Consider the following 106,049-nt stretch of genomic DNA (forward strand, 5'->3'; position numbering starts at 1 on the left):
AATCTCCAAACTTCCCTCTAACCAAAATTAGCCAGAGTTCACCACTCCTAGATTCTCACACTGAGAATACCAAGGTCACTAAGTGGTAGTGTCCTTTTTAGTTCGAGTTTACTCTTTGCTATTTACTGTTGTTTGATGAGAGTTCATAACTTGTTTGACGCATTCGTGAACGAGTATGATCGAGGGATTAACTTGAAGAACGGTACTTCAAAGGTATAATCTCTAAACTTTTTTTTTTATTATTTTGAAAGCATGCTCTAATTTAGTTTTATGCATAATCTGTTCTTGTTGACTGTAAATGTATGTGTTCAATCGAAATGGGATTTGGACAATCCGCTTCCGCTCAAAGGTTCTTTATAAAAAGAGTTCCTTAAAGTAATAGCCCCTGCCAGTATCAGAAGTGATAATAAAAGTAGGAATGTTGTCATTAGAATGGACCACACAAAGAGGGGTGATCTATGCATGGTCATTCTAGGTCTAGCATGTTGGAAATAGTCGTTATAAAATTGATAAAATATAAAACTTAATAATCTCGTTAGAACTTAATAATCTCGGAATCCTTTCCTATTATTTTAGAGACTAACATGAACATTTACCCATAATCCATTGAAGTAGCACTAGTAGCGAAGGTATAGGTTCCTTCAGCGCAAGAAAGGAAGTTAACATTGTTGACCCAGATTGAAGCAAAGACAAGTAGAAGGCAAGAGGAATGGTAATAATAGCCCTTAGAGTATTAGCTCCTCTGGATCGGCTAGCGGGAAATGTCTTAGCACCTCACTCAGAAAACAAACCATAACCACAGATGGCTTATTTCCCGGAGACATAGTTAGACCAACTTTTGCTTCCCCTAAGTACTTTAGTATAAAAGGTGTACTATAAGAAAGCATATTTATTTCTGGTATACAAAGAAAACCAATTTGAGAGAAGAGAATCAACTAGGGAGAGGTGTCATTTTCAGCCAACTATTTTCCTTTTCATATTTTGCAAGAGTCCAAGTCAGATGGGGCACCAAAGATTTTTTGTTATATCTAGGTCTTATATGGTTTTGGTTACATCTAGGATAATCAACTCAAACAATGTTGGATGATTGTGTGGTTGGTACATCACACCATTTACATAAGTTCCCTATAATTTATGTATAAGTCCTTCGTACTTTGCAAATCATCAAGTCGTGTTTAAGTAGGTTGGGCTAGGTTTGGCTATTGACGGAACCTATAAAGTGGAGGTCTAACTATAGGCTGAGTTAGGGGCCTATGCATGACCCTTAATCTACAACTAAGGCTGCAAAAGGTGGCAGGTGTACAGTATTCATAATGGCCTCTACCCCCTTAGTTACCTTTGTCATTATGAGGTGGGTTTTGCACATTCTGAGGATTAGGTCTCTTAGGTTCTCTTTGGGTGTTAACAGTAGTAATGTTTGTGTTGACAAGATTCAAAAGGTTTTTGGAAGTAGTGTTTTGGCTAAGGTTGGGGAGTTTGCAACCTTTAAAAGTCTTCAGTCCAAGCTTGACATTAAGATTTTCCTGTTTATGGGCTACTAACAACTCATTCTGACAACTTTAGACCAAATTAACCTCTTTTAATTACAAAATTGATAAGGCAGGTTGGTTGGGAAGGGGTTATTAATGGAGAAAAGAATAAATTGCTAAGAGATAGGTTCGACTATTTGGTCAAGATGAATGAGTGGTCGTGCAACATGCTCTTAAGGAGATTAACCTTGAGAGTTAGTCCAGTCAGAAAGGGGAGGGCCTACTATCTATAATATATTTCGGAAGTTTGAACACCATCCCATTTCAACTATGGTTGGCAAAATTCCCCTCGAGGACCCGCCCCGATCGAAGCGGGGAATCTCTAGTTTGTCCGAGGATGGGGTCAAATCGAAAAAAAATTTCGGAGCCCCATCCGGGGATAGGGACGGTATCCCCGCCCCAACCCCACCCCCATTAATACCCAACCCCCGATTTGATATATTTATATTTTTATAAATATATATTTATAATATATAAAATAATTTATTTATATATATGTTTATAATGTATAGTGTTGGATTGGAGCCCAATATTAAATATCCAAATTCTAACTCAAAGCCCAAGAAGCCAAGCCCAAACTTAAAAAACTTAAATAAAATCAAATTTTAATTTTAAAAAATGGGGAATCCCGCAGGGAACTAGTAGAGGATTCCCCGCAGGGAAACGGGGAATGAAGCCCCAAGGAGACCCCATTTTTCTGATGGGGAATCCCTACCCCCGCCCCCGCCAAAGCAGGGATGGGGGAGAATTTCCCCCCCCAGGGCTAGGGACGGGGGATGCCCCCCGCCCCGCCCCGACCCTATTGCCAACCATAATTTCATCCAAAAAGGCAACCCTGTCAAAAGGTATTTAACCTTCCTTCCTTATGAGTGGAAATTCAATTCCGTTTTATCTTTTTTGCATAAATACCACAGGTAATATATATTATAATCCCATGCAACCCACTTTTGTTACATACTAAAAAAATAAAAACAACTCAACTTTTTTAAGAAAGATCTTTGCCACATGGAAAATTTTAATCGGGCAACTATATGACATGCACAAACAAAGGGAGTATGGTATTAGAGTTAAAGAATAAGCAGCAGAAGTATCAAGGATCCATAAACATTCTAATTCACTAATTTTGGCAAAAACTAAAGCATGTTGTTCATAAAAATAGGTTTTCAGAACATACTTTTGAAGAACTCTTCAAGAAAATCGTTTGTTCAGTTGTTGTTTTCACTTGATATCAACGTGAACCACCTCAAAGCCTTCCCTACTATGCTCTTGGAGCTTTAGGCAGAGTTATGGGACTCAAGAACAGCTTGAAGATGTGAAGAAACAGGGAAAGCTCACAGCAGCAAATTTAAGAAGACAGTTTCTCTTCTCCTCGATTTTTCTCTCCGAATTCTATATATCACTCTTCTCCAACAACTCCAATCTTCTTTATATATTGAGATGAACATGCAAAGAGATGGAGTGCATGTCTTGCAACTCATGCTTGGAGAATCAAAATAGAGAAGATCATGGTTTACGTGTCAGCATAAAGATGATGATAATGGAGAAAAACCTTTTTCCACTTTGTGCCATGCAAAACGAATTTCCATTTTATTTTTAAAACAAAAAATGACTTTTAAATCATTTTCATTCAAAAATTGATTTTATTAAATTAATTTCATAAATTAATTTAATATCAAATATTAAATTAATTTTTGCACAATAATCATATTTATATATTTAAATCATATTTAAATATTTATTCTCTTGTTCTGTTTAATTTGAACGTTTCAAATTAATTTCTCAAGCTACCCTAAAGCGTACCCATTTACAAGCTAGTAGGGGACCTCGTGGACCTACAGATCATGGGCTCCAACGATCCGAGATTAATCGACTAAACTCATTAGACCGATCTAACCCCCATTCATTAACTAATAGGTGATTCCACGAAAACCCATAGCTGAACTCCCTTCACTATAGATATATTATGTTCACTCGATATAACCATGATTAGTAAGTTAACCCTTCACAGGTTGCTCGTAATAACGGCTAGGTCGAATCTCTGTTTTACCCCCATAATTACCTCTTGTTCCTTAAGTTTCACTGATCCCCTAATGAACAATTAATTTGTGATCCAATCAACAAATCGAATCCCTCTCAGGCCAATGAAAGAGTGAGGCCTCTTGTTCAAGATCCATAATCAACACTTGAATGGAACAATCTCTTTACTAACCCTAATCGGGTAGGAGTGAATGCCCTCTTGCACCCTATGTTCCCAACTATTCATCTGGTCTTATCCCCAAAATGGTAAGCTTATTGAGCAGAGGCAATTGGTTTACTCTCATCGTTTGCATATCAAAGGATAATCCTGAACAAACAGGAGTTCATAGTTAGCTCAGGATTAAGGTTAAGTTACCTAGGTCATCGCTTTGAAATCGTCAGTCTTAAACAGTAAACAACGTTATAAAGTAAGAGTGACAGATTTTATGGTCCGATCTTGCACAAAACTCATTTGCACAGGACACCCCCACTCCTCATGTCTCAATATGCATGAATTAGGATCACTTCGTATGTAGCACTTTACAACACTTTGTAACAACTACAGAGTAGGCCACGTCCAATAGTGTTACCAGAATAAGGTACCCAACCTTATTCATATACTATAGATCATTTTGGCCATTTACTCGAATCTGATCCACTTATATGTCTCTACATAAAATTCAAGTACTCATATAATAGTCAAGGGACTTAGGTTTATTAGATTTCTAAAAAAAACAATATATTCAACAACAATTTTATCGAATTCTCATAATAAGTTCTAATGTTTACAAACCACGAGTTTTAGAACATAAAACCCAACATATGGTACACAAGAGTACTAGAAATTTTTACAAATAGGTACATCACATGTGACACCTAATTATTTTTCTTTTCAAAGTCGATACTTATGGTTATTCATATGAAAATCTCATATATTTCACACTCATTAAAAAATCGAGAAATTTTATAATATGGCAGTTAATTATTTGTCGAGAAAATAGAATTTAAGAATGATACGAGGCTGCAATTTTTTTTAGTACAAATAGGAGTAGGGGATACGAATCACATGCTTCGTGGTTTAACTCACTTGTATGCCAAATTGAGCTATGCTCCTTTTAGTGAGGCCACAAAATAGAGAAAATTGCCGTTTTTTAAAAACAATATTAACCGAGATGTCATGGATGAGTGAAACTACAAGTTTACTATTTTTTTCCTTTTTCCTTCTTCTTCTCAAGTGCAACCACAACTTCTCTAGCGGACCAACTTCAGCGAAACTTTTTTTTATTATTTTTTTCATCTTTTCCTTTTCTTATTCTTCTCCTTCGACAGACCAAGTATAATGAATTTTCTTTTTCTCTTTCATCTTCCTCCTGAAGCGACCAACTTTGACAAAACAAGAATACGAAAAAACGAAAGAGTGAGAAAGAACGAGAGTGTAAGCAAGAGAGCGAAAGCGAGAGAGAAGAGTGATCTGTGAGTGGGGAAAGGAAGAGAGCAAGAGAGAAGAGAGTGATCTATGAGTGGAGAAAAAAAGAGAAAGTGGAAGTGAGATGAGTTTTTCTGCGTACACGAATTCATTTCAATAATTTCATCAAATTTGTCGTCAATAAATGATTAAAAGAAAATCTAAATTTCAAAATGGGCAGAAATTTTCTCTCCATAATTTGGTCATTCTTACGAAAATCTCCACAAAATAAATTAATAATATTATTTGATTATTTACAAAATTACGAATGGGAGCATTGATAGTACGCAATATAGGAAATGTTTCCTTCGAAGTCGGGTTCTATTCTCTCACTGAACAGAGCCGGACATTTTTGTGCGGTGGAGCTTAACCCAACTCAAGAGCTGCGGTGCGGAGTCATAGACCTTCCGATCGTCAAAACTCTTGCAAAGACAGCGATAGATGGAGAGAGAAGAGGAAGAAGACGACATAGTTTGTTTAGATCCCTCATTCTTTGTGAACAACGAGTAATTCTCTCTTTATCAATTCATTTTTCTTTTTTGTTTCTTTCTTCGAGAATCTTATGGTATCTGGTATACGAATGTGCAGCTATCAGCTCACCACGTTTACATTCGGGTCCCATGAGATTGAACTCCTCTGCCTTCAGTCTGCTTCCAGTGAGTTTGCCTTTTCAACTTCTGGATTTTAGGGAATATGTTCCGTTTTTCGTGATTGCTTCGTTAAATTATTATTTACTAAGTTTTTTTTTTTCTCGGATTACTTAAGGATTTTCCAAGCATATTCTTGTTGGATTCACTTCCCTATACATTTCCACACCACCTTGTTAGTTTGGATGACGCCAAATGAAACGACATGCATGATTTGCTTTATGCTAATCGGATAAGTTTACGGATGTTATTATTCGCTTCTGAATTTGGATGATATTAACAACTTTAATTGTAGGAAACTATCAAGTGATTGTTGGCACCAAGATGCCTATCTCCGTTCCCAAATGCATCAAATTACGACGATCACTTCTTAAGAGTGATCAATGTTATTATCTCGATTTTTTTTCCTTCTTCTTCCTTTTTTTTTTTTTTTTGGGAAGTGTTAGGGTTTCAACTTATTGAAATGATAAAATTTATAGACGTTACCATAAAAATATGGTAACTGTGAAAGTTAATGTTGGATATTTGAAAAATTAGATTAGGATAGAGTTGAGTTTCAGGGCCTATATTACATATTTGAAATATTTGAAAAATCAGGTTATATTCTTGGATTGGCCTTGCCAATGCTATCTGTTGTTAATGCTAATTGGGGAGTACTTTATTATTTTCATAGACAGGGTTTGGAAGGAATCTTTGTTTCAAAGTTTTGTCTTCTAAAATCCAACCCTTCTCCTAACTTTTCTCTCCGTCACACCTTGGAACACATTGATGGGAGAAAGATATTTGAAATGTCGTATCACAATTTTAACATTCATATAATAAATAAATAGAATATCAATGTTTACTAAGGGTGATCATCAGTTAGTTGGCATCAGTTTTGAAGAGCTTGCATATGCCAACTGACCAACCACATCGGTTGTCTGTCAGTTTTGGTCGATTTTGGAAATCTGGTGAACTGAACAAAAAAAGAGTACTGAATGGAGATTAAAAGAAGAAAGGAGAATAGAATAAAGAAGAGAGAAAGAGGCAGGAGAAGGATAGAGAGAGAAATGGAGAAAGAAGGAAACAAGTATGAAAAAAAAATTGGAAGAAACATAAAAATAAAAATATTTTTTTTAAAAAAAAACAATAAAAATACCTTGGGAAGTCCATCATCAATCAATGATCTTTCAAGGAAAGTTGTTGTAGCGCTACACGCGCAAGCAACATCCAGTACTCTCTCTCTCTATATATATATATATACTTATACATAGTTATTTGAGCCTCTATTAGGTTTGTCGACCGAGTGACTGGTTGGTTTTATTGCATGTAAAATTGACCTGTCCGATTACACCTGTAGGCCAACCTTCTAAAGTTGGTTCAGTTGGTTGGTTCAGTTGGTTGGCTCAGTTTTTTGCTTTTTTATGCTCATCCCCTAGTGTTGCCATTTATATTGATTATTGTAACTCATATGTGCCATTACGTATTGGAAGACCTATTCAGTATGCATTGACGTCAAGATGTAATGTTAGTGATCTGGATAATTTTGTTAAATGCATTAGCTTTTATGTACTTAATATAGATCATAGATACATTTGTCCATCTTATAAAAAATTGAACCGTTAAAGAAATTGCCATGCTCACCAAATAACTTTTTGTTTTGTGAAACAGAAGGTTCTCTTAAGTATTGTTCTTTTAAAGAACATAAATTATTATGTCGCATGTATTAGTTGGACAATAAAATCCTTTGTGATTTCAAAGTTATCGATGATGTTAAAAAATATAGTCTATCATTCCATATTTGCTCCAGTGTGGCCCCCAAATGTCTTGGATTGGTTTCTGTGATATGTTTCTTGAATTTCTCAGTGTCTTTCGACCTTTAAAGATTTGATGTTTCGACGATCTTAAAACTTGAGGTTAAAATTGATATATTCTCCTGGCTTTTAGATTTAAACATCAGCTGCTAGAAGATGAAGCGGTATACATCATGCATGCTATATTAATGTTGAAATTTATTTTCGATGAAATATTCTGATCCTTTTTTCCTCCAATATGAGCACATCAAGTTATAGGACTTGTTGGAAATGTTGCTGAACTAACAATTCTTGAAACAGCTGATTTTGATTTAACGGGGCAATTAGTGTGGCCCGGTGCCTTGCTGATGAACAATTATCTTTCCGGACATTCTCACCTGCTTCAAGGATGTTCTATCATTGAATTAGGATCTGGTGTTGGTATGTACTTGATTGAATTTGATTTCTTCCCCTTGTGACTTCTGTAGCAGAGATACTTCGCATAGTTTGCACATGTAAATCACAGAGTGACATGTTTAGTACGGTTATACTCACTGGATGGCATACTTATAAGTGAGAAGCAGAGAGAGAATAGAAATTAAAGAATTCGCTTTTACAGCATGGGGTATTTTTTTCTTTTTAAAGGAAACAAGTCTCTTTATTCATTAAGAAAATGAAGTGAGACTAATCCTCAAATTACAAGGCAGTCATAAGGATCAGCAGGTGCACCCGGGCATCTCAACTAAGTTGACACCCCCTTAGCACCCCTCATCACATCCTAACACTAGAAAAGCCTTTAAATTAAGCATTACAAAGGGATAAGCAGCATGGGGTATTTGAGGGTGCATACATTAGTATTTTATGTTTAGACAAAGGTTCAGGCGATACAAAGGGAAATCATTGAGAAAGAACTATAAAAAACTGGGGGCTCTAACGGAAGTTCAAGATATGCTACAGAAATTGGTCCACGATACTTCAAAACCAGAACACAAGAAGAAACTAGCTTGAATTTATTTTAGAACATCAAACTTCAGACTCCTAGGAGACAAAAACAACTGTTCATTGATACTACGAAAAGTACTAAATAGGTGGAAGCTCCTAAACTAGAGTAAATTATGGAAACTCAGTCCAATTGGTAATGATAAAAAATTCCAAGTACAAAAGAAAATAAGAAAGAGGGTGAAAAGTACACTTAGAAGAGCCAATGACTTCTCAATGTCCAATGAATTCTCCCAATTTAGTTACATAAGAAGTTCTATAACTTCCCATCTCACTGGACCACGTTTTCAAATGGCCAGCTTGGCCGTACATCGAACTTCTGTCTTGTTCTCAAAATATTTCTCAATGCAGACTATTGGACATAAACAAAAGAATGACTCGATAAACTTTCCTTCCATTCCTTTATACTGCTATATATTGCACGTGGTGAACAACCTAGACGCAATATAATACTAAAAAAATGTAAACATGAAGAAGAGGACTTTGTTCTTGGGTTATATCAAGCAACTTAAAAATGTGCATGAAGCACGTGCTTCTAAGGACGTGGCATCTTGTTTTGTAAGGCTCAGAGACGAATACATTCAAAATTAAGAATTTTCTTCAAGTATCATTCCCATTCTTCAAAGTAATGTTAGGTATGTTTATAATTTTTTCCGGTGGAAAAAGAAAAATCAATCTACATATTGTTTGGGTGTAATTCTGTTTTATAGAAATGTATCAGTGAGGAACTCTGTAATATTTATATATTGCCATGCAGTTATTTGTATTTCTACTGTTTGTGGCCTGTGATTTTCGTATTTTCTTTTGGACACTTGAAGTTTTCTCTTAAAATTAAGGATGACTTGGGAACAACTCAACTCAAAACACCATCCAAATAATTTTTCTGTATAAGAAACAGACGTTTGTGTCAAAAAACAGAGAACAATGTTTTATTGGCATTCTAAAAAAAAACACTTTGATTTTAATGTGAAATGAGATTGACTTTTCTATACAATACACGTTTCATTCAAAAAATAAAATGAAGGTGGCTAAAGCTGATGGAAGTCGGGGTTTGTGAATACCTCATGGGGGAACAAATCCTGGTAAAATCATATTACTAAAGAGACTATTCATGCTACTCCATGAAGATGAAACAAAAGCATCAGTTTTCTATTGTATTGCTATTTTCCATATAGTGCCCACTGATGAAATTCTGCTATGGCATGGGCGAGTCTTAAATACAGGTATCACTGGAATACTTTGCAGCAAATTTTGCCACAAAGTGGTGTTGACAGACCATAATGAGGAAGTTCTAAAGGCGAGGTCATTAGACTAATCTCAATAAAATTAAAGTTATTTAAATAACTAGAGGTTATTCTTTTTTGTTGTTTGATGACCTCGTATATATTATGTCACAGATCCTGAAGAAAAACATACAGCTTCATGCATCTCCTGAATCCCTTGGGAATTCTGCTGGTGAGAGAAACAAGATGGAAAATAAGTTACTTGTTTCTGGATATGCTGATATTTACAATTCTATGCAGGACTAGCAGCTGAGAAGCTTGAATGGGGAAATTCTGATCAGATAACCCAAGTTATAGACAAGTATTCTGGTGGATTTGATCTAATTCTTGGTGCTGATATCTATATCCTTCTACTTCCTTCATTTTGCTCGAGAAATGTTGAATTGACAAATCAGTTTTGGTGATAAACAGTGGAGATATAGAATGAGCCCAAAGTCCTAAAACTCGTCAAAAATTCCTGCCTTTGCTAATTGGTAAAATGTAAAATGTGAGTGCATAACCGTGTTTTCATATCGTAACCTCCTAGGAAGTATCAATACTGATAGGGTATGATGGATTGTTCATCTTCATTTTTCCCTCTTTAAATGATTGGTTATTCTTAGAAACGAACAAAATGCTTCTATCACTTAATCAGACTTCTTATGTAAGTCACGAGTCGAGGTAATTCACTCGATTAGTTAAAAATATATCACATTTTAAATCGTATGTGGAAAATGCCCGCCACATTTGGTCAATAATTGGTTTGGCATATGAGGGAGGGAAAGACTTTGAAAGGCAGGATTGGTGGTTTTCTTTTTTTAGGTATTCTCCTTCAATTTTAATTTCTTTACTTATTTTTCAATCCTTTCACATATAGTAGCTTTTCTTTCCTTCATTTTCTATATTTCTATTAAAGATTTTTATCAGGTTGAGAATTTCCATGCAGATATAGAATAGCAGGAGAAATGAAAGTAAAACTCTAACTGGTTGGTTTCAATAATTTTCTTATACTTTTTCTCTAAGTTATACCATCTACCAAATAGAAAGAATGTCAGAAGAAGCATCTTTGGTTTTGTTTCTAGCCTAACATGTTTTTAACTTTACAAAATTTTAACTAAGAGCGAAAGAAGAGGTTAACACTTCCTCGCATGGTTTTAGGAATGAAACAACGAGCATGAATGTATGTTATAGCTTGTTTGTACAGGAAATGTTACATTTTCGTCTCTAAAGAACCTTGACAATTATTAAGCTTTCAACAATCAAGTGTACCCTTGCTATTCAAAACGGCCGAACGGCTCCTCCAAGTACGAGGAAGAGGAAAATGCAAATTCATTCTAGCATACGTATCCCGAGCTAAGAGGTGAGTAGCTCTTTGGCTTTCTGCTATTATTATTTTTCCAACATCTGAAGAAACCTCTCAACTTTTACTTTGTTGATATTATGTTCCTTTACCATTTTAGTGAATAATCTCTCTGCATCTATATAATAATTGTCTGCTTTGTGATAAAGATCACAATATAGATTGATATGGATTTCCAGAAGGTTCTCTAGAAAGCAAGAATTTGAGAAATTTTAGTCAAGGACCATTGGATGTCATTGTCCAAAGTAGACATCTAAATTTAGCTTAAGCTTCATACTCCTTTTCTCTTCTGCTCCATCGTATTTCTTCTTATCTTCCTGGTTTTATGTTTGAAAATGAGCACTTTTTATTTTTGTGACTTTTACACCTGTTTGATAACTATTTAGTTTTCGAAAATTAAGCCTATTTTCTCTCAATTTTTACAATGGTTTGCATATTTCTTAAGTAAAAGAGTTCAATTTTTAGCCAAATTCCAAATTCCAAATTCCAAAAATAAGTTTTTAAAAGTTACTTTTTTTTTTTTTTTTAATTTTCAAAACTTGGCTTAGTGTTTGAAAATATTGGTAAAAAGTAGACTAGAAAGCAATAAGTTTCAAGGTGAAATTGGTGTTTGTGAGCTTAATTTTCAAAAACTAAAAACCAAAATCCAAAAGGACTGTTTTCACCTTTTTCCAAACCATGTATCATTGGTATTCCATCGATTTCGAGTGATGTTTCTTTATTGATACAGTCGATAAGAGGAAACTACTTTCATAAATGAATGTTTGTTTTATTTACTAAAGTTTGTTTTTTATGCATTTCCTTTGTAGCATGGATGTACTGATACTTGATGAAGCTTCTCGGCATGGGATGCAAATGACTGAAGTAGCTGGAACACGATCTGTGGTTGGGAATCTTCAAGGAGTCATCTACGAAATTACACTCAAATAGAAGCTTTGGGCCTACTAGGAAGATTTTTTTACTTGCAAAGAACCATTTTGGAAGGGATGGGATATTGACCCAAAATTATTTGACTTGATTTGTTTATCTTTATCGTTCAAGGCTGGATGGCACAAATTTTATTGGAAGATATCAGCCAATGAAGGAGTTGAGGAAGGTAAATTTGATGTTACCTACAATTCCTTGTCAAAATTCACCCTCTAATTTAGTAGCTCTCTTTGATTCTTGTCCAACCTTTTGATTTCTGCATAAGTGATTAGATGTACCCCACAGGCTAGATTTATCTGATCCATATCAATTTCAAGATCTTAACCACCCTGGAGTATTGGACACAAACTTAGGGATCTATTAGTTACAAAAGTTATTAGTCTTTTTTTTTAAAAAAAAAAAAAAAAAAAAAAAAGAAAAAAAATCAGGTACATGTTGGACACACAATATTTATAAACTTATCAGATATTTAAAAATAAAATCCTGAATAGACAAATTTGAAATTTTAGAAACTAAATTGGTAATAGAACATTTTTTTATTCAACTTTATTATATTCTTGTAATTTAAAGTGTTAAAGAGGTAATATGAATTAGATGTAAAGATATAACGAAGTTCTGTTTCTGTTCTCTTGTTAAAAAAAATGGACTTGTTCTATTTCTTATTCTCGTTTAAAGAGTCGAGGAAAATAATAGTTTTTTTTAGAGTTAAACTTTCTACATGATTCAGTAGCATTTCGTAGAAGGGAGTTTTTCCCTATTTGTTGATATTTTACTCTTGGGCCTTGTTTACCCCTAACAAAAACGTAACAAATTAATGATAATGTGAAAATAGGCTCTATTTAATTACTTTTGGTGTTTGTGTTTTGCATCCGTACTGATATATAGATCCACTTGCAAATCTATAAACAAAAAATGCAAATTGATTGACAATCAGAGCGTGTTCAATTCAATTGTATCTGAGAATTATGTTGTATCATTATCGTTATTGTTATGGTTATTGTAACGATTAGCATTGTTGCTGTTTTTGAGAAAAAATTATGAATTTTGACATACTTAAATGTGACAAAATTCATAATTCTAAACAAGTACGATAAAAAACAATTCAATTACATTTATGATTTAGATTCATTATAATTGGTTGTACCAATTTTCATTATGGTTTGATAAAAGTGACCTAGATTCCTTCTCAAAGCTGCTGAAGTTAAAAACTCAATCTGTGACAGTTGTCTGATAAGATTGGTTCTGTTCTATTTAAGCATGGAAATTTAGTTCAATTTTACCTATATTCAGTTTGGTAGACACAAGTACAACCAAGTTTTTCTTTCTCAAGATAGATCTATAATGACTGTTTTACACCGTTAATTTGGTTGATTCAATCAAATATTAACTCGAAAAAGAAACAAAAGGATTTAATGGTGAACAATAGAGTGCAGGATAGTTCTCTCCTTAAAGAATATAGTTAAATTATGTCAATCTCTGTAATCATATTAAGAGTCTACAACAATTTTTTGGTTACTGAGGTACTGCTAACTAAGCAAAATGAATGGTTAACCTTAATCAAATAATCTAAAGCAAATAATCTCATCAAATGGGGAATGCACTCAGATCCATTATTTGCAGTCATTCCATTCAATGCCAAACTTGAACCTGAATTCATGGGAAGAGGAAAGCCAGGACTATCTGCCATTTCTACGATGCTACCGAATCCTCTAAGACGGACGGTGTTTCCAAATTCAAGTTCAAGCCTTTTCCATAAGCAGCAATGAGTAAAGCCTCAGCCCTCCCTGCAAATGCGAGAAAAACCATAAGAGGGTCCTGACCAAGATGTTAGAGGTTTCTTCTGCAAGGTGAAAATATTTAAGGGGTCCATGAAATAATAATTTTCATCATATTGCCCCGAACTCTGTTTTTCCTGTTCATGACACAATGACATGGAGATACAAATGTTGGAGTCCCCAGCAATCAGAAATTTCCAAAAAGGAATTTCATTACTTGGGCAGAATAACTTCAGAACACCTCTGCTGAAGGTAGGAATAAATCATAAAACGAAAAACGTTAACAAAATAAGTGTTGATTTACTTATAGCTTCGACATTGCCCTCATTCTAACTTAGTAGAGATGAGTTCAAAGGTCAAGACTTCCATATTTGAAATGTCAATGTGAGCATAACTCAATTGACATAGAATTTAACTATCCATTTCGAGGTCAGATGTTCGACTTGCCTATCGCACATTTTGTCCAAAAAAAAAAAAAAAAAAAAAAGTCAAAGTTGTGAATGATTAATGAGGTATGATATCAGAGTTCTCGTCCAAATATTAAAGTTGGAAAGTAATAACTCTTGAAACATGCAGCGTACAGTACATAATAAGATACCGTGATCTTTTTTCCTTTTCAGAAGAGGGCTTAGAGACGGAAATAATTCAGATGCAATCCTCCGGCTGTCATCCTACAAAGTAAATATCCAAAATAAAATAAAATAAAATTAGGAAAGAAAACTTCTGGATAATAAAATATACAATAAAGCATATAATAATTGCAGAAAGCAGGACCTGCCAACGAATATAACTGACTTTTAGCATTTACTAGGACAAATAGCGGAACTAATTCTCGAAACCAATAAAAGTAAATAATTTCAACGTGTGAAATTACATAAAATGTAATCAGTAGTGAATAAAAGGCTAATTCGTTACTATCAAATATAATAAAGTAATATAGATTACAGTCCTCAAGAGGGAATAAAGTGAGCAAAAAAAGTTGATTAAAAAAATTAAAGCATAAAGTTCAAGTTAAGTTGATATCCTTTAACTTCTAGTATCAATTCATCACTTTCATAAACATTTTATTCCAAGAAAAGTTGGTATACTAGAAGAGGTTACAATTAAATGAACAAGGCATGCTCTGTGACCGTTTGTTCCATTTGGTAGAGGTGGTAAGAGTATAATTCTTCACATATCAGCAAAAGTCAAGTTTTAAAAACTAAACAGAAACATGGGATGATTGTGAAAGAGCATACAAATTGTAAGATCATTAAATTAAATCAGAAATTTAACCACTATTACATGTTCTGCAACTAACTTTTTACATATTAGTAATGGTGCAATGAAGATTAAGAGATCGATTATACAATATAAGTAAATGGCTACTTAGCTTGCCCTTGATTGTGTTTAATTGTGAAGTGTTTGATCTATATGAGAATGAGATGACTAGCTAGACTAATGTCGATAATTGGATGAACTGACCTTAGAAGTATCCTTTCCCGAGAGCTCAAATTTGTTTTTCCACGCAAGAGATGGCACAGGAACAACAGAAAACCCCAACCCAACTAATACGCCAATCCACAATCCATAACCAAATCCTCCACTCCACCACCCCTTCACAGAAAAAAATGGAATTAGGAAAGAAAAAAAGCTCCAACTAATTATATTCCTTCTTTTAATGAAGCCAAACTAAAACTTTCGCCTTAAAAGTGTTAGACATCTCAAATGGAAAAAATGCATTATAATTAGGGTTGTTATCAAAAATGAAAAAATGAACCAAAATATTTACAAATATAGCAAAATTTCACTGTCTATCTGCGATAGACCGCGACAGACAACTACTAGTGTCTATGTCATGATAGACACAGATAGTAATCTATCGCAGCCTATCCCAGTTTATTGCAGATAGACGGTGATATTTTGCTATTATTTGTAAATATTTTCGGCCGTTGTTATTTAAAATAATTTCCCTTATAATTATATTTTTTTAAAAATATTAAAAATAAGGAAATAGATACAACACAAGATGAGTAAGGATCACACGGGTGCAAAAAAAAAAAAAAGATAAGATAAGATAAAATAAAATAACTGAGTTTCAGCTCAACCAACCCTCTAAAATAAGAAAAAGATGGAAAAAGATGTCATAGAAGCTCAAAAAGAAATAGAGAAAAACAGGCACACACACAAAGTAACTCCTGTGCATCATTTTCCTTTTTTTATCCCTTAAAGAAACTGGGCTTTCCGTGAGAGAAGATCCATGACAATTCTCTTGGTCCTCTTCTTCCAAATACGTCAGACCACTTATCAGTCTGGATGTTTGATTATAGTGAATAAATTTGACCATATGGAAAAAAAAATAAAAGAATGATTAGTCCAGAAAAACAGGATAAAGAGACTGGCAATTTTATAGAGGATTGTGTCTTCTTAGCACAAGATCTAGGTTCCACCAAGTCCTATTACAATCAATCACATACCTGTTTTCCATCCTGTGGAAATGGGATTGACTGCTCCAGATATGCCATAGTTCCTAAAGTTAGGGATCACCAACTCATTAAAAACAGAATCACGTCTGTTAAATGAAATAAAATAAAATAAAATAAAATAAAATAAAAAATAGAAGTATGCATCAAAATAAGGAGACCCCAGAAGCAATGTGAAGAAGAGAACAAGGATATTGATATATTTTCCTACTAAACAAACATAAAAGAAGAAGTGTGAAACTAAAGACCCTCAGGTGAAGAAGTGCAATTCATTAAGTACAGCATTTCCTTTTGCTTTATGGAAACTCTTTGTAAATCTTCGCTGGGGAAAGAGAGATCAAAGAACATACCCAATTTCTCTACTTAACTTATTTTGGCTATTAACACCCAAATATTCATTTTGATTTCATCGTAGTCGTCCTACCCAGAAACATTAATGTCAATTGAGAACTAAAAAAAAAACACCCAATTCCAGTATGACATACAGTATGCAAAAATATTCAGAGGCAATAACCTACAGAAATACAATCTTACCAATGGGAGCATTAAAGCTGTGAAGAAGTTGGACAATTGACTTAGCATCTAACCGTTTCCGTCTCCTTCTACCAACTAGTACTTGCAGGTGAGGAGAATCATACACCTAACAAATAAAAAAACATAAAAGGTTAAAAAGAAATTAAATTAATTTAAAAGGAAAAAAATGGGAAGAAAAGGAAGGGGGAAAACTGTATGGACCTCGAGTAAATATGGTCATGAAAAAGAGAAACACATGGAGACATCTGCAAAGCCACTACTCCTCAATAGTTTAACTATAAGAGTTGATAAATCTTTGATGTATGTAATACAGTTAGATTTTACATTCCATAAGCACTTAGTCTTACATTTGATGAACAAGCATTTCCCACACCCGCGAGGCTTAAATACAGAGGAACAATATAGTTATGCACTAATAGTACTATCCCCTGAGTATTGAGAGGAGGAAAAAAACTTCAACCATGCTTGCAGCTAAGTAAATTATGAATATGATTTTTATTATTATTATTATTATTTCTAATCTTTCACCTGCGTACTATTTTTCATCCCTCCATCATTATGGCTAAAGCAGCCAAGTATACATAACCAATTGCCAAACATGAACAAAGCAACAACGATAAGCCGAGAAATCCACATAAGAATAAACATATACCACTGGAATCCCTAGCCTCAAACAAATTTGAGGAATGTGTAAAACAAATACCTAAAGTAAACAAAACGAGATAACGAAACCAATTACCTGAGCCGAAGAAATCGATTCGTCGGTTCTCAAAAGCGCCACAGCACCAGAAACATCAGGATCGACGCCAATAACACAGTCCGAGGCCGGATTTAGGTCTCCTGGGCTAGCATTGGCGGAGTAATCGTAACCTAGAGGAAAAGGACACGAAAGAGAAGCCAACCAGTTGTCCTTGAGTTGAGTGTGGGCGATCTTCAATTTAGCTCCGCCGCTGCTCTTTTTCCGGACCGAAGAAGAAGTTCTTGTAGGAATTTCTGGAGAACGAAGGGAAGAAGAAGAAGAAGAAGAAGAAGAAGGAGAAGAAGAAGAAGTACAGAGAACTCTGAAGTGGTGAAGTTCGGGTCTGAGCTTGGAAGAAAGGGAGTTCATGGTAGAGTTGGACTGAGCTTGCAGTGGATGCGCACAGAATGGAAGGGATTCCATCAATTCAACAAACTTCAGTTCCATTCCTCGACGAGACACATGGGTATTTATACGTACAAAAATAGTTCGCCTACTAAATTGTAATAGATAATTCGAAGAGCTCGCATGTTTCTTTCCCCTCAAATTGTTTCTACCCAATTTTATTTTATCGTCAATTTTCTATAAAATTTAATTTTGATGTTTTCAAATAAAAATGTCATAACAAATCAAGTTAAGACTGACGATCTTCAATTTATCCCAAATATATATATATATAATGAAGAGGTTAGAAGAAAAGTTAAAACAATAACAACAAAAGTAAAATTTATTATTATTATTATTATTATTATTATTATTATTATTTTACAATATGTCCCGTAATAAAAATTGGTATAATTGAAATGAGGTTTCCTTGATGGATGAATCGTAATATGTTTAAATCACGAATACAATTGGAATGCTTCGATCACATTTACCTAGAATTATGAATCTGTCACGTTTTACCGTTATTGTTTGACCCTAAAAGTAATGGTAAATGTAATAATAAACATGACAATAATTTTCAATCGCAATCAGATTGAACATTTTATTATTCAATCAGATTACACAATTTGATTACTAATTTTAAGGCAGGTCCCACATCTCATTACTGTTACAGAAAGACTTGAAATCAATAAATAGAACAGTGCAGCTGACACCTGAACCGTTGTCGACCTCTTTCGGTCAAGTGTTGTAACCATCAGAGCTTCATCGTTGACCGAATCGCCTGCACATATATAAACGAATTCGAATGTGAGATTAATGAAAAAGAATGAATAAGAAATCAAGAGAGCAAGGCATTCGTTCTGTAATACTTTAAAAAGTAATAAAAGAGAACTTCCCAATTTGCACAGTAGATGTAGCCCTTTGGCCGAACCACTTAAACTCCTGTGTCTTTTTTTCTTACCTCTACGATCGTTTAGATTTTGCTAAAGTATCATTTACACGATCATGTAATTCCTATCGCATCATGTAGACGATCGTTTAGCTCAGCGCTCAATCGTCTATACGATCGTTTAGCTCCTCAACTGTCGTTTATACGATCGCTAGCTTTAGCCAACTTTCATCTACACGATCGTCTAACGCTTCCTCCAATCGTTTACGTAATTGAACTATAGTTTAATTCTTGGTGCATCGCCTACACGATCGTGCAATCTTTTGGTAAACGATAGAAGAATTTTCAAGCATCAACATTCTATCTCCCGTGACTCTTGAATTGTTATTGACCGTTATATCTGAGTGTATTGTGATTATTAACGTGAAGATCTGTCATCGAGACAATAAGTGGTATCAGAGCTCAGTGAACAATTCAAGACAGCTCCAAGATTTGAATTCTTGATTCAGAATAATCAATCTTGAAGACCAAGAATGGCGACTACCAGATATGAGATTGAGAAATTCGATGGCAAGACAGACTTTGAACTATGGAAAGCAAAGATTAAAGTAGTTCCGGGGCAACATAATGCTCTCTTGGCTATTACGAACCCTACGAAGTACCCTGAAACACTCTCTAAGGTAGACAAAGAGACTATTGAATCGAATGCATATGGAGTCGTTGTTCTCAATGTCACAGACAATGTTTTGAGGTAGATTGTTGACCAGCCTACTGCCATGCCCTGTGGAATAAGTTGAATGAGATATATCTCAACAAAGATCTGCCCAACAAAGCTTTCTTGAGGGAAAGATTCTTCACTTATAAGATGGATCCAGCAAAATCCCTCACGGATAATCTTAATGAGTTTAAGATGTTGTGCTCTGAGTTCAAATCGATTGGAGATAATATTGGAGAAGAGAATGAGGCGTTCATACTATAGAATTCTCTACCAGAATCTTTCAAAGATGTGAAGACTACATTGAAGTACAGTAGAGAAAGAATTACCACAAATGCTATCATATCAGTTGTAAGAGTCAAAGAACTTGAATTGCAAATGACCAAGAAGGATCAACCAGGAGGTGAAGGCTTGTTCTCATAGAGGAAGAACAAGAACAATGAGAAGGACAAGCAGAACAATGGTGACAAGTCCAAGATAAAGTATCATTTTAAGGATTGTTATACCTTGAAGAGAAAATTGAACCAACAGAACAAGGGTTGTAGAAGAGAATTCCCTAGTCTATCAAATGCTTTAGCTGCTACTAAAGAAGGTGGAGACCAGAAGACTATGGAGACTCAAGATTGGGTACTAGATTTTGGTTGCTCAATCCACATGGGATGGTGTTGTACTTATAAGAAGTGGGATGGTAGGCTGATCTATATGGAAAACAATAATACTTGCAGAGCTGTGGGAATAGGGTCTGTGTTCTTGAAGATGCAGGATGGTTTAGTCAAATTGATAAGGAACATGAGACATGTTCCAACTTTGAAGAAGAATCTCCTTTCTTTGGGGATGTTTGTTGCCATAGGCTGTGAATATAGGGGTGTGGGAGGCACCTTTGAAATTATTAAGGATTTTAAAGTTTTTTTGGTGGCAACCAAGGTAAATGGTTTATATGTCATCAGGGATGTGCAAATGGCATACTCGACTTTGTTAGCAACCGATGAGGAACCTACTGAAGATGAGTTGTGGCACAAAAGACTCTCTCATATCAGTGTAAAGAGGCTGCAAGTATTATCTAAGCAGGGAATTCTACCAAAGGGTGTTGGAAATAGCCTTAAATTTTGTGAACATTGTATATTGGGAAAAGCTACAAGACAACAATTCCCCAAAGGACAGCACACTTCAAAGGAAATCCTTGAGTATGTGCATTCAAACTTGTGGGAGCCAGCTCACTCTCCATTTCTTAGTGGAGCAAGGTACTTTCTTTCATTTGTAGATGACTACTCAAGGAAGAGTTGGGTTTACTGTTTAAAATCCAAAGATGAAGTATTTAGTAGATTTAAAGAATGGAAGATCTTGATTAAGAAGCATACCTCTAAACAAATTAAACATTTGAGAACTGATAACGGTTTAAAGTTTTATGAAGAGGAGTTTAATTTGTATTGCAGGGAGCATAGCATAGTAAGGCATATGACTATGAGGTACACACCTCAACAAAATGGAGTAGCTGAAAGATTAAATAGAACAGTGCTGGAAAGAGTAAGATGTCAACTGTCCAATGCCTTATTGCCTGAAAGATATTGGGTTGTAGTTGTCTCCTACACTATATACACTCTTAATAGATGCCCTCATCAATCTATAGAGCTGAAAACTCCTGAAGAGAGGTGGACAAGGCAACTACTTAAGCTAGAACACCTAAAAGTATTTGGTTGTGTAGGCTATGTGCACCAAAGCCAAGGGAAGTTGAATCCAAGGGTTGTAAAGTGTATGTTTTTAGGCTTTACACCGGGAGTAAAGGGCTTGAGGCTGTGGCATCCAGCTGAAAAGAGGCATGTGAACAGTAGGATGTGATTTTTAGAGAAAATGAGATGTTCATGATGTCAGGACAACCATCTTCTACAGTAACAAAGACTAGTAGCACTAGATTTGAGGTGGAGTCTCAAAATGATCGTGGAGCTTCTACTTCTTCTCAAAATCAAGAGTTAGAAGGTGATAAGGCTACTGAAACTAGTGAGCATCTATCAGGTGATCAAGTTGAGACACATGGGGACCTACATAACTACTCATTGGCAAAAGACAGACCTAGAAGAACAATAATACCACCAGCAAGGTACCAAAAGTCTGATTTTGCCAGTGTAGCATTGAATGCTGCCATTTATTTGAGTAATAATGAACCTTCCAACTTTGAAGAAGCAACAAATAGCTTGGATGCTAGGCAATGGATTGAGGCAAGTCCCTTAATCAAAATGACACTAGGAAATTAATACACTTGCCTAAAGGGTACAAACATATCTCATGCAAATGGATTAACAAATTTAAAGAAGAGATTCTAGGTGTACAAAAGTCTAGGTTCAAGGCTAGACTTGTTGCTAAGGGGTTCATTTAAAAGGAAGGCATTGACTACAATGAGGTGTTTTCTCCAATTGTGAAGCATACTTCTATCCGGCTGCTTCTTTCCTTAAGGAAGGCATTTACTACAATGAGGTGTTTTCTCCAATTGTGAAGCATACTTCTATCCGGCTGCTTCTTTCCTTAGTTGTGCAGAAAGATTTGGAGTTAAACCAATTGGATGTAAAGACAACCTTCCTACATGAGTTGTTGAATGAGACAATTTACATGACAACCTCAAGGCTATGTTAAAAGTGGAGAATAAACCTTGTGTGTTTATTGAACAAGTCCATATATGGCCTAAAACAGTCACCGAGATGCTGGTATAAGAGGTTTGATGAGGTGATCTCCAAGATGGGGTTCAAAAGGAGCTCATTTGATTGGTTTGTCTACACAAATACAAGTAGTTTCAAGGGAAATTTGTACAGATCACCCAAAAATTGGGCCCAAAATGTCAAATGACCCATTTTTAAAAAATAATGTCAATTGACCCTCGGCTGACATCATCGTCATACCAAATTACGTAAATTGTCCTTACTTCTTCGTCTTCTTACCTTTTTACTGAGAACCCACCAAAACTAAAAAATATTCTTCATTCAAATTTTCCAAGACCAACGACTTCGTATCGCTCATAAACTAAAACATTATTTCCGACTTGCAAACGATTCTACTGCCGCCGACAAATCAAATCTGATCGGCAAATCTTTCAATAGCCTGAAAATGTCTTACACTGATCGGTAATGGGGCTTTATGAGTTGTTCTGGGTTTAGAAATACACTGATATGGTTTTTTTTTTTTTATGTGTTCTGTGGTTGAAGACGAGTAGAAAGAGTTTGTGAGCGAGATAAGTGAGAGTGAAATCGGTAGAGCGACACCGGAGAGAGCAAATATGAGCGAGATAAGTGAGCTATGGTTTTTTGTTTGTTTTTCTGGTTTTCGATGTGTTATGTGGTTGAAGACGAGTAAAAAAGAGAGAATGTGAGCGAAATAAGTGAGAGCAACACCGGAGAAAGCGATACTGGAGAGAGTAATACCGGAGAGAGCGATACCAGAAAGAGCACCACCAGCGAGAGCACCACCAGTGAAAGCGAGTCTAGCGAGAGCGAATTCAGCGAGATTTAAACAGAATGTTGTTTTACATTTTTTTTCTAAAGGAGTTTACTGATTGAATTTTTATTTCATGCAAGAGTGATTTAAGATGACTACATGTTTCAGAATGCCCGAAGCTGACCGATTTCCCGGTCAAGTAACCAGTTTTGCCTACATTGTTAATACAAACAAGATTGTGAAAGAGAAGCTTATGCCAACGCAGTTGGGCATATTCAAGAGAACAGTTTTTGGGTGATTTGTAGACATTGACATGGTGTTTAACAGCCCAATTATCCATCACATGTTGCTTAGAGAAGTGAAGAGGACAAGATCAGACTCAATGTCATTCTCTGTTTGTGGGAAGGTTGTCACTTTTGCGAAGGATGACTTTTTGTTGATAACTGATTTGTGGCAATCCCCAACACGAGTTGATCAGAACCAACAGTCCTCATAATGAACTTGCTATCAAGTATTTTGGTAATCGAGTGACGAAGGACATTTTACACCTCCGTCAACTTGAAGAAAAATACAAGGACTTGGAGTTTGAAAATGATGATGATGATGTGAAGATTAGCCTAGTTTACTATATTGAGGTCGCAATGATGGGAAAAAACAAACAGAAAAATGCAGTGGACCTCAAACGTTTCAAGGACGTTCAAAACTTGGAGTACTACAATAGTCTTGATTGGGGTACCATTATTTGGGAGAGGACATTGGATGCCCTAAAGACTGTGTTGAATGATAAGAGCAGTCTATATAAAACGAGGGTCAAAGCAAATTAAAACTACGTTGTGAAGTACTCCTTACGTGGATTTCTACAAGTGTTCTAGGTAAATTTGCTTAACATAATAATCGTCTTGTTTGATCTAACATTACTATTGTTCTTAATATATTTTAAATTTTATTTAGGTATGGACGTACGAGATCCTAGCTTCATCGATAGTTAGGAACATTGCAGATCGAAAGAGCAAGGTGGTTTGCCCCGCATATTACGATGGTCATGCTCCCACTCAGTGTCCTTCAAAGTACTCGAGAGAGAGAGATTCGAGTCTAACAATGTACGTTTAATCTATGCATAATATGTTTATTTGGTTGTTAAATTGACACTAACCAGTTTACTGGGCTGTTAATGCAGATAAAGGTTAAAGAGGGCACTGTCATGTTAGATGCTGAAAGGGAGTTTTGGGATACCCCAGTGGACAAACGACCTATATTTGAGCTAGGTACGGATGATGATAGTGCTGAAAGTGGCAATAGGTCAACTAGTGATGGGGGTAGTCCTGAAAGTGAAAGTGACGGTGATGATCATCGTGGAGATGACAATGATGAAGTTGTCAAGGTGGAGCGAGGGGATGAACCTGAGCATTCGAAGCATGAGGATGCTGAATATGGAAGGGTGGAAGAAGGGACATACACACCTAGTGAAGATATGTTCTATGATATGATGGGGGACGTACACGAGGAGGACAAGTTGAACCAACTTGATGTCTATCTTGCGGACTTCGATAGAGAGCGACCTGTGGATGAGGAGGGTCCTGAGTGTACTGCCCACCGCAAGGAGGAAGCCAATCCCGACGAGTCTATTTATTCGTACCTGCGGACCATTGATAGCTCACTATCAAGGTTGGATGGCCGTATATCGNCCCGACGAGTCTATTTATTCGTACCTGCGGACCATTGATAGCTCACTATCAAGGTTGGATGGCCGTATATCGGGTTTAAATAGTCGTATATCCAGTATGGAGGAAAACATGATTGACATGAAAGGGCAATTGTCAGCCATCCAGTCAATGTGCAAAGTTTGCATTTACTATCATTTTATGTCTTTATGTGTTTAGTTTTTACGTGTTCATGAACTCATCATTTTACTTTACTAATTGAAGGGTTCCACGGTGAATGAGGAGACGATCAGGTCACCCATCCTATCTTGGGATCCCGATACGACTACGACTGCCTCTGACACTCCCATCCCCATCCCCCCTCTACAGTCCGATACCATCACTTCACTACTCCCACCCCCTGTACAGCCCGATACTGCCACGACATCACCAATTGACGTCGAACCTATAGAGGTCGATGTCCCACAAACAGAGTCGACATGTCTGCCTTACTCACCATGCCACATACAGAGGCTGACATGTCTGGCATCCTAGAGGCCAACACTTCTAGGATTGTTACGACCACAAAAAGAGTTCCACTAGTGAGTAATTGATTGATCAGTAATCTTTGTTTATGTTTTTATATTTCTTGATGAGTAACGTTTTGTTATCTGTTTATGTAGGAATCTCGAAGAATTAGTCGTAAGAGAAAACCTATTGATAAATATACACCCCCAGCCCAAGTAAAGAAGAAAAGTGTGGTTGAGCATCCTCTCCCAGGTGTAGCTACGTCACTATCCAGATCGATCGTCACATATAACGTAGCGATACAATGTTCCACACAATATCCTTACAGAAATGATGGGTTGGATCTCAGACGATAATACGGACAACGAGGTTCGAGATAACTCCTTTAAACCATTCGCCAAACAATTCTTCAAGGAATTGATTGCCCCGAATTCGTTGGTCGAGTGTGATGTAAGTGTCCTAGTCTTTACGTCTTTACATGTTGGCTATCTTGTACTTTTACTGACATATTAATTTTTCGTGCAAACCATAAATACTTTATTTTATTTTATGAAAGATAAATTTTATATCTGGCTCGACATGTGCATGCACAAGTTCACCATCTTGCCAATTGGTGTAACGGTAAATTTTGATATTTCGTTTCTTAACTTCTCATTTCATTAAGTTTCCTAGTCTTTACTTCTTTACTTAATTTCTCATTTTACTTGACAGAGTCACCTTAATGCTCGTGGCGAGGAATTTAAACGAATAAAGAATAAGTCACTTCTGGAGGCTGCCCTAGCATGGGAAGATGAAGACACGTATAAGGACTATGTTACCGATAAATTCGATGTCAAATGGGCAGATGTGGATTTCGTTTATACAGCGATGAATATCAGTGACCACTGGATGGTCCTTGCAATGGACATTAACAGAGGCCACATATTTGTGTTCGATTCACTTCCGTCATACACACCAATGACAAAGCTGGTGAATTGGCTAGAGCCATTGACGGTCACAGTATCATCCCTACTTCACTACTGTGACATGGATCGTTCAAAGCCGAATCTATCCACAGCCCGTTAGATAATCTCGCGACCTATGAACGTTGACATACAACACAGGTAGCTTGATTGTGGCATCTTCGCAATAAAATTACTAGAACACCTGGTGACTGGTGCTGATTCATCTGTAATCCCTCATGAGAAGATGAGTGAATATAAGATGCAGTTAGCATGTCAACTATGGGCAAACACTCCATATTTTTTATGCGAAATTCTCCTCTGGATGGTATTCTTCTCACTCTCTGTCGCCCGACTTGTGGCACAAACTTCGGAGGAAGGATAATCTTTTCTACGTATCCAGAAGGTCTTTTCCATTCAGATATGTGGCCAAGTGGATTTATAGGCTCCGCATACACAGTCACTCAAGAGTCCACTGTATAAAATCGACTGCAAAGACTGTGGATGGGTATATTTCTTTCCTTGGCAACAACAATTACATGCGAACACAGGATACCAAGTGAGTCGAATTCCTTACACGTGCATTCCTTCGTGTGAAGATTGACAATACCGTCCAATCGATTATCTCGCATGTGTACCCGATAACAATCAATAGGCTCCACCCGATATCGTATGCCCTTATTGACTTCACTTGCCAATTGGGTTTCACAGTACTTAAAGTACAATGTCGTTCGAGATGCCCAATAATTCCTCTTTCGTAGAACCACGATTGGAGCATTCCTCTAACATGTTCAATCGAGCATACTATGGGCATTAGTCGATACTCTTTAGTTAAGGAATTGAAACACTCTACACTGTTGGATGTCATGTTATCATATCTTCGTTCTATTTGGTAAACTCTTGCCCACCTTTGAAGACCGATGCCTTCCAAGGAGTTCGTCCCATTTTGTCTGGAACTCTATCATGCGAAATTCCCTTGCTGCATCTCTAAATATCCCAACAACCGTGCTATCTTTAAAGTTTATAACCAGATTCTATTCTATATGCCATGTGCACAATCCATGAAATGCTGTGGGAAAAAATGCACGAATAGCATTGCCGATAGATACCATCCGATCAGACACAAACACCAGATTATCGGGTTCTCCGATACTGCATTTCAAGTTTGACATAAATCATTTCCATCGGTTTCATTGTCCACTATTGCATATGCTAGTAGGTATAATTGATTGTTCCCGTCCATAGAAATCGCAACGAACATGGTGCCTTTGTATTTTCCTTTCAAGTGCAACCCATTAACAATAATACAAGTCCGACAACTTGCAAAACCTCTAATACAAGGCACTAATAACATAAACATATACTTGAAATGCACCTCATCTTCAAGTTCGATCTCAAATACTGTACCCAGATTCTCTATTTTTAGCGCTTCTCCATAAGCATGTAGTATGGAGTACGAGTATTCTGGAGTACCTCTAGTGAGATCATACGCGGCTTCCCTTGCACGCCACGCTTTATCATAACGTATGTTCACACCATAATCTCTTCTCATATTCTCAACGATATGACAAGGTTTATAAATACGTCCTATTCCGGTGAACTTCTCTTTGATGAGCTGAGCAACAACCGTAGCAGTTGCTTGTCTATGGTCGTGATTTAAAATTCCAATGAAACATGTGTGCGAACTGTAGTACTTTGTGATCTTGAATATATCAAATTCTTCCATTTTGACTGCACTAAGGCTCCACTTACATGTCTCCCCAATGCATTTGATAATGAACAGAGATTTAATTGATTTCCTGACCTTAAATTCAAAATTTCTATTGATTGACAGAATAGATAATCTCATTTTCAAGTCCTTTTTGCTCAAAAATAGTTGACCAACTTCAACGTCCTCTGTCCCAGATAAAGAGGTGTCAGGCATAATCAACTCTGTCCTATGACTTGAAGACATAGATGGTGGAACCACTGAAGCTGCTATAGAACGACGCACATCTCTATGATCACAATCCATTTCATTCAATCCTGCTGGTTGCTCATTCACATCCACTGAAGAACCACAATCCATATAATCGAATGTTGATGGTACAATGTTAATAGACAATGGAATATTAGTGTTGGTAGACAATGGAATATCATCCCCTTCCCGACGAAACTGATATGATTCCTCGTATTGTCTGTCCACAGCCGTATCATCATAACTCACATTTCCAAACCCCATTCCAACCCTTTCGTCCTGTTTAGACTTCAACGTTACAACTATCTGAAGTTTACTAAGCTCTTCTCACAAAAGAAGGAAGTGAACATCATCATCATTCATTTGCATTGTGGAGGGGCTTCAAATTCAAGATTATATTTAACTTTCAGGATAAGATCAAACTCTGAAGAACTGACTTTTGTAACCCTGTAAATGCGAGATTTAAGTTCTTCATAATTCAATGTATGAGGCACAACGATTCCTTTCAACTATCTCTCAATATACGAACTTTCATTCTCATCCCAATCACCTCCAGATTGAATAAATAGACATTTTTCTGTCATCCTACAAAGCAAGAGAACATTTGTCATTAAGCTGTACAAGCAATTGAAGTGTACTCTCGCTCTCTCTCAAAATCTTGCTCTCTCTCGTAATCTCGCTCTCTCTCTTACTCTTCCTCTTTCTTACTCTCTCCCAATACAAAATTTCGTAATGCTGCCTTTCCAGAAATAACACATCAAAAATAATTAAACAGACTCAAAATAATTCACCTTTCTAAAAAAAGTTGTTCCTTTCTGAGAAAGCCTCGTCTTGGAAATCCCCGTTCGAAAAATCTCCGTTCAACAAAACACCGTCGAAAACCAGAGTAGTAATCACCTTTGAAATGGAGTTTAGAGTTTAAAGAAATCATATTGTATTGTGTTTAGGTATTATTGATTTGATTTGAAGCTTCCGTCGTGAAAATTGTCAAATCAACAGTACACTGACAAGCAATCACATCAAACTAGGGAATTTCAAGCGAGAGCGAGAGCGAGAGCGTTTAATCAGACGAGAGCAAGATTTACCTCATGAGGCCAGTGTAAGGGAAATTTACGTAATTTGGTATGGCAATGATATCAGCAAAGGTTCAATTGACATTATTTTTTAAAAATGGATCATTTGATATTTTGAACCCAATTTTTGGGTCATCCGTACAAATTTCCCTAGTTTCAAGGAACCGGTCTATCTACTCTTCTATGTAGATGACATGTTGCTGACCGGGAGACCCAAAGAAAAATTGAAGCAAGTGAAAATGCTTCTTAAGAAAGAATTTGATATGAAAGACCTAGGGGAGTCAAGGAGGATCCTAGGCATTGAGATAGAAAGAGACAAAAAACAGGGCAGATTGCTTGTTAGCCAATCTGAATATTGTTCAAAGATATTACAAAGGTTCAAGATGGAGAATGATAAACCAACAGGTACTCCTCTTGCTCTTCACTTCAAGCTTTCAGTTGCCAATAGTCCAAAAAGCACAACATTTGAACATATGAAGGTTGTCCCTTATTCCCAAGCATGGCAAACCCTGGTAGAAGTGATTGGGAGACAGTCAAGTGGATACTAAGGTATCTATGTTCATCCAAAGAGGCGAAAGTCTTATATAGACAGAATAAGCTATCCAATGATGAAGTTTATGGTTATGTAGATGCAGACTATGCAGGGGACTTAGACAGAAGACATTCCCTGTCCGACCATGTTTTCCTATGGGGGAACAATTTGATCAATTGCAAAGCTTTGCAGCCTGTTGTGTTCCTTTCCGCAACAAAAGCTGAGTTCACGATTGTCCAATGCTTCCTCTAATCGTTTACTTAATCAAACTATCATTTAGTTCTTGGTACATTGTCTATATGATTGTGCAGTCTTTTGGTAAACCACGGAAGGATTTTCAAGCATCAACATTCTATCTCCCCTGACTCTTGAATTGTTATCCATCGTTATATGAGTGTATTGTGATTATTAACATGAAGATCTAGTCATTTGGGACAACAATTACGATTATTGAAAGTATAAACTTTAGGATGATTAAGTTTTACTCATTTTAGTATGTTTTTTGAAAATTCAATCCAGATATTAAATTTTAAAATAGATCCATTATAATAAAAGATTAGATATTATAATAAAAAATAAGCTTTTAAAAAACGAGTAAGTTGATATATTTACGAAAATCCATGGTTTTAATTAATAAAACTCAAATGCGGAATGTAAATTGATCTTCCCTTATAAAAAGAAGTATTTAGTTAAAGAACAATACCTCTCTCTTCCCCCTACACACATAAAAAAATAATTTGTAATATATCTTTTATATTTTTTTTTTAATGCCACGTGGCAACTTTTTGCTGCACCTAATTTTTTTTCTTAGTTAAAATAGCATACACATAAATGGGGTGTAAAACATCAATTATGCGTTATTAATTCCTTGCTTGAAAAGCATCAATGTCATAATATTCTAGAGTTCAGACCTTGTCCCAAAGGCTTTCAAAATTCAAAATAAGTAAATCAATAAATAAATATGGCGTTAATTCCATCCATTTTACTTTAAATTGGTATATTTTAAATTGGCAGGTTGTTTTACTTCTTTAATTCGAACAAAAAATAATGTTATAGCCATTTGCTTCCACAATGTTTTTCTTTATTCAGCAAATAAAATAATGAAAACGCAGAAAATCTGGATGATTTGAAAGCATACGGACGTGAACTCAGAATTTCTCCTCTTTTTCTATTCCATTAATTCATGTTAAAGATTAGCTTCAAAGAAGGGAACTCAATTTCTTCAGAAACATGACAATTTCATCCTTCAATTCAGGAGAAATTCCTCTGCACTCAATCTCTTCTCTAAGCTACTCATTCTCCTTTTAAACACTTCCCTTCCAAACCTAATGATTTCGGCCAAATGAAAACCACAAACGATTTTTCAATCGGAAGTTCCCAAAAATGCAGATCAAGAACATCGAGTTTTACAGTGCACCATCCAGTCCGAAGCAGTGTAAGTGTCCGATTGGACATTCACGTCCAAATTCTACCCTAGATGAGTTCGAATTCGGAACTAGCAGTCGTTTCAATCTCAACAACGTCGATTTAGATCTAGAGGATCGAACAGAGCAACAGAACAAGAAACGAATGCAAATAGAAGATGAATCATTACCTGTAATGGCGTTTGCCGATGAATTGTTTTCAGATGGGAAGGTTCTTCCTCTTCCTCCTCGGCTCAAAATTCCTCCGCCTTATGAACGTCTCAACGAAAATCGCAGCGGCAAAAGCTCCACCGTAACGTCGCCTCGATCACCGGTCTCGGCGCTCAAAATCAAATTTGTTCATCAGAATCTGTGGAACGATGAATTTGATCCTTTCTTAGTAGCCTTACAGTGTGTGAAGAAAGATGGAGCGGGAAAAACCCAAGCAAATAGTAATGGGCCGGATCCGGCTCATTCACAATTCCAACGAAGGCCCAATAGTTCAACGGAACAAATGATGGGCCTCATATTACCTCATCGTCAGCCCAATTCAAAAAATGGGCCAATAGAAAGCCCAAAACTGTTCATTGAACCCAAAGGATTGGCATTTGCAAGAGCAGTTGTGAATATGGACCTTGAAACCGGAAACGGGTTCAACAGGTTGACAATGTCAGGGCCCATTTTGAAGTCGAACGGGAACCGCAAAGATGGCAAACGGTTTTCTACATGGAAGAGAAACAAGCTGAGGAAACTTCTGTCCTTGTTTGGAAAGCTCGGTCTCAAGTCCGCGGGATCAGCCCCATAAGAGGTTCTCTAATTTCACTCGCATACTATACAAATATTTGCTCAGAAGTCTAAAATAATCTACCTGACAGTTTTATACATTGGATATATATATTCTTAACAAAATATTGTTTGATATAAGAAATATAGGTTAGAACTTAGAAGTTGATATTTAGTATTAGACTATGAACCAATGGTTCAGCTATAACGTAGTCTCTGCATTCAAAATTGTGTTTGTTCTCATCATTTTTCGTTTTTCTTGAATAAATATTTCAATTTTAAGTCAAATTCTAAAAACAAAAACAAATCTCTAAAAAGATAGAAAATATATGTTTTTAGTCTTTTTAACTTTTGGTTAGAATTTTCCTTTGGTTCTTAAGATGTAAGAAGGTTGCACTTTTATCCATAAGTTTCGATTTCGTTTTTAGATGTCACAATGTATTACACTTTTACCCATAAATTGTATTTTAAGTAGAGTTTGCATTTGGTTCCTAAATATCAAAATATTACACTTTTACCTATAAGTCTATTTGTTTTCTAAATTCGAGATGTATTTTTATGAGTTTTAAGTAGGTTTCAAAACTTTACTCTCATACTTTTTTCTTGTTCGTGGTTTCTAAATTTTACATGAATTTTGAAAATATCAAGCAAATAACAAAATTGCGACAATAAGAATAGTGTTCATAAACTTAAGAAGGGAGTGGTTATCAAACCGAGATCATTCAAATTCAGATTGTGTAGAAACCAGATTCCACTGCATTAAGATGAACGATCAGATAAGCCTGAATCTTAGCATAGGTTATATTTATTTCAAAGAAATCATATAATGCCCTTGTACTGAATAGCTTTTGAGCCCTTAAATCGTTCATCAGCTTGAACTGGAGAGAGAGAGAGAGAGAGAGAAATTAAATGATGTCATCCATATGACTGGGAAAGCTATAATTCCATCCAATTTCTCCCATGACAACAACAAAAAGGAAGAAATAGACTCAACTACTTAAACTTTGCATTATAATATCATAGGTTCTTTTCTTTATGCAACACATCAATTTAGGCTATCAGTGGGAGGCAATTTTGCAAGGACCACAAATCGCATTAAAGCGATGAGATTCCCACCAAAAAAAAAAAAACAAGAAACAAAGTAACATTTAAAGCAATAGATTAGAATATCAAAGTGAGAAAGAAGAGTAGACAGCCTATGGTCTTCACATTAATGAATCTAAACAGAAGCCTATATATCTTTTTGCTGTTTCTAGAAATCACTTTTCATATCCTGGAAACAGAATAATTAGTTTATACAGAGGAAGAAGCTTAGGCTTCCTTCAAGTTCAACAGGTATAAAGAGGCGCCCAGCTCCTAGATTTAATTGTTAAGTACCTACCTACTCCAAGACATCTGTAGGCCAAAGTTGCTTCCACATCGAAATTTCTTCGTCGGAGTAAAGCTTTCTGATTCCTCCATAGAACCCGTCAATCTCATTGCCTTCCTCTCTATGGTCTTTTCGGTCGATGGTTGCAAGTCTCCATCTCGAACCAGGGGTGTACTGATTGAACTCCAATACCACAGTGTCTGTTGACAAAATTTACATATAAACAATAATCACTTTTAATCTTCTACATGATAATGACAAAACCAAATTGAACACTGCAGGAAAAGTTTGATGATGGAAGAAGTCACTAATTAGAATGACCTGTCGTCTTAAGAGGCATTCATAACTGGATATTATAGATGAGGCATCTCCACATACTTTTTTATCATTTTGGGAAGAAAATTGAATGTACTATTTCATCAGTTGGCCAATATTCATAACAGAAATGATGTTTTGAAAAATCTTGAACTGATGGGACCTAAATGCTTTTGAAGTCATAGATTCAAACTCCAAGGCAGCCTTATATAATATCAAATATCCTACTAGTTGTTTAATGCAAAATATTGTGAGGGTAGTAGTTGTCCCATCAAATTGATTAGAGATAGACAAGTAGTGTTTATTTTGGAAAAGTATCCATAAAGTTCATCTTCACAAAGTTTTTGAAACTTGAATTTATTAACATGTCAATTGAAGCATAACTCAATTGGTTAAAACATTTGTTTTTTTAACTAGAAGGTTATGAGTTTGAATCTCAACCCACATGTTTGAACTAAAAAAATAATAAAATCAATGTCTAGTGCTATACATATCCAGTTGAAAATTGTTAACCGTAAAAGTAACTTTCATAATTCATTAATTTCCCAATTGTTAAGACCAACACCGACTCAACCAATAACAGAAGGCTTGGGGAAACATTCAGTTACCTCAGAGTAGTTGACCATAAATGTTCCACTAAGACAATTCAATTGATCAGTGGTTGGACACAAGTATTCCACTGAGACAAAAGCTATAAATATGTTGGTAGAAATTATAACATACTGACAATAATGTCTAGGGGACCAATCAAATAGCATAAAAAGTTTGGTCCACATTTTAAAAATGAGATGCTTTTTGATAGGGTGCTGAAACAGCGACCCAGACAAACTGGCTCTGGCCAAGCCAGTGCAGGTAAGTAAAGTCGACATTCATTTCATCCACGTTTCAAGGAATGCCTAATCTTCTAAAGAACGTTTGTGTTTTGAGTTTTGCAAATATCAAGGGCCTCTAATACCTAAACTACAATTATCAGAAATAATTTTCTTTGTATTCTTCTTTTTTGGCTACGTCAACTCTTTTTGTTCTTTCATTTAATTGGATTTTATTTCGAGTCGAATCTCATAATCAAGATTCCAGAACAAGAACCTCAATGACCAGTAATTCTGCATCTGCTTTCACAACCAAGTTCCACACACAAGCAACAACAATTCAAATAAATGCATAAACTATAAAAGTGCTGAAGAAAACTCACCACTATACTGACATCTGCAGTGATTAGCATCTCCATCACATGTTTCCAAGTGACCAACAACTCCATACCACCAACCTGCAATGCACATGCCACATTTTACACCCCTTAATTAATTAATTAGTTATTCAAAGCAGCACTATAAAAAATTTACTGCAGTAATAGTCTTCCTCATCTATCTTTTCTTTTATGGTGTTGAGACTTCTTGAAATGATACCTGTGTGGTTACTTTTATCATTACCTGTAGTTCTACAAGTATATCAGTTAGGTGTCATCAGAATTTTCTTCCTAACCTGCCTAGATCATCTTTTATTATAAAAAGGACTTATGGTTCCCGAAGAAGCACAAATGAACAAACTTTGAAACACATTTGACCGAGTATTTTGCTATTTTGTACTTCCTTTTCTAAGTTCACAATGAATACTTTCCTTTTGCTTCTGTGACCTTTCATCAAATTATATACCTTGATATAAGCAAACAAGCCAAAAGAGGATGGTTGGAGCTAGGACTCAGAACAGGTAGAAATTCTATAAGATAATTTCAAAGCTCAAAATAGATCAGAGCTCAAGAACAAACCATAAGGGAAATCTTTGTTTTTTCTCCACTGTATCTCAATGTGGTCACCAGGGCATAATTCGTTCAAACAGTCAGAGACATGAAGATCGTGTGGAGGAGTATCGATGGGCGGTGCTCTAAGCCTCTCCCATTGCACACCATTCTCAATTGCAATTGCTCGCCTACCATGTGGAGGATACCTGTAGCAAACAATCCATTTACTCAACTGCATGAGAGATTTGCGAATACAACTACCGTAATCAAGACAAGTAAAGGGAAGATAGTAACATTAACCATAGTCTATTTACTCAACTGAATGAAAGATCTGTATATGCTACTAACATAATGAAAATAAGTAAAAGAAAGATGGTAACAGCACAATAATTGTGCCATAGAGTTAGACAAGGGCAGTTTACTTAATCACCTCGCTTGGAAGGTGTCCGTGCGGGGATCATAGCAAAGCTCCGCATCATAACAAGACAACATGAAACCAACATGGCCATTCTGCATAATTGAAAACTTCGAATATCAGGTACAATAATTTTGAAAAACCAGCCCAACACACTGTTTTTAAGTGTTTTGTATTCAGATCAGGAAGGACTAAAAACTTTATGACAGTAAGGGCTGAATTCCGAATACATAAAAAAGAATATAGTTAACAAATGGAAACATATGATTGGGAATTGTTTACCTCACGGTTATAGACCTGAGCCGGGAACCAGAATCTGCCAGTCTCAAGAGCAAGATACCAAGCCATGATCGAATGGACCGGTAGGGAATTCCGTGGCGTGTTATTGTCATTAACCTTTGATCTAATCCATGAAAGAGACCAACCAAAAGAAAAAAGTCTAATTAGGCTCTTCTGCTTGTTTTGCTTAAGGTTACACACACCCGCTCTAGAAGCAAGATGCCATTGCCACTCTCTGTAAGCAGCTTGACCAATAACTTTACCCCATTTTCTCTTCATGTGCTTCTCCCAAAGATGGTCACTTATGCATCTCTCTCTCAATGAACTACAAACACCTGCCATACTACATAGAGCATCAGGTGGAAGTCTCTCTAGAATGCATTCTAAGGCCAATTCTGGCAAGTCCAACACCGACATCTCGCCACTTTCCTCAACATTCTCTACTTTTGAAAGATATTTCTTCTTGAAGGACATCTTCGATGAAATACTAAAAGTATAAGTACAAAGACTATTCTTGATCACCTTGTAGATTGGAAAGAAAGATAATTCTTTCCAGAACCAGTGGGACAAGAACCTCATCTCATCTGCCCATAGTGGGAGAGGTTTGAGAGAGAGGGACTTTAAAAAGAGAATGAAGGAAATACATGTGAGGAAGAAACAAAGAAGCATCACAAAAGAGGTATTATCTTATGGATAAAAAATGGATTTAGGAAATAAAAGATATGAGAAAAGATCAATGAATGAACCAATTGAGGAAATACAAATGGTTAATAAGAGGAATAATACTGCAAGGAAATCCCTTTTACTTCTTTCTATCTCCTCCTATATCATTAAGAAAGAGAAAAAAGTGAGTTTAGAATGGAAACCTGAGGCACCTTTCAAATGTGGGTTTTAATTGGTTGAAAGAAGCCCACCAACCCCAACGGTGGGCCTCCTCATCAAAGTTTCTAACAGAGCAAACTAGAGGTGCCTTAAGCCACCTCACAAGACAAACTTTGGTGGGGAAATTTGGCTTAATCAATCAAAGAACCAAAAGAGAGTTAGTACAGCTTCCTCAACTTCTCAATCTTCCTTCCTTTAAAGCATTAAAAAACGTACAAACGCCCAAACCCAGCTGTCATTCAATAAAAATCAGGGGAGATGAGTTAAATAGGTTCTATTGGATGAACCCACGATTGAAGCTCGTCGATTGGGTGGGGCAGTCTCAAATCTATTGTGGTTTTCTGACACCTGGAATCCCAAGAGAGGAAAAAAAATAAGGATAATGAATCTAAAGAGTCTAGATGCAGTGACCCATATCTTCAAAATCTCTGATTTTGTTTCTTAAAAGAAGATTTAAACCAAAAGAATAAGGTGGAAAAACAGATCGGGGTTGTTGGGATATATAAGAAGCCACAATTAGGTGCACCCAACACCTTAGAATTGCAAGGAATTTGGAAATGACACAAGAGACAGGGACAGGGAGATCTAGGATTAGTGGCAAAGGAGAAGAAGAGATAAAAAGAGATGGGATTTGAGGATGATGATGATGATGAAAGTGATGAAGAATTTGGGGTCCTTTCTTTCTCACTTCAAAACGATGTCGTCTTCTTCAACAAAGGACCATCAAATCCTTCACCACCACCCACAGAGCTCTCAATCCCTCTCTTGGGCAAATTATCAAACAGGTTGTGTGCAAAAACAAAAGAAGGAGAAACCCAAGTATTTAATAGGGCTGTCAAGGCCTGTAGAATAAGAAGAAGTAGATTTTTGGAGGGTATTATTGTGTGGATATAAATCAAACGAAGTGTTAAAACCTTAAAAACTCAATTATTAAAAGTCATCTCTCTCTTGCTTTATCGCTCTCTTCCCAAGAATCCATCTCTTTCTAACAACTTGGAGCAAAATCCGTTTAACCAGAAAGTTTTAAATGAAGCAAAAGGAGAGAGATGATTAAAGGAGCTGATGGGCATAGATAAAATGTTTCATGATTTCATCTATATATTAACTGTAAAAACATTTTTAATTTTTTTTAATGTTAAAAGGTACGGATAAATGGTAATTTTGGTTGTATAATTTGAAAGGAAAAAAAGGGAATTTAGTCATATTTAATAAATCTTCCTGAGACTATATATGAGAATAGTCTCAAATTATAGACTATTGATGAGATGAAACTATGTAGGCTAAGTTCTAATTTTAGAATCCGTCTAAAGATATTAACTCAATTTTTATATATATTTTTTTAAATGGATACTCACTATATTAACAATAAGAAAACAAATTTAAGAGTACTGATTAAATTTTTTAAGTTCAAAATTATGGAATATCTATTAATATGAGATCTCTAAATTTTAAATACTCTTTTTTTGTCATTGATATTAATATCTATTAATTAAAATAATTAGATTATAAAAGTTGGAGGAAAAAACAAAGTGGGCATGAGAGTAAGAGTGCAAAACCAATAAAATCTGGGGAGCAAATTCAAATTTTAAAATTAAAAAATTAAAAAAAATACATTTTAAAACTTAAAGGACGATCGGAATATCGGAATATCAAATCTAAAATTCAAAGCTAAAATTGTAACATTATGAAATTATGAAATAAATAAGAAGAGTAAATAGGAAATTCAGAGATGAAAAATGTATTTTACCCTTAAATTTATGATTTTTTTTACCGGCTTAAATACATTAATTAAAGTTTTAAAAGTTAATAATCAGCATATTTTAAACAAATTCAAAGTCGTGACTGGGAGATATTTTTCATAATTTAACCTCAAAAGCTATCTCTTTCTTAATTGCACCCTTTCCAATATTCAATCTCTCGTCTTCGATGATGTTATTGGCTGCTATATGAGGTTTTGGGGTTTTTTCCCCTGCCTTCAATATCTCTTGCAATTTTTTTATCACTATCCAATTATCTGTGAACACGTCGCCCCATATTAATACATCTAAGCAATCTTAACCTTGAGAAAAATTTGGGTGTTTCTTTGGATGCACTTATCTTGAAAAATTTGGGTGTTTCTTTGGATGCACTTATCTTGGTATATTCTAAATATAGTCCAATAAAATTTTAGAAAAAAAATATTTTTTAAAAATAAAAAAAAATATTTTTTAAAAATAGAAAAGGATTTTTTTTTCTAAAATTTTTATATGGTAAAAATGTGAAGAGATGACTGTACCTAATCATTACACGTGGGTTAATACCAAAACTAAAGTTCTTTTATTTTTATCTTATCCTATCCCTTTCCTTTTAATACTATTAATAGAATTAGATTAGAGATTGCTTAAATCAAGGGTCAATTGGAGAAATAAGGCTGTTTCTAAAAAAAAATGGAAAAAAACGGGTTGTTTAAAAATTATTTAGATATATAGGGTTCTTTTTTATCCTCTAGTGTATTTCACCATTTTAGTTATTTTTTATTATTTTTTTCAATTTTCTGCTGTTAAGTTCTGTTACAATTTCTTTATTTCCTTTTCTTTTTTTTATTTTTTATTTTTATTTCTTCTTATTAACCCTTTTGTTTACCTCTTTTTCCTTTTCCTTTTAAATTATTTTTTCATTGTACTTAGATTGTCTAAGGTTATTTTTTATGAGAAAAACATATTTTTTATCTCTAGATTTTACATCTAATTATTATTTGGTGCATATATTTCAAAATATTACATTTTTGGTTATTCAATTTTGAGTAATTGTTTTTAATTGAGTTTCGACATTTATTAATGTTAAAAATTTACTCTTTCAAACTAAAATTTTATTTGAATTTGGTCTCTTGATTTCAATTTAGTTTTTAGATTTCAAAATATTTCAATATCATCATTGATATTTTTTTTTACAATATGAGTGAGAAAAAGTTATAACTAATATATCGACCAAAATTTAAAATATCGATGTCGATGAAAATATAAATGTCTTAATTTTATGGAAATATTGATAAAAATATCGATGTCATTAGATACTCTTGAAAAAATCTAAATTATTTCTCATTATATTTCTAAAGTGACAACATATAAAAAGTAATAATCAATATATCAAGAAACTTTATAATTTTATTTGCAGTGAAAAAAATATTTTAAATGACAAAGTTACTAAAAATATTTACAAATGGTAGTAAAATTTCACCATTTATCTACAATAAACTACTGTATCTATCAATAGACTATCTAACACGGATAGTAGTCTATCGTAGATAGACAATAAAATTTTGTTATGTTTATAAATATTTTAGTTCATTTTTCTATATTTAAAAACAGTCCTAAAAAATCTATAATAACATGTTTTCATCACAAAAATGTATAATTAATGGACCAAGTTTATATAATTTTAGTTTGATAGTAATCATTTTACTTTTGATATTTATTAAAAGTGCTCGAGTGTTTTTATTTATAAAACAAGATATATTAATTGTACTGTGTGAGACTAAAACATTTTTAAAAAATATTTAAGATTAAAATTTTCATAAATAAAAGAATGGAAAAAATGTTGCGGGAGACTAAAACATTTTAAGATAAAATTAAAACTAAAATGATTATCATCTTAGTATTATACTATATTGTAAATACTATTTTATTAAATTAAAATTGTACAATTACTTAATTCATCAAATATTTAACGCTGTTCTAATTATAATGCTTCTTTTTTTATATAGCAAAGTGATAGTCTATTAATATTTAAGAATGAAATTTTCAAAACAAGAAAAAAAAAAGTTAATAAAAAAATGTTTGGGTTAAGACTTGAACCATACACCACCACCCCAAACTGTTATACATCGTCCAGATTTGAACAATATTTTATATAAATAAAAAAAATATTCAATTCAACTCCATTTATTTACGGTTAGTTTTATATATATTTATGAATGCATTTCTTAGACTAATAAAGACAAGAAAATAACACATTTTTCCTACCTAATTTAAAAAATACCCTTTTTTTCTAATTTGTTTTTAGAACTATAACATTTCAATCAAGGTTTTTTTTTTTTTCCTTCTTCTTTTATTATTGTTGTTTTTTTACAGCTAAGGCTCCTTTAGGAATTGAGATTGATTTTGTAAATGTTATGAAAATCTTAACTGTCTAGTTGGGGAAACTAAGTTATTTATTAATATATTTATAACTATTTTTTAATTTAATTTGTTATAATGCCAAATTAATTTTTTTTTTTTTTTTTTATAATACATGTTTATGAAAGTTATAATAATGTTACAACTTTTTGAAAGAATATAGGTTGTATCAAATCAAATGGAAAATTTCAGGACTATTTTTTCTAATTTAACTATTGTTTTAATCTTAATGTATACCATGTTGAATATTTAGGTCCGTTTGGTAACTATTTAATTTTTTTGTTTTTATTTTTGAAAATTAAGTCTATGAACACTACTTTCACCTTCAAATTTATTCATTTATTATCTACTTTTCACCAATGATTTAAAAAACAATGTCAAATTTTGAGAACTAAAAAAAGTTGTTTTCAAAAAGTTGTTTTTGTTTTCTAAATTTGGCTAAAAGTTGAATCATTATACTTAAGAAAAATGCAAATTATGGTAAAAAAAAATATGATGATATACGCTTAATTTTCAAGAACAAAGATAAAAAAAAAAAAAAAAAAAAATGATTACCCAACGAGATCCTAAATCTTGTATGAAAAATATACTATATTTTCTTTTTACGAAATCTAACAAGAAAATTCGGTAAATGCCTTTTACTTATTTTAAAGTATTTTAAGTTTATGTTTATGCATTAATGCATGTTTAGATTTTCTTTAAATCACGTGCAAAGTGATATAGATATGTAGTTTTTCTATGATTTAGATATGTAGTATTAATAAGAGATCTGAAATTTTTTTTGTCTACGGTTTTTTGAGACGAGAGATCGATATTTAAAAAAAATAATAATAATAAATAAACTATTTCAGAGATCGAGATTTTGATTGCTTGGTCAATGAAAAAAAATCAATGTATAAAATAAAATTAGTATTTTGATGCAGAGGTTAATTAACCATCGAGAATTAAGAGTTAAAATTGGAGGGATAAAAAGATAATACTTTTTTAGGGGAAAAATATCTTTTTAGTCCATGAATTTTAGGTTTAATTTCAAATGTTACACATTTTACCTTTAAATTTTGAGTTTTGTTTCAATTTAGTTTATTGGTTTTAAAATGTTACAATTTTACCATTGAAATTTGAGTTTTGTTTCAATCTGATTCATATGTTTCAAGATTTTACATTTTCAACCTTACATTAAATATTCGCTCTCAATCATTGACATCAATATTTTTTAATTAATTATGAAGCAAAATTTTGAATTTAACTTTAAAAGTGTTGAAAAATAATCAATACCTTTAAAAGCGATAAAAAATAATCCAATTTGATTAATTATAATTCTTTTAAATTTATTAAAATACATTAATAATAAAGACGAAAAATAAGTATTGAATAAAAAATCAAAGTTAAAAGTATAAATATTGAAATATAGAGACCAAATTGAAACCAAACTCAAATGTCAATAGTTAAATTGTAACATTTTGAAATTTAATGATTAAATTGAAATCAAACTCAAAATCTAGAGATTAAATAGAAATTAAACCCAAAATCTAGGGAAAAAAAAAAAAAAAAGTATTTTTCCCTACTTTGAAAATATCATTCTTAAACGGATGGGTTTTAAAATATATATTAAAAAAATAAAAGAAGTTAATACATCGTCGATCACTTGCACAGTTGCACGTGCAAATTTTGGGACAATATTTTTATTCGAGCGATTGAATAATAGTAGGTGCGAGCATCTTATCAAATCATATAATATCGTCAAATAATATCACAAGCATAATGGTCAAAATAATAATAATAATATTAACAATAATAATAATGTCACATTCATAATTGATTAAAATGACTAAATCAAACTAAATAAGTCTGGCCAAAATTTTAATTGATGACCAAAATTTACCCTTGAGGTTTATAAAATGAATTTTTTCTTAAAAAGAAAAAAAAAATATGCCCAAAATGTTTAATGCGTGGACTCTGCTATAATAATAATAAAAGAGTTAATATTTTATAGTTATAAGATAATTTTTATATTAGTCAAACTATCATTTTGATCTTTATATTTTGAAATTTGTTCAATTTTAGTCCATGCATTTTTAATAAGTCTTAAATTTAATCTTTCAAAGGTAAATTTAACCGAATTTAGTCAAATAATAATAAAAAAATTCATGCAAAGAAATATATTATGTGTATATATTTTTAAAATTTATAATAGAAATGTTAATAATTAACAAAAGATTTTTAAATAAACCGATGGTAAACTAGCATTGGAGACTAAATTTAAGATTTATTTAAAATAGAAGAAATAAAATTGAACCTTTGAAGTATTGAACAAATTTTAAAGTAGGAGAAACAAAGTGGTGTTTTAATCTTTTGATGTCGAATCAAAATGCATTATATAACCTTTGATGGGTATTTGGGGCATTGAGTTGGTTATTATAGCATGTGATAATGGTTTGCGTTTGAGGCTTAAGGGTCTAGACTATTTTAGGTTGATCGTAAATATTAAACACTACAGCAAGAACTAGGAGGGGAAAAGATAATAAATAGAAAATAGTAATTATCGTAACAAATAAATATTTGAAATAGTAATATTGTAATTAATTATAAATTATAATAATTAAAAATACCATCTATTACAATTGAAGTTTCGGATGTGGAGTGGGTTACAATAGTTCATTCAACACACTTGAAGTTGGGCCTAAACAACTCTTAAAATTAAGAAAATGTTGGGCTAAAATATTTAATAATATTTAACATTAATTTATAATTTCAAAATTCAAATGGTGTAATCCACTTCCAAGGCCTAGCATTGATTTATTTAATTTACTATTGACAATTTAAAAAAATAACCAACAAAAATCTTCTAAAATCTGAAACTTTGGTCTCTCTCTGAATTATTATACTTTAATTTTGTTTAGTATAATAATGGCAAAAATGAAGATCAAACTCCCAACATCAAATGACGTTGTCATGCCAATTATGGTGACTCCGCTTCCTTGGATATTATACTCCATTTAATTTATTCAATAATAACTTAATGACAATAAATAAATAAAGCCATTTAAAACTAACATTTAAAATTTTGAAAAAAAAAAGTATTTGTAACACTTACTAATAAAATAAGTAATTTGGTTATATATATATATATATATACAACAATTTCACAGATCTTCAAACGAGTGAGTGGATATCAGATGTCAATAATCAATTGACTAAGCTCATGTTAGCATGTGGTGCTTATTCCTTGTTAATAACTTTAGTGAATAAATTTCAATAATTATTTAATTGATTATTCTTTGTGATTTTTTAAATAATACATTTTTTGGTTGCTAATCGAAACAAATTTTATGTATATATAGAATTAAATTGGACCAATTCAACCAAAAATGTTAGATATAAAAAACAATATTACAACACACATTTTTATATCCGTCGCAAACAAGAAGAAACTACGAGGAAGTTATTAAACCATTTTTTAAACCATTTTTGTAAATACTAGTTTACTAACATGTGTATTGCATGTAAATTTGAATGTTTGAAATTGTTGTATATGAATACATTTACATACTGTTATTTTCTTCAATTGAACTATATACGTAGAATTAATTGTTTATATTTTTTAAAATAAAGTTTATAAAATATAAATTTGATATAAGATACATTGCATAAGATATGTGGAAATTAAATTAAAAGTTGAGATTTTTTTAATTATATTTTGAATGATTTAAATAGTCTCGTGGCTTTAATGTATAGATTATTTTATATATTTAGGATTGATTCTACACCTATTCAAATTTATGAATAAGAGTATATATATTTTTAGATATTCTATTAATAGATTTTTTAAAATAAACATACATTAAGAATTTTTTATAAACCCATAAACCTTGATTGATTTAAGGATTTTATGTTCATCCTTTTACATCGACCCTTAATAATTAAATCAAAATAAAAGTGCTAAAATAGACATTCACACTCATTAATTTATTATTAATAATTAAATTATCTTAATACTTTTTAACATATGAAAAAATGGATAATTAAATATTAATTCATATCTAAGATATAATATAGTAAAACAAATATTTAGATATAATAATAATATTTTACTTTACTCTAACTTTTTTTTATTGTTCATTTACTGATTTGTTTCATTTATCACTTTTAAGCTTTAAGAATTTTAAAAATCATTTCGTACTTAATAAATAGGTAGAAATTAATTCTAAAAGATTTTTAATTTTTTTTTTTATTAGAAATCATTGACTGTCAAATTATTTTATATTGCCTATCCAAATAATTCAACAAATATTAAAAAATTCAAAATTTTTAATTACTTCAAATAATTTTTGTAGGAGTGAGTTTCATACTTAAATATAATTGCACATTGATAATGCAATTTAAAACTAATAAAAACAAGGTAGAACAATTCTAGTGAAGATTATGTAATAAATTTATTGAAATAAGTTTTTGACTCTAAATACATTGCAATTAAGAAAACAAAATTTGAATAATAAATATTGGGTATAACAAAATAAGATTATATGATGGATGAGATAGCCGAGAGAAAAGTACCACCATGTTGAGAAAGAAAAACAATATGCATTAGCTTGAGATTTTATTTCTTCATTCGCATGTATTTAATTTCCTCATCTTCCTTTTCTATTTTCACTCCAAATAAGAATGCAAAGAAAATTAGATGAGTCACCAAAATTTTTTAAAATGAATGAAGTATAATCAGAAAAAAAAAAAAAAAAAAACCTCTTATCTTAATTCAAACGGAATAAGAATAACTTACCTTTATTCACGAGTATGCTCTTTTTGGAGACATTTTTCACATGAAATCAAAGTTGAAAAAAATCATCATCTTAATATAAATGGAATAAGAATAATGTATATTTGGTCATAAGCATGCTCTTTTTGGAGACCTTTTATGTGAAAAAAACTCACCGATCTTGGTTAATTTTTCAAAACAAAAAATCAAATATTGCTGTCAAAATAAAAGGACAAATATTACTATCAGAATATGGAGGATTCATCTTAAAATAAAAAGAATAAGAATAACTTGCCTCATTCATGAGCATATTCTTTTTGGAACTGTATTTTCACATGAAAAACTCTGCTGCCAAAATAAAATGGCAAATGTTGCTATCAAAATTGGAAAAAAAAACTCGTCACCTTGATATAAATAGAATAAGAATAACTTATTTTTGTGCTCTTTTCGGTGATATTTTATTTAAAAAACTCACCGACCTTGGTTAATTTTTCACAAAAAAAAAAAAAAAAAAAAAAAGGCAAACGTTGTTGCCAAAATAAAATGACAAATATTACTATCAAAGTTGGGAAAAAAAACCTTCATCTTGATGTAAATAGAATAAGAATAACTTACCTTTTATTCATGAGCATGCTCTATTTGGAGATGTTATTTCACATGAAAAACTCATCAATCTTGATTAATCTTTTTTTAAAAAAAAAAGAAGATAAAAAGTAATTGCTGCCAAAATAAAATATCAAATACTGCAATCAAAATTTTGCTTATAAGATTGAGAAATATGGTGCAATTTCGAACTTCAATGTATGAGTTTGTAATCACTTACATGAATATTGATCACACGATGAAAGCTTCATCTTGATAAGCATTCTTTACGTGTGGTTTTCGTCTCTAATATTGTGGATACATCCGAAAAATTGAATCTTTTTCTTGATTTAAAAGAGATGAAGTAGTCAAGATGAGTTACAAATATGTTGAATAGGTATGTTTTGCTAGTCACCGCTAAATCTAAAGAATACTTAGAATAATTGTAAATAATAACTAACCACATTATGTTAGGGTATAATAAGTCTTTTGTTAAAAACGGGGGACAAAATAGGAAGGTAAAAGTTCTCTAATTCTTTGAATTTTGTTGCTTTTATATATACTATAGATACACATATAGTTTGCACAATTGGCAAATTACAAAAAGGACGTAATTTGTAACTATTAAGATAATTTAATAAATAATAGGTGTCTATGTTTGTAAAAACATTAAATATGTCATTTATGTAATTATAGAATAAAATGATATAAAAAATAGTTGATAGTACAAATTTTATGTCAGTTGAATTTTACTTATTTTAATGACAAAAATGATATAATTTCTTCCTAAAAAATTTATAATTTCTCTAATTCATTTAAAGGCCTGTTTGGATTGATTTGAAAAAAACGTGTTTTTTTAAAAAAAAAAACTCATTTGAACATTTTTAATTTAAAAAATGATTAAAATACACTTGAAATGTCATTTTGAATAATTTTCAAATATTTCAATTTATTTTAATAATAACTTATTTTATAAATTAAACACTGAAAAAATATTCCAAAAATATACTTAATTTTCTATTATTAGTTGATGATACATTAAAAAAAAAATTGTAAATTAATACGCCATCGGGAGCTTACATTTTTCATAGAAGTAACCTTTGACTCAATCGAAAAACTTAAATTAATAATAAGAATAATAAATGGGAAAAAAAGTCAACATTGTGAAATTCAAAAGAAAAATGCTTTAGAAACCTCTAGGTAAAGCCCATTCGTGAATATCATAACACGTCATGTGTATAAATATAAATTCACAAGCACGAAAGTCAATAAATCAATAAATGAAATTCAACTCTATAGCTATATAATCTTATTCTCTTCAAAATAATAATAATAATAATAATAAATAAACTCTAAGGAGTATTTGATGCGTGATAAAAGCAAAGAGTTGAGTTGATAATTATTATCTGTAGAGTTGCATTGTCTGTGTTTGGTGTATAAAGTTGAGATGAGTTGATAATTATTGTCCGTGTTTGAAAGCATAGTTGACTTGAGGTAAGTTGGAGTATCTGACGCTGATTTATAAATGAAATTGATTTTGTATTTTTTTTTTACTATTGTTGATTTTAATTTTCAACTATACATATATTTTTCTAACTTTTCTAAGAAAAAAAAATCCAATTCTTTTCCACACTAAAAACATAATAACTTCTCTACAAAGTATTCACATACACAAAATTTTGAATTCAATTTTTTAAATACTCAAATTAATTATTCTATTGAAAAATCAAGTTAACCATTAGTTATCGTAAAAACTAAAAAGAACTGAAAGGATTAATACCATCAAACATTGTTTTAGATAGAAGGATGACACTTAAATGTTAACCCTAAAAAAAAAAAAAATCAAAACCTTACCATTTAAATCATAAAACCAACTACTAGGTAGTCTTTTTTTACCAATTTGTGAAATATGGATTTACCTTTTTCTAAAACCAGTGAAATGATTTTAGAAATATCCATGCCTACTTTTTCTATTATTATGTTGCATCAATGTACAAACTATTTTTTTAAAAAAATAATAATAATAAACTTGAGCCATAATTTTAAATTTCACTGTTTCATTAGAATTATGTAATATTTGAAAACATAAGGGATATGTTGTTTAAAACATATCGTTGAATTTTTGTTTAGTGAACCAGTAATAGAATGTCGTATGTAATATTTTTTAGATCTAAAAAACAATGAAGTAGAATAATAATAATTAGATCTAAAAGAACAATTGTAGAAAGAAAATCAAAAAAGAGAAAGGAAGAGTTGAGAAAGAAAGGGGAAAATAAGACCCATACGAGCCCGAAAGAGAAATAAGAGAGGAAATGAGAAAGACGAACCAAATGGCGAAAAAAGAGAGAAGATGGGAGGAGGGGAAAAAATGTAAAGAGAGCATGAGAGAGAGAAACGACAAAGTAATTGAAGGAGTTGGGAAAATAATGAAAATTGTGGAAAAACGGGTGAGAGTGAGATTGATAAATAGTGGGTAATTAAACCCACCGTTTTATTTTTATTAGTGGTCATTGAAGTTGGGCACACGAAGGTGGTAGCCAAACTATGTCGTCGAAGTTGCTTGTGCGCAAGTAGTCGTTAGAGTTAGTCGCTAGAGTTTTTCGTCGGAGGTGGTTGGTGGAGCCCAGAGTTCTACGTCGAAGTTGGTCGTGCGAATGTGAAAGTCGGAGTTTTTATTTATTTATTTTAATTTTTTTTACCAAAGTGGTTGTCAGATTTGGTTGCCTGAGTATCATCGAAGGTGGTTGCCGGAGCTTGGAGTTGGTCATCGAAATTGGCCACCTGAAGGTGGTCATCAAAGTATGTCGCCGGAGAGACTGATGGGTGGAACCATTAAAAACATTTGAGGGAGAGAGAATTGGGGTGAGTTGGTAAAATAACCAACTCAACCCCACCAACATTTAAAGTTGGTTGTCAAACATTGATTGTCAAATATTGAGTTAGTAAAAAATACCAACTCAACCCAACTCTCCTTGGTTGTCAAACACCCTCTAAAGCTATTTAATTGTTCAAATTGGCATACATAATATGATTGTTTTTAAATAAAGGAAAACGAGTCCACTTATTTATAAATATAGAAAATTTTATTGCCTAGTGATAGATATCATCGCGGTCTAGTGATATTTTGCTATGTTTTAAAATATTTTCAGTAGTTTTATTATTTAAAACAACTATACTAGATTATAATCATCTCAAATGATCAAGATTAACCCTTACAAATATTTAATAAGCTTAAACTCAGTCCTTTAAAAGAAATGGAAAACAAAAATTTTGAAAAATTGAAAAATTAAATTAAAACTTCAAACGAATTTATATTAGGTTCAATACATCTTATAGCTCTCGATGCGCCAAAATGAACATAACTCAAATAACATATATGTGTTAACTACAATGTATACGACTCAAATTCTATAACCTCCAATTGGCCAATTGTAATAAAAAAATTTAAAAGAAAAAAAAAACTCTTAAAAAAAAACTCTTAGACACAATCTTTACTCAATAAATTTATTGTCGTGACAAATCATGAAAAAAGTTAAATTTTAGTATATACGGTTTGATAAAATTTTATAAAAAAAAATCACAACATTATAAACTATTTATGAGAGTTTTATCAAAACATAGAAATTAAGTGTGTGTTCGTAATATATTTTTAAGTGTTTAATTTAAAAATAAGTCATTTTAGAATAAATTGGAGTGTTTAGAAATCAGTCAAATTAGTTTTTCAATTTTTATCAAAAATATTTAAATAAAAATGAGATTTTTTAAAAAATATAATTTTTTTTTATTAAGTCAATTCCAATGGACCTTAAATTATAACTTTAAAAAACTATGAGGAATAAATTTATTCAAATTAAATTTAATTATAAAATGATGTGATGTAATTTTCATTTAAATAGATCGTGGTCCAATCTAAATAATAATATGAATTCACTCCACCACAAAATGTACAATATTAATTGTGGGACAAAACAATGACGGTTGGAATTAGTGGCCAAAATTTAATTATAGATAAAATATTATAAGAATGTTAAAAAATGTGGGGAAAAGAAAATGGACAATACTAATTGAATAAGCCACCCATCCCTTGAAATGACCAATCATACATAATGTGGGGAAAAGAACATGGACAATACTGATTGGATAATCATCCATATGTTACCATCATAATCAATTCTTCATAAAAAAAAATATTTAATTTATTTTACGTTTTTAAAATATAAAAAAAAACATTGGACATAGTTATCTCATTTGTTTATAAAATGTAAGAGATTATTGTTTTTGCTTCTCAAAACTATATTTGAGAAGTATTAAATGATGATGATATCATTTAAAATATATTTATCATATGTTTCATAACGTTTTCTTATTTTTCATTTTTTATTTTTAAAAATTTAAAAAAATAAGTATGTTTGATAATTATTTACATTTTTTATTTTTTGGAAAAAAAACAAAACCTTGTTTGATAACCATTTCTTATTTATCGTTTATTGTTTTTCCTTACCTTTTCTCTTATTTTATAGTTTGCATTTAATTTAATTACGTAAGATAAAAATATATAACATGCATTAAAATATAAAAAATAATGATAAACATTTATATAATCAAACAGAAATAATAGTTATAAAAAGTCTACATTATCAAATAAGAATAAGTCTCAATGCAAAATTAACAATAACGATACAATTATTGTCTTATCTATCAAATGTTTCTCAAATTTGATATGTAATATTATCGTTCGTCTTAAATGATGTCGATTCAAGTCCAAGTCAATTATATTATTATGTAAATGTTGCGGCTGTTAAAGTTAAGCTAAATGAATGTCTTATTGAACAAAATTTACATCTTGTAAAATTCTAATTGATTTAAAATATACCAAATATTGGAATTAAAATAATATATAAATATGCATATTGCAAAATTTATAAATAAATAAATTTTGCAATATGCATATATATATTATTTTAATTCCAATATATATATATATATATATATATATATTGAAATTTGAGAATTAAAATCTAAAATAATATATAAATCTACATATTAGAAAAATCTAAAATTCAAGATTAAAATAAAATATAAATGTAGCAAAATAATATATGAACATGTATATTGTAAAATTTAAAACTATGACTTATTTAAAATAAAAATTAACACATATAGATTGAAAATTTGAAATTAAAAATTAAAATAATATATAAGTATAAAAGTACTTGAGAATTTTAAAATTCAAAATTAAAATAAAGTATAAATATAAAAAAATTATTATTATTATTATTTTGTAAAATAACCTAATTAATAAAGAAAATGAAAAAAAATAAAAAATGGAAATAAAATAAAAGAAATATGGTAAAAAAAAAAAAACTTAAACAAAAATGCCTAAAGTGGGACGTGAACGCACAACCAAGATGTGGAAACAATTGTCTAGACATGCATGACTACCAATAGACCAAAAATAAATTTTGATACATGATGAAAAAGACTATATAAAACAGAAACAAAATCAGGAAAAACTACCTTCTGTAGCTTATAAATTTGACCCTATTTTTAAAAATATTTCTTGAAATTTAGAAAGAAAAAAAAAACAAGATAAGTTAGTAAACAAGTCTGTTTCTTATAAAATAATAAATGAAAACAAAAAAACAAGAAACCAGAAGGTATCAAAGAAATCCTTAATTTCTAACATAAAAGGGACAATTGAGATATTGAAGCCAACCTATTTGTTATGAGAAATCGGTGTTTTTTAGGCCAAGCCAACCTTTACCATCTGTCTTTCTATAACACGCCTAATTTGGTCTTAATTAATCAATAGAAGCTAGTTCAGTTTCCTTTTTTTTTTTTTAATAAATTTTTATTAGGATAAATTGGAAGAATAATAGACTTTTTTTAAAAAAATATATATATGTCAAAACATGACTATTTAAAAATATTTAGGAAAATAGTTTTTTTTTAAGTCTATGATTGAAGAGACGTATTCACCTTGGAATTCGTGCACAGTTCCCTAACTAAAATGTTAGCAAATAGCGTCAGACACATTTAAAATAAGGGATTTGTACCAAAAAGCCTTAAAAATAGGTTGATGTACATTTCATTTAAAATATATATATATATTGATCTTCCTATTTTTATTAATATCAGTGACTAATTACAATTTAGTTTTCATTATATGTATGTATATTATTCTCTTCCTTCATGCTTTAAAGCCATTTATTCATCTCTCTTTTTTCCATCTCCCTCCCCCTCCTTTCTCCTTTCGACGATGTGAGTTACAAGCAGGAGACGGATGGCGTAGGACGATTCAGCGATGGGGCGAGTACGAGATAGTAAGAACGGAGATTGTGGACTCGGAATGGACGAATGAAAATGACGAATTCAGAGCAGATGGACGACGATGGCGGACTCGGAGTAAATGAACGTCGGCGATGGACTTGAAGCAGATGAACGTCAGACCCGATTCAACTTTTATTTTTAATTTTTCATATTTTTTTATATATACTGTGATATATATGTACTTTTTTTAGGTTCTATAAGAAATTTGATATATACTGTGGTATTTGATATATATGAGAGTGCTTTTTTTTCTATTTAGACTTCATGTATTATTATAATATATATACAATGGTGTAAATGAAATTTATAAAAAATTATATACTGTAATATATTTCACATATTAGTTTATACAATTTATGTTAAACATCAAGTCAATCTCTAATTTAGAACAGTAGTATATTTCATATATCGGTTAGAATATGTTCAAATACCTAACAAAATGTTCTAAGGTATATTTTAAATAACCATTAATCTGTAAAAAAAAAGCCAATAAGTGGATACGTGAAAACCAACATAAATATAAAATAAAAAATTAATTAAATTCATTTTTTTCAGATTGAAAAATGGGGAAAAAATTACAACAAATATATTTCCTCTCTCCAATTGATAAATGAGAAAAATTATATTAAATGCACTTTTTCTCTCTATAATATGGGTGGTCATTCAAACCGCAAAAACCGAACCGTTTCTAAAAACCGAATCGAATCGAAAACTTAGTGAAACTGAAAAATGTGGTTCGATCCGGTTTGAATAAATGTTGAAACCGAATTAATTCGGTTCAGTTCGATTTCAATTTCGAAAATCGAATTTGAAACCGAACCGAACCGTTTTTAACTAAGATATATATATATTTAAAAAAGAGTAAAACTGAATTTAAAACCGACCCGACCCGAACCATTTTTTAATTTTAAAAATACCAAAATCGAATTTGAAACCGAACCGAACCTCGGTTTGAACCGATAAATCGATTCGGCTCAGTTTCACATATTAAAAAATCCAGTTCGGTTTGACCACCAAACCGAACCGAACTGAACTGTTTCCACCCCTACTTCATAATAAATGTATTTTCTCTCCTCATCATTAAAATAACTTCAAAAATAGAAAAATTATATAAAAATTGGATATAAATAAATGAAAAATTGTATTAAAATAAACCCTAAAAGTCATATTTTTTAAAAAAATAAAAATCAAGACATTCATGAAACAAGATTTTTTTAGGTATTCTATGCATAAACCCCATAAAATAATTAGTTTAGTAGTTAATATTTAGTTCAATTAGATACTAAAATATTTTTTTGAAAAAAGAAGAAACAAAAGTTAAAAGAAAAAATAAAGAAGTAAAATAGAATATTTGAAAGTTTAAATTAAAATAAAATAAATGATCAAATAAGACGATAATTTAAATTTTAAACCTTACATCAAATTTAAACAAAAATATCTAATTCTGTAAATCAATTAACATACAATTTATATTATTGACTTTGACGTCGATTTTCCACTCACATTAAAAAATAATAATAATAAAAAAAACTAATTTTCTAAGAAATATGAACCTTCCCCAACCGACCACGTTTTTTTGGTGGCCTCCCCACGTTTTAAAAAGTTAGATTGTATTCATGGATAACCAATTTCATTGACATCCCTATACAATAAATCCACTTAATCATACAATAAATAGAGAGAGATTTTTAAAAATAAAAAAATAAGAAGAACTATTTACTCGCAAAATAACAAAATTTAATCTTTTTTTATTAGAATTAATAAAAGTCTATCAGTGATGAAAACTGATTAAAACATATCTTTGATACTATGTGATGGACGAAGTCTATCAATGTCTATCAATGATAGAAGTCTATCATTGATGGTATATGATAGACGTTGTTATAAATATATCAGTATTTATCAGTAATTTTTTTCTATTATTGTAAATAGTTTATATTTTATTCTTGTTGCTGAAAATTTTCCATAAATATACATTTCATATGCTTTAATTTACTATATATGTTTTCTCTTGATTTTTCATCCTCTCTACGTATAGTGAATTAATTCCAAACTATAAGATATATTCAATAATTATAATAATATTAATTTCACTAGAGAGATGAACAAACTATTTATATATTTGGTGTAGAAAGAAACTAGTTTTATATGTATGTATCCTCCATATAGAGAAAAAAAATCATCGAAAAGAAGGGAAAAAAAACATAAAGAAAAATTTATAATTTCATGGAGAATTGAAAAGATTAGATTACAAGTTTAGCCACTACATTTTAAGGTTTATATCTACTTAATCTCCAAATTTTAAAAATATCTAATATATCCTTAAACTTTCAATTTTTCGTCAAATAGATCAACAAATCTTTTTATTTTCTATCTAATAGATCATGGACTCATTTAACAATTTTTAAAATTCGATACCTACTAGCTAAAGAGTTAAAAGTTAAAAATCATATTAGACACAAGTTTTAATTTTATATCTTGTTAGGGGTGATTTTGGACCAAGGGGCATGATCGAATTTAGCAAAAACAGAACACGCCCCTAGTATACCTCAGCTAATAAATCAGCCAAATGCAACTTTGAACCCTAAAGGGTAGGTCCTAAGCCAACTACACCTATAAATATGTCATGATAACTCCAAGAGAAGTAAGTCCACTCACATTCAAACATTTTTTACTTGTTGCATAAATTTCTTTGCTGACTTTGACATTAGAGCCTATATGGTAAGTACCACACCACTATGTAGATATTTTTTGTCTTGCAGGTAGCAATATTCCATAAATTATAAATTCACGACTATTGCTACGTGAGAATTATGTACGTATTTATCTTATCCAAAATTTGGTATCAATATATTTAAGAAAACAATTACTTTTTAAAACTTTTAAATATGTTAGAGACTTATTATACATTTTGATAACGTTAAAGTACCTTTTAGACACAAAATTAGAACTTCATAATATAAATTTTAACTTAACCAATCAAACTATTATTTTTAATCAAAAAGGGACAAATATATTAATGATGAAGGTTGGGCTACCTTAATTAGTGGTTAAAAAGGTATGCTCAATATCCTCTTGTAATATTCCCCATCATATTCCCACATTTGTTTGCTATCCTCCACATTATTTAAAACTCGATCTAAACAATTTACATTGCCTTCCCTTTTTACGAAAGATTCTCTGTGTCTTAGAATCCCATATTTAATACTTTTTGCAAATAAAATTTTATCTTAAACTTCAACGTCAAATGAGTCATTTTAGAATAATTAAAAACATAAAAAATAATATATTAGACAGACTTTATTTTTTGTTTGATAATATTTGTTTGGTTGGAATTTTAAAAAACCACGGTCTTGTTGATAATCATTTTGTTTTTGAAAATTAAGTCTATTTCTTCAACATTTCTTATTATAATTTGCATTTTTTATTGGGTGTAATAGTAGAATTCTTAATCAAATTAAAAAAAAAACAAAAACAAAAACAAATTTTTTAAAAAAACTTTTTTAGTTCTCAAAATTTGGCTTGATTTTTTAAACCATTAGTGAAAAGTAGATGATAAAAGAAGAAATTTGAAACGGAAAGTAGCGTCTATAAACTTAATTTTAAAAAATAAAAATAAAAAATAAAATAATAATCAAACGGGCCTACATAATTTAGACCTCTCCACTATAGATTGCAAGTGATATATAGTTACATGAGTCTTTTTAAGAAGGGTTGAATTTCTATAGATAGCAATAACATCATATTTTCAGAAGAATGGTTAAAGTCATAAGTCTAGTTTAAAATTTTTTTGGCTCATGTCTATTTGGCCATTAAACTTTTAAAAATGTCAAATAAATCTTTAAAGTATCAAATTTGCGTTTATTAGGTTATTACCAGATTCAAATATTTTATAAATTAATCGATCAATTACATATAAATGAAAACTTTATATCTAATTGTACCTTAAAATTTTAGCTTTGTATCTAATAAATTATTTTTTAAAAAAAGAAAAAAAAATGAAACTCTAGTATCTAAATTTGTAAAAAAGAAATATGTGTACAGTTGAAAATTAATCAACAATAACAAAGCAAAAGAAAAAAAAAATCAATTGTCTTTACAAAAACTATACTAGATATCTAACTCAACTTAACTCAACTTTGCGTCCCAAACACAGACTTTCAAACTCAACTCAACTTAGTACCCCAAACACATGCAATAATTATCAATTCAATTCAACTGTACACTTTAAATACAAATAATTTAACTCTTCAGACAATAATTACCAGCTCAACTCAATTTTATGCTTTTATCATGCATCAAACATCCCTTATTGTAAAATAAAGAATAATAGGATCTGAAGTAAGGAACCAAACATGGCCCTAAGAAAGAGGAAGAATGGAAGATGAGGTGCTAATAATAATAATAATAATAATTCTTTTAAAATAATAATAATAATAATAAAAAAAAGTTTTCCAAGAGTCTAATCAAGATGCTTGGTTGAAGGAATGATGGTGGCTAAGGTGAAGATCCCTTTGATATATAAATTGGCCTCTAAGATTGGCACACCTTTCAAAAGCATTTCTTATTGGTTAAATATATATATATATATATATATTCATAAACAATCTCTCTCTTTCTTCCCAAATTAAAAATAAATAAATAAAATAAAGCCCAACTAATCCACCAGAAATTTGACAAAGCAGCCAGAGGAAACTGAGGTGGTGGGCCCATCTTAAATTGATTTTTAATTTAAGAAATATTAAAGTAAAAAAAAAAGTATAAATTTAGTCTACCATTGAATAATGGTTTTCTTTTCCTATATCTCTATTTGAATGGAAGTACATGTATGCTATGGATGATGATCATTTTTATTTTGTACTTTTTCTAAACATATGGATGGTGTGGGAGCCTTTTACAATTTTATATTGCCAATTAATAATATAATATATGCCCATATTTTGATTACATTTTGAACAACTTTTATATTTTCTTCTTTCGTTTATGGGGAATAAGGATGAAAAAAAAATCGTTTCACATAATAGTTTTTCGAAATTATTTAAAAAATAAATATGTTAAACTATTTACAGAAATAACAAAAATAAATATTGATAAACAATGACAGACTTCTATCAACCTCTATCAAATGATAGACTTCTTTTAGTTCTATTATTAATAGACATTGATAGACATCGATAAACTTCTATCAGTCTCTATCAATGATAGAATTCAATCAGTTTCTCTCACTGATAAACATTAATAGACTTCTATCAATGATACAAGTTTATCAACATCAATCAATGATAAATTTGTATTGGTTTTTTTTATCACTGATAGTATTAATGATAGATTTATATAAGTTTCTATCACTGATAGACTTCTATCAATTTCTACCACTGATAGACATTGATAGACTTTTATTAGCATCTATCTATGATAGACGTCAATAATAATGTCTATCACAACTATAGTTAGATTTTTCTATTCGTGTAACTATTTTTTCTTATTTTTCTATTTTTGAAAATCCTCCTTTATATCAGCAGCATAATTTTTCAAAATATATTCTCTCTAAAATTATTTTTAGAATTATTTTTCTAAATTTAAATACCATATAATTATTTAAAAGAGTCAACAACGTATATTCTTAAAAACTCGAAGACTAAAAAGATACATTTTTTAAATTAAATGATCAAAACACAAATGTTATTCAAAATTTTGGGCTAAGAAGGTCATTTTGCCTTTCTTAAACTATTGTTATCATGGTTTTTTTATGGTATAAATTCTCTCTCCACGGATTATGGAGGAAAGAAATTAATAAAAAAAGAAAAAAATAATTAAAAAAAGGAAGAAAATGGAGAATGATACATCGATGATGGAGTAAAGAGGGAGTTGGCAGATTTTGTTTGGGTTGCTTTGCTTTGCGATGATCACACACGCATTCACTTCCCTTCCAATGCCTTTGTCTCCTAAAGTTTAAACATCACTCCCATCATTGCCATCAACTTTTTCCTCTATCTTTAGAGAGAGAATTTTGGGATTCTAACTTCCATTTCAACTTTAAATTATTACAAGATAAAGAAAATTCCCTTTTTTCTTTATGGTATGAAGTGGAAGCTTAAAGAGTGATGTGTATATGTATTCATTTTTTGAGCGACTTGGAAAGACTTCAACCTATGAATTATTGGTCGGAATTAACACGTTTAAATCAGTTGAATTATATTTAGACTAGAAAGTGCTTGTCTAAAAGAGTGATAAGATCTCAAATTAAATATCTGTTATGTGGAGAGAAGCAATTGCGAGAGAGCCTACAATCCTATATATTGTGTACCTATAATTTGATCGGTATATGATGAATACAAGTTAAAATAGCTACTATCCTTTTCTATTTCTAAAGGTTTTTAGCTTTATGGTCTTCAAAATAAGTTCCAAGGTAATTCAAGTACGGAAAATGACAGATATTGAACCAAAAAAATTGGGCCTGGCCATATTGGTGCATTTCCAAACTCCGGTTTGGGCCTAAGTTTGATGCTGGCCCAGAATAGAAGCACGAAATGGGCCTTCTGTCCAACAAAGCTCCCAGCCGGAGTCAAGTAAAAACTAAAAAACCTAAAAGAAAATCGCTTAAACCGACCGAAGCGGCTTGTTATTTCGTGCTGAGAGAAGAAAAGAAAAGAAAACCAAGCTGAGCATAGTATAAAATAATAAATATCTATTCTAAGTTCAAATGGTGTGAGAAAACACAAATAACTTTCAGGTCGTGAATCTGATTTTGCAGGAATGCAAAATTTTAGTTTACTTGGGGGGAAAAAAAGAAAAAAAAAAGTGTGTGCTGTTCCCACCTCCCCAACCGGTCCAAACCCGTGAATGTATAATCAGCAAACCGAGAACCAAACCGACAAAACCGTTTACACCCCTACCAGCATCCCAAGTAATTATAGTATAAATATGAACAAAACTTACTGGGTACAACTACATGAAAGTAGATATCCTACCAGCTTTCCCATTGGAGATGATCTGAACACAATCTTCTTTTCTTTTCTTCTCTAAATGTAAATAGATCATGGACAAAAATTTATCCAAGCTATTTTGGAACTTGGATTTCGAGGCTATGATTTTGTTTTGAAAGCAAAAATCTCAGCAACTGTAAAAGAAATTATATTAATATTCTTACCGCAGACTGAATGGCAGATAATTCTTCTTCCCCAACTTTCTTCCATATTCCACCTATCAACAAACGCCCTTTCACACCTTCAGGTGACTCAACATTTTGTGTCTCAGACTGAACATTTTCATTTGTTTCCTTCATTTTCTTGACAGTGGACCTATCAAGATGCCGAATATCAGAACTGGCTTCCCTCTTCTTGTTACTACAGTTGTCGAGTTCACAGTTCTCTTTGGTTTTCAGCTCTTCTGAAGATGGTTCGCTCTCGGGATTGAGGTTAAGAACAGCAGGCCGACCAGAACAGCCAATTGAACGAGGCAGCATACCAATTGGACATGGTGTCCATGAGCTTACCACAGTCCATCTGCTGGAACTTCCCACATTACCATCTACTGGATTTGCCGCCAAGTTGTTCTTTCTTTTGTGGAGTTTAATCATCTCCAGTTTCTGACTTGCTTCATGGAGCGACTCCACCTGATTAAAACTGTTCTCAGGCATGGTTTGGATGGGATTTTCTTCGTCTGGGATAGGTGAAATCAGTTCGTTCAGAAAAGATAGTTTGTTCAGTTTCTTCACTAGAGAATCGTCGTCCAATAACTGTGCAAGATCAGTGGCTGAATCCATAAGCCGCTTGTTGCAAGGAGCTGATACCAGAAGGCATTTACGTAGCAACTCCACAAGAATACTTTTCGGAATGTGTTTTCCAGAAATGACTTCTCCCTTGCGTTTAGGTTTTATCCCATTAAGTTTGTTAACGAGCCATGCAAACAAAGAGGATAGTTGTGCGACTTGACAGCTCTCCATTTTGTGGTCTGAGGACATGAAGTACTTGCTTTCTGAAAGAACCGGAAAAATGCAATAAGTAAACCCAATAAGAAAACCATTCCCACACGAAGAGAGAAGCATGAAGAGGACAAGAGTGTGAGAAGAAACAAACTTGTTAGCGTACCAGCCTCTTTAATTAAACTAAATCCATATAGCGAACGAAAGTAACAAAAATATATATTAAACATGCATACATGTGGTTCTATAATTGTCCAAAAGCTAACTCCTAGAGGTAATTTTAAAATGGTAACTGGCCAAGTATATGCCTCAAGGCTCAGAAAATTAGAAAAGGACAAGGGTGTAAAGTCAAAAGTTGAAATCTAATCATACCATATTCTAAGGCTACTTGAGTCTTGATCTTCTCAAGAATTGCCTCAAGCAGATCTAAAAGCAATTCTGGCTCCTTATTTGAGATCTTAGAAATTGCTAGCTTCCAACCATCCAATACAGAGCTGCTAGACTTTTTGGAACTTTTGGGAAAGGCCAAGTCTGATGACCTCATCGCCTTTAGCAAGAATTCCAACAATACAGATACAAATTCTGAAGAGAAAGTAGAATACAACTGAATAAGAACCTTCAGTGTCTTGCCAGACTTTGTCTTCAAACCTGAAAAGGTGCCAGATAGGTACCTGTTAGTATTTGATTTTCTCAGCTAAATCTAAAGATAAAAAGACAACTTCACAAAATAACAAAAAGGTTAAGAGGATATATAAAATGTGGCCATAAGAAAGGGAGAGATTAAATACATACGTTTTGGCTTGACCAGGGCAGATTCTAGTTCGGGATTTTGCTTCACTTTTAAATTGAAAGCCAAATCACGAAGTTTGGATTTGATTTCCTTTCTAATGGTCGTACTTATATCACCTTGAAACGGAATAGCTTTCTCCTGAGGTTGCCAATAATAAGATTTCAACCAACGAAGCGCCTGAAATCACCAAACATCAAGAAGGTTTCAGTTTACCTCCCATCTTAATTTCTAATAGCATTTAAATACTTCTACAGGGAAGTGATGCGTTCAAGCACAAAATGCTGCAAACGAATATATAAAGGATAGAACAGACAAGTATGAAAATTCGTGAATGATCTGGTATTCCACTTTTCAAATGATGTCAAATGAAACAATCTTAAATAGAATCTAAATATCTAATCACTAAAATGAAAGGCGCTATTGAGTTGAAAACTATCAAATGGTAAAACAGCCAGAATGTTGAGCATTCATACTTCATAGTCATACCTTGATTGAGGCACTCCGAACCACCTGAAGAGCTGGAAGTTCACGATGAGAGCCCTCTATAACCATTGCCAAGAGAAACGTGAAAATAATTACAATCAGTCAAGGGTAGAAAACATAGCAGTGAGAACAAATGTACAGTAAACTCTGTCCCATTAAATCGCCACAGTACAAGCTCCAAATATATTAAAAGAAAGAAAGAAAAATAATCTCACATACACAACATATACTTTGGAGTGATAAAACTTAAGGACTACAGAATGAAGTTCATAAAACTGGAAAAAAAAAAAAGAAAAGAAAAAAAGAAAATGATGGCGTGCAAAATGATCTTTGATGTTACCATGACGAATATCAATCAATACACGGGGTAAACCAATAGCATCGGCTGCCACAGCAATTGAAACTTCTGTTTTCTTACGTGTCTTCTCGACAACACCATTTACAAGCCTTCAAAATCAAGAACACAGTGAGTACTTTGTGGTTCTTCAGAAGATTTGCAATTCTTTAGAAGAGAAGTTTACTTCTGTTCCACAACATTGTTTAAAATCGATATAAAGGTCCACCAAACAACTAGCTGGCTCTATCTCAACTTTCTTTAATCAGTCAAAGAATGAAGCATGTGGAATGAGTATTTCCAAGTTATGAAACATCTTACCACAGACTTGAACAGTAAATGCCTGTCTCTTATACACATCTAGATGTGTATAAGAGACAGAGACTATTCCGTGGATACGTAACACAAAAAATAATGATTTTTTTTTTTAAAAAAAGAAACATCTTACCACAGACTTGAACAGTTAATGCAAATAGGCTAACGTGGAAAACACTTTCCAGCATTCTAATTAACCTTTTTCTATATGGCAACCCTGGGTCACATGTAATCAGTTCAAGGCCATAAAATTATACACATCTAGATGTGTATAAGAGACAGGACTATTCCGTGGATACGTAACACAAAAAATAATGATTTTTTTTTTTAAAAAAAGAAACATCTTACCACAGACTTGAACAGTTAATGCAAATAGGCTAACGTGGAAAACACTTTCCAGCATTCTAATTAACCTTTTTCTATATGGCAACCCTGGGTCTCATGTAATCAGTTCAAGGCCATAAAATTTTAAATTCTTCCCAGAAACTAGGTCATAAAAATGAACATTGGCATTAACATTCTAGAAAATGGGAACTTTGCACCAATAAATAGACTTCAGTATTTGTTTTCAAAAAGAACAGCCAGACTATTCTGTGGATACATAACACAAAAAATAATGATAATTTTTTTTAAAAAAAAAAAGAAAAAAAGTTCACCATATGATAACTTCTTATTGATCAGACTTAGAAGGTCAGAATAACATGTAACAAATTATGAAACTTTCACCTCGTGCTTTACCATAAAAAAAAGAAAAAAGTACCTCATAATGGCCATGCAATATAACATGGCTAGCGCTTCCTCGGAAAGCGAAACATTGCTTAATTGGTTCTCTGTACCACAAACTGAAGCATTCATAGACTGGTTCTTTCTGCAATGAATGAATAAATCAAATATTGAGCATAAAAAAACACTATAAAATCTTAAAGAATATTTGTACACAAATACATGGTAGCGTTAATATTAATGACAGATGCAATCGAAGGAAATAATGCACAGTTTGATTGTTTGTCATATTTAAAATAACCAACCATTTGATAAGATTTAGTTCTTTTGAAGTTTAAATTTTCGTAGTTTCTAATCTCCGAATGTGTGCTTCTACTTTTGTTCTTTTTTGTAACATGGTTCAAAACCTAACAAACATGGTATTGAAGAACTACAGAAAATCGCTCGAGCAGGAAACAACGTGATGCAGTGAATATTACCACCAAATAAGATGGTAAGAAAAGGAAATTGAAGCTTACATGAAGTAAGGATCCTTTTGTTGGATTTCGACAATCGAAGCCGTAACTTCAACGACAACTGGAAGACATCCTCTGCTTCTCCATGTTGATATCTGAATTCAAAAACACAAAACCTAAGTAGAAAAACAGAAAATAAGCAATTCGAATCCAGAAAAAGGTGGATGAAAGGTACTGAGGCAAGGACATTGCGGTCCATGACATTCTGGAGAATCCAAGGTGATCAAGTATGCATCACAATAGTGCGGCATAATGGAATTTATAGTTACAGGTCCCAAATGTAACCTCGAAAAATTAGCATAATGGAGAATAAACATGTGGCAGAGATAAGTAACCTTACTCTACTCAGAGCGGCAGCGACGGAGTCTGGAGAGTCAGAGAAGAGTGATTGACCAACGAAAAGCCATTCGCTCCAGGTCGACCAGGGTACTAATTTACGGCTGTACGTCGACGAATTCTCTTCTTCATTCTCTACCAGCACTTCTTGAAATCCTAACAGCGACTCCATCGAAACCCACAGCTAAAGAACTGGGTATTTTCCCCTTAACGGATGGTTCAAAGAACAATGGAAATCAGGTGCAGTGAGACCATGTAATGACCCGATTTCAACTACCTAAAGCCGTTTCCTAATGAGATTTGAAAATCTTTGAGAATGATACTTTTCCGTAAATTTCCAAAATTAACTAAAACTATTGCTGAAACTTAACTTAATGGTTATTAGTCTGACCACAAGATAATCAGGAAGGTTCCCAACTAGTTCTTACCCCAATTTCGCCGTTAAATCTTGTTCGACTAGTCCGAAACTATCAACAGAAGAATTTCAAATGTGGAGCTCGTGGTTTTGGTGCTGGCGGATGTTGCGCCGTCGTTCGCCGTGTGGTCGCCGTCTGCGAGGGTTAAGAAGACGTCAAGCGCCGTGGGTCTCGTGGTTGCTGCAACAAGTCGCTACTGTAGACGAGCAGCAAACTGTCGTCAATCGTGTAGGTGCGGCGCGGGTCGCTGGTCGGAGTCGCGCTGTTGACTGCTGGCGCCGGAGGGTAGCGTGTGTCTATTGCTGGAGGATCGCCGGAGTTGAAGAAGGACTGGCGGCTGTAAACGCGAGGAGGGGGGGTGCAAAAAGAAACCAAGTGGGAAAATTTCACAAAATAACCCAATTTTGCCCGGGTGAAATACCAATTTTATCTCTCATTTAAAAAAACTTTTCAAAGCACGCTACATTTCTTCTTTCTTAAATAATTTCATCATCTTTTCATTCAATATGTATTTAATACAACACTAACATTCCACTAACGTATTTATTATCAACTAATATTTTACCAATAGCATTGAATAACATTGATATTAATAATGAAAGGTCACTTTCAATTATTCATTTTCTATCAAAATCACCACGAAGTTCTCCCATTGTTCTCTTCGAATTTTGGTGCAACATTGTCGATTACTTTCATCTTTGTTCATTTTATTTGTCTTTAGGTATAACACAAGATTCGTTCGTCTGATCCAAAAATGGAGAGAATGTAAGTGATATTCTACAGTATTTCTTGTCCCCAGATCATTTAGTATTGAATGAACGATCGTATAGCAATGTATAGATGACCATTCATTACAATATGAATGCTCATTTAGTATTATATAAACGATTGTTTAATACTATATGAACAATTGTTTATATAACATTTAAACGATCGTTTGGTATTATATAAACGATCTTTTATATACTACTTCACGATTCTGTAGTATTATATAAACGTTCGTGTATATAATATTAAACGATGGTTTAGTAGTATATATACAATTGCGTATACAATTCTAAGCGAATACTTGTAAATAATTGGACGATCGCTTATCAATTACGGGGCGATTTCTTAAAATTTAATTGGGTATTGCTTAAAATTTGCTAATCCGATTGCAAACCAATGACGCTACTTCATATCTTTGTACGATTTGGTGGGAAACGGGACCAGTCGGGAAGTAATTATATTGGAGGTCATATGAAAGGTCTGAATGGCAAAAATGATATAAAGGTCAGTGAATTAGTGAATATTATGCACCAACGACTAAATATTGATTCAAATATGTTTGATATACACATCAAATGTTACTACAATCTATTTGTCCCGGCTCTCCTAATTGACATAGTCGACGATGAAGATCTTAGCTTCTTTTTAGAAGGCAGTGATGCATCCCATATGTCGTTATTTGTATCAGTTGCACCTCGTGAAAGTCATGGAGTATACACAGAGAATATGTACCAACAGTGTAATCTAACGAATCAACCCATTTCAACTAGTCAAAACTTTGGAATGCAACCATTCCAACACGTAATATTTCCACAATGTCTTCAATGGATGATCATATTAAGTCATGTAACTTGGAGGAGGAACGAAATAAAGCTTGATTTGGTCACAACAATGAACCCATATTTACTCCACAGTTTGATACTGACCATGGATATGGATAATCTTCAAGACCACAAACTTCTCCAACACCTTACATTCATGTTCCAACCCCACCTGCTTCTGTTCCACTAGTTGTGATGCCTTCGATTCAAATGCATTCTGTCATTCCAACCCAATATAGATATACCTAGACCATAGAGGGCTTATCGTATGACGACCTCATCGCAATATCTCATGACTATCTGAATGACGAGGATATAAAAGTCAGTCAGATTTTCTTTTCGAAATATGACTTATCAATTAAATTGTCAATACTTGTAATAAAAAAGAACTTCAACTACTGTATAAAGAAGTCAACGAAGAGCTTGCTAACTGTACAGTGATCAATAGAGGAATGCAAATGGAGGGTCCATGCAAAAAAATTGCAAGAAAGTGATTCCTTCAAAGTAAAGAAATATCCAAGTGAACATACATATTCTATTGAAATGAGAATGGGTAATCATCAACAAGAAAAATTTGGGTATTTGACACTTAATCAAGTCCAAATACGAACATACTGCCTGAGGGGTGTCATTGAGGATGTCTGGCAAAATTTTGGAGTGAATATAAGTTACGGACAAGCTTATCGCACTAAAGAGTATGGATTGATGTTTGCAAGAGAGTCGCCGAAAGGATCATATGCTATTGTTAGGTCATATGGCGAGGCACTTAAGCTTGCAAATCCAAATACAATCTTTGAGGTTGAAGTAGAGGACAAACATTACTTTAAATATGCCTTCATTGTTGGGGTTGATGCCCTAAATTTCGTAGGGTCCTATAGTTTGTAAATGTACTGAACAAACTCATTGTTTATTTAATAAAAATATATTATATTTTATTCTATATTTTTGTTGCATTAACCACAAACCAACAAACTAACATCCAAGGTTATCTTGTAACTTAAACATGTATGTAGAGACATATAGGTGAATCATGTTTAAGTGGTAACCTAAATGGTGTGTAGTAGATGGATAAGACTGAGTACCTTATCTTGGTGACATTACAAGTATGACCCCCTCTGTAGGTGTTACAATTGTTGTAAAGTGCTACAAATGATCTAATCCTGATCATTTATGTATAGACATGTGAACAAGGATATTCTGTACAAAGGAGTTTGTATAAGACCGGACCACGAAATGTTTAGTCTCATTATATAATGTCGTTCGTAATAGAGACTTACGTTTCACTTGGATGACCATAAGTAACATGACCTAAATCCTGAGTGAGTTGTGAACTTCTGCCTATGAGGGCAGCCCTCTGATTTGTATGGGTGAGAGTGGCCAGATCGCCAACTCAACAAGCCTACCATTGTGGGGATTCGTCTGATTGGGGGGTTGGGAACACAGCTACACAAGAAAAAATTCACTCTTTCCCTAAGGTAGAGATAACTAGATAAATTGCTCCTTTAAGGGCTGATTCCGGGGCTTGAACAATGTGACGCCACACCTTCTCTTGGCCCGAGAGGAGTTTAGTCATAGTTGGACTATGATCTATTGTTCATTAGAGAGATCAGTGGTACTTAAGGAGTTAAATGTAACTACAGGGGTAAAACGGTAATTTTGGCCTTATTATACTTACAACAAATTTTTAAGGGTAATCGTACTGTTGATTGATTATATCCAATGGACATAGAAATATATTTATAGTGCGAATAGTGCAGCTATTGGTCTTTGGTAGAGTGCCCGACAGTTGACGAATGGTGAATAATTTAATTAACGAGTTTGATTAATTGTTAATGTACCATTGGAACTTCAAGCTACATGTCAATGAGGTCCCCTTGGTAGCTCATTAGAATTAAATGAGAATCAGTTTTTGGATTAATTTGAATTGTTCAAATTAAAAGAGGAATTTAATTAAATATGATATAATTTAGTTATTTTAATTATATGTGATATAATTATTATAATGTATTTGATACATTATAAATTAATTGAGAGGATTTAAATATATGAATGAGATTCAAATATTATTAATATGAATTAGATTCGTGATTGTTAAATTTAATATAAATGTGATTTATATTAAATGTCATATAAGAGAGAAAAGAAACTATAGATTATATTGTATGTGATACAATATCAAATCTATAGATTATATGTTATATTTGATATAACATATAATCTAATATATATATATATATATATATAATATGATAAGTTAGTTATCATATTTTCTCTCCACCCACGTAAATGAGTGGTTGTGGTATTCAGTTTTTTGAAAGATAGGAGAGAGTCTTATTCTTCAACATTCTGTTCTTCAATTTTAACATTAGGAAAACAACATAAGAGTTCTGTGTGCGAGTTTGAGTTGTTGGTGAACAATTTCAAACCTTCCTCCTTACTACTAAAATTTCCTCATTCTAAAATAGTCAGAGCCCACCACTTATGGGTTCTCTACTTGAGAATACCAAGGAGGCCTTTGTGGTAGTGTTCGCGCTTTTGATCGAAGTTTCTTGAAGAGAATCTTCAAAACATTCGTGTGTTGTTCGAGGGATTCTTGAAGAAAAATTTTCGAAGGCAAGGTTTCTAAAACTTTTTAATAGCATGTTGTAATTTATATAAATGCATATCTAGTTCTTTATTTACTGTAAAATTTATATTCAATGAAAAATAAATTTGGGACGATATTTCTTCCGCTTCACGGTTCCCTTCAATTTATGATCCTTCATTCATGGACTTGGTCCGTGGATCAGGGTTTTTTTTTTTTAACTACATTTGTCTGGTAATCGTTGATGGGACACATCTGTACGAGAAATATAAAGGTATATTGTTAATAGCAAGGCGCATTGATGGCAATAACAACGTATATCATATCGCCTTCAGTATTGTAGATGGGGAGAATGATGCATCATGGAATTGGTTAATAACTTATTTGAAGGCTTCGGTAGAAGATATTCCAAATTTAGTGATTATATCAGATCGTCACATTTCAATTGCGAAAGGTGTCTCAAGTATGTTCCCTGATTCATTCCATGCCCTATTTATATACCATATTCGAAACAATTTGGTGGATAGGTTCAAGAATAAGGACATAATTCCACACGTCTACCTAGTGGCAGAAGCTTATAGAATGTCTGAGTTTCAGATGTCTTGGGCTAAGCTCCATCAATATCCCGGGGTGACAGTCTATCTTGAGGAGATTGGATTACAACAGTGGGCAAGGGTTATATGACGACAAATATAGTAGAATGCTTTAATGGAGTGTTGAAAGATGCACGATAATTACAAATCACGAAGCTATTGGAGCATATCTGTGAGTGGCTATAAGATTGGTTCTATGTCCGATGTACCCATGCAATGACATGCACAAGTATTCAAGGAATCGAAATTGATGTTTAGAACATATCGTGTTTCCACGGTGGACATGTATATAATTAATGTGGGTGATGGATATTTGGGGGTTGGTGATCTTCATTCATATACATGTACTTGCATGGAGTTCGATTGCATTCCATGCTCCAATGCAATATCTGTGACAACCCTTATAAACATCCATGTTCAAACATTATGTGCAAAATGGTTTACAGTTGAATGTGTGCTTGCTGCTTATACAGAACCAATCTTCCCTGTTGAACATAGACAAGAATCGAGTCGAAGATCAGATTTTGAAGACTTCAAACTTTTACCACCATGAAAGGTACCAAGTGTGGGTCGACGTCAAATCATTAGGATACCTTCTATTGTAGGGGAGCCATGACAAATCCACAAGTGTACACGTGGTTAGAGAGGGTATAACAAGAAAACGTGCAGATGGACATTAATAACACATGACATTGGCCCATCTAGGCTTGATGATATGTAATTTATGGGCGATCATTTACTTGTGTATATGCGATTGTTTGCTCGTAATTTAGGTTTTAAATGTGCTTATGATGATGGATGATTATGATAGGTGAAGATGGATGAAGGATAGATCTATCTCTTGGTATGAAAATAAGGTGATGCATTGGTGATAGATGCATGCACACCTTGTAAGTGTATATAAGTTCTTTTAAGTTAGACCAAAGTATAAATCTAACCTAAGTTTCCTGGTAAGTCCAGAGTTGAACGCAGGGACTCTATAATGTACTAATGTGAGAATTGTTTTCGTATTTAATGCATAGGTTGAAGGAGTAATATAACATGCAATGGAAGACTTTAGAATCAATAAGCATTTAAACTACATTTAATTTGAGTCTTAAACATGTTGTTCATATGACATTCATAAGAGGGTTTGAAACACATATTATCTTTGAAGATCTCTTCCACAAATTTAGCAGAAATCCACCAAGATAGAGCTTGAATCTTTAAGAAGACCACCACCAAGATCTTCTCCACTATGCTCAAGAAGGAATATGTGGTGGAAACACTCAAATCAAGCTGAATTGAGGATGAACTTGTGAGGGTTGAGTAAGGTTTTCAGATTTTTTTTACTTCAGCAAGTAAACTCATATTACTTGATCATCTTTCTGCATGAAGCTTCTATATATAGGTAGAAATCATGCAAAACCAATAGGTTGCATGTAGGGCACCATCTATTTGGTGATCATCACGTATTACAATTAGATTTTGGTGATAATCCATCAAAATGTAGTTAGTGGATTTTTTCCAAAAATTGGAAAAATCCACCAACTTAAAAATGATTTAAAAAATAATTTTTATTTTATTTTTAAATTAGTTTTATAAATTTAATTAAAAAATAATTAATTTTAATTCAACTTTTTAATTAAAATAATATTAATTTAATATCTTAATATTAAATTAATAAAATATCAATTCCAATATAAATTAATTTCATATTTAAATCATAATTTAAATATGAATTAATTTTTCAATTTCATTTAATTTCAATTAAATTAAACGTTTTGAATTGTATCATTTACAATCAATACTTAATTTATTATTTCAATTTAAGAGCTAGTGGAGGGGCCTAATGAACCTACAGATCATGAGCTCCAACGATATGTAATTAATTCGTTAAACTCTTTAATCGAATCAATTACTATTCATTAACTATCAAGACACACAACTATAGCTCGATAGTTGCACTCCCCTCACTGTAGATATATTTCTGTTCATGTAAACCATAATCAGTAAGTCGATCCTTTACAAGTCATTCGTAATTACAGCTTGGTCAAAATCACCGTTTTATCCCGGTAAATACATATTGTTTCTTAAGTTCCCACTGACCCTCTAATAAACGATTTTATTCATAATACTACTTGTGAATCATGTCCCTCTCTATTATGAGAAGGCGGGGCCCCGATTGTTCAAGACCTAGAATCAACATTTAAGAGAACAATCTATCTGCTAACCCTAAAACGGGCAGGAGTGAATTTCTTCTTGCAGGGCTATGTCCCCAACTATCCATCCGGTCTCATCCCCAAAATGGAATGTTTATTGAGTAGTTCTATTGGACTATTCTCACCTATGCAGATCAAAGGATAATTCCGAATAAACAGGAGCTCATAACTAGCTCAAGATTAATATTGAGTTATCCTAGATTACTTTAGTATGGAATAGTTAGTTTTAAAATGGTCATTATGAAAAAAAATGACTATTTCGTGGTCTAGTCTATATGTAAATTCATTGTATAGGATGCTTCCACTCACATGTCTCTACATGAATGATCTGTGGATCACATTATTTATATTACCTATATAAAATGAGCCGCATCCAATGGTGTTATCAGGATGAGACACCCAATTTCATTCATATACTTATAGACCATTTATGCTATATACTATTAACTTGATTCTGTTTATGTTACCACATAAAGTTAAAGTATTCATACTATAGCCATGAATATGTTTATTGGATTTTCATAATAGAATGCAAAATCAACAATTTTATTGAATAAGATACTCAATAATATTTTATTGATAAATAGAATGCTTAACACAAAATTTACGAACTGCGAGTCAGGACATTCCCAATAGAGGTTTCCTAATTAATTGGGAGGTGTTGGTTAACTAATCTAATGGCACACATGCAAGAAGAAATAGTTCAGAGGTGGAGAGGGATTTATAGATGAATGGTATTAAGTATGAATGATATGCATTGATTTCCTAGTAGAAGTAGCAAACGTATATGAGCACAATGAAGATGGAATGAAGATGGTGTAGATGTTTGTTTACAATCTAAGTGTACGTGCTATACATTGGGAATTATGTTCTTTAGTTCATGCTAAGTTCAACATCTCTCGATACTAATGCCACACATAATCGTATCTCTAGGGTGCATGCGTTAGTTACAAAGAATAGATAATAAACCTGAGCAATTCTATCTCTAAAATTACTTCACGCCCTAACTTGATGCGTTCAGCAATTAAACTACTCTCTTGAATGACTTAACTACTTTATCACTTTAATCAACTGATCAGGAAGACTTAAGTAACAGATTGCATGCTCTCATCAAGCCATAAAATTCACAAACACGACAACTTTGAAAGTAAACAAATGAAGAAATGATGAATGATTGAAGTTAAGATTGAATTAAAGATAATAAGTGTTTATACAAATAATCTCAGCTTAGTGAAATAAAATGGTGAATGAAAATGTAAGATGAAAAGGAAGAAGTCAAGCCGCAGAGTTCAATCTCTTGTTCTCCTTGGCTTGTTTTTAATGTTTGCTATGACCAACTTGGTAGAGGAGTTGAAGATGATATCTCTCTCGAGCTTATCTCCGGTAACACCTCTTGATCAACGGTGGAATAGTGGTCATCCCTCCTACTTCTTGTTGTAGACGGAGAGAGAGCTTCTAACTACTGGCTTTTTGTAATGTCTACTCTAAAATTGTCTAACTCTGATTCTGTAGGTGGCTTCCCCTTTTATAGGTAACTTCTCAACAACTTGGTGATTTGACTGCATTAATTTCCATACCTTGGGACAACCGCCTACCACTTCTGGATTGCTTAGACGTCGTGGGTCACATGCTCATGCCTGCAAGTGGTGATTTGAGACAAAATGCAAAAACCAACTGTATCCTTCATGCGTCAAACTGTTTGGGATGCATACCCCTTATATTAGCCTTCACTGCAACATAACTTCTCTGATTCCTGCGTTGAAATGCATTAGTGAAGCAGTTTTTTTACTTAAAAGGATGCTTTTGTATGAGTTTACTACATGATGGAATTTCATGTGTTTTCCTTCAAAATGAGTGTGTTTACATCATTAAAGATTCTAATTATTCTAACTTTGAGAGAACAATAACTCGTATTTCTACAAATTATTGGCGATCGTGTACTTATTTCTGTACGATCATTTACTTTTTAATGAACAATTGTTTAGCTACATGTGAATGACCGTTTAGTTATATATATGCGATCATTTAGTTATTTATAACCGATCATTTAGTATTATTTGAACGATCGTGTAGTTATTATAGATAATCGTTTAGTTATTTCTGTGCGATCATGTACTTATTTTTTATTCTTCATTGTAATTTTTTTTAATATTATTCGGTTCTGAAGGAAATCTAAACATAGAGATCCCGTGAGCGGAAGCGGATTGTTCCAAATCCCATTGAGGAAGAACTCAAAACAATTACAGTCTACAAGAACAGATTATGCATAATTAAATAAATTACAAGCATGCTTCTTTAAAAGTACATACAAGGGATAGAGTATGCAAACCTTTGAAGAACTTTTCTTCAAGTATCCCTCGATCGTTCCACAACTTGTTCAAACAACACGAACTTGATCTCAACGAACATAACAGCCAATATCACAAACAATCCTCGATCACAATCGAGTCCAACTCGATTCTCAAACCTTGATCAGGACAGGAACACCACCACAAGAGTTACCTTGGTAGTGGGCTCTGTGTGACTTTGGATAAAGGAAAGAAGGAGATAGACGATCGAGTAAGTGGGAGATGGATGAAGTCTATCGTATAGATTAGATACTCGATCGTTTAGTAAGAAGAAGCCTATCGTATAGATTTTGCTACTCGATCATGAAGCAACGAGTAAGCAAGTAACTATTATATAGTAAACTTGGTACTCAATCGTCTAGGCTGTGAGACACTATCGTTTAGTAAAACATTTTTACTCGGTAGTCCTTTATTTTGTCAAACGACACAAATGAATGATCATTCCAAGTGAATCATATGATTTTTGGAAAACGATTTTCCTTTTATCTCACAGTTACCATAATCGTATAAAAACCTCCCACTCAATTGGTTATTAAAGAAAAGGAATTAATTATCATATAATTAATATATTATAGATAAATATGATAACCAACTTATCATATTATATTTATAACCTATAGTTTTAATATTTCATTATATGAAACATATAAACCATAGTTCTTTTTCTATGTTATAGTATTTATATAAATCATATTTATATTAATTCCTCCAATTAATGTATCTAATACATCAAATCAATTATATCACATATAATTGAATTAATTTAATTATATCACGTATAATTAAATTTCCTTTTATTAATTTAAACACTTCAAACTAACCAAAAACCTAATTCTCAACTTGTACCCATTGAGCTACCAAGGGGACCTTATGGACTTGTAGCTTGAAGCTCCAACGGTATATGAATAATTAACTAAACTATTTAATCACGAGATCCACCATCCGTTAATTGTTGGTCACTCCACTAAAGGCTGACAGTTGCACTCTTCGCACTACAAATATATTTCTGTGTCCATTGGATATAACCAGTCAATAGTGTGATAACTCTTCATAAATCGCTCATAAGTATAGTTGGGCCAATTTACTATTTTGCCCCTATAGTTACATTTAACTTCTTAAGTACCACTGATTCCTCTAATGAACAATAAGTCATAGTCCTACTATGACTAAGTCATCTCTTCCAAAGAGAGGGTATGGCCACTATGTTTAAGACCTGGAATCAGCCCTTAAGGGAGCGATTTATCTACTTACTCTCGCTTCAAGGAATGAGTGAATTTCATCTTGTGTAACTGAGTTCCCAGCTCCCTAATCAGACGAATCTCCAAAATGGTAGACTTGTTAAGTTGACAATCTGGCCACCATCACCCATACAAATCAAAGGACCGCCCTCATGAGCAGGAGTTCCCAACTCACTCTGGATTAAGGTCATGTCACCTATAGTCATCCTAGTGAAATGTAAGTCTCAACTATCAACGACGTTATATAAAAAGACTAATCATCTCGTGGTTTGGTCTTATACAAACTCTTTGTATAGGATACTCCCACTCGAATGTCTTCATATGAATGGTCTGTTGGGATTGGTGTCCTAATTCTCCTAGAGTCTCGTTGTTTTGTAAAGATACACATTGTTTAATGAATAAAATAAGTGATATTTAATTCTGGAATTTACTCATATCCAATAAACAAAGCTCATTGGTTATCTTATGTGAACTTAAGCATGTATATGTGATATACAAGTGGACCATGTCTCGAAGTCTGATTTCCTTCAATTGGTAGTAAATGCTAAACGATCATTTAGCTCTGGGAGCACTGGTAAGTGATAGAGCCATTTGTTTTATCATGTAGACGATCGTGGAGTGTTTAGTATACGATGGCTGGAGAAGCGATGTTTTTCCTAAGCGGTTCAAGACCTGGTTCGCCTGTTTGAACTGGAGACTCCTTGTATTTGTAATAGTTGGCTTTATTTTTGTGATTTTAAGGATATTTTACCTGGTTCATCAACTTTGGTTGTTTATATATGCGATGTATGGTACTTATATGCCAAAGTGTTTATTCATGCATCATGTATTATAAATGTTATAATATTGTACGAAGAAATTACTTGAAAGCATGCACATGCATCATGAAATATAAGAGTTATATTTTGCATGTAGTGAGCATTATCATGCATCATCCTTTTATTATACGTGTTATAGTTTAAGGGTGAATGGAAGCATGTTTTGCTTGTTTCATTGTTGTTTTGTATAAGTGTTATATAAAAAAAGTAGCAATGAATGGACAAGGCATTTGTTGGATTTTATGTCCTAAAACTCATAGTTTGTTAATTAATAAATATATTCTGTTTTGTTTTTCGATAAATTTGTTATTGAAATTGTAATCTTGAATCCAATAAACTAAGGTCCCGAGGCTATTTAATGTAGTTTGAACTTTATGTAGTGACATAAAGGTGGATCAAGTTCAAATATATAACCAAAATGGTATATAGTATATGAATAAGGTTGGGCACCTTATTCTGAGGACACTATAGATGCGGCCCACTTTGTAGTTAGTACAAACGATGTGATCCTGAATCGTCCATATAGAGATATGTGAGTGAGGGCATCCTATACAAAGAGTTTACATAAGACTGAACCATGAAATAGTCATTTTTTACGTTCTAAATACCGTTTTATGTATAAATTGACTATTTCTTTAATTGATGACCTAAGTAACTTAATCTTAATCCTGAGCTAACTATGAACTTCTGTTCACTCAGAATTATCCTTAGATCTGCATAGGTGAGGGTAGCTCAATATCGCTGGCCCAATAAGCCTCCCATTTCAGGGGTAAGATCGGATGGATAATTGGGAACATAGAGTGCAAAACGGAATTCACTCCTACCCGTTATAGGGACAGTAGATAGGTTGTTCCCTTTAGTACTGAATCCAGGTCTTGAACAAGGGGCCCCACCCTCTCTTTGGCCCGAGAGGGATTCGGTTTATAGGTTGGACCTTAAACCAATTGTTCATTAGAGAATCAGTGGAACTTAAGTAACAAAATGTAGTCTTGGGGGTAAAACGGTTTTTATGACTCAGCCGAGATTACGAACAACATGTGAAGGATTAACTTACTAATCATGGTTATATCAAATGGACATAAATATATCTATAGTGAGGGGAGTGCAACTACGAGACTTTATTAGAATGACCCGTTAGTTAACGAATGTTGATTAGCTCCATCTAAAGAGTTTAGCTAGCTAATCTCGGATCATTGGAGTCCATGATCTATAGGTCCATTATGTTCCCCTACTAGCTCATATAGAATAAACTTAGAACAGTATGATAGAATAATTCGAATTGTTCGAATTAGGTAGAGAGAGAAACCGACAAGTATATGTGATATAGTGGCCAGATTTTTTAGCTTAGAAATACAGCTTTAATATTTAAATGTGATTTAAATATCAAGAATATGAATATGTTCATATTCGGAAGCTCGGAAATAATGGAAATGGTCAAAGATGTAAAAAGTCAAAGAGTTGACTTTTGACTTTGAAAAATCAAACTTTGACCGACCTTATATTCAAATTTGATTTGAATTTCGATTTTCGAGAAAATGAATGCGGATTCTCATGCTCAGGAGGTCAAAATTAGTCAACACGGGAAAAATCATAAAAAGTCAAAATGTTGACTTTTTGGTCAAAGTTTGACTTTGACCAAATGACTATTTTGCCCTTTGACTATAGTTAGTGGGAAAATCCAAACTTTTGTTTGATAATTCTACTAACAAAATAGTGGGCTAGATGTTGGCTTATAGTGGAGACATTAAGCCCACTATAATAGTAGAATATAGGTGTTGAGATTTTTATGCATTTAGTTCATGCAATTGTTGCATGGATTTTTCTATAAATTGGGTTTTCATTTTGAATAAAAAGAGTTTTTGCAATTTTGGAAATTGGTTTTCATATCTGGGCTGGAAAAATCACAACTTTTTTTAAAAAAGAGAAAAACCCAAATCTACCCAAATTCCATCTTATTTTCCATCTCTTTTCTCTCTCTCGGTTTTCTTCATCCACCGGTCCCACAACTCGGTTCTGAGTCCAGAGGATAGTAGGTCAATTCTAGTGGTAGTTCGAAAGAGTTCGGGTCGAGATTCAACGAGGAAAAGCGGTTTTCGGGAGCTTCAAAGGTAGTATCCTACACTTTTAATTCACTGTTTTTCCCTTCATGATGCATGCTTATTTCCTTTAATTTAAGAGCAATTAGAGTGTAATTAGATCCTAATTTCGTTGCGTATGTCTCGTGTTCTATTAGCATTGTGCATGACACTTAGGCTGTTTATAAGCGTTATGAATGCCTTGCATGTGTTAGCTTCGCATTGTGGTGGTTGTTTCCGTTTATAATTGTTATAAAGGAAATTAGACCTAAAATTAATAATTCAGAGTTGCATGCGGACTTATGGTGAACTCAAGTTTTTTAAAAGAGTTTTTAAATTGGATTGAGATAGACCTAAGTTCCAAGTGTTCTAAAAAGTTTAGCAATCTAGATTAATCTTTTAAAATTGGTTTAATAAGATTAAATTGGTTGAAATAAAAGATTAAATTTTTTATAAGCCTATCTATAAGGGACCTTTTGTCTAAGGCGGGTTCTGGCTAGGCTGGGGTTCTTAAGTTGATGGAAACGTAATACCCCTACTTGGGAACCTACCTGGAAAGGTGAATTAGATAGATTTTCAACAAGCATGCGACGTTTTGGTCAAAGACTCCGTTAAAGAATTTAATGGATGATGATCAAATGTTGTTTCACTATCCAAGGTAAATGTTACTCTTGGGCAAACCTAAAAGTCACTTAGTTAAAATCCTTAGGTGTGTTTTTTTCTAAGTAAGCCAAACCCTAGGTTATAAAATATTCAGTGGGAGGAAGAGTCATATCAAATATGTCTATGATTCTACTCAAGTTTTTCCTTGTATGTTCACACCGTGAGATTCATGCTTGGCCTTGTGGTGTCTTGGGAGCATCCCCCTTCGGATGATGTTTGCATGAGTCAATATCAAGGTGGACGGAGAGAGTGTTTATAGTAAGTGGGTGAAGGGTGTGTGTCAACACGTCCTATGGTCTCTGTCATTGGTTCACACCGTGAGATCATTCTATACTCCCTCGTGTCGCCTTTGTGCGTCCCCTTTTGAATGGGTTTTATGCAATTGGTCAATATCAAGGTGAAGTCCATAAATGGATAGGGTCGCTTTAGGTTTTGCCCCAATTGGAATTTTTTCCCTTTGGATTGGCCTTTTGGGATGGACCTCTAGGGCTTGAAATGGCGGGTCACACTTACGAGAGATTGTTAAGTAAGTTAATGATCTTTTGGCCAAATCAATTATGGCTAGTCGTTATAGGAGCAAGAGTTGTTTTGGTATTAATGGCTGGTTAAAAACTTCTCAATTCAGAGGAGGGATAACTGACCTCCCTTCGGCGGCTTCTGTCCTAAACCTTTGAAGCATCATTGCGAAACTAGATGTCACACGGGGTTCATGTTAGCTGTCTCTTATACACATCTAGATGTGTATAAGAGACAGCACTTACGGGAGATTGTTAAGTAAGTTAGTGATCTCTTGAACAAATCAATGATGGCTAGTCGTTATAAGAACAAGATTTGTTCTGTTATTAATGACTGGTTGAGAACTTCTCAATTTAGAGGAGGGATAATTGACCTCCCTTCGGCGGCTTCTGTCCTAAACCTTTGAAGCATCATTGCGAAACTAGATGTCACACGGGGTTCATGTTAGTTTTGCTAAAACCTTATTGGATGTTGTTTTATTTTACAATGGGTATTTGCTCAAAACCTAGCGTAGGTCAATGTGTTTTTCTTTTCAGCAACTCATTAGTATTTCTATTTAAAGCTTTTTAAAATGACCAATTACTTATAATGGAAAGACTCGTGTGAAACGAATTTCGTGGCAAACGACCTCGTTCCACTACTCTCCAAAAAATGAGACAAGACAATAAATATGATTTATTGGTCTTGAAGACGTGTTTGGTAGAGAATGATGATACTGCCTGGATCCTAAATTCACGTGTTACCAATCATGTCAGTTCCTCATACCAAGGATTCAGTTTCTGGCAAACGTTGCCATAGGAAAAGATGACTCTTCGAGTCGGTACTGGTGAGGTTGTTTCAGCTGTTGCTGTAGGCAGGCTGAAGTTATTTGTTGACAAGAAACGTTATTTGTTATTGGATAATGTTTTTGTAGTTCTTTATATTAAGAGGAACTTGATCTCAGTTTCTTGTCTCATTGAACAAGGCTATACCGTCTTCTTTTCTAAGAATAAAGTGTTTATTTTCAAGAATGGAATGGAGATTGGTTATAGTTCAATGGAAAATAACTTATATGTACTAAGGTCGTTAGTCATAAAATCCTTGTTTAACACTGAAATGTTCAATACGACAACAACAGCTAAAAAACCAAAGGTTTTTCTTAAAGAAAACGCCCATCTTTGGCATCTTAGGTTAGGTCACATCAACCTCAATAGGATTGAGAAGTTGGTGCAAAGTGGACTTCTAAAGAGTTTAGAAGAAACTCCTTGCTGGTATGCGAATCATGCCTCAAAGGAAAGATGACCAAACGACCTTTTATTGGAAAAGGTTACAGAGCCAAGGAAGCCTTGGAGCTTGTACATTCAGACCTTTGTGGTTCGATGAATGTTAGAGCTCGAGGTGGGTATGAATATTTCATCTCTTTCATAGATGATCATTCAAGGTTTGGGTATCTTTACCTAATGCAATGTAAGTCGGAAGCCCTTGACAAGTTCAAGGAGTATAAGGCTGAAGTTGAAAACTTGTTAGGTAAGAAGATAAAAACACTACGATCTGATCATGATGGAGAATATATGGACCTCCAATTCCAGAACTATATGATAGAACATGGGATTGCGTCCCAACTCTCGACTCCTGGTACACCTCATCAGAATGGTGTATCAGAAAGAAGAAACAGAACCTTGTTAGACATGGTTCAGTCTATGATGAGTTATGCTCATCTTCCAGACTCGTTTTGGGGTTATGCAGTGCAGACTGCATGTTATATCCTGAACAACATTCCCTCGATAAGTGTTTCTAAAACACCTTTTGAGTTATGGAAAGGCCGTGAAGGTAGTTTATGTCACTTTAGGATTTGGGGCTATCCCATGTGCTAGTGACTAACCCAAAGAAGTTGGAACCGTGTTTGAAGGTTTGCCTCTTTATAGGCTACCCCAAGGAAATGAGAGGAGGATACTTCTATGATCCAAGTGAGAACAAAGTGTTTGTTTCCACAAATGTTATCTTCTTAGAAGAAGATCACATAAGGGATCATAAGCCACAAAGTAAGCTCGTTTTACGTGAGATCTCTGGTGAGACTAAGACTGCTGAGGGTTTAACAAGAGTTGTTGAACAAGCCGACAGATCAACTAAAGTTGTTGAGGTCGGAACGTCTAGTCAACCAGCTCAAGAGTTGAGACTGCCTTGACGTAATGAGAGGGTTATGAACCCATCAGATCGCTACATAGGTTTGACTGGAGCCTAAAATGTCATTACAAATGATAGGGTTGAGGATCCGTTGTCTTTTAAGAAAGCAATGGAGGATGTTGACAAAGATGAATGGGTTAAAGCCATGAACCAAGAAATGGAGTCTATGTACATCAATAATGTCTGGGAGCTTGTTGATCCACTTGATAGGGTGAGACCTATTGGGTGTAAGTGGTTCTATAAGCGAAAGAGCGGTGTAGATGGAAAGGTGCAAACCTTTAAGGTTAGACTTGTGGCAAACGGTTATACCCAAGTTGAGGGAGTTTACTATGAGGAGACTTTCTCACCTGTTGTCATGCTGAAGTCTATCAGGATTCTTCTGTCCATAGCCACATTTTATGATTATGAAATATGGCAAATGGACGTCAAAACTGTCTTTCTTAATAGTAATCTTGAGGAGACCATCTATATGACTCAACCAGATGGGTTTGTAGTTCCAGATCAAGAGCAAAGAGTTTGCAAGCTTAATAAGTCCATTTATGGGCTAAAACAAGCATCTAGATCTTGGAACATCAGATTTGACACTGCTGTCAATTCGTTTAGCTTTGACTAGAACGTTGATGAGCCTTGTGTTTACAAGAATATCATCAACAACTCAGTAGCTTTCCTGGTACTGTATGTGGATGATATCCTACTCATTGGGAATGATGTAGGGTATATGACTGACATTAAGAAGTGGCTAGCTACCCAGTTCCAAATGAAAGATTTGGGTGAGGTACAATATGTTCTAGGGATCAGATCTTTTGAGATCACAAGAAAAAACGGTTAGCTCTGTCTCAGGCATCGTACATTGATCAAATGTTGATCAGGTACAGGATACAGGATTCCAATAGGGGTTTGTAACCCTTCAGGCATGGAATCGTTTTGTCTAAGGATTAATGTCCTAAGACACCTCAAGAGGTTGAGAAAATGAGACAGATTCCCTATGCTTTTGCTGTAGAAAGCTTGATGTAGCTTAATGTATGCAATGTTGTGATCCTGGTGACACTACGGATACGGCTTGCTTTGTAAAGGTTTGCAAGTGTTGTAAACTACTAAGATGGTAGATCCTGACCATTCATGTGGAAACGTGCAAGCGAGTGTGTCATATACAAAGAGTTTATATACGATCTGGACCACGAGATGACTAGACTCTGTACAGATTTACTAAACGACAGCTTGGGCTAGCTAAACGATAGTGTAGTGGTGAGCTAAACGATTGTACAGTATTTATCAACCGATCTCATAGTTTTTGTTAGACGATCGCTTGCCCAAAGTAAACGATCATGTAGTGTCTGTAGGCGATAGACCGAGCTAAACGACTGCATAGCTTTTGCTAGACAATCGCATGACTTTAGCTAAACGATTGGGCATCGATTTCCCACTTGCCCGATCGTGTACACGGTCGGTGTTTCCTTCTTCGTCTGTCTTAATCCAAGTCCGAACAGAGCCCACCCTCTATATTCTCACACTGAGAATACCAAGGTAGCCTTGTTGGTGGTGTCATACTCAACTCAACACCGTTGAGGTGCTGTGGAGGCCGTTCGTGCTGTTGTTGAGGATTTCGTGGCCGAGGCGATCGTTGAGGACGAGTGCGATGTGTTCATACTGTGTTTCGGTCGTGTAGATCGAGCATTCGAGGTTGCTGTTGTTTGAGCGGTCGTGCACAAAGGAGTGTGGAGACGCATCTTCAAATGTTCGTAGAGTTTTCTCTTTGTTCATTTGAGTTATTCATTCTGTAATTTCTATATTAATTGTATAACCGCATGTTTGTGTAGATGACTATAATATGTGATGTTCATTCATGATTGTGATTTGGAATGTTCTTATTTCCACTGCTCATGGAAATCTCGAATCCGATTTCCTTCAATTGGTATCAGAGCCAGGTTCTCTGATATTCAAAATTATAACTTTGAATTGAACTCATTTTACAGTTAAGGTGGGCTTTTGCATTTGTAGTTAATTATTTTATGCATCTGTGGTTGCGTTGATGAATGTTTCGGGTTTAAATTGCCTTTTTTGTTAAAGCTTTTAGTATTACAAAGTGTTAATTGTAAGGGCCTCTGTGTTTTTGGGCGAAATTAACATCGCAATCGAGTCTGTAATTCAAAAGGTTTGAGTTCATCGAGTCGTTCGTGATGAAGCTTCGATGCATGGCGATGTGGTTCTCAACGAAGAAAAAGACCAAGCTTTGGTCGGATCGTGTAGCCTCAGGTAAATGATCGTTGGGATTTAACCAAGCGATCGTTTAGATTTTTCTAGACGATCATGTAGTATTTTCGAAACGATCGTTTAGCTAATGTTAAGCGATGGGGTAAATCATTTACTCTATTGCGTAGCATTGGTTGTGCGATCGTGTAGGCGCTGGTGGTAGACAATCGTAGTGGGAGCATGCAATGCTTGTCGTTTTAGTAAAAGGCGCGCGCTAGATGATCGTGTAGTTAGCAAGCTTCATCGCTTAGTTACTACCTATGTGATCGCGTGTATGCGATACGGAGGTGCTAGCTACGAGATCGCTTAGGCGATAGTGTTTCACGACATCGTAGTCATTTAAATTAAATCGTCATTGCTAAAGTGGGGTCTGAATCACTTGCATTTATAGAACGAATTCATGATGATATATGTGGACTTATCTTTTGGGGTTAATACCCTAAATTTCGTGGGTTTCGTAGTTTGTAAATTATTTGTACACGCATTATTTATTTAATAAAATAAAGCTTTATTTTATTTGACATTTAGTTTGCATTAAACTAAATCCAATAAACTAAGATCCTAGGTTATCTAATGTAACTTAAACATGTATGTGGTTGACATACAAGTGGATCATATTTAAGTAATAACCTGAATGGTCTGTAGTATATGGATAAGGCTAGGTACCTTATCCTGGTGACCTTATGGATACGACCTACTTAGTAATTATTATAATTATTGGAGAGTGTTACAAATGATGTGTTCTTGATCGTTCATATGGAGACATGTGAGTGAGGGTATTTTGTACAAAGAGTTTGTATAAGACCGGACCAAGAAATGATTAGTCTCTTTTTATAATGTTGTTACTTGAAAAGAGTTACATTTCACTAGGATGACCATGGGTAACTTGACCTTTAAGCCTGAGTGAGTTGTGAACTCTTGCCTATAAGGACAGTTCTTTAATCTGTATGGTTGAGAGTGGTCAGATTTGCCAACTCAATGTGCCGACCATTTTGGGGTTTCGTCCGAGTGGGGAGCTGGAAACACAACTACACAAAATAGAATTTACTCATTCCTGGTTATAGGGAAAGTAGATGAATTGCTCACTTAAGGGTTGATTCTAGGTCTTGAACAATGAGGCATCTCGCCCTTCCACTAGCCAAAGAGGAGTTTAGTTTATAGTTAAACTATATCTAATTATTCAGCAAAAGGATCAACGGTACTTAAGAAATTAGATGTAACTACAAGGGTAAAATGGTAATTTGACCAAGCATAGTTACGAGCAATTTGTGAAGGGTCAACTTACTAATGATTGGTTATATCCACGGATACAGGTATATATCTACAGTACGAAGAGTGCAACTATTGGTCTTTAGTGGAGTGACTGACAATTAATGAAGGTTGATTAATTTAATTAAAGAGTTTAATTAATTAATCTTGTATCATTAAAGCTTCTAATGTGTAGATCTATAAGGTCCCCTTGCTAGCTCAATAAGAAGTAAATAAGAATTAATTACTTTTAGATTAATTTGAATTGTTCAAATTAATTAAACGAAATTAATTGTATGAAATGCAATTAATATAATGTATATGGATACATTATAATATAAAGTTTGATGGGAGAGATAAATATTGGAATATGATTCAAATATTAAGGATGACCATAGGTAACATGACTTTAATCATGAGTGAGTTGTGAACTATTGCCTATGAGGACGATCTTTTAATTTGCATAAATGCGAGTGGCTAGATTGTCGAATCAAACCTACCACTTTGAGGATTTGTCTGATTAGGGAGTTGGGAACTCAGCTACACAAGACGGAATTCACTATTTCCCAAAGCAGGGATAAGTAGATAAATTGCTCCCTTAAGAGCTGATTCTGAGGCTTGAGCAATGCGGCACCACGCTTTCTCTTGGTCCAAGAAGGGTTTACTCATAGTAGGACTATGACGTATTGTTCATTAGAGAAATCAGTGGTACTTAAGGAGTTAGATGTAACTACGGGGCCAAAACGGTAAATTGACCAGTTGTACGTGCGAGCGATTTGTGAAGGTTCATCGTACTGTTGATTGGTTAAATTCAATGGACACATAAATATATCTATAGTGTGAAGAATGCAGCTATTGATCTTCAGTGGAATGCCCCACAGTTAACGGATGGTGGATATCATGATTAAAGAGTTTAGTCAGTTATTCACGTACCGCTGGAGCTTCAAGCTACAGGTCCATAAGGTCCCCTTGGTAGCTCAATGGATTCGTGTTGAGAACCAGTTTTTGGGTTAATTTAAAATGTTCAAATTAACAAGAGGGAATTTGATTATACATGATATAATTAAAATGATTCAATTATATATGATATAATTGATTTGATATATTAGATACATTAATTCGAGAAATTAATATAAATATGACTTATATTAAATGCCAAAAAGGAGAAAAAGAACTATGGTTTATATATATTACATATGATGTGATATTAGATATAATATGATAAATTAGTTACTATATTTATTTATAATTAAATCAATTATAAGATAATTGATTTCGGTTTTTTCTTCTAATAACCGACTTAGTGAGAAGTTGTATTCAGTTTTTGGTAATTTAATCCTATTAAACTAATTAAAAGATTAAAGCCTTAGGGTTGCTAATCATATTAGAACCGTGATCTTAGGTCTATATGATCCAAGTTTTAAACACTTTTAAACCATGAATTAAACCTAAGTGAGTATGCAAGTCTTTCTTATTTCTTTTAGTTCTAATTTCTCTTTAACTTTTAAAAAGAAACAACTAAAAACATTGCGCACGACGAGGCATTTATAACATTTATAAAGTAACCTATGTGTCATGCTTCATGCAATTTTTGGTCATTACTATATATAACTTTTATATAACGCGAAACAATCAAGAAAACATGCTATCATTCACCCTTATACTATAACAATTATAATATAAAGATGATGCATGTCAATGCTTTTTATGCAGTCATAAATATAACTCTTATATTATATGATGCATGAGCATGCTCTTACATAATTAAATCATGCTTCTCTAAATTATAACAATTACAATAAAGAGACGATGCATGACCATTGCATAACCTAAGGTGGGATTTACTATATATACATACCATATGACATATAAAAACATACATCGCATGTAATAAATAAAGGATTAATGGACTGGGATGAGCCTTTAAAAAAAACCAGAATGAAAAAACCTTATCTATTACATTTTCATCGAGCAAACCGGTTCACAGGTGAACCGGGTCTTGAACCGCCAGGAAGACGCCATCGCATAGTAAACTCTAGTAGGTAGATGATCGTTTAGCACGCACTAGACAATAGAAGCATCATTTAAACGATTGCGTAGACGATGACGAGGCTGCGAAGCCTAACCGTCCATGCGATCGTGTAGCGCGACAACAGGTAAACGATTTACCATGCGTTACCAAGCAACAATTTAGTTAGTTACTAAGTAATGAAGCTTGCTGACCTAAACGATCAATTAGCGCGCGTGCTTTAAACGATATGCGAGCATCTTATCATTTACACGATGCATGCAACCAGGTAAACGATTTACCTTGTGATGCTAAGCGATCGTTTAATCAGTTACTAAACGATGAAGCATGCAGACCTAAACGATCGTCTAGCGCGTGTGTTAAGCGATCCACGAGCATCTCATCATCTACATGACACGATACTCAGCAATCGCGTACCTGATCGTCAATACATGCGATCAAAACTTGATAGCATGCCCTATCGTTTAACTGATGCGTTCATCAGCGATCGCGTAAACATCTTTTGCACGATGCGATCAACCCTAGATCGCCTCCTTCTTCGAAGAATCGCAACGCTTGCCCAGAACTTCTTCGATGAACGACTCAAAACTTCAAACAAATTTTGAATACAGACTCGATAACGATTATTACTGCCCAAAAACGCAGGGCCTTTACAAACAATCGCAAATGTAAAATGATCTAAATTAAACCGAGGCTAAGCATCCCGAAAACATCCATTAATTTGCACATCCACAACAAATTTAACCATTAAATCAGTGTAGAAATGCACCCACCATGAATGTAAATCTCATTTCATTGCAACATATGAAATCAGAGTATCAGAACTTGGCTTCAATACTAATTGAAGGATCTCTGACCTATGAGTTCCATGAGCATGTTCAGATCGCTCCGATCTCACAGTGGCTGAAATACAACATTATACATTCATACGAACAGTTATGCAAACAAATACTAATTATCGGCATGCTATTAACAACAAAGTAACAAGGGAAAGAGTACCATACCAGTTGAAGAAAATCTTCAATCTTCGGCACTCACAGCAGCGGAAAACCCCCACGTGATCTACCAACGCCCAGCGGAAGCGTCGACTGCAGTAACACGAACAACCACGAACATGAACGCCATGGGGACGACACCACCACTAAAGAGCCCCGGGTAGTCTCAGAGTGATAACCCAAAGCGTGGTCTTTGGTGAATTTGGTAGAGGAAGGAGGAAACACGAATAGTGTAGGCGGTAAGCAAGTGGGAGGGAGAAAGACGCTATCGCATAGCAGAATGCTTATCATTTAGGAGAAGCTACACGATCGTGTAGGATTTTCTGAACGATCATTTAGACAAAGGTATACGATCGTTTAGCAAAATCGGCACACTATTCAATCGTTTAGAGAAGCTATGCGATCGTGTAAAAATAGTGTGCGATTGTTTAGGTGGGAGGTGGACGATCGTCTAGACGAAAAGAACTATCGTATGGACTTTCGTTTTACGTAAGTGATCGTTTAGAAAATACCAGTGCACTCTTACGAAATCTCTTGGACGATCGACGAACGATTGATTCAAAAAATGAAACCATTTCATTTTTATTTCATCGATTACAATAACCGACTCATTCCCACTAACCTACATCCAAACGTGATTTTGGCTTAATTATATGATAATTAACCAATTAATTAATAATAAATATAATCATATTATATTTTTATCCTATAGTTTGATATCACATATCTACTATAGTATTTTCTCTTCTACTTGATATAAATCATATTTATATATAATTTCCTCCAAAATAATGTATCTCATACATTTAGCCAATTATGTCATATATAATTAACCACTCAAATTATATCATATATAATCGAACTTCCTCTTGTCGATTTGTACATTTCAAATTAACCAAAACACTGGTTTTCGACTTTATCCAAGCTATCCAGGTGACCTAATGGACCTGTGGCTCGAAGTTCCAACGATTCGTGAATAGTTGACTAAACTCTTTAGCTACGAGATCCACCATCTATTAACTGTCAAGCATTCTACTAAAGACCAACAGCTGAACTCTTCTTACCACAGATATATTTATGTGTCCATCGGATATAACCAATCATGAGTACGATGACCCTTCACAAATGCTCGTAAGTATAATTAGACCAATTTACCGTTTTACCCATGTAGTTACATCTCACTTCTTAAATACCACTGATTCCTCTAACAAACAATACAACATAGTCCAACTATGTGTGAACACCTCTCGGGCCAAGAGAAGGTGTGTGGCGCCGCATCGTGAAAGAAGTGAATTCCATCTTGTGTAGCTGAGTTCCCAGCTCCCAAATCAGACGAATTCCCAAAATGGTAGGTTTGAATCGGCGACCTGACTACTCGCACTCATACAAATCAAAGGACTGCCCTCAATGGAAAGAGTTCCCAACTCACTCAAGATTGAGGTCATGTTACCCATGGTCATCCTAGTGAAGTGAAATCTCTATCATGAATGGTGTTATATGACGAGACGTTAACACTTCGTGGTCAGGTCTTATACAAACTCTTTGTATAGAACGCCCCCGCTCGCATGTCCCCAACATGAAAGATCAGGATCAGACCATATGTGACAAGTCACAACACTTGTAACTATTCTACAAAGCGGGCCGCATCTGTAGCGTTACCAGGATAAGGTTTCCCTTCTATATCCATATACTAGACCATTTTGGTTATCACTCAAGACATGATCCACTTGTATGTTACCACATACATGCTTGAGTCACATACAAATAACCAGGGATTTTAAGTTTATTGTGGTAAAGCAAATAAAACAAGCAACTGAGCAAAAATACAAGATGTGAAGTAAATATCATATATTAACAACACAAGCGTTTGTATAAACTGTTTATAAACTACAGAATACGAGACTTTAGAGCATCAACCCCAACACCTTCATTATCATGTGTGCGGTGATCTTAAATTAAATGATTTACAACAAAAAAAACTGTCGTATGAATTCAGTTGGCCAATAGATCTTACATTCAGCCTCTAGGAATAGTTGAGGATGTTTTGCTTCAAATAAAAGACTTAATTTTTCCTGTTAACTTTTACATTTTGAAAATGGATGAGATTTCTACCCATGCTTCTTCTATAATTTTGTTAGGAAGACCATTTATAAAAACTGTAAAAACAAAAATTGATGTTGATAAAAGATGTCTTCCTGTGGAATTTGATGGAGAAGTTGTCTCATTCAATATGTATGACGTAATGAAGTTTCCTGAAGAATATTTGTCTCTTTGCATGTTGAAACTCATGATTTTGTCGATGAGATTGTTTTGCATAATGATGAGGATTCTTATGCGTTGATTGCCCTCTGGATTGATTTGAATTCACATGATCTATCTCTTTCTTCTGTTAATGTTAGCAACAATGATAAACCTTCTTTTGATATTGATCTTTGTAATTCGGAGGTACAAAGGATTGAGTTAAAAACTCTCTCTAATAATTTGAAGTACGTGTAGCTAGGCGAAGGAAACACCTTTCCTGTGATAATCTCCACATAATTGACAACAACCCAAGAGGGCTCTCTAGTGGAGACAATGAAAACGTATAAGAAAGCCATTGGATGGACACTTGATGACATTAAAGAGATAAGTCCTTCTCCCTGTATGCATAAGATCACCTTGAAGGTATTGGGTTTTATGTCCTAAAACTCGCAGTTTGTAAAATGATAAATATTTTCTATAATAAATAAACTTATTATTGATTTCATAAATTGTATGAAAGTCTAAAGCCAATAAACTAAGACCCATGACTATTACATGAGTACTTGAACTTTATGTGGAGATGTAAAAGTGGATCAAGTTCGAATAAATAGTCAAAATGATCTATAGTACATTATTTTGGTAACACTATTGGATGTGGCCTACTCTGTAGTTGTTACAAAGAGTTGTAAAGTGCTACATACGATATGATCCTAATTCATACATGTTATGACATGAGGAGTGGGGGCGTCCTATACAATGAATTTGTATAAGGTCATACTAAGAAATAAGTTACTCTTACTTTATAATGCTATTTACTGTATAAGACTGACTATTTCACGTAGAAAGGTTGTTCTCTCAAGTACTGAATCCATATCTTGAACAAGGGGCCCCACCCTCTCACTGGGCTGAGAGAGTTTGTTTAGTGATTGAATCACAAACCTGTTGTTCATTAGAGGATCAGTAGAAATTTGAGGAATAAGACGTAATCTCGGGGGTAAAACAGATATTTGACTTAGCCGTTATTACGAACAACCTGTGAAGGGTCGACTTACTGATTATGGTTAAATCATGTGGACATAATATATCTACAGTGAGGGGAGTGCAATTATGGGCTTTAGTGTAGTGACTCATTAGTTAATGAATGGGGATTAATTGGTCTAATGAGTTTAATCAATTAATCTCGGATCGTTGGAGCCCATGATTTATAGGTCCGCGAGGTCCCCCTACTAGCTCGTAATGAACTAGTTCTAAAATAGCATGATAAGTTAATTTGAAACATTCAAATTAGAATTAAGGGAATCAATAATTATATGAGATATAATTACGTGTTTAATTTGAGAATTAAATGGAATAGGAGAATTTATAATTAAATATGATTTAAATATATAAAGATGGATGTGTGTAAAATTAATTTAATATTTTATATTAAATTGATTAAGTTTTATTTAGAAATTAATTTTATAAAATTAAAATTTTTATTTTTAAAATCAAAATGGATTTTGGAAAAATCAAGTTTTGACTTTGAGATAAAATTGGAAAATTGGAAAAACAATACACAAAATGGGAAAACAACTTTTTCCATTATCCATCTTCTTCAAGCTCACACATTTTTCATTTTGCTCTTCTTCATTTACTCCATGCATGAGTTACAACTCATGCAGCTCTCTTCCATGCATGATGGTCTGCAATATATTGAAGAGTTTGGAGTGAATTTCAATCATGCAATCAAAAGAGAATTTTAGAAAAAAATTCGTGCTGAAGAAAGTGTTTTTCAACAAGATTTCTATTGTGAGCAATTCTCCTTTATCCCTTGATTAAAGCTTGTTTTGAGTCCCACAAATCAATCTGAAGCACCAAGAGAATAGTGGGGAAGATCTCGAGATGGTCTGTAACAAGATTCGGAGAAGATTACAGCTAGAGAACGAGCTTTGAAGAGGTTCTACAAAGGTATGTCATGAAACTCACTTATTTTCTGCAAGAGCATGCTTTATATTTTGCCAAAATTAATGAATTAGAGTGCTCAGATGATCCTTGTTGCTTCCACTGTGGCTGATACATTCCTACAAAAGGACAGAGCCAAAGCCACAATTCAACCTTAAAGAAGGCTCTACCCCACAATGAAGGAGGTTGTTCTTAAGGAAATCATCAAGCTCAACGATGCTGATATCATTTACCTAGTTCCTGACAGTAAGTGGGTAAGCCAATTCACATTGTACCAAAGAAGATCGGCATGAAAATTTTGAAAAACAATAAAGGAGAGATGGTGCCAATGCGCGTTCAGAACAGATGGAGGATGTGCATTGACTTTCGAAAGCTTAATGAGGTAATAAAAAAAATATCATTTTCCAATTTCTTTTCTTGATCAAATGGCGGAACGACTTGTCGGGAAGCCATTATTTTACTTTCTTGATGGATTTTCCCGATTTTACCAAATCCCGATTGTGCAAGAAGATCAAGAAAATACAATATTTACCTGCACGACCCCAGGTACGTTCCAAAGGTGTATGATGAGCATCTTTTCAAATTTCATAGAAAAGTGCATTGAGGTTTTTATGGATGATTTTGTAGTTTAAGGACAGTCTTTTGATGATTGTTTGCATAACCTCAGTCTTGCGATGAAACATTGTATTGAAACTAATCTTGTGCTTAACTATGAAAAGTGTCATTTCATGGCTTCCCATGGTCTTGTGTTAAGACATCTAGTTTCTGCTAAAGGTATTGAAGTAGATAAGGCAAAGATAGATGCTATTGCTAACATTCCCTATACTACATGTATTAGGAAAATTTGTTCTTTTCTTGGTAGCGTAGGTTTTTACAAGCATTTTATCGAGGAATTTTAGAAGTTAGCTCTTCCTTTTTCCACATTGTTGCAGAAAGATGCTCCATTTGAGTTTGATAACGAGTGCCAAAAGGCCTTTGACACTTAAAAGGAAAAGATAACCACTACCTCAATTCTTCAACCCCCACAATGGGACGTCCCATTTGAAATTAAGTGTGATGCTAATAATCTAGTAGCGGAAGAAGTTTTGGGTCAATGGGTTGATAAGAAAAGCCATGTCATATGCTTTGCTTCAAGGACCCCCGATCTACCCAAATCAAATACACTACGACTGAAAAATAGTTTTTGGCTATTGTTTTCGCATTAAAGAAATTTCGATCTTATATTTCTGGTTTTCCTGTTAAAATTTATACTGACCATTCTTCCCTTAGGTACCTTATGACTAAAAAGAAGTCCAAGCCTCGACTTGTTCGGTGGATCTTTCTCCTTTAAAAATTTAACCTGACCATCAAATATAGAAGGGGAGCATAAAATTTAGTAGCAGACCACTTGAGCAGGAGAGTGCAAGAAGAAGATCTTACACCTATGTGAGAGGATTTTCCTGACGAGTACTTGTTCCAGATAACCATCGATACCATGATACAGTGATATGGTTAATTTCTTTACCTCATGATATGCCTACTTCTAGGAGAATTAAATTGTGTAGTGGCTCTAAATACGTCATTTGGGATCTATCTTACCTTTGGAAGATTTGTTGTGACCAAATTGTTAGGAGGTGTATTCCAGATGAAGAATTTGAGTCAGTACTATCATTCTGTCATGAGCTGGCATGTGGTGGGCATTTTAGCCCTAAGAGAACTAATAGGAAGGTCTTAGATAGTGGTTTGATCTGGAACTCTCTATTTGCTGACTGTTATGCATTATATAAATCTTGCGAGAAATGTCAGAGGTCAGGATCTCTTTCTAGAAATAATGAAATGCCACTTAACTCAATTCTTGTCTTTATGGTTTTTGATGTATAGGGCATGGATTTTATGAGGCTCTTTCCCTTTTCTTATGGATATTTATATATTTTTTAACCGTCGATTTATGTGTCAAAGTGGGTTGAGGATATCTCCACTAGGACTAACAATACTACTGTTGTTTCAAGAATTTGGAAGGCTAACATATTTTCTAGGTTTGGTATCCCACACGCTATAATCGGTGATCGAGGTTCCCACTTCTATAACCGGACCATTGAAACCCTTCTAAGGAAGTATGGAGTCCATCATCGAGTTGCCACACCTATCCTCAGAGGAATGGCTAAGTCGAGATATCCAATCGAGAGATTAAGAGTATCTTTAGAAGACCTTAACCCAAAAAAGAATGATTGGAGCACGTGCCTCGACGATGCTCTTTGGGCATATAGGATAGCTTATAAGACTCCCATTGGGATGACACCTTTCAAACTTGTCTATGGCAAGGTGTACCATTTACCAGTATAAATCGAGCACAAAGTCTACTGGGCGGTGAAGCAATGCAACATGAGTTTAGCCCAAGCCGGTGAAGAAAGACTTCTAGAACTGCAAGAGTTTGAAGAGTTAAGACTTGAAGCCTACGAAAACTCTAGACTCTACAAGGAAAAAACAAGCCGGTCAAAAGGTGTTGCTTTTAATTCGCATCTCCAACTCATGTCAGGTAAGCTTAAGTCCAAGTGGCTTGGTTCATTTGAAATTATTAATCTTTTTCCTATGCTGCAGTTGAGATTAGGAGCTTGGAGACTGGAAAGGAATTCGAGGTGAATGGACACCGTCTCAAGATTTTCAATGAAGGGGAAGCAAACCTTGCTTTCTCGAGCTTGGCTTTCACTTCACCTTCATTCATTTAAGTCCATCCTCACCCAACATTGAGCAAATGACGATAAAAATTTACGCTTCCTAGAGGCAACCATGCATCAAATTTATCTGCTTTCATTTTTTTTTCTTTATTTCTTATGTTTCTTTCTGTTAGTTTTTAACAATAGAAATTAAAAAAAAAAAAAAAAAATACAAAAGCAATAGCTGAAAGAATGTTGATAATTCTATACAAAAGTAATAACTAAAAGAATGTCGATAATTCTCTTTCTTTTTTCAGAAAATTATATTTTTGGCTTTTTGTCGAGAAGTTTTTCCCAAATTCATGCTTGTGTCCTAATCCAAGGGAGTTTTTCTATTCGCCTAGCTCCCTCTTTTTGTCCTTTTGCATGAATTTTAACTTTGCAATACATTGAGGACAATGCATATTTTTAAAGTTGGGGTGGGTGCGAAGCGTGCTTCTTATTTTCTGATTTTGTGCATAGCATATACATTTTTTTTTCTAGGATAGCAGAATACTTGGTATAGTTGAAGCACGACTGCTGAATTCTTTTTTATGATTGAATTGATTCTTGTATATATGTGAACTCTAGTTAGCCTTTGGCATATGAGCTCGACTTTTTATGATCTGAATATTCTTCCTTTGTTGTGAAATGGAATAAAAACCTTTGTGTTAAAAATTTGTTTGAGTATTTGGTGTTTGCATGATCTATTTGATCTATTTTTCGTTTCCTTTCAATGATAAGTGGATGATGCACTCACTGATTTTATGCTTTCAAGAAAAGAAATTCTTTCATGATTTTGAGCTATTTCTCTTTTTTAAAAAAAAAACCATGAAAACCCATGCATAATGAACCTAGGTCGAAAAATTCTTCTCTATAAATCCTAAAGAGTCTTAGAAACGGGTTATCCCTCTCGGATTTTCGTTGTCACCTCGAAAGACCAATTTTTAGCTTAGGAGTAACTTTTAGTGCTTGAGAGCAAAATTAGACAATGAGAAAATAGTGGCCTAGTGTGTGTTTAAATAAAAAGAAAAGATGTAAATCTAAGGTCAAATTAAACCGCAAACATTCATTCGCAAACCACCAGTACAAATTTTGAAATTTCTAAATTAATTAAACGAGATGCTTTGATATCAATTGTAGGGATAAAAGTCCTAATGCAACAGAAGAACCAAGAATCAATTGTAATTGATTTAGAATTCAAAATACCAATACACTAATAAAACATATAGAATAAGAACATATAGCTAAAATTCTCAACCTATCGTATAATTCAGGTTAAGCATGCTTTATTTATTTTATTTTTTTTATTTAATCTTATAGAGAAGGGAATGTCATCACTTACTCTTGTTGTCGACTCAAATGAAATCACTAATTCTCCTTGGGATGGAAATCATGAACCCACAAAAAAAAAAATAATAATAATAATAATAATAATAAACAAACAAACTTGGAAACCTTTCTATTCTCTTTGACATTATTGGTTATGGGAATCAATCTTAAATTTGGATTTCAAAACTACAAGAATTGTGTGATTTTTCTTGAGAAATCTAGAGACATTGTTTCTCAGGATATATTTTTTTCACCTCTGCAAGTATATCAGGCGTGAGAGACTATTGGAGAGGGAGGTAAACGTGGGCAATGTTTCACGTCTCTCATAATTTCCACATACGAGATTCATTTTTAATTTTATTATTATTTAATTTAACAAATTAAATCAAATAAATAATTAATTTAATCAAATTAAATTAATAATTTCATTTAAATCATATTTAGATTAATATCTCTCACATAACCTATAGTTTTAATTCAATTAATTGAATTAAATTAAATAATTAATTAATTACCAAATTAAATATCACATATTTAATCATTTGAATCATATTCAATTGTATTCAATCTTCAATTAACACAATAGCAAATTTTCAATCAACCGAACGCCACCATGTGGAGACCTCGATATTCTCGAACGATAGAAAATCTTTGAGAGTTTGTGGGCTTCAAGAATAGTTTTGGAAAGGGAAGAATTTCTTGATTTTTTAGAGCAAAATCACAACACCAACTCTACCAAAATTAATATGAAAAAACTCGATATTTCCTATTTTCATATGTTAAATGAAGAGAAACCGATGGGGTTATCAAATAATTCCCTCGCTAATAATTTGATTATTAAATTTAAAAAACTTTAATATATATATATATGTATGTATGTATGTATGTATCAATATAACAAATAACATATTGTTTATTATTCTCTCATTAACCTATAAATCAAATTCATATTAATATTTAAATCATATTCAAATATTTATTTTTCTCTCAAATAAAACTTTATATTATAATGTACCATATACAATATACTAAATATATCTCACATAATTTTACATTAATTATATTTTATATAATTAATTTCCTTTATTAATTTGAATAATTCAAATTAACCCAAAATTAATTTAATTCTTATTATTCTCAATTGAGCTAACGAGAAGACCTTATGGACTTATAGATTTAAACTCCAATGGTACTTAATTAATTAATTAAACTCTTAAACTAAATTAACTAACTTCCATTAACTATCGATCACTCAACTAAAGATCCACAACTATACTCTTCTCACTATAAATATATTTTCATGTCCATTCAATATAACCAATCAACAATGCATCGATCCTTCACAAATTACTGGTAAGTACAACTAGGTCAAAATTATCATTTTGCCCTTATAGTTACATCTAACTCCTTAAGTACCACTGATCCCTCTAATAAACAATAAGTTATAGTCCTACTAAAACCAAACTCCTATCAGGCCAGGAGAGAATGTGGTGCCACATTATTCAAGCCCCGGAATCAGCCCCTAAGGGAGCAATTTCTCTACTTACTTTAATTATAGACAATAAGTGAATTCCTTATTGTGTAGTTGTATTCCCAACTCCTTAATCAGGTGAATCCTCAAAATGGTAGGCATATTGAGTCGGAGAAATAGGCCACTCTCACCCATGTAGATCAAAGAGTCTTCATAGACAGGAGTTCACGACTCACTTATGACTCAGGTCAAGTCATCTATGGTTATCCTAGTGAAATGTAAGTCTAATTTATCAATGGTGTTATATAGAGAGACTATTCATTTCGTGGGCTGGTCTTATACAAACTCTTTGTATAGAATAACCTCGTTTATATGTCTCCACACGAATGACTAGGATCAGATCATTTGTAGCACTTTACAATAATTGTAACAACTACAAAGCGGGTCGTTTTTGTAATATCATCAAGATAAGGTACCCAACCTTGTTCATCTACTACAGACCGTTTAGGTTATCACTATGATCCACCTATATATCTATACATACATGTTTAAGTTACAAAAGATAACCCTGGATATTAGTTTATTGGTTTTATGGGTTAATGCAACTAAATGTTAAATAAAATACCTCTTATTTCATTAGATAAATAAAGTATTTGTACAATACAATTACGAACTACAAGACCCACGAGATTTAGGGCATCAACCCAACACAAGATATAGTTCTTCTCCAACAAAAAGATGTTCGAATAAAGTTAAGAATAGATTCCGTTATCTCCGAGGAACGATGGTTATGAGTTTGTTTTATTCAAATATATCAAAATTCGATCTAGTTGGTTTATGCAAATTTTGGATATTTATCTGGTCCACGCAAAGTTAGGTCTCAAATAGGTTATTTGTTCACATGTGGAGGAATTCCTATATCATGACGATGTTCCTCAAATCATGTTGTTCTTGCAATTCACAAGACTAGTAGAGAATGTGTATGGCTATCAACGACTCAACTCATCTGTGAAACATGTGACTTGTCTTTTAGTAAAAATCTTTCAACAATTTTATATGAAGACAATACAACATGTATAACCCAAATTAAATGAGGGTATATAAAGGAGATAGAACAAAACATATTTCATCCAAGCTTTTCTACATTCATGATCTTTAAGAAAATGACAACATCATTGTACAACAAATTTGTTCGAAAGATAACCTGACAGACATATCTACAAAATCATTACCTGGCAACCTTTGAAAAATTGGTACACAACATTGGAAGGTGACAACTCAGAGATATCAAATGATGTTTTCATGAAGGGAACAAATATTATATTGTTTGAAATATGTACCTTTTTTTTTTTCCTTCACTGAGTTTTTTTTTTCTTTGGATTTTTTTCCTAGTAAGGTTTTTACAAGACATATTGCATACATATAATGAATATCTAAGGCAATCTTCTAAAAATCATAACATATGTGTAAAGTGAATACACATGCTTAGTGTCAAAGGATCGTATTTGCCTGAATTTCTATAAATAGTGGTCATTAGTGGTCTTTGTAGAGAAGCCAAAATTGGTGAGATATCCAAAAAGTTGGAGAAAATTCTTGAGACAATTTTCATAGAATTTTTAATTTTCAATATTATGTTATTTTATTTTCATATATTATTATATTTTTTAGATATCTGTATTCCTGTTGTGTCTCATTGTGCTCTTCAATTTTACAACAATTTTCAATATATTGAAAATTAAGACATATTTTAAAAAGAAAAATATTTGGATGCAGTCAGTCATTTGATAATTTTTAGATTTTTTATAATTAATCTTTTTTATAAATACATATTTATTCATTTTTTAAACTATTTCTAATATTCGATGAATATTTTCAAAATTTGAGCTGAATTTTGGAAATTTAAAAGATTAATTTTCAAAAACCTATATTTTTTAATTGACTTGAATTATGTATCATCAAAAGAAATATGTAGTTTGGATTTTAGAAAAATGTAAGTTTTTTTTTAATATATTTATGAGTATTTAAACAAATTTACGTACATTTCAACTGATCTCATACGATAATTCGTCTGACCTATAACATTTAAGTGTTAAATAGAAAAATGTAAGCATAAATTTAAGAAAAATAAAAGGAAAAGTATCTTGTTGAAACATATCATGTATGTATAATTATAAATATTAAATTAAAGAAAAAAACTTCTATAAGATGAGAAAAAATTTAAAATGTAAAACAATTAATAAATCAAGGCATATTTAATATAATTCAAGGGTGTTGCAAATGTGGAATTGGATAAGGTGAACAAACAGATTGTTTGGTTCACAATCTGAATTCTATTTTATGTTTTTAGATTCACTGAATTCAACAAATATGCGTTTAGCAGATAACCGAATTCTATTTCTTGAAACTGTTTTTGGATTTTGTGATTCAAACAATGTAAATTCTGATAAACATTTTTATGTTTTCATTTATCTGGAATTTGTATTTTAAAATTTTAAATGCATAATTATATTAAATAAAAACAAAAACATGTAGAAATATAATAAGTCACATTATAAACTCAATTTAACTTTTTTAAAATTAATAAATAAATATATATATATATTATGTAATGTATTATAAATTAGGATAAATTTCAAATTTGATTCTTATGGTTTAGATAAAGTTAAAAGTTATTCCATATGGTTTTAAATTTTAGAAATTAATTCTATGGTTTGATATAACTTTATATATAGTCTTTATGATTTCTTAAATCCTCTAAATAGTCCTTATGGTAGGGAATATTTATGAAGTTCTATCAAACCTAGGGGGTAAATTCTAATTACAAACCATAAGACCTAGATTTTAATTTCTTCTAAATCATAGCGACAAAACATTTTAATTTATCCTGTAAATTATATAATATTTCAAAATAATAATTATACATTTTTTTAACATAAAAACATCTTCATAAACAAATTAATAACAGTTTGTTGTCAACTAATATTTAGTGGGTAACTACAACTAGTTTGTAATTGTTTAAATTAGAATCCAATTTTTGAATTCTACTACCAAACATATATCTAAAAACATAAAATACAACCATGTTTTCATTTAATCATTTGTTTCCAGATTTATCTTTTCAAAATCTCTATCAAACAGATCTTAAATAATTCTACTACCAATTTGGTTCAAGGAGTTCTTAAACTCATAGTGGCGTCAATAATTTATTGGCACAAATTCGGCCACATATTAATAGGGATGTTCAAATGACCAACAACGTGAACAATCCAGACTACCAAGCTAAATTTAAGTGTTGGATTGGATTGAAATTTTTATATTTTTTTCGGGTTAGGTTGGATTTGGATTATAATTTTAAAAATTCTGGTTGACATAATCCAACCCGAATTTCTAATATTATTAAAAAAATATTTATATTATAACTTATATATTGTTATGATGTTTGCTTGAAGTTTGTAATAAACATATTGGATTTTGATATTTAACATTTGGGTTTCAATGAAAATTTAGTTATTAATATGTGTTATAGAAAAATTTAAGTATTTTACGTTAATAAAAAACAACCTCAAAAAAAATAAAATAAAAATCTGACAACCCAATCGAACTCAATCGAAGAGTTGGGTTGGGTTGAGACCATATTTGGGTCATTCAAGTAGCCAATCTGATTTTGAGTTGGTCCAAAAAATTCGCTTAATCCAATCTAACCAAACCAAATCCATTTACACCCCTACATATTAACTATTTATTTTGTTTTTTAAAACTATCTATTCTGTATAACCCATGATTAAACGATCAACGCTGTAGCATTTTTTTTTTTTTTTTTTAATGTTATAAGAAATATAAAGTACTTGGAACATTGGATTTTTTTAAAAAAATAAAAACTACCTTATCGAGAAATTATAGATATATTATCTATACAGTCTTATAAATTAATTTACAATTGTCAAGGTGTTGTTTATTAAGATTTGAAAAACAATTTTGATAGTATAAAATCATAGATATTAAGAATATTTTTGGAATGTATTTTCAAGTGTTTTGTTTAAAAAGTAAGTCATTTAGAAAGAAATTTAAATGTTTGAGAACCACTCAAAATAGCTTTTTAATTATATTTTAATCATTTTTTATCGAAATTTTTTAAATAAAAATGAGTTTCTTGAAAAACATAGTTTCTTAAGTTAATCCAGAGATGAAGTTAAAAAATATAGTATTTTTTTCAAATTATTGACAAAATTGGGGTATATGGAAAAGTATTTTTAAAAATAGGTGAGTGCGAAAAATATTGACAAAAGTAGGGTAGTGAAATAGTGTACGGGTATACGATTAACGTTTAATTCAATCAGCACCACATCAGCTGACTTGGTTGATTGGTTGCATGGAGACTCGTGGACTGGGTCCACGATTTATTTTTTTTTTAAAAAAATAGATTGACTAATTATTAGTTTTTAATTGGAGATGTACAACAATTTTAAAACTTTAAAAACGGGTCCACAAATTCCTTCATTATTAAACTTAATTATATATTTAATCTACAATGAAAACATAATTATTTTGCACTCATATTAAAAAATTATATATATTATGATACTAAAGAATATTTACAATTAGTTCTTTAATTTGAAAATAAAAGTTTACATGAAATTTAAAAACGACCCCCTGGCCGGGTGTCTTCGTGTCCCTCTAAATTAGGTTCATCCGGCTGTCGTTGTCGTCTACGGCGAATATGCCATCGATTGGTGTCAGCAACATTGAGTCGTCTTGTTTGTTGAATAATACCTTCTATGTTGACCAATGTTTATTGACACGTTGAAACCAACTCTGGTAAGTTGTGCTGCACTAAATATTGTTATACATCTCCGATAAAATTATTTTGTACAATGAAAAAAATAAATATTAAACAATATTCATATCATTATATGGAAAATGTCTGATTTTAAATCTCTTACCATGCAGTAATAGTAAGCGTCGTTAGGTGTGATAAATCACCTTGTGATTGAATCGTACTAGGAAAAGTAGTCATCTAATTTCTAAGTTCAACATATATCCAAAAATAAATCATGAATCTATAAACTACACATTAAGTTCAGCCCAAATACAAACAAAAAGATATATATATGAAGATTATACATTTAAATCATGGATCCATAAACTATACATTTTCGAACTCCATCCTCATTTTTATAAATAAATATATATATTGGAAAAAATTAAAGAAAAAATTTTAGCTCAAAAGAAAATTGAAGAAAGATGGATGGATTAATGGGGAAGGAGGAAGACCGAGAAATATCGAAGTTTTTGGACAATGTTTGGACGATGTTTGGACGGATGATTAAATTATCGAATAATATATTGGGAGGTTTTCGGACGATGTTTAGATGGAGGAAGATCGGCGTTTTCGGAGGAAGAAGGTTTCGGATGGAGGAAGAAGAAGGTCCGTGACGATTTAATGGAGAAGGAATTTGTGTACTCGATACACGACTTAAGGTATCAGATACACGATTATCTCAGTCAATGCTGCATGATTGCCACAGTGGCAGGCTGCATGTGCCAAATCAACAGGCACTCATGTGCCAAATCAACAGGCACTCATGTATCGAATACATGATTTAGAGCTAATTGTGTATTAGGTACACGATTAAAAAAAACTATTTTTGTCAATCATTTCAACCCTGCCCTATTTTTGGTAATATATATTAAAATAAAATTATTTTTTTAAAAAAAATCTTAATCCAAACGTGTCTAAATATATTTTAAATTATTAACTTTCCTATAAGTACCTATAAAGGATCAATTTTGTTTATTCTTTTTTCAAGTTATTTCAAACACACGGGTAAAATACTATTTTTTTTTTCCAAAGGAAAAAAATAGTTACAAGATTAAAAATATATTTATATAGTTTAATTTCAATATGACCATTTTAAAATAATGACGATTTAAGAAAAAAAATTAAAAATAAGGGTAGTTTTTAAATACAGAAAAACAAATCAAAATATTTATAAATGTAGCAAATTATCTATCATTGATAAATTACTACCATCTACTCGCATCATCATCTCAACAACCTCCAGCTGTCGCCAAGATCTAATCCCCTTAAAAGAATAACAAACATGATTAGTGGCGCCTGAATCAATTATCCAGGCAGAATCATCATTCTCCACTAAACAAGTTTCAAGCACAAGTAAATCACATTTACCTGTATCAGCCTTGGCCTTAGCCTTGGTTGCATTATTCTCTTTCAGATATTGAGGACAGTTCCTCTTCCAGTGTCCATCTTGGTTGCAGTGGAAACATTTTCCCTTAGCAACTTGTTGACGCCTACTTAGGGCGATAGGCGGTGGGTTAGCAGGTGCCTTCCCTTTTCCCTTACCACCATTCTTCTTCTTCCCCTTTGCAGAGTTAGAAACAGAAGGTGCAGACTTCGTTCATGAGGTTGAACCTCTATGGAACGTCCTGTTGGATGAACAACCTTTGCCTCACCCTTATGCATTTCCTTACTTTTCAATAAAGATTGGTATGTCTGCAACTCGTTTAGGAGAGTTGTAAGGTTATATTTCATTTTGTTAAGAATCACATTACTAACAAAGTGCAAGAAGCTCTCTGGCAAAGAATGCAGGATTATGCTAACCTGGCTGCCCTCATCGATAGTAGACCCATTCAACTCCGCCACATTAAAGTGGACCATAATGTTTAGCACATGTTCACGAACAGATGTGTCTTCTTCCATTTTTTAGTTGAATATGTATTTAAGAGCCACATGCATAAGCTGTTCAGACGGTTGTCCAAACATCCCCGCAGTGACTCCATGACCTCACGCGCTGAGACCATAGGCTCATGTTTCTTGGCCAAGACTTCAGAAAGACTTGCCAAGATGTAGGCTCAGGCCTTCTCATTCGCCCTTGTCCATCGTTCGTATGCCTCCCGAACATTTCGAGCTGCATTCGGAGCTGCAATAGGAGGACAAGCCTCTGTGAGAGCGAACATGAGATCCTCGATGATCAGTATCGTCGTGATCATGTATTTCCATATTGCGAAATTATCGCCGGTAAGTTTTTCAGCGCATAGCAATGATAACGTGGTTGTTGCCATTTTGAAAATGTTGCTGAAAATACGAACAAAACTTTATTAGATTTTGCTAAACCACTTTTAAACCAATCAGTTTTGCAAAACAGTTTCAAATACCCTAAGTTATAGACTTCTATTTTGCAATGATGCCCTAGTGAGGCAGGACAAACGTCACCGATGGGTGATCAGTTGTCCCTTCGCTGGGATGAGACATTATCAACCATTAAGCAAAACCAACTCTTGGAACTGAACCTAACAGCCACCATTTTTCGGTCCAGAATTGTTAACCTTTAACTATTTCGCGTAAGTGTAACCCCTCGCTTTCGGTGCCAGAGTCCCGCCCTAATGAGCCCACCGTAGGGAAGAAGCATATTAGGACAAGAGACTAAGTTACCTTATCTTACAGAAGATCAAATAAAGAAATGCGCAAAACTGCCATCCTTTAGGGGGACACTCCCAGGGTGTCTCCAGGCGATGCACAGTAACATTATTCAACCTAACAAAGGAGACCGAAGGATATGCTGTCGCACTTCCCACTCCCATTTACTATGAACACTCTCTCCATCCACCTTAATATTGACCTACCCAAACACCATCCGTTGGGGGGACACACCAAAGGTGTCGCGAGGCCAATGGTAGATCTCACAGTGTGGACTATTTAGGAGAAACGTGAAAAACTTAAGTGAAGCATCTCATGCCCTAAGTACCTCCCACTGAATGTTCCACCTAGGGATTCATTAACCTAGACAATCCAGCTACTGATTATAGTCTAAGTCGTCTTATTAAACTCTGCTCATAAACACGTTTATCTATGAAATATAAACAAGTTCAAGTAGTCACATTTAAACACTTTAATGGACTATCCTTAACTTGCATGCATGCATCAAATTTATCTAATTCACCTTTCCAAGTAAGTTCTCAGGTAGGGGTATTACGTTTCTGTCAACTTAAATACCCCAGCCTAGATAGAACCCGCCTTAGACAAAAGGTCCTTTATAGATAGATTTGCTACACTTTAACCTTTTATTAGCCAATTTAATCATATTAAACCGATTAAGAGATTAAAGCCTTAGGGTTGCTAATCATATTAGAACCGTGATCTTAGGTCTATGTGATCCAAGTTTTAAATACTTTAAAACCATGAATTAAACCTAAGTGAGCATACATGTTTTTCTTATTTCGTTTAGTTATAATTTCTCTTTAACTTTTCAAAATAAACAACTAAAACCATTGCGCACAACGAGGCATTTATAACAATTATAAAGTAACCTATGTGTCATGCTTAATGCAATGTCCGATCATTACTATATATAACTTTTATATAACGCATAATAACCGAGCAAATATGCTATCATTCACCCTTATACTATAACAATTATAATATAAAGATGATGCATGTCAATGCTTTTTATGCATGCATAAATATAACTCTTATATTATATGATGCATGAGTATGCTTACATAATTAACTCATGCTTCTCTAAATTATAACAATTACAATAAAGAGATGATGCATGACCATTACATAAATTAAGGTGGGATTTATTATACGTGCATACCATATGACATATAAAAAACATACATCGCATGTAATAAATAAAGGATTAATGAACCGGGA

General features: G+C 33.1%; 4 protein-coding genes across 7 annotated transcripts; 1 reads left to right on the forward strand and 3 right to left on the reverse strand.

Moving 5' to 3' along the window:
- Positions 1-5,280: 5,280 nt before the first annotated feature.
- Positions 5,281-12,222, forward strand: LOC120088063 (protein N-lysine methyltransferase METTL21A). The gene is made up of 8 exons (XM_039045101.1): positions 5,281-5,516; positions 5,599-5,666; positions 7,751-7,870; positions 9,652-9,725; positions 9,826-9,883; positions 9,952-10,053; positions 10,939-11,050; positions 11,860-12,222. Exons 1-8 carry the CDS (start codon positions 5,452-5,454, stop codon positions 11,978-11,980), a joined length of 720 nt encoding a protein of 239 aa, XP_038901029.1. The 5' UTR covers positions 5,281-5,451; the 3' UTR covers positions 11,981-12,222.
- A 1,163-nt stretch (positions 12,223-13,385) lies between these two features.
- Positions 13,386-17,981, reverse strand: LOC120089147 (Holliday junction resolvase MOC1, chloroplastic). Its single transcript, XM_039046561.1, has 6 exons — positions 17,488-17,981; positions 16,749-16,854; positions 16,209-16,261; positions 15,217-15,348; positions 14,351-14,423; positions 13,386-13,761 (listed from the first exon to the last, which is right to left on the reverse strand). The coding sequence occupies exons 1-6, from the start codon at positions 17,932-17,934 to the stop codon at positions 13,667-13,669; spliced, it is 906 nt and encodes a 301-aa protein (XP_038902489.1). The 5' UTR covers positions 17,935-17,981; the 3' UTR covers positions 13,386-13,666.
- Positions 17,982-32,897: 14,916 nt separating this feature from the next.
- LOC120087884 (F-box protein At2g32560) lies at positions 32,898-37,629 on the reverse strand. 2 transcript variants are annotated; one of them, XM_039044886.1, is made up of 5 exons: positions 35,875-37,614; positions 35,608-35,687; positions 35,205-35,383; positions 34,632-34,706; positions 32,898-33,324 (listed from the first exon to the last, which is right to left on the reverse strand). In XM_039044886.1, exons 1-5 carry the CDS (start codon positions 36,538-36,540, stop codon positions 33,137-33,139), a joined length of 1,188 nt encoding a protein of 395 aa, XP_038900814.1. In that variant the 5' UTR covers positions 36,541-37,614; the 3' UTR covers positions 32,898-33,136. The 2 variants fall into 2 exon arrangements, with proteins under 2 accessions (XP_038900814.1, XP_038900815.1); XM_039044887.1 differs by lacking the exon at positions 32,898-33,324 and adding an exon at positions 33,339-34,118 and having other exon boundaries at positions 35,875-37,629.
- Positions 37,630-59,245: 21,616 nt separating this feature from the next.
- On the reverse strand, positions 59,246-64,822 carry LOC120088790 (pre-rRNA-processing protein las1). Of its 3 annotated transcripts, none has more exons than XM_039046228.1 (9): positions 64,421-64,822; positions 63,997-64,282; positions 63,660-63,751; positions 63,179-63,286; positions 62,110-62,216; positions 61,773-61,828; positions 61,289-61,463; positions 60,869-61,144; positions 59,246-60,549 (listed from the first exon to the last, which is right to left on the reverse strand). In XM_039046228.1, exons 2-9 carry the CDS (start codon positions 64,162-64,164, stop codon positions 59,705-59,707), a joined length of 1,827 nt encoding a protein of 608 aa, XP_038902156.1. In that variant the 5' UTR covers positions 64,165-64,282; positions 64,421-64,822; the 3' UTR covers positions 59,246-59,704. The 3 variants fall into 3 exon arrangements, with proteins under 3 accessions (XP_038902156.1, XP_038902158.1, XP_038902157.1); XM_039046229.1 differs by having other exon boundaries at positions 59,705-60,549; positions 63,997-64,198; XM_039046230.1 differs by lacking the exon at positions 64,421-64,822 and having other exon boundaries at positions 63,992-64,133.
- Positions 64,823-106,049: the final 41,227 nt, after the last annotated feature.

This window comes from Benincasa hispida, chromosome 10, assembly GCF_009727055.1.
Source record: "Benincasa hispida cultivar B227 chromosome 10, ASM972705v1, whole genome shotgun sequence".
Classification (NCBI taxonomy): Eukaryota; Viridiplantae; Streptophyta; class Magnoliopsida; order Cucurbitales; family Cucurbitaceae; genus Benincasa; species Benincasa hispida.

Bases quoted from the DNA above. Each gene is read 5' to 3' on its own strand.
- LOC120088063 (XM_039045101.1), top strand. From the start codon at position 5,452: ATGGAGAGAGAAGAGGAAGAAGACGACATAGTTTGTTTAGATCCCTCA. The intron at 5,667-7,750 runs GTGAGTTTGCCT...TTCTTGAAACAG, and splicing joins CTGCCTTCAGTCTGCTTCCA to CTGATTTTGATTTAACGGGG. The intron at 11,051-11,859 runs GTGAGTAGCTCT...TTTCCTTTGTAG, and splicing joins TACGTATCCCGAGCTAAGAG to CATGGATGTACTGATACTTG.
- LOC120089147 (XM_039046561.1), bottom strand. From the start codon at position 17,934: ATGGAACTGAAGTTTGTTGAATTGATGGAATCCCTTCCATTCTGTGCG. The intron at 15,349-16,208 runs GTATGTGATTGA...TTTTCTGTGAAG, and splicing joins TTCCACAGGATGGAAAACAG to GGGTGGTGGAGTGGAGGATT. The intron at 13,762-14,350 runs GTATCTTATTAT...TCGCATTTGCAG, and splicing joins GAAAAGGAAAAAAGATCACG to GGAGGGCTGAGGCTTTACTC.
- LOC120087884 (XM_039044886.1), bottom strand. From the start codon at position 36,540: ATGCTTCTTTGTTTCTTCCTCACATGTATTTCCTTCATTCTCTTTTTA. The intron at 35,688-35,874 runs GTAAACAATTCC...TCAATTATGCAG, and splicing joins CTCAGGTCTATAACCGTGAG to AATGGCCATGTTGGTTTCAT. The intron at 35,384-35,607 runs GTGATTAAGTAA...TGTTTGCTACAG, and splicing joins ACGGACACCTTCCAAGCGAG to GTATCCTCCACATGGTAGGC.
- LOC120088790 (XM_039046228.1), bottom strand. From the start codon at position 64,164: ATGGAGTCGCTGTTAGGATTTCAAGAAGTGCTGGTAGAGAATGAAGAA. The intron at 61,829-62,109 runs GTAACATCAAAG...CAATGGTTATAG, and splicing joins ATTGATTGATATTCGTCATG to AGGGCTCTCATCGTGAACTT. The intron at 61,464-61,772 runs GTATGACTATGA...TGGTGATTTCAG, and splicing joins TTCGGAGTGCCTCAATCAAG to GCGCTTCGTTGGTTGAAATC.